The sequence below is a fragment of the Dryobates pubescens genome, chromosome 31 (genome assembly GCF_014839835.1).
Source record: "Dryobates pubescens isolate bDryPub1 chromosome 31, bDryPub1.pri, whole genome shotgun sequence".
Lineage (NCBI taxonomy): Eukaryota > Metazoa > Chordata > Aves > Piciformes > Picidae > Dryobates > Dryobates pubescens.
Window position 1 is genome coordinate 3,987,524 of NC_071642.1, and position 134,507 is coordinate 4,122,030.

Genomic DNA, 134,507 nt, shown 5'->3' on the forward strand with positions numbered 1-134,507 from the left:
ACTACAATCACAACAACAAGTGTGCAGTGATTAAGAGTTGTAGAATTTGAGTTGGTTTGGTCAGGGAAAGACCTTTTTAAGATCATCCCAGTCCACAAAGATCTCCCCAGGAGCCCTGGGGTGGGCATTGATGCCTGGATAAAGCTTACCTCCCCAGCCCTACTTTTCCTTGGGTTTTTTTTTTTTCCTTAACCTTTTCTAAACTATCTAAGGGAACAGCTGACACACTTCTGGGGGCTGTAACCCAGCAATTAGAGGGGCACAAAAAGGCTGAGAAAACCCCACTGATGCCCACAGCAGCTGGGTGATGTATAAAGCAGAGCATTAATTGCAAGACCTTCCTAAAGAGGGTGTCTAGAGCCTTAAATGCAGGGAGAAATGGTGCAAACAATGGGGGGGGGGTTTGAGGTGCTCTTAATTTGGTGTTGCTAATAATGCTCTTAATGACTTTGTTTGCTTGCTACCTGTGGGGACTGGATGCAAAAACTCCCAAGTTGTACTCCCAGGAAGCTGTTCAGATGTCATGGATCTGATGTGATGTATGAGCTATTTCTCTTTTATTCTGCTCTTTTCTTTTCGGTCCAGCCAGCTCCAGGCCCTTTCCTCAGAGGGAAATTTACAAGGGAGAGGGGAATGGAGCTGCACTTCAGCCCCTGGCTTGGACAGCAGCACTCTGAGCTGGATTTGGAACTGGCTGGAGACTGAGCCCAGAGAGTGGTGGTGAATGGTGCCACAGCCAGCTGGCAGCCAGGCACCAGTGGTGTGCCCCAGGGATCAGTGCTGGGCCCCAGCCTGTTCAATATCTTTATTGATGATCTGGACGAGGGCATTGAGTCCATCATCAGTAAATTTGCAGATGACAGCAAGCTGGGGGCAGGAGTTGAGCTGTTAGAGGGTAGGAGAGCTCTGCAGAGGGACCTTGCCAGGCTGGGCAGATGGGCAGAGGCCAACAGGATGGCATTCAGCAAGTCCAAGTGCCAGGTGCTGCACTTTGGCCACAGCAACCCCAGGCAGTGCCACAGGCTGGGGTCAGAGTGGCTGAGAGCAGCCAGGCAGGAAGGGACCTGGGGGTAGTGGTTGATAGTAGGCTGAACAGGAGCCTGCAGTGTGCCCAGGTGACCAAGAAGGCCAAGGGCATCCTGGCCTGCAGCAGGAGCAGTGTGGCCAGCAGGAGCAGGGAGCTCATCCTGCCCTGTGCTCAGCACTGGTAAGGCCACAGCTTGAGTCCTGTGTCCAGTTCTGGGCCCCTCAGTTTAGGAAAGATGTTGAGCTGCTGGAAGGTGTCCAGAGAAGGGCAACAAAGCTGGGGAGGGGTCTGGGGCACAGCTCTGTGAGGAGAGGCTGAGGGAGCTGGGGTTGCTTAGCCTGGAGAAGAGGAGGCTCAGGGGAGACCTTCTTGCTCTCTACAGCTACCTGAAGGGAGGTTGTAACCAGGTGGGGGTTGGTCTCTTCTCCCAGGCAACCAGCACCTGAACAAGAGGACACAGTCTCCATCTGTGCCAGGGGAGGTTTAGGCTGGGGGTGAGGAGAAAGTTCTCAACAGAGAGAATCGTTCACCATTGGGATGTGCTGCCCAGGGGGTGGTGGAGTCCCCATCCCTGGAGGTGTTCAGGAGGGGATTGGATGTGGCACTTGGTGCCATGGGTTAGTGAGTCAGGGGGTGTTGGGTGAGAGGTTGGACTTGGTGTTCTCTGAGGTCTTTTCCAACCTTGTTGATTCTATGACTCGGGGTGGCACAGGGACACCCCCCGGGCTCCTGCGGTGAAAGGAGGAAGCCAGAAATGCTTAAAGTGCTCCTGTTTGAAAGCAGTGTTCACAGCTGGCCGGGAAATCGGCATCGGGGCAAGGGCAGGGCAGCCTGGAAGGGGGAAAGGGCAACACCGAGAGGGCAACCATGACCCTGGGGGGGAAACCGCGGCCCCCGGGCGGGCGGGGAGGCTGCCTGTGAGGGGGGACCCGGGCGGAAAAGGGTGGCCCTGAGGGGACTATAATGGCGCTGAGGGAGTAAATGGTGACCCCGAAGGGGAAGTACGGCTGAGAGCCAGGGGGAGCCTTGCTGCGAGGGGGGAACGATGGCCCTGGGTGGGTCAATGGTGACCCCGAGGGGGAAGTGGCGGCTGAGAGCCAGGGGGAGCCTTGCTGCGAGGGGGGAACGATGGCCCTGGGGGGTCAATGGTGACCCCGAGGGGGAAGTGGCGGCTGAGAGCCAGGGGGAGCCTTGCTGCGAGGGGGGAACGATGGCCCCGAGGGGGCAAAATGGCGGCCGCGGGCGGGAAATGGTGGCCCGGAGGGAGAGCGGACAGCCCTGCGGAGGCCATGGCGGCCCCGTGGTGGCCTCGCGTTGTGGGGGTGGGGGGAAACCAACACCTCTCGGAGAGGCGGAAAGGCGCGGGGTCGAGACTCGGGCCGGCCCGGAACGGCGCTGCCCCGGAACGCGGCGTGCGGCTCCGCAGGGCCCAGCCGGCTCCTGCACCGTGCGGCACCGTCCCGCCGCCGCCTTCCTGCGCCAGCCCGGCCGAGGCTCCGCTCCGCGCCGGCCATGCTGCGGCCGGAGCCCTTCTGCCTCTTCCTTCTCCTCCTCCTGCACGTCGCCCGGGCCGACTCCCCTACTGCTCCGGCCACCCCCAGCGCGCTCAACGGCACAGAGGCACCGCGGGCCACCGCGGGTAACGGGACACGGCAGGACCCGCCGCCGGTGCCGGCATCGCGGCGACCGCCGGGCTCGGGGCTGCTGCCGGGGTCGGGGTTGCCGGTGCTGAAGCGGGCGGTGTACGTGCTGAGCGCCCTCTCCTTGTTGGCTGCTCTCTATTTCCTGCTGCGGGCGTTCCGGTGAGTGCGGCCCCACACGCTTTGTCCCGGATCCCCGCTCCCTATCCAGGACCATGTCTCTGCTTGTCCCGGATCGCTCATCCCGGCCCGGAGCCGTGCTCCTGCTTGTCCCGGTTCCCCTCTCCGGGCCCTGAGCCGTGCCCCTGCTTGTCCCGGTTCCCCTCTGCCCCGGGCCTTGCGGTTGTGCCCTGGATCCCCCTTCCTCCTTTCCCTCCTTCAGGCCACAGCTGAGCCAGCGCATGGGAAACGCCTTTGTAAATCGATGCCGCAGTTAATTACCGAACGTAATTAGCAGCGAAACCTCTCCCCTGTCCGCTTTGTTTTGCCCGTCGGCTGCTGAAGGCCCTTGCAAGTGCTCTGGTGTGACCCTGCGCTCTCCATGTCCCCCAGCCCTAGGTCGGAGGGACCCAGGCATGAGCGCAAAACTCGTTCCAGGTTGAAGAAGCCCCAGAGGAAGAAGTATGGCCTCCTGTCCAGCTACGACGAGCACATGGAGATGGCCTCCTTGGACAGCGACGAGGAGACGGTGTTCGAAACGAGGAACCTCCGGCGGTGAGCAGATGCTTTGTGTGCTCCCCTGCTCCCCCCAGGGGCTGAGGCTCCTTTTGCTGAGCAGTGTGTGCTGCCCTGCTCCCCCCAGGGGCTGAGGCTCCTTTGCTGAGCAGTGTGTGCTGCCCTGCTCCCCCCAGGGGCTGAGGCTCCTTTGCTGAGCAGTGTGTGCTGCCCTGCTCCCCCCAGGGGCTGAGGCTCCTTTGCTGAGCAGTGTGTGCTGCCCTGCTCGCCTCCAGGGGCTGAGGCTCCTTTGCTGAGCAGTGTGTGCTGCCCTCCTCCCCTCCAGGGGCTGAGGCTCCTTTGCTGAGCAGTGTGTGCTCCCCTGCTCCCCCCAGGGGCTGAGGCTCCTTTGCTGAGCACTGTGTGCTCCCCTGCAGAGGCAGCCCTCATCTCCACTCTGAGCCTCCCTGCACTGCACAGGAAACCTAAAACTCTTGAGTGTCTCTCAGCTCAGGAGCTGCTGGCCCATCACATGGCAGCTAAACCTGGAGCAGCTCCTGTTGCTCTCACAGTGCTGTGCTCTCACCCTGGGGCTTTGATCATCAGCTCCTCAGCCCTCCCAGCCCTGCTGAAGTCGGTTGTGGTCTCCACCTTGTCCCTGCTTGCTCTCTGACTGTGGCTCTCTTCTCTTTTCCAGATGATTTGGGACTGGCCACAGCAGCTGCACAAAGTGATCCACGGGGGTGCAAGTCCACTGGAATCACCCTACACAGTGCTCAAGTTTTCTTTGCTTCTGACTCTTAATTAACAGGACAAAGGGGTTCCATAGCTGGGGCAAGGGCAAAGGGACCAAACCTGTTTTCTTTACAAGCATTTTAGTTGGGGGGGGAAGTTGGAGCTGAGAGCTAAATGATGCTGCTCTGGCTGCTAAGTGCACAGGGAGAGGCTGAGGAGAAGGTGGATCCCCGGGATGAAGGCTCAGCAGTTGAAGTCTTAACCACTCTGGACTCAAAAAGCAGTGGTGTCTGCTGGCCCCTGGGTGTCTCAGAGGTGCTCACATCCCTGTGGCTGTTTGGAGTATGGAGCAAGTGGAATTCCTTTTGCTTTCCTTCATGCACCATCAGGGTTGCTGCTTTGGGATCTGTCTCTGTAATCAGTTCTGAGCTGGTGGGGTCGAGGAGAGCTCTTTAGGGGTGGGGATTGTGTTGGGATAGTTTGGATAGGGAAGAGCTTTGGGAATGAGTGAAACTCATCCCATTCCCATGGGTTTACAAAGATGTGTTTACAAATGAAATGTGCCCAGAGTTGGGGGGGGGAACATCTCCAAGAGAGCAATGGGTTGGGAGGTTGCAGGGCTGCCCAGCTCCAGTGGTTGTGTTCACCAAAGGGACAAGCTGACACCTGCCAAGCTTCTGGGTTTGGAGCTGCTGGCTCTGTCTGAGGAAGACCCAGAGAATTTGAACTGCTGATGTGCTGAGTGCCCATCTGATGGCTGGGAAAGGAGACACCCCCCTCCCCCCCCCTCCAAGCCCTTCAAAACCCAGCCAGCCCTGCCTCAGAAATCATCTCAGTTTGAAGATCAGTGGAGTCTTGACTCCAGCTGCTGGTCCCCAGCCACAGCCCAGCAAACTGGGATGTCTCTGTCTTGGTCTTTGGGATCTTCTTGTGTAGGACCAAATCTGAATGTGTTAGGAGGTCCATTGTTAAGTGGATCTGCTGCTAAAATGCTGCAAACAGCTTCCAGAGTTGCCCACAGCACTTTTCAGCCCTTCCTTCAACTCCCCTGAGCCGCTGCAGACCTGAATCTCCTGGTCCCACTTCCACCCCCAAGCTGGCAGTGCCTTTGTTAGGAGGACCAGGGAAGAACCTGCAGGCCAAGGTGTTCCCTGAGTGACCTTATCTTGAGATAAAGATGGAGAATGTCTCTGGAGTTGATGCCTCTTTTCTTTTGCTTCCCAAATCCTCTGCAGGTCAGGGGACAGAGCTGCCCCAGAGCACAGAGTGAGCACCAAGGGGAGTCCTTGATCAGCTTGGGAGGACAAAGGGCTTTGCTGCAGACCACCTGGGAGCTTGGGGTCTGCTCCACATGCTCCAAATCATAGAATCATGGAATGGTCTGGGTTGGAAGGGACCTCTAAAGGTCATCCAGTCCACCCCTGCAGTGAACCAGGAGCACCCTCAACTGCATCAGGTTGCTCAGAGCCCCAGCGAGGCTCACCTCAAATAGCTCCAGGGATGGGGCCTCAAACCACCTCTCTGGGCAACCTGTTCCTGGGTCTGCTCTTCAAAACACAGGATATGCTCTCAAAGTGCCAGGTCTGCTCCCCCAGAATCCAGGGTCTGCTCCCCAAAATCCTGGATCTGCTCCCCAAATCCTGGATCTGCTCCCCAAAATCCAGGGTCTGCTCTCAAAATCCTGACTCTGCTCCCCAGAATCCTGGATCTGCTCCCCAAAATCCTGGATCTGCTCCCCAAAATCCAGGGTCTGCTCTCAAAATCCTGGCTCTGCTCCCCAGAATCCTGGATCTGCTCCCTAAATCCTGGGTCTGTTCCCCAAGATTCAGGGTCTGCTCTCAAAATCCTGACTCTGCTCCCCCCAAATCCTGGCTGTGCTCCCCGGGTCCTGGCTCAGCTGCCGGAATCCCTCCCTGGGGCAGCCGAGGGGGTGGTGTGCTGCTGGGAAGTGCCTTTCCCGGCGCAGCCTGGGGGAGGTTTCCTGGGGGAGGTTTCCTGGAGGATCCTCAGCCCAGGTGCCAGCAGCTCTCTCTTGCACACGTGCAGGAGGGTTTGGGTTTCTAAGAGCTTTCTATTTTTAGTGCCACAGCCCTCGGCTCTGCCCTAATTTCATCCCGGTTCTATCCTTCCACGCCTCTCTCTCAGGTACTCTCTGCTCGCCTCAGCTGACAGTGAAGCTTTTGGCTGTGTTCCTTCTGCGAGGATCCCAGCGATGGCTTCAGTCAGGCTGTGGCCACCCCCCGGGGTGAGCAGAGAGCTGGTTTGTTGGGGGTTGGAGCTTCAATCCTCCCACAGCCTGGCAGGTCTGTGCCTGTGCTGAGAACTCCCCAGCTCTTCAGCTCCCTCTGTGCTGCTGTTTCTTGCCTGCCGTTGGGAGCCTGGGCTGTGGCTCAGCCCACCAAGGTGCCCTGGGCTTGGTCTTGAGACCTTTATGTGGGGAATGGTTCTTTCAGCTCTGCTCTGCCTAAGGACGGGAGGGGGAAGGTTTGATGCCTCTCGAGGTGGTGTTTTAGTGGTACCAGAATGATTTGGATCAAAGAGGGGACCTGGAGCTGCAGGTTCCTTGCCAGCAAAATGATTCTTCAGAGGGTTGTGATGTTGCTGCGACAGGGAAAGGTGTGGAGGGGCACAGCTGAGGTCCCTGCTCTGGCCCTGTGCAGGCAGATGGTGGTGGAGGGGAAGGCTGGAGGGTGCTCAGCCCAATCCCTCTGCACCACCTAAGTGTTTTCAGGCTCCTGCTGGCTGGCTTTAAAAGGGTGAAGAATGAAAAGGTGGTTGTGGGGCTGTGGTGTAGCAGTGCTGTCACTGCTCCTGTTTGGGCTGGAGACAGGTTTGAGCTGTAATCAATGACCCTGCCTGGCTGTTTCCCCTCTTTTTTTTTCCTTCCCCCCCCACCCCCCCCCCACCCCCTGCAGCATCCTGCAGCTGGGAAGGAGGATTTGCTCTTCACAGGCTGAGACATGACATTGCTGCTCTGCTCTAAATCACCCTGAAAGGCACCATTTGAGAGGAGCAGAGCAAGCTGCTGATTGCAGATCTCAGCCTCCTTGGAGGGACAGCATCTATTGCTTGGCACAGCTGTTCCTGACTCCATTTCCCCCTGGAAGAATAAATCTGGAGCTGTGGCAGCAGTGGAGCAGTGCAGCTGAGGGCAAGCAGCAGGAGGCCTTTCTTCCTTTGGTGTTTTAGGTGGGGGGGTGTGTGGATGTGGATCTTGCTAAATAATAGTGGCTTGGAAAGGCTTTTTTTTGTTTCCTTCCCTTTTTGATGGCTTTTAAAGCCTCACATTGCTTCCATACTCAGTGAGCAGTTCAGAGTGGCCTCAGTTAAGAGTTTTGGTTCTTCCTATTCAATGTCTGTGGTGATTCATAGTCATAGAATGGGTTGGACTGGAAGGGAGCTTCAAGATCAGCCAGTTCCAACCCCCCTGCCATGGGCAGGGACACCTCCCACCAGCCCAAGGCCTCGTCCAGCCTGGCCTTGGACACCTCCAAGGAGGGGGCAGCCACAACCTGACCTTCCTGTGGGCTCCTGCTGATCCTTGCCCTAAAGCTGCTGGCTGCTGGGAGCCAGGTGTGGAGCAAGAGGTTCCATCTGATGCTGCACAGCCACTGGTGCCTGCATGTCACAGGTGAGTGTGACAGCACTGGCCTGGAGCTGTCACTGCTGTGTAAGCCAAAGCCTGGTTTCAGAAGTTTACTTAATTGCCTCTCTGATCTTCCTGGAGGGCTGCATTCAGTCCTCCCCTGTTGGTATTGAGTGCTGAGGCTGATGGAGTGCAGCCTCTGCTGAGGTTAACTGCCAGGGAGAGGAGCAGCAGCTCTGCTCCTGGCACCAGCTCCACTGCTCCTGGCATCAGTTCAGCTCCTGGCATCAGCTCAGCTCTTGGCATCAGCTCTGCTCCTAGCATCACCTCCACTGTTCTTAGCATCACCTCCACTGCTCCTGGCATCACCTCCACTGCTCCTGGCATCAGCTCTGCTCCTAGCATCACCTCCACTGCTCCTGGCATCAGCTCTGCTCCTAGCATCCTGCTTTCTGTTTCTGTCTCCCTTTGCACACAGAACTGGAGCAGGATCTGCAGCCCTGGAGTGCTGGGGTGGAGCTGGTCTGAGCAGAATGCCAAGAAGTCAATAAAGCAGCACTGGAGCTCCTCGTGTTGCCTGGAGAGCCTGAGGAGCTGAAGTCTTTCAGCCCCCTGTGCTTCAGTCCCTGGTTTCTTTTTCAGTAGCAAGCAGCCCTGTATTGATTGAGGAGTTTGCTGTCGTTTGCAGCATCCTCTCACCCTTGTCATGTGGAAACAAATCAAATAAAAGCATTCAGTTCCAGCCTGCTCCTCCCTGGCAGCCTGCTGGGGGGGTGGTTGGGTTCTGTGGGGACACCTGGAGCTGCTGAGCCCCTGGGATGGTGGCTTCATGGAGCTTGGCTCTGGTTTGCTGTCCTGAGCAGTGCCTGGCAGCAGAGAGATGCTGGCAGCCTCTGGGGGTTACATCCAACACTTCTCTCTCCCCGCCCCGGAGGTATTCAAATGGTTGGAGAGAGGTTGGGGTTGGTCTTTTCTTCCAAGGAACAAGCAACAGGACAAGGAGAAAAGTCCTTAAGTTGCCCCAGGGGAGCTTTAGGTTGGCCATGAGGAACAATTTCTTCCTCTTGAGGGTTGTCAAGGCCTGGCTCAGGATGTCCCCAGCCCAGGAGGGGTTTCAAAGCTGTGGAGATGTGGTGCTGAGGGCCATGGTTTGGGGGTGCCCTGGCAGTGCTGGGCCAAAGGTTGGTTTAGATGATCCTGAAGCTCTCTTCCAACCAAAGCTGTTCTGTGATTCACTGTCTGCTGCTCACCTTCACCCCAGGGTTTGTTTCCATTCTCTTAATGGCACAGAATGGTTTAGGCTGGAAGAGACCTTTTAGATCATTGAGTCCAGCCCTTCACCCAGCACTGCCAGGGCACCACCAACCCATGGTCCTCAGCACCACATCTCCACAGCTTTGAAAACCCCTCCAGGGATGGGGACTCCACCACTGCCCTGGGCCAGACCTTGGCAGCCCTCTGTGGGGAAGAAATTGTTCCTCAGGTGCAACCTAAACCTCCCCTGGGGCAGCTCGAGGCCATTTCCTCTTGTCCTGTTGCTTGTCCCTGGGAAGAAAAGACTAAGCCCAACCTCACTGCAGCCTCCTTTCAAGGAGCTGCCAGGTTGATCCCAGCCTCACCCCAGCAGAGCCCAGGTTGGGTCATTTGGGAGTCAGGAAGCAGAGGCTGACCCCTGGCTGGGGATGTCCTGGGTCCTCCATGCAGAGAATGAAAGCCTTGACCAGAAGGAAGGCTGTTCCCTGGCACTAACCTCTGCTTCTCATCCCTCTTGCAAGGGAGGGTGGTTGTGCAGATTTTGGATGCTCAGATGATGATGGACTGAGAGAGTTGGGGCTGTTCAGGCTGGAGAGGAGAATGCTCCCAGGAGACCTTGTTGTGGCCTTCCAGTGTCTGAAGGGAGCTACAAGAAGGCTGGGGAGGGATTTGTGAGGGTGTCAGGGAGGGATGGAACTTAGGGGGGATGGATCCAAGCTGGAGGAGGGGAGATTTAGATTAGGCATTAGGAAGAAGTTCTTCCCCATGAGGGTGGTGAGACACTGGCACAGGTTGCCCAGGGAGGTGGTGGAAGCCTCATCCCTGTTGGTGTTTGCAGCCAGGCTGGATGTGGCTGTGAGCAACCTGCTGTGGTGTGAGGTGTCCCTGCCCATGGCAGGGGCTTGGGACTGACTGATGCTTGAGGTCTCTTCCAAGCCTAACAATTCCCTAACTCTGAGTGGCACTGAAGGGACAAGAAGCCAAATTCCCTCTGTCCCACTCTGCCACCTGGCTTCCTGGGTCGTGTCCCTGTGTCTGATGCATGGGAGGCAGCCGGCTGCAGGCTCCCCCTGGAGCGTGGCGCAGCCCAGAGGCTTTCATCTGCTCCACTTTAAACCTCCTCACTGGCAGCTGCTTCTCCTGTGCTGTGCAGAGAGGGCAGCGGAGGTGGGACCAGGCAGGCAGCTGGCAGGAGAGGGGCTGGAACCCTGTAGATGGCACTCACAGACCAAACATGCAGCTGGTGGGGCACTGGCAGCACCTGGGCAAGCTGCAAAGAAATCCTCATGGCAAACAAAACAAACCAAAACAACACAACACAACAAAACCAAATCAAGCCAAAACCAAAACAAAGACAAAACCCAGACTAAAGCAAAGCAAACCAAACCCAAATCAAATCAAATCAAACCAAACCAAAACCCAAACCAAACCCAAACCAAACCAAAGACAAAAGCCAAAGCAAACCAAACCAAACCCAAACCCAAATCAAATCAAACCAAACCCCAAACCAAAACCAAAACCCAAAACAAACCCAAAACAAACCCAAGGCAAAAACCAAACTAAAGCAAACCAAACCAAAACCAAATCAAATCCAACCAAACCCAACCCAACCCAAACCAAAACCCAAACCCAATCCAAACCAAACACCAAACCAAACACCAAACCAAAACAATACCAAACCCAACCCAACCCAAAACCCAAACCCAAACCCAACCAAACCAAACCAAACCAAACCCCAACCAAACCAAACCCCAAAACCAAATCAAACCAAACCCCAAACCTGGCTGGGATCAGCAATGCTGTGTCCAGCAGGAGCAGGGAGGAGCTCTGGGGAGGCCACACCTCAAGTGCTGTGTCCACTTTTGGGCACCAAGAGAGCTGTGGATGTGCTGGAGCCAGGGCAGAGGAAGGAAAGGAAGCTGGGAAGGGCCTGGAGAATAAATCTGATGAAGAGCAACTGAAGGAGGTGGGGATGGTTAGTGTGAAACAGAGGAGGCTGAGGGGAGACCTCCTGGCTGTCTACAGCTCCCTGAGAGGAGGCTGTGGAGAGCTTGGTGCTGGTCTCTTCTCCCAGGTAATTAGTGACAGAATAGGAGGGAATGGCCTCAAGCTGCTGCTGGGGAGGTTTAGACTGGACAGCAGGAAACAATTTTTCCCAGCAGGAGTGGTCAGGGATTGGAATGAGCTGCCCAGGGAGGTGGTGGAGTCACCAACTCTGGAGGTTGCTCAGTTTTGATAGGTGGTGGTGTCTGTGTGAGCCATCCCACGGCCATACATCCATCCCATGGCCATACATCCATCCCATCCTTATTGCCATCCCCTGGGGCAGTTTTCCTGGTGTCTGGAGCAATTCTTCTGGTGCCTGGGGCAGCTTTCCTGGTGCCTGGGGCAGTTTTCCTGGTGCCTGGAGCAGTTTTCCTCACGTCTGGAGCACTTTTCCTGGTGCCTGGGGCAGTCTTCCTGGTGGTTTGGATGTGGTGCTTGGGGCTGTGGTTTAGGGGTTCTGAGTTGGACTTGGTGATCCTGAGGGTCTGTTCCAAGCTGAATGTTTGATTCTGTGATCCTGTGAAAGTAGAACAAGTTAGGGGGTTGGGGGTTGGAACAAGCTGATCCTTAAGGTCCTTCTAACCCAACCCACTGCAGGACTCTGTGAGTCTGTCTGCTCCAGGCTGCTTTCCCCTCTGCTCTCGCTGAAGCCTCCAGCTGGGGAGCAGCTCAGCCTGGGATTCCAGTCACAAACACAAGCTGGCGGCATGGATCTGCTCTGGATTGATTTCAGACTCCACTTGAAGTGCTCTTGATGCTTTGGATGCAAATTCCCTGCCTTGAGCTGGGGGCTTTTTGCCCAGCTCTGGTGTGAAAGCTCTTTTCGATTCCAGCAGCTGTGGAGAGCAGGAACAACTTCTGCAGCAGGGCTCAGGGTGGGGAGGAACAAACCCTTGGCTTTGTGCTGGAGTGGAAAAGGCTCTCCTCATGCTCTCTCTACTCACACCTGCTTTGGATTGAAGCATGGAATCATTTGGGTTGGGGAAAAATAATCCCTTCAAGATGATCAAGTCCAGCCACTAAAGGGTTGGTTGGACTCTGTCTGGAATCACTGAGGGATAAAGCTGGCAGGGGGAGGTTTGGGGGCTGTGGGCAGGAGTTCCTGTGTGAGTGTTCTGGTCACTGTGTGGAGGAAGTGGTGGTCCAAGTGCCTCCAGCTGCCTGGAGAAGGCTCCAGGGAGACCTCAGAGCAGCCTTCCAGGACCTGAAGGGGCTCTGAGAGAACTGGGGAGGGACTTGTGACGAGGGCTGGGAGTACCAGGGTGGGGGACAATGGCTTTGAGCTGGGAGAGGAGAGATTGAGACTGGAGGGGAGGAAGAAATTGTTGCCACTGTGGGTGGGGAGACACTGACACAGGTTGCCCAGGGGGGCTGTGGCTGCCCCCTCCCTGGAGGTGTTCAAGGGCAGGCTGGACGAGGCTTTGAGCAGCCTGGGCTGGTGGGAGGTATCCCTGCCCATGGCAGGGGGGTTGGAACTGGATGATCTTGAAGCTCCCTTCCAGTCCAAACCATTCCATGAGAGAAAAAAAGAGAGAAACAGCTTTGCCCTAGTGGGAAAGAATGTTTCCTTGATGGCTTTCAGGAGGTAGATTCCTCTAGTGGCACAGAGAAGCTCAGTTTTGAGCCATCCCATGGCCATACGTCCATCCCATCTTTATTGCCATCCCCTGGGCCAGTTTTCCTGGTGCCTGGAGCAGTTCTGGTGCCTGGGGCAGCTTTCCTCGTGTCTGGAGCAGTTCTCCTGGTGCCTGGGGCAGTTCTGCAGGTACCTGGAGCAATTCTCATACCTGGAGCAGTTCTCTTGGTGTCTAATGTAGTTCTCCTGGTCCCTGGGGCAGTTCTCCAGGTGCCTGGAGCAGTCCTCCTGGTGTCTAGGGCAGTTCTCCAGGTGCCTGGAGCAGTCCTCCTGGTGTCTAGGGCAGATCTGGTGCCTGGAGCAGTTCTCCTGGTGCCTGGGGCAGTCCTCCTGGTGCCTGGGGCAGTCCTCCTGGAGCCTGGGGCAGTTGTACTGCTGCCTGGGGCAGCTCTCCTGCTGCCTGGGGCAGCTCTCCTTGCCAAGCACTGCCAAGAAGCCGGAGGACTCAACCCTGCCATGCTCCACAGACGTGAAAGCTGCTCCCAAACCATAGCTCCGAGCTTGCTGTGCACGTTGGGAAGGAGCTGGAGACGTCTGAAACCCTCTCTGTAGAGCCTCCTCTGATGTCTTCTCCATTCCAGTCCACAGAGCTCCTCAGGACAACTCTCAGGATTCTTCTGTATTAACAATGAGATTTATTTAGTTGCTTTTTTTTTTTGTCTAAATCCTTCTTCTGATCTTTATTTCCTCCCCCCTCTCCCCATCCAGGCTGGAAAGGTGAATGGAAGTGGCACTTGAGCCACTTCAGAAACAGTTTTGGTTTTGGTTTTTTCCCCACATTTCTAATAGAGGGAGGGGGAGGAGATTTGCAGGGGGGAGGTGGGGAAGGAGGGAAGGACAGAGGGAATCTTTTTCTTTTCAAGTTCCACAAGGGAATAAAAGGAGAAAGGGAAGAAATCATCCTAAAATGTCCTGGCAACAGAGCAATATTTGTTGTGATTCTATTATTTTTTTCCCTTTCTTTCTCCCCCTCCCCACTTTGCTTTTCTTCTTTTATTTTTTCCTGGTTTTCTTTTTTTCCCCTTTTCTCCCCCTTTTTTCCTTTCCCCCCTTTTCCTTTCCCCCTCTTTTTTCTTCCTTCCCCCTTTTTTCTTTCTTTTTTCCCCCTTTTTCCCCTTTTTGCTCCCTTCCCCCCCTTTTTTCCTTTCCCCCCCTTTTTTCTTTTATCTTTTTCCCCCTTTTTTTATTTCTTCTCTTTTTTCCCCTTTCCCCCTTTTTTCTTTTCCCCCTTTTTTCTTTTCCCCCTTGTTACTTTTCTCTTCCCCCCTTTTTTCTTTCTTCTTTTCCCCCTTTTTTCTTTTTTTTTAATTTTTCCCCCTTTTCCCCTTATTTCTTTTTTCCCCCTTTCCCCCTTTTTTCTTTTATCTTTTTCCCCTTTTAAATTTTTCCCTTTTTTTCCTGTTTTCTTTTTTCCCTCTTTCCCCCTTTTTTCTTTTCTCTTTTTTCCCCTTTTTTCTTTTTTCCCTTTATTTTCTTTTTCCCTTTTTTATTTTTTCCTTTTTTCTTTTTTTCCCTCTTTCCCCCTTTTTTCTTTTTGCTTTTCCCCTTTTCCTTTTTTCCCCTTTTCCCCCTTTTTTCCTCTTCTCTTTTTTCATTTTTCTTTTTTCCCTTCCCCCCTTTTTTCTTTTCTCTTTTTCCCCTTTTTAAATTTTTTTCCCTTTTTTCTTTCCCCTTTTTTCTTTTCTTTTTTTTTTTCTTTTTTCTTTTCTCTTCCCCCCTTTTTTCTTTTTATTTTTTCCCTTTTTCTATTTTCCCACCTTTTTCTTTTTCATTTTCCCCTTTTTTTCCCTTTTTTTCCCACCTTTTTATTATTTTTTTTCCCCCCTTCCTTTTTTTCTTCTTTCCTTTGGAGCACCAGAGCTAATTGAAGAAGGAATTCACACAACAAATCCCCTTTTTTTTTCTGCAATCTAAGGATGAGTAAACATTAAAGAGGATGCAGCAACTCCTGCTGCATGCTAATGGGAGGCTGCATGAGTGGCAAAGGGAGAAGGTGGCCCTAAAATGAAACCTGAGCTGAACATCTGAGGTGTTCCACTTCAGAATCTTCTTCTTTTACCTTGCCAGATCAAAGCCAACAGCTGAAGCCCAGGTCCAAGGATACCTGTCAGGAGGATGGAGCTTCAAGGCACCTAGGAGATGAAATTCTAGGCAAATGGAGGGTGGTAGGGATGGGTTGGTGGAAGGGATTCCATGGATGGCTGTGGATCCCTGGGGATCATAGAACTCTTTGAATTGGAAAAGACCTCCAAGATCATCCAGTCCAGCCAGCAACCCAACCCCACCATGGCCACCAAACCAGGGCCCCAAGTGACATGGCCACAGGGTTCTGGAACATCTGCAGGGATGGGGACTCCACCACCTCCCTGGGCAGCCTGTGCCAAGCCCTGACCAGCAAAGAAACTGTTCCTCATCTCCAACCTATCCCTCCCCTGGCACAATTTCAGGCCATTCCCTCTCCTTCTATCACCTGGTGGGGGCCTTAAAGCTATCAAAACCGAGCTTCTCTGTGCCACTAGGGGAATCTACCTCCTGGAAGGTGTCCAGAGAAGGGCAACGAAGCTGGGGAGGGGTCTGGAGCACAGCCCTGTGAGGAGAGGCTGAGGGAGCTGGGGTTGCTTAACCTTCTTGCTCTCTACCTGCAGGGAGGTTGTAGCCAGGTGGGGGTTGGTCTCTTCTCCCAGGCACCCAGCAGCAGAACAAGAGGACACAGTCTCAAGCTGTGCCAGGGGAGGCTTAGGCTGGATGTTAGGAAGAAATTCTTCCCAGGAAGAGAGATTGGCCACTGGAATGTGCTGCCCAGGGAGGTGGTGGAGTCACCATCACTGGGGGTGTTTAAAACCAGACTGGATGAGGCACTCATTGCCATGGTTGAGTTGATTAGATGGTGTTGGGTGATAGGTTGGACTTGTTGATCCTGAAGGTCTTTTCCAACCTGGTTAATTCTGTGTTTTGTATTCACTCCAACCTCCTCTCAGGGAGCTGTAGAGGGCAATGAGGTCTCTCCTCAGCCTCCTTTTCTCCAGGCTGAACCACCCCCAGCTCCCTCAGCTGCTCCTGGTAGGATTCATTCTCTGAACATCTCTGTGCTCACACCCAAGCAGCACCTCCACACTCCCTCACCCACTGGTTCCCTTTCCGCTCTGCAGCCCCCAGCGGGGGTGGCTGCAGGCGCTCGGAGATCCTCTTGCTCCCATCCACGGTCAGAGCAACTCTCTTGCCTGTTGCTTGGGAAGAGCTGGGGGGACCAGAAGTGTTGAGATCTGCCAGGATGTGCAGCTAGAAGAGACCAATCTGTTGGTGATGCTCAGCCCCCTGCAGAGCACCCGGCTGGGTTCGTCCTTCCCCCGCCGTGCGCCTGTGTGTGCCTGCTGGAACTCAAAGGTTTCACTTGGAACGGAGCCTTCAGCTGAAGCAGCTGAGTGAGGGAAGCAGTGAATGTGTCCCTGATATGCTGCTAATGTGTTCTGCTGCTTAATTACTCTCCTTCTTCTAAAGGAGAAGGGGGGGGGAACCCACCCAGGTGTACTTAAAATAATCCTGATGGGTTCATTGTTCAGCCCCAGCTGAGAGCCTGCTCCCCCCTCCACCCCCCGAAGAGCTCTGCCAGAGCTCTAAAATCTCCTTCTGGGAGTGAAAAACCTAAAGCCCTGAACAAGCACTTGAGGGGAGGGGGGGTCTTTGAACCTTTTATTTGGGGGGGCATGGTGCTGCTTCGCCTTGGAATGGCCCTGAAATTGCTGTTCAGCCTGGAGAAAAGGAGGCTCCAGGGAGACTTCCAGCAGCCTTCCAGGACCTGAAGGGGCTCCAAGAGAGCTGGGGAGGGACTTTGGACAAGGGCTGGGAGTGCCAGGATGAGAATCATAGAATCAATAAGGTTGGAAAAGACCTCAGAGATCATCAAGGCCAACCTGCCACCCAACACCTCCTGGCTAACTAAAGCATGGCCTCGAGCTCCATGTCTAATCCCTTTCTGAACACCTCCAGGGACGGTGACTCCACCACCTCCCTGGGCAGCACATCCCAAGGGCCAATCTCTCTTTCTGTGAAGAACTTTCTCCTCACCTCCAGCTTAAACCTCTCCTGGCACAGCTTGAGACTGTGTCCTCTTGTTCTGCTGCTGGTTGCCTGGGAGAAGAGACCAACCCCCACCTGGCTAGAACCTCCCTGCAGGTAGTTGTGGACAGCGATGAGGTCTCCCCTGAGCCTCCACTTCTCCAGGCTAAGCAACCCCAGCTCCATCAGCCTCTCCTCATCAGGCTGTGCTCCAGACCCCTCCCCAGCCTCCTTGCCCTTATTGTCCCCATGAAGGACAATGGCTTTGAGCTGGGAGAGGAGAGATTGAGAGTGGAGATGGGGAAGAAATTGTTGAGAGTGAGGGTGGGGAGAGCCTGGCACAGGCTGCCCAGGGAGCCTGTGGCTGCCTCCTGCCTGGAGGTGGATGGATGAGGCCCTGAGCAACCTGTGCTGGTGGGAGGTGTCCCTGCCCAGGGCAGGGGGGTTGGAACTGGAGGGTCTTGAAGGTCTCTTCCAACCCATTCCAGGATTCTGATTCTGTGCTGCTGAGGGCACAGCAGGGCCCAGGGCTGCGTCGGTGCCAGTCCTCTGCTCCCAGGGTGAATTCTCATCTCCTCCTCTCTTTTTCTGTTGGTGTGGTCAATGTTATTTTAATCTGGGTTTCTCTCACATCCACATCAAACTGCCTCTCTCTGTACAAGAGGCATTAGGTTTGTGGCCTTTGTGAAATCCAGCAAAAAGGGTTTGAGATGCAGCTCCTCTTTCTTTTCCTTTCAGAAGTGGAGGTTTTTAATCCATGTTTTATAGCTTCAGCTTCTCCACAGTCATCGTTTTTGGTTTCTCCACTGGCTTGGTTGAGTGCCCTGAAAAATGATTCCTGTGTTTATCAGGGGCAGGGAGGACTGAGTGGCCTTAATGAATGTTCCCATGCCTTCCTCACAGGCCTGGGCATGGTGCCTCAGGTCGGTTTAGAGAGCAATGTTCACACCAGAATAACCCTGGAGGTGTTCCAGGCCGGGCTGGATGAGGTTGATGCAACCTGGGCTGGTGGGAGGTGTCCCTGCCCACGGCAGGGGGTTGGAGCTGGCTGAGCCTGAAGGTCCCTTCCAGCCCAAACCATTCTATGATTTTTTTGGAATTCTCTCTCCACTTGAAGCTGGCAGCAAGGTCCTTTCTCAGCTTTGCTCCCAGGATCCCAGTGTGGTGGGGGGTGGAAAGGGACCTCTGGAGATCACCCAGCCCAACCTCACTTACCCAGCAGGGCCACCCATGGCAGGCACTGTCCCTGTTACCCAATCAAAACAATTCCAGGACCCTTATCACACCTCAGATCAATTCCAGGATCCTTGTTACACCCCAGATCAATTCCAGGATCCTTATCATAACTCAGATCAATTCCAGGATCCTTCTTATACCCCAGATCAATTCCAGGATCCTTGTTACACCCCAGATCAATTCCAGGATCCTTATCATAACTCAGATCAATTCCAGGATCCTTATCACACCTCAAATCAATTCCAGGATCTTTGTTACCCCTTGGATCAATTCCAGGATCCTTGTTACACCCCAGATCAATTCCAGGATCCTTATCAGACCTCAGATCAATTCCAGGATCCTTATCACACCTCAAATCAATTCCAGGATCTTTGTTACCCCTTGGATCAATTCCAGGATCCTTATCAGACCTCAGATCAATTCCAGGACCCTTATCAGACCTCAGATCAATTCCAGGATCCTTATCACACCTCAAATCAATTCTGGGATCTTTGTTACTCCTTGGATCAATTCCAGGATCCTTGTTACACCCCAGATCAACTCCTGGATCCTTATCACACCTTAGACCAATTCCAGGCTCCTTATCACGCCTCAGCTGGAGGTGTTTGTTATCACCACTCCCCAGGGGTTACCTGGACTCTGCTGGCAGGCAGCCAGGCTTCCCTTCCCTTCCCAAATCTCTCTTTCCCAGGCAGGAATTGTTCAGGGAACCTTTTTGGGGGTTGTTGTTGTTTGAGTGAAGGAAGGATTCGGGTGCAGCCAGAGCTGATCTGCCAGGGGGCAGCCGGGGAAGCGGTGGGAGATCAGAGGAAGCTCAGCCAGCTCACAGCCCCACCGCTGTTTTCCTCCCCTGCTCCTTGGCTGCCCGCAGCATCTTATGGGATAAGCAGGACTTGGATTTCCAGCCTCTGAAAAGAGGCAGTTTAAGGAGATTTCCAAGGGAGCAGAGCAGCCACCGTGCTCCTCCTCGGCCGCCTCCCTTCTCAGTTCTTGCTGCAGGTCCTCTCTCCTTGGCTGGAGAGGGGGTTTTTTTTCTTCCCCCCCCACCCCCTTTCTCCATCCACAGGCTCCTTTCAGAGGCTCTTTGCTCTCCTCACTTTCCCACAGCTTAGAGCCATTCTCCCAGCTTCAAAAGGTTTACTAATTACCCTAATGAGGTCAGGAGAGACCAAACGCTTCTGTGACTTAAAGCAAGGGGTGGGAAGGGGGTTGAAAGGGGGTGGTGGTGGGGGGTGCAAAAACCATCCTGACTGGTTCCTACACCGAGGTGTCTGCAGGAAGGGCTCTCCCCCCACCACCACCTTCCCATCTCCAGCAGAAGGAAGGAGGGGAGGGAGGTGGGGGGGGAAAAAAAAGCACACAACACAGAAAGATGTGGACAGAAGGTCTCAAATGTATCAAACAGCTTTTAAAAAGAAATTCCTTTTGCCTGTCAAAAGAACAAACAGATACACCAAAACCTGTCAGAATTAGTGTTGGAGTAATTGCAGAAGCTCTCCAAGGTTAATGCTCCATTAACGAACAGCTCTGGCGCAGCTAAAAGCCAGGACGAGACAGGTTGTCAAAGGCTTGCTGGAGATTAAAGAGCTGCGTTCCCAGCCTAAACTCTCTTGTGGATGTTGTTTGGAAGGGGAGGGAGGGGTGGGGAGGGGGTGGCGGTGGTGTTTGTGGCTAAAGATAACAGCAGCCCTGCCTGGCTGCTGCCCTGGTGTCGATGGAGAAGTGTGAACCCTCCACCCTGCCCACCCAGAGACGGAGGGAGGGTGATCAGACCTCGGTCAGGTCCCCTGCTCCCTGGATTTTTTTTGGGGGGGGGGGGGGGGGGGCGGGGTTGGAGGGCTTGCTCTCAGTTTAAAACACTCCAGAAATCCTCGAGAGCCAAGAGCTTAGGCCAAGCTGAAAGGTGAACCCTGAGGGAAGCAGCAGCCTGCAGCGGGGTTGCTGGCAGTGCTGGGCTGGGGGAACCTTTCTGGTGTCTCTGGAAGGGAGCAGGGCTTGGGGAAATCATCCTGGGCTGGCCTGAAGTCGCTGGAGAGAGGTGGGGATGGGAAACCATCGTGGTCTGGTCTGAGTTGGAGGCTCTGGAGAGGAACAGGGCTGAGGAAACCATCCTGGGCTGTTCTGAGTTGAAGACTGTGGAGAGGAGCAGGGCTTGGGCAAACCATCCTGGACTGGTCTGAGTTGGAGACTAGAGAGGAATGGGGATGGGGAAACCATTCTGGGCTGGTCTGAGTTGGCGACTAGAGAGGAATGGGGATGGGGAAACCATCCTGGACTGGTCTGAGTTGGAGACTAGAGAGGAATGGGGATGGGGAAACCATCCTGGACTGGTCTGAGTTGGAGGCTAGAGAGGAATGGGGATGGGGAAACCATTCTGGGCTGGTCTGAGTTGGAGACTCTGGAGAGGAATGAAGATGGGGAAACCATTCTGAGCTGGTTTGGTCTGAGCTGGGAGCTTGGGGGAACTATCTTGGTCTGGTCTAAGCTGGAGTCCCTGGAGAGGAGTGGGGCTGGGGGAACCATCCTGGGCTGGTCTGAGCTAGAGCTGCACTGAGTCTGCAGAGAGGAGCAGGTCTGGGGGGGGCAGCTGGGTGCTGGAGACCCCAGCAGCTCAGGAATTCATTCTGCCTGGGTTTTCATGAGCCCAGTGGGATTTGTAGGGAGCAAGGCATCAGTTCTAAATCAAACTGGGACCCAATTTGATCTCCCAGGCCAGTTTAAGGCTCAATTAAATAGAACTGAGCCTGATTCTTGGTTTTGTTGTTGTTTTTGTGGAAGGCAGGAAAACCATTTCTGACTTCCAGTGAGGCAGCACCTTCGGTACCTTGGCTCTGTGTGTGTGGGGGGTAAGTTTAACAGGTCTGGGAAGACACAATAGCAGTGATGGAATCACCTTCTGCTGTGGCCCTGCCTTTTCAGCCTCCTCCAGCCAGGCAGTGACCTTTCTTAATGCTTCTGGGTCTGAGCTTGGGGTTGGTGTTTGGTTTTTTTTCCCCCTTCCTCCGCGCTCCACTTCTTCCAAAGCAGAGCATTGTCTCGCAGCCTTCTGCCTGTGGTGAAGGTGCATTTAAAAGAGAGTGGCAAGAGGCAGTTAAACTCTGCCCAGCCTTGGAAATGCCACGCTGAGGACCGGCCCAAGCCATTTCCATTGCAACTTTCCCTGCATGTAAACAAATCCCCTGCTCAAAAGGAGCCAGCGGGTGCCCCGCAGCCGCTCTTGATCTGAATGCGGCCGAGCCTGGCGTGGCTGTGCTCTTTGTGAGGGCTGTCGCTGCTCTCCAGCTATTATGATGGTGTTATGATAGTGCCTGAGATCCCTGCCAGGAGCAGGGCTTTTGTTATGCTGGATGCTCCGCTCGCAGATGCTGAGAGCTTGGTTCCCTGCGCCGTAGCCGTGGCAGCCTCGCCTGAAAAGGCTGCTGAGAGAATGGGGACGGGGAGGAAACGAAATAGAAAGGGTGATGATGATGGTGATGGTGATGATGATGAGGCAAGGTCTTGTTGAAAAGGGGGTGGGTGGGTGGGTGGAGAGCAGGGGTGGTTTTGTGGCTCTTGGATGTGGCTGCGATGTCCTCTTGTCCCTGCTGGAGCAGCTGCACCCCCAGAACGCAGGGCTGGGATCACAGGATGGGTTGGGTTGGGTTGGAGGGGGCCTTAAAGCTATCAAAACTGAGCTTCTCTGTGCCACTAGGGGAATCTACCTCCTGGAAGGTGTCCAGAGAAGGGAAACGAGGCTGGGGAGGGGTCTGGGGCACAGCCCTGTGAGGAGAGGCTGAGGGAGTTGGGGTTGCTTAGCCTGGAGAGGAGGAGGATCAGGGGAGACCTTCTTGCTCTCTACAGCTCCCTGCAGGGAGGTTGTAGCCAGGTGGGGGTTGGTCTCTTCTCCCAGGCACCCAGCAGCAGAACAAGAGGACACAGTCTCAAGCTGTGCCAGGGGAGGTTTAGGCTGGATGGTAGGAAGAAATTCTTCATAGAGAGAGTGATTGGCCACTGGAATGTGCTGCCCAGGGAGGTGGTGGAGTCACCATCACTGGAGGTGTTTAGGAGGAGACTGGATGGGGTGCTTGGTGCCATGGTTTAGTTGATTAGATGGTGTTGGATGATGGGTTGGACATGATGATCTTGAAGGTCCCTTCCAACCTGGTCCGGTCCATTCCATTCCATTCCATTCCATTCCATTCCATTCCATTCTGTTCTACCCTATCCCTAGGGTGGTGAGACACTGGATCCCGAGCCTGGGATCCTGCTCTGGCACTGCAGCCACGGATTCATTCCTGGCAGCAGAGGGGCTGGGAGCTACCTGGAGGCAGCTGAGCCTGGAGCCGCTTGCGAGGGGCCGGTGCGAGAAGCCTCTTCAAGCAGAACAGCCAAGGGGGGTGGTGGTGGGGGGGGGAGTGGTGGTGGGGAAATGAACAATATCATAATTAGAGGGAATTAAAACCTTTCCTGTTCCTTTCTTTTCCCTACCCCTGGTATCATTTGGAACGATTAGACCTGGGGTGCAGTGCAAACAGACAATGCAGGTCGCCCTGTACAAGAGCAACAAACAAGGCTCCTGCACGGCTCCTGTCTCTCTATTAAGTTGATTTGCATTCATAATCTTCATTTGCCGTTATTATTTCCACCCCCCCACCCCCCCCCCCCCTTGTGCTCAGTGAGTGATATTAGCATAAAGTCCCTTTTTTCTTGTTTTCTATTCACGCTCAAGGTCAGAGACTTAGTGAGACACCGACGAAAACAATCTCTTCCTCACCCTCTTTTAATTCTTTGCAGAAACATGTCCTGGGGATTTTAACATAACAATCGCTGGGAAAGGAGGGAGAGGCGGGGAGGGGAAGACCTGAACAGAGCCCTTTCTGTGCCGGCAATGGGAGCTGCCCGAAAAGAGAGAGATGCAAATGCACGGCAAGGAGGGAGTGAGGGCAGGGAGGGGAGGAAAGGATCTGGGAGCAGCCCCAGGTCTGCCTCGATTCTCTCAAATGGGAGAGCTCCTGGAATCCCAGAATCCTTGACTCCTGGAATCCTGCAATCACAGGACCCTAGCTGGAATCCTAGACTCCTAGAATCCTGGAATTTTAGAATCACCAAATCCTAGGATCCTGGAATCACAGAATCCTAGAATCCTTGAATCCTAGAATCCTGGACTCCTAAAACCCCATAATCCTAGAATCCTTGACTCCTGGAATCCTGGAATCATAGAATCCTGGAACCCTGGACTCCTGGAATCTTAGAATCACCAAACCCTAGGATCCTAAAATGCCATAATCCTAGAATCCTTGACTCCTGGAATCCTAGACTCCTAGAATCCTGGAATCATAGGAAAATAGAACCCTAGAATCCTGGAATGGGAGGGGTTGGAAGTGACCTCTGGAACCCTCTTGCCAAAGTAGCATCCCCCAGGGCAGGGCCCACAGGAACACATCCAGGTAGGGCTTGGAAGGCTCCAGAGGAGACTCCACAACCTCTCTGGGCAGCCTGCTCCAGGCTCCAGCAGCCTCACACCAAAGAATTTTCTCCTCACGTTGAGGTGGAACCTCCTGGCTTTCAGTTTGTGCCCATTGCTCCCTGTCCTGGCACAGGGCACCACCAAACAGAGCCTGGCAGCTTCATCCTGCCACCCACCCCTCAGATAGTGATAGACATTGATCAGATCCCCTCTTAGCCTTCTCATGGAGCAGTGGCACAGCCTCTTCCCTGCAGCTGTGGTTGGAGTGGACCAAACAAGGCTCAGCTCCTTGGTGCATGCCAACAGGTCTGATGCTGTGGCACAAGCCTGTGGGATGGGGGCAGAGGGGCACCTGCTCTGCCCTGTGTGAGTCAGGTGCTGCTGAACCCTTATCCAACCCTCTGGAACTGGGGATGGAGGGAAAAATCTCCTTCTGAGGCCAGAGGTGCTGGCAGGTTACTGTTGGCTTTGGTGGAGAGGGCAGTCAGGAGCTGGTTCTTTGGTGTGTGCCTGAGCTGTGATGGTTTGAACACCTCTGGGGCCATCTGAGGCTCCACTTTTGGGGCTGAACTCATCAGGGAGCTTGAGCAGGGGCTGAATTGTGACTTCTGCTAATGGCCCAAAGTTGTTATGGTCTCAAGTTGCCCTAGGGGAGAGTTAGGTTGGAGATTAGGAACAATTTATTTGCTGCAAGAGTGGTCAGGGCTTGGCACAGGCTGCCCAGGGAGGTGGTGGAGTCCCCATGCCTGGATGTGTTCCAGAACCCTGTGGCCATGGCACTTGGGGCCATGGTGGGGTTGGGTTGAAAGTTGGACTGGATGACCTTAGAGGCCTTTTCCAACCTGTTCTCCCTAGACTAAGGTAATAGAAGGAGAGGAAGTTGTGCCAGGGGAGAGTTAGGTTGGAAATTAGCAGCAGTTTCTACACTGCAAGAGTGGTCAGGGATTGGCACAGGCTGCCCAGGGAGGTGATGGAGTCCCCATGCCTGGAGGTGTGCACTGAATGTGTGGCCATGGTACTTGGGGCCATGGTTTGGTGGCCATGGTGGGGTTGGCTTGAAGGTTGGACTGGATGACCTTAGAGGCATTTTCCAACCTGTTCTCCATGGGCTCAGGTGATAGAAGGGGAGGAAATGGCCTGAAATTGTGCCAGGGGAGGGTTAGGTTGGAGATGAGGAACAGTTTCTTGGCTGCCAGCGTGGTCAGGGCTTGGCACAGGCTGCCCAGGGAGGTGGTGGAGTCCCCATGCCTGGAGGTGTTCAAAGAACATCCAGACATGGCACTTTGGGGCCGTGGTTTGGTGCCCACGGTGGGGCTGAGCTGCTGCTTGGCCTGGATGACCTTAGAGACCTCTTCCAACCTTAATGACTCTCTGAAACGTTCCCCAGTGACCCAAGCTGGGAACAGGCAGGGACCAGCTGCAGGAGCTGTACAACATCCAGTGGCCAGGCTGGAAATGGGGCTGGGAAGGTGGCTGGTGGCTGGGATGTGGCTGTTGCCTGGCACTGAGGCAGGTTTGCTGCGTGCAGAATTTGTCTCATTCCACACAATTGGGAGGTTGCTTTTAGTATATTTTTTTTTCCCCTCTCTCTCTTTCTTTCTCTCTTTTATTTATTTATTTTTTTTTTCCTGAGGATGCTTCAGGGCTTTCAGTGCTCAGATGCAATGTGAGTATTTTCATGCCCCTTTAATGCTTCACTAAACAGTTTGAGATGCTGCCTCTTAATGCCCCAGCAAAGCACAGAATGCTCTAGAGCGGAAAGAGCATGCGAGGGAGATGGGAAAAGAGGAGAAAAGAGACTGTGAGGAGACACAAACCCAAGGAGAAGTCCTTCCCCCACCTTTTTCTCTCTGTACTTACCAAGTCCTTGCTGCTGGGAAGGCAGCTGGCTGCTGAGGGTCCCCCCTTGACTTCTCTCACCAGCTCCCAGCCCTTCCCAAGCTCTGTCCCACAACCTGGGGGGCTATGTTGGAAGGGGAGAGGACCCTCAGCTTCCCTCACCATCTCCCAGCCCTTCCCAAGCTCTGTCCCACAACCTGGGGGGCTGTGTTGGAAGGGGAGAGGACCCTCAGCTTCCCTCACCATCTCCCAGCCCTTCCCAAGCTCTATCCCACAACCTGGGGGGCTGTGTTGGAAGGGGAGAAGAAGGTCCCTGGGCTGCTGGAGTGAGGCACGAGCCATGGATCTGCTTTGGCCCCTGGTGAGGGAGAGGATGCTGAGGGGCATTGAGCAACCTGGGCTAGTGGGAGGTGTCCCTGCCCATGGTGGGGGGGGGCTGGAGCTGGATGATCTTTAAGGTCCCTTCCAACCCAAACCATCTGTGACTGATTCTGTGACATCTGAGTTTCTTCAGCCTCTTCCTGCCCTCCATTGTTGTCTCTGGTGTGCATGATGGGGCCACCACCCACGGGATGAGCACTGGGGTGGGTCCCAGCTTGCTGTCCCTGGGGGGGGTGGGGGTGGGGGTGGTGTTTCCCAAAGTGCTGCTAAACCAAGGGAGAGGACAAGGTGGGCTGCAAGAAAGCTGGGAAGGGACTTTTCACAAGGGCTTGTGACGGGGTGAGAGAGTGAAGCTGCAAGAGGGGAGCCTGAGAGTGGAGATGAGGATGAATAGCATGAAATAAGTTAGAATAGAGTTAACCAGGTTAGAAAAGACCTTCGAGAACATCAAGTCCAACCTACCACCCAATTCTTGATAGTGAGGGGGGTGGGGTGGGGAGAGACTGGAACAAGAGAGTGGCTGCTCCCTGGGAGGCGCTGAAAGCCGGCTTGGATGAAGCCGTAAGCAACCTGGGCTGGTTCACCCTCCCCTCCCATGGCAGGGGGGGGAGCTGAAACCCAACGATCTTTAAGATCCCTTCCAACCCAACCCACTCTGTGAACGCAGGACAAGGGCAGGGATGAGGATGCAAATGGAGAGAGAGAGAGATGCGAAGTTTTAACCCGAGGTGGCAAAGTTTGGGTCTCCTCCCGACCAAGCAGGGAGCGGGGAGCCGCGGCTGTGGTGTTGTTAATTCAAGTCATTAAGTCTCCTGCACTCTGTGTATTGCTCCCCGGCACCGCTTGCCCTGCCCGTTTGATCTCTAAGTACCAAAAGTAGCGCCTCGGGCTGCAACATCGGCATCCTCCGTCGCCATAGGAACGGGAGATGGGGGCTCCCCTGCGCCCCCCTCCCCCGGGGCTCAGCTCCTGGGGCTGAGCTCTAATGAGCCTCTGAAGTTGGGTTTATCAAGGCTGGGCTACACGGCCCCCAAGGCCGGCAGGCTGCTGCTAACCTGAAAGGCAGAGTTTTTTGTCTGAGGCAGGAAGCACAAAGGCAGAGGTTATTGGTGTCAAAGAACTTGCAGATGGGGAGGCTAAACTGCTATTACAGTTCTGTTAGCAGAGGGGAGTTGAAAAGCAGGAGGAGGGATGGGGGGGAGAGCTGTGACGGGGGAAGGAAGGAGCAGGCTTGGAGCCAGTTAGTGCGGATCAGGCTGAGGGAGCTGGGGGTGTTTGGTGTGGAGGAGGCTGAGGGGAGACCTCCTTGCTCTCTGCAGCTCCCTGAGAGGAGGCTGCAGTCAGGTGGGGATTGGGCTCTGCTCCCTAGGCTCAGGTGATAGAAGGAGAGGAACTGGCCTGAAATTGTGCCAGGGGAGGGTTAGGTTGGAGGTGAGGAACAATTTCTTTGCTGCCAGAGTGGTCAGGGCTTGGCACAGGCTGCCCAGGGAGGTGCTGGCCATGGTGGGGTTGGGTTGCTGGCTGGACTCAAGTTTCAAAGGCTTCTCCAGCCTTAACGACCCTGTGGTTCCAGCAGCCCTGGGGACTTTGAGCCTTGGTGACCAGCAGAACCACCCAGCTCTGGCTGCCTTGTGCTGGTGGTGTCCCAACACTCGCCTGGGATGGGCAATGTGGGACAGTGACCTTTTCCCTCCACAAATAAAAGGCATTTTCAGCACAACCTCTGGCTGCTGCTTCCCAACAGGTACCTCCCAGCCACCCACCAGGTACCTCTCAGCCACTGCTCCCTGGTGGCCTCAGTTACAGCTACAGTGGATCCCTCTGGGGATCCAATGGCCTCAAGTTGTCCCTGGGGAGGTTTAGGTTGGATATTAAGGAAATGTTTCTTTACTGAAGGGGTGGTCAGGGATTGGAACAGGGCTGCCCAGGGAGTCACCACCCCTGGAGGTGTCCAAAACACTTGTAGACATGGCACTTGGGGCCGTGGTTTAGTGGCTGTGGTGGTGTGGGGCTGATGGTTGGATCTGATGACCTTAGTTGTCTTTTCCCACCTTAATGACTCTATGATTCCAGCAGCCCTGGGGACTCGGAGCTTTGACGGCAGCTGTGCCCCGGGCAAGCCACGGTCCAGAGGCATCTCTGCCCCTGCAGACATGGCCCCAGGGCTGCTGCTGGTGGCCCCAGCTCCTCATCGCCCCTGTGATTGATGTGCTGGAGCTGCCTGCCTCCTCCTCCCCCCCGAACACCTACACTCCCTAATTGCTGACAGTTATTTACTGTAAAGACAGGAGCACACGCACCACCAGCTCTGACAACCGGTGTCAAAACCCCACCAGAAACTCCAGCTTTACATCTTCATTCCTTTCCCCTTTTCCCTCCTAAACAGATCTATTTGCTCTTTCCCCTCTGGCTGCTGCTTCCCAGCTGCGGGGTTCCCTCCTCCCTAACCCCTCCTCCCCCCAACACCCTCATCCTGGGAAGTGGGGGGTGGGAGAGCTGCCCTCGCTAACCCCCTCCCCCTCTCCTCTCCGATCCATGCCTGGCTGCTCCCTGACGGATGGGTGCAAAGCTACCTCCAGTAGATCCCAGCACACGCCTGCTTGTTTATTTGCCAGCTCTCAGCCCCTCGATGTTCAAACATAATTGGTTCTGCTCCGAGCAGTAAACAATGATGTGAGATGCATCAGCGAGCCCTAAACGGCACCTACAAGGCAATTAAAATAATTGGGTGCATACCTAGCTCTGATTCCAAGCCCCCCTCCCCAACCTCCCCCCTTCCCCCCCCCCCTCTTTCAATTGCTTTCCCTCTCTTCATCTCCTTTTGTTCCACCTCAGCAGCCCATCACACACCTCCCTGCCCTGCTCCTCTTTCCAGCCCCGGAGTCGTTTCTCTGTCCCGAGGCAGTGACCCCTGACCAGGGTTGGGTGCCCGCGGTCGGTGGTCTCGGCCTCAGCACGAGTGCAGGATGAGCTCCTTGAGTGAGGGATGATATTCTCCAACCCAGGCCCATGAAATATAATGAAGGCTCAAGGGACTGGAGCAGCTCCTTGGTTAAAAATGATGCTGTTATATTTAGACAAGGTAACTGGAGGCCCCTCTGGACAGCGAGGAGGACGAGGTTTTGTTTAATGATTCCATAATCTGATATAATATCGGGGCCTGTAAGACATAATGAAGACCTGGGGGAGTTTACATCTTTGCAGCATTAAAGGGCCTCTGCTTGGGGACACAGACAGGTGGAGGTTTGAACTTTGATGCAGTCAAACATGTTTTTCACTGGGTTTGTTTGACATGATTGAGAGGGAACCCGGCAGCCGCGGGGAGAGGGAGAGGGGGAGAATGCAGAAGTGCTTCAGCCAAAGCCAGGCAGCTGGGGATGTGCTGAGGGTTGGGTGCTGAGAGAGCTCCAGGGGTCATCCATCAGGGCTCTGTGGGGCTGCAGTGTGCTGGCATCAGTATGGGCATGGTCGTGGTTATGGTGGTCTTCAAAGCGGTGGCAGTGCCCCTGGGGTGGGGATAGCTGAGCTCTGCTGCAGACCATGGGCAAAGCCTTGGCTGGAGGGTGATGGTTTGGGTTGGAAGGGATCCAGAGAGGTCCAGAGATGTGGTTGAGGCCCCATCCCTGGAGACATTCAAGGTCAAACCTGATAGGGCCTTGAGCAGCCTGAGCTGGCTGGAGATGGCCCCCTCCAGCTGAAGGGACACTCTCTCAGGAGGGTTGGACAAGGTGACCTTTGAGGATGCCTTCCAACTCAGGGCACTCTGTGATGATCTTGTGAGGGTGGTTTGGTGACTACCAGACAGCAGGGTGACATCTGCCAAAGGCACACAGTGACATTCTGTCCAGGCTGAGAAGGGATCTTCTGACTATCTGAGGGGTGGGGGGCAAGATGAAGGTGCCAGGCTCTTTCTGGTGGTGCCCAGTGATAGGACCAGGGGCAATGGGCACAAACTGGAACCCAAGAGCTTCCATCTGAGCAGGAGGAGAAAATTCTTTGCTGTGAGGGTGCTGGAAGCCTGGAGCAGGCTGCCCAGAGAGGTTGTGGAGTCTCTGGAGAGCATCCAACCTCCCCTGACCACCGTGCCCCGCTGGGCAAGCTGCTGTGGGTGCCCTGCCGGAGGAGGAGGGATTGACCTGGATGATCTCCGGAGGTCCCTTCCAACCCCTGCCTCCAGGATCCATTTTGGAGTGAATCCTCACCTGGAGGGCTTGTCCCCCACCCCGCAGACCCAGCGGCTAAGCCTTGGTGGGGGTGCGAGGAGGAAGCGCCGCGGTCAGGACTCCGCCGGCGGTGCGGCGCCGGCTGCGGCGCGCCCGGGGCCGCTCTGCGCCGCTCTCTGCGCATGGCTCGGTTTCAGCACCGGCAGAGATAACCTAATCCCATTTAGGCTTGGAGAGAGCTGGCGGATTCCTCCCCTGGGAGCCCCTGCTCGGCGGGGGGTGGTCTGTAATGAATTCCTATCATCCTGGCACAAAGGTAGCTTTACAGCAGCGCTGGCTGCAGAAAATATGAGGGTCGCTGCCCTATCATCCCTCGGAGACAGCCGTTGTAGATCAGTGATTCCTGCCTGACAGGCAGGAGGCCCTGGGGGGGTATGGGAGGGGTGGGGGGCTAGGACTGGCTTTGCTTTCCCCAAGCTTCCTTCCTTCCTTCCTGGAAGAATGCCTTCTTCTTTTTTTTTTTTTTTTTCTGTCAAAAGAATCAGAAAATCCTAGAATGGGTTGGGGTGGAAGGGGTCTGAATACCTCCAGGCAGGGGACATCCACAGCCTCCCTGGGCAACCTGTGCCAGGCTCTCCCCACCCTCACTCTCAACAATTTCTTCCTCATCTCCACTCTCAATCTCCCCTCTCCCAGCTCAAAGCCATTGTTCCTCATCCTGGCACTCCCAGCCCTTGTCACCAGTCCCTCCCCAGCTCTCCTGGAGCCCTTCAGGTCCTGACAGGCTGCTCTGAGGTCTCCCTGGAGCCTTCTCTCCAGGCTGAGCAGCCCCAACTCTCCCAGCCTGTCCTCACAGCAGAGGTTCTGCAACCTCTGATCATCTTGGTGGCCTCCTCTGGCCCCTCTCCAGCAGCTCCAGGTCCTTCTTGTGCTCTGGGGGCCCCAGAATTGGAGGCAGTGCTGCAAGTGGGGTCTGAGCAAAGCAGAGCAGAGGGGCAGAATCCCCTCCCTGTGCTGCTGCTCTCCCTTCTTCTGATGCAGCCCAGGACATGGTTGGCCTCTGGGCTGCCAGTGACCACTGCTGGCTCATGTTCAGTTTTTCATGAGGCAATGAAAGAAGGAAGGGTTTTGTCACCTTGCTCAGGGCTGTGTCACCCACAGGAGCAGGCATGTGGCCCCACCTGAGGCATTGCTCTCCAGTGCCTGCTCCCCTTGTGCCCTACTTGGTTATTGAGCTGCACGTTGGCATCTCCTTGGGGGTGCTGTGGAGGGTGTAAAGACCCTGCCCTGAGTCCTACTGGGAGCAGGGTGGCCTCACACCACCCTTGGGGACAGCTCAACTTCAGGGGCAAATTTTGATGGGACAAGAGAAAAAGGCCTCAAGTTGTCCCAGGGGAGGTTTAAGTTGGACATGAGGACCAATTTCATCCCCAAAAGGATTGTCAAGGCCTGGCCCAGGCTGCCCAGGGAGTCCCCAGCCCAGGAGGGGTTTCAAAGCTGTGTGAGATGTGGTGCTGAGGGCCATGGTTTGGTGGTGCCCTGGCAGTGCTGGGCTGAGGGTTGGACTCAATGATCTGCAAAATCTTTTCCAACCCAAACCTGATTCTATCTATCAGATTCTATCAATCAGTGTGGGGAAAGGTCCTCCTTGGGGACACTGTGGTCATCTCAGGGGGGGACAGTGCTGTGGCCAGCCCTGAAGACATCCCTGTGCTCATCCCAGGGTCTGTGCTCTGTGTGTGTGTGTGTGTGTGAGCCCTGCCAAAGCCTAGGGCAGGTTTGGAGGGGGAGTCCCCGCAGGGAGGGGAGGGAGTCCCCCTAGGGAAGGAAGGGAGTCCCTAGGAGCCACTACCCCTGCTGGGGTCCGTTCCAGCTCCTTGCTCTTCCTCTCCTCTTCACCTTTATTTATTTAATTCATGTTTTCCCTCTGTGGAAAACAACCTAATGAAACCTGCCCCTCTTCCAGACGGGCTGTAGCACGGCTCCGTGGCTCGGGCCGGGATGTTTCACCTCGGGAGCTGCCAATCCTTCTCTGTCAAGCTGTCAGCCCTGATGTGTTGGCGCCTTGGCTGAAGCCACCCTGCAATTCAAAGTGGATTAACTCTTTGGGCTTGCCCTCCCCCTCCTCCCCTTCCCATTCCACTTGGGTGGGTTCAGGCCAAACAGAAAGATGCTTTTTTCTCCCCCCCCCTTCCCCTCCCTGTGTTTTCCATATTCAAAAGCTCCTGGAGCTCAGCCGGGTGCCCGCGGGGTGGTTCTGCTCGGCGAGATGGCAGCGGCGGCTGCAGGAGGCTCTTGGGGCCTTGGTGCCAAGCAGGGGAGGGGGTTGGGGTCTAGTGTGGGGTCTGTGGTGATGCTGGGAGAGGGAGAAGGGGGGTTTGAGTCAGTGGTGATGCTGGGAGAGGGAGCAGAGGAGGTTGGGGTCAGTGGTGATGCTGGGAGAGGGGGCAGAGGAGGTTGGGATCTGGTGTGGGGTCTGTGGTGATGCTGGGAGAGGGAGAAGGGGGGTTTGAGTCAGTGGTGATGCTGGGAGAGGGAGCAGAGGAGGTTGGGGTCAGTGGTGATGCTGGGAGAGGGGGCAGAGGAGGTTGGGGTCAGTGGTGATGCTGGAAGAGGGAGCAGAAGAGGAGGCTGGGGTCAGTGGTGATGCTGGGAGAGGGGGCAGAGGAGGCTGGGGTCAGTGGTGATGCTGGAAGAGGGGGCAGAGGAGGTTGGGATCTGGTGTGGGGTCTGTGGTGATGCTGGGAGAGGGGGCAGGGGAGGTTGGGAACTGGTGTGGGGTCTGTGGTGATGCTGGGAGAGGGGGCAGGGGAGGTTGGGAACTGGTGTGGGGTCTGTGGTGATGCTGGGAGAGGGGGCAGGGGAGGTTGGGAACTGGTGTGGGGTCTGTGGTGATGCTGGGAGAGGGGGCAGGGGAGGTTGGGAACTGGTGTGGGGTCTGTGGTGATGCTGGGAGGGGGAGCAGGGGGTTTGGGTCAGTGGTGATGCTGGGAGAGGGAGTAGAGGATGTTAGGGTCAGTGGTGATGCTGGGAGAGGGACCACAAGCCTGGGCTGCACATCCAGTGGCACCACACCATGTCCTCATTACTGGGGTGTTCTGTGCAGGGGTGCAGGGCCCCTGCTGTCCAGGAGGGGTGTAGGGCTGCAGACCCCCACCCAAAGCTCCTGGTTCTTTATTTGACCTGCTGCTGCTCATTCCCAGTTGGCTGCAGGGTTGGGGGACTGTGGGGTTATGGGGCTGGGGGCTGTGGGGCCAGGGACTCTGTGGCTGTAGGGCTGTGGGGCTTGGGGCTTGTGGAGCTTTGGGGCTGTGGAGCTGGGGAACGATGGAGCTGTGGGGCTGGGGAGCTGGGGGGCTCTGGAGCTGGGGGGCTCTGGAGCTGGGGGGGTTGAGCCCCGTGGGGCTGGGATTTGGGGGGATCTCTACACGATTTCCCAGGGGATGAAGTTCCCCCCACTCCCTGGGAAGGGCCAGGACTATGCAGAGCCGAGTCCACGGTGATGGCCACAGCGTCCCCTGCCCGGTGGGGGATGTGTGGGGTTGGTGTCCACGGTGCGGGGCGCGGGCAGGATGCCGTCCCCGGCCCGAGCAGCCCGCGGAGGGGCACTGGCACTAGGGGGGGGTATTGCCTAAGCCATGAGGTGCTGCTCGGCTCCGCGCTGCTGCTGCTGCGGCTGCTGCTGCTGCGGCTCAGCCTCCCCCAGCTTTGGGGGAAAACCACCAGCATTTGGGTTTGCAGACCTCGAGGTTTGCTGCAGCCGCCGGCTGCGGTGTGCTGTGGGCTGCATCTTCGTCGCCTGGAGAGAGAGGTCTTGGTGGGGGGGGACCCACATCCACCTCCCCCTTAGAACGGCTGGAAAACCCTATTCAGACCCTGCAGTCCAACCCTTCTCTAGCCCTGCCAAGGCTGGGGCTGAGCCACGGCCCTCAGCACCACATCTCCACTGCTTGGAAGCACCTCCAGGGATGGGGATTCAAACCCTCCCTGGGGAGCCTGTCCTGGGGTTCGAGGCCCCTTCCAGTCAAGGAATTTCTTGTCCTGGGTGGTGCTGGCTGTGGTCACCCTCTTGCCATGGGGGTCCTGTGTGGGCCTGACCCAGACTGGGGCGAGAAAATGTTGGTTACAAAGGGGAAATAAAACTTGGCCCTCGACAAACCTCTGCCAGAGGGAGGCTGGCGGCTTTGGCACTGACCTGGAGCTCCTGTCCCACGATGTGCCCACTGCTGGCAGTGCCACGTTGGTGCCAGGTACATGCCGGTGCCAGGCACATGCTGGAGAGCCCTGGTGCTCTCTCCTCCGTGGCACGGGCAGAGCAGCAGCTCCCGGGGACCGAGCGTATTGCTGGCTAACAGGGCACGGCCGCGGTGCCCGCGGGCATGATGGGCACAAGCTGTTCCTCGCTTGGCCGCCTGCCGTCGCCTCGTCCGTCTGTCCGCACGCTGCTGGCCCGCTGGAGGGCATGGCTGGCCGTCTGTCTGTCCCTTGGCACGCTGTGGGGGGCTGGGCTGATGCTGGTTCAGCCCTGCCTGGGTTTGCTCACCCAGGTGCTGGGGCTGCAGCGAGCGTCTCCGGGTAGAGGCAGGAGGGGGAAGGCTTCGTTGGCTTCCTTGCCAGGGCACAGGGGGAGAGCTGGAAGCTTTGGCACAGAGTTGTTGTTTTTTTCCCTGCTTTTAGCCATTTTTTCTTGGAGGGGGTTGGATAAGCTCGGCTCAGCTTGTCTGGACACTGAAACAAAACCCAGAGTGAGGGTTCAGCCTGGTCATCCTCTGGTCATCACCTGTAGACCTAATTCCCAGCCATCTGCTGGACCCCAGGGGAGGTTTGTCCTGAAGGCAGCTTCCCCAGCCCTGCCCATGGCCTAGATTCGTGGGCAAACTGTGCCAGCCTGGGCTGTGGCACCTGTGGAACCCAGAGAACCACAGAACTGTTTGGGTTGGAAAAGCCCTCAGAGATCATCCAGTCCAGGCAGCAACCCAACCCCACCATGGCCACCAGACCATAGCCCCAAGTGCCATGGCCATACCTTTCTTGAACACATTCAGGGATGGGGACCACCTCCCTGGGCAGCCTGTGCCAATCCCTGACCACTCACTGTGGGCAGGAAGGAGCAGAGACCCCTGCCTGGCTCTGAGGACTTCCAGAGCCCTGGGGGAGAGCCAAACAACCCTCACTGTGACAATAAATCCATACTGCTCTGTTCCCCCAGGGCTGCCACAGAGGTGACCATGGGAGGGAGGAGACAGTGCTTGGAGCAGAGCTCTGGGGTCCACCTCCCACTCTGGGCAGAGCCAGAAGGGTGCTGCTGCCATGCCAAGGGGACATGATTGACCCCATACCATCTCCCTAGGCTCAGGTGATAGCAGAAGAGGAAGTGGCCTGAAATTGTGCCAGGGGAGGATTAGGTTGGAGATGAGGAACAATTTCTGTGCTGCAAGAGTGGTCAGGGACTGGCACAGGCTGCCCAGGGGGGTGGTGGAGTCCTCATCCCTGGAGGGCTTCAAGAAATGTGTGGATGTGGCACTTGGGGCCACGGTTTGGTGCCCATGGAGGGGTTAGTTGCTGCTTGGACTGGGTGATCTTAGAGGACTTTTCCAACCTCCATGATTCTATGACCCTGGGCTGCAAGTTGGGTGAGGGTCATGGGCCCTGTCCCCTCCTCCTGGGTGGGGGGGGGCGGTGTCACCCCCAGCTGTGACCTCGGCAGCCATCCCATCGCCTGCCTCAGTTTCCCACGCTGCTCTGGGCAGGTTCTCCAGGTGGCAGCTGCATCAGCATCCAGGTGACACTCCTGCATCACTTCCCCCCCCCCCCCGTCCTCGGTGCAGGGGCTGTGGTTTAATTACCGCTTGCAAATTGCTTTGAGGCCCTTGGCTGCTGGGGGAGCTGTGTGGCTGCTCGCCCTGCCCGCAGCTCTGCCAGCACCGAGCGCTGGCAGCTCACAGGGTGCCTGTGCCAGCTGCCAATTGCACGGACTCACAGAGTGGGAGGGGTTGGGAAGGGACCTTTGGAGAGCCTCCAGTCCAACCCCCACCTCATGCCAAGGGCAGGGTCACCTTAGAGAGGAACACATCCAGGTGGGCTTCGGAATGCCTCCAGCGATGGAGGCTCCACCACCTCTCTGAGCAATCACCGCCGTGCTGTGGTGTGGGAACGGCTCAGCAGCCAGGTGAAGGCTTCACCTGCAGCTGGTTTTTAGGGCTGGATGTTTTAATAAGCATCAGATGAGGCAGCAGAACGTGCCCAGCGCTGCTCTGGCACAGCCCCGGGCAGAGCGTGTTGGTGCGTGGAGGGCATGGGAGAGGTTTGGGTGTTTCCCTCCTCTGGCTTTCCAACCCTGAGCTGTGGTTTGGGGCTGTGCCACCCTTCCTGCTGGAGAGGAGATGGTGCCTGAGCTCCCAGGGGGGTGCAGGCTGGAGCTCTGGGCTTAGGGGTGCAGCCTGGTTTGGGTTGGAATTGGAGGCTTTTATCCAGGAGGGGGTTCCCTGAATGAAGTGGGGGCACAGGGAGCCCCGGGTGGGGGCTCCAGGGACCTCTCCTGGCTGCCAAAACCTGGCTGATCAAGCTGTGCTTCAGTGTGGCCACATTGATGGACAGCCTGGGGTCATCCCCTGCTGTGGAGACCCCACACCTGCCCCATGGAGCAGCCATGTGCCTGCAGCACTCACCCCAGGCTCCTCCTGGGTCAGCTCAACCCAAAGTGGTAGCTGCCCCTGGCCATGGCCAATGATGGCTGCATGTGGAACAGCTCTGGTTGGGACATTGCTGGGTTAGGAGGCTTGTGTGAGGCTGCCCTGCTGCCTGCAGCCTGCTGGATGGAGAGGAATCACAGAATCATAGAATGGTTTAGGTTGGAAAGGACCTTTCAAGGTCATCTCATCCAAGCCCTTATGGGGTGAAGCAGGCAGCAAGGCTCAGCACCCTTGGAGGAGCTCCCCACAAGCTGGGGGCTGGAGCAGAGCTGAGCACTGTGGCACTTAGAGTCACACTGGGCTGGAAAAGGCCCTTCAAGATCATCCAGTCCAGCCACCACCACCATGGCCACTAAACCATGGCCCCAGGTGCCATGGCCACACATTTCTTGAACACCTCCAGGGATGAGGAAAAATGAGGAAAGGTTTCTGCCCGGGGAAGGGACTGCCCAGGGAGGTGGTGGAGTCCCCAGCCCTGGAGGTGTTCCAAACCCAGGCAGACATGGCACTTAGGGCCAGGGTTTAAAGGCCAGGGTGGTGTTGGGTCAGCAGCTGGACTCGATGGGCTTGGAGGTCTTTTCCACCTCCAAGGGATGCAGTTTGGTGCTTGGTAGCTTAGCAGCAGCGAGCTCCAGGCGAGCAGTCGGACTTGATGGTCTCAAAAGGTCTCTTCCCACCTCCCTGACTCCATGATTCTATGATTCTAGGGATGGTGCTCCCTGGGCAGCACTTTCCAATGCCTCACCACTCTTCCACTTAGCTCCAGCTACCCCAGGAGATGGAGGAACCATGGCCAGCGGCTCACAGCCCTCACCCTCGGTTCAGGCAGGGCTGCCGGCGGTCAGGAGCTTTGCCTTCAGCACCAGCACAGCTCCGGGGAGCAGAGAGCCCCTAGCTGACAGCAGCCACTAATGAGGCAGCAGTAAAGTGCTGGTGGCTCTTCATTACTTCAGGCTTTCTGACACTCAGAGCTCGCTTAATGGCTTTGTCTCTTCCCCTCCCCACGTCCTCCCCCTCCTCTGCTGCTGGCTGCCCAAGACCAGCTGTATATTGGCCCTGAATTTCTTACATGTGTCTTTACTTACAGAGCAAAAGAACTGAACCAGCCAAACCCCCTCCTCCCCCCAGCTCACCCCCTCCCCAGCCCGTGCTGGTGGATGCCAAGAGCTGCTGGGGCATCCCCAGGACGCTGCCAGCTGGGGTCACTCCCCGCCCTGTGCTCTGACCCTGTGGCTGCACCAGGGTTTGTGTTAGACCCCTGAAAGCTCCAAGGGACCCTCCTGGGCACCCTTTTTTTTTGCCTGTTTCAGCTAAATTATAACCAGGCTGGGAAGGGAGGCAGCAGCCCAGGCTGGGAAGGGAGGCAGAAAGGAGGCAAAAGGGAGGCAGAAAGGAGGCAAAAGGGAGGCAGCAGCTCAGGCTGGAAAGGAAGGCAGAAGGGAGGCAGAAGGGAGGCAGAAGGGAGGCAGAAGGGAGGCAGCAGCTTAGCCTGGGAAGGAAGGCAGAAGGGAGGCAGCAACCCAGGCTGGGAAGGGAGGCAGAAGGGCGGCAGCAGCTTAGCCTGGGAAGGAAGGCAGAAGGGAGGCAGAAAGGAGGCAGAAAGGAGACAGAAAGGAAGCAGAAGCCCAGCCTGGGAAGGAAGGCAGAAGGGAAGCAGCAGCTCAGCCTCCCTGACTCTTCTGCTCCCACTTTTCCCCTTTTAAATCAGAAGTCTGGGTGGTTTATTATTCCCCCTCCCCTTTCAGGAGCAACTATTTTCTGTAATTTCTAGGCTGAAACAATTAAAACTTCAGGCAGGGGTGGGGGTGGGTGTAGATTATACCTCCTGCAATCAGCCTCCCCCACCCCTCCCCCCCCCAGAGCAGCTGGGGGCTGGGAAGAGGAGGATTTAGAATAATTAAAGTAAAATAGTTGTTGGGGTTTCTTTTTTTTTGGTTGGGAAGCAAAACAACCTGGTGCTGCTGGGGAAGGAGGCAAGAAAAGGCATGAATCCCAGCATCCCAGCATCCCAGCATGGTGCTGGGGGTTGGGAGGGACCTCTGGAGCTCATCCAGCCCAAGCCCCCCTGCTCCAGCAGGGCGCCCACAGCAGCTTGCCCAGGGGCACAGTGCCCCAGGTGGGGGTTGGAAGCTCTCCACAGCCTCTCTGGGCAGCCTGCTCCAGGCCTCCAGCACCCTGACAGGAAATTAATTTCTCCTTAGGTTCAAGAGAAACCTCCTGGGTTGCAGTTTGTATCCTTTGCCCCCATGTCACTGAGCACCGCTGACAAGAGCCTGGCCCCTTCTCCTTGCCCTCCATCCTTAAGGTACTTGTAAATGTTGCTCAGCTCCCCTCTGGGGCTGCTCTTCTGCAGGCTCTCAGTCCCAGGGCTCTCAGCCTTTGCTCCTCACAGAGCTGCTGCAGGGCCCTCAGCAGCTTCCCAGCCTCCCCTGGACTCTCTCCAGCAGTTCCCTGGCTCTGTGGAACTGGGGAGCCCAGAGCTGGCTCCAGGACTCCAGTTATGACCTCACCAGGGCAGAGCAGAGGGAGGGGAGGGCCTCCCTTGCCCTGCTGGCCACACTCTTCTTCATGCACCCCAGGACACCACTGACCTTCTGGCCAACAGGGCACCTTGCTGGCTCATGGGCAACTTCTTGTCCCCCAGCACTCCCAGGTCCTTCTCCACAGAGCTGCTCCCCAGCAGGTCCCCCCTCAGCTGTCCTGGTGCAGGAGGTTCTTCCTCCCCAGGGGCAGGACCCTGCACTTGTCCTTGTTGAACCTCAGGAGGTTCCTCTCTTCCCAGCTCTGCAGCCTGGGCAGGGCTCACCGAGGGTCTGCACAGCCTGAGGGGTTTCAGCCTCCCCTCCCCCATCAGCACACCGGCTGAGGATCCACTCTGTGCCTTCCTCCAGGTCGTTGATGAAGATGTTGGTCAAGGCTGGGAAATGTTTTCCTTCCAAGAAAAGGGAAGGAAAAGTCATTAGGTGCAGGGCTGGGGCTGGGCCCTGCTCCGGGCAGGGATGTGTGGGAAGGAGACCAGGAGAGGACTGGGAAGGGAACACCCTGTGGGGAGCAGGGTGGTAGGGATTAGCTGGGAAGCTTCCTTCTCTGCTTCTCTTTCTCCAGAGAGAATTTGATCCATGACCTCCCACAGCTCCAGTGGAGCACGAGCTGGTGCCGTGCAGTGTGCTGGGCTGAGCTGGGCAGAGCTGGGCTGAGCCAGGCTTGCTCTGAGATGACTTGCCCTGGGCTGAGCCAGGCTTCCTCTAAGCTGAGCCAGGCTTGCCCTGGGTTGAACTGTGCTGCACTGATCTGGATTGAGCTGTGCTGCACTCGTTTGAGCTGGGCTGCACTGATCTGGATTGAGCTGAGCTGCACTGATCCTGGGTGAGCTGAGCTGCACTGGTCTGGACTGAGCTGGGCTGGACTGATCCTGGGTGAGCTGGGCTGCACTGGTCTGGGGTGAGCTGGGCTGCACTGATCTGGGGTGAGCTGGGCTGCACTGGTCTGGACTGAGCTGGGCTGCACTGATCCGGGGTGAGCTGGGCTGCACTGATCCGGGGTGAGCTGGGCTGCACTGATCCGGGGTGAGCTGGGCTGCACTGATCCTGGGTGAGCTGGGCTGCACTGGTCTGGACTGAGCTGGGCTGGACTGATCCTGGGTGAGCTGGGCTGCACTGGTCCGGGGTGAGCTGGGCTGCACTGATCCTGGGTGAGCTGGGCTGCACTGGTCTGGGGTGAGCTGGGCTGCACTGATCCGGGGTGAGCTGAGCTGAGCCTTGCCTGAGGTGATTCAGGCCTGGAGTGGAAGTGGCTGTTGGGCACCTGGTGCCTGAGCTGCTCCCTGGGCTGCATTTCTGAGTCCAGGAGGCCTTTTTGGGTCATTTCAGCCAAGTTTGTTTAGCTGTTTCCAAGAACCAGGCTTGAGAAGAAGACATTTTCTGATTTTTCTTTTTAACTGTGTTAAAATATTCCAATGACCTTTTCCTTCAAAAAGCTGAGTGCCTGGGAGAAGGGACACGGAGCCTGGCATGGAGCAGTGCCACCTCCCTGCCAGCTGCTGGCCCTGTGGTCCTGCTGGGAGCCCAGACCAAGCCAGGGCTCAGCAGAGGAACTGGGAGGGCACAGAAGTGTCCCTCAGGCTGTGTGGCTGCCGCCAGCAGAGCCAAAACAAGGCTGGAGCCAACATTTGGAATCTCCTGTGCCCAGCCCTGAGCTCCCCTGGCATTCCTGGAGAGGGAAAGGAATCTCCTGTGCCCAGCCCTGAGCTCCCCTGGCATTCCTGGAGAGGGAAAGGAATCTCCTGTTACCAACCCAGACTTTGGAGTTCTGGAACTTGGAGGTGATGGAAACCCACCTCAGTTTCCAGGATGGGAATCCTGCCCCATCCCCTCCTGAGCTCTCCTGGAGTCTCCCAGCCCTGGCCATGACTTTTCCAGTGGATTTTCTCATTTTTCCAAGGCCCATCCGAGGCTGCTTGGGGCTCTCCCAGCCTCCTCCAGCCACACAGGTGGCAGCCATCCTCCCTTTCCCATTCTTATGTTCAAAAGTGAAGGATTTTTTGCTCTTGACTGGCATGTAGGAGTCTGCCACCAGCAGCCACCACCTCAGCTCACGGTGCTTAGTGCTGGGCAGCAGGAACCAGCTCCCCAGCAGCTCCCACGCTGGTTTGGCAACGGAGGAGGTGTGCTGGCTGGGCCTGGTGGCACTTGTGGTGGGCATTGGGCACCACTTAAGCACCCTGAGAACCATCCCTCCACCTGCACCCACTGCTGGACCTCCATGGGTGGCCAGAGAGCTCAGGAGCTGAGGAGCATCTCAAGCAGGGCTCTGAGGGAGCTCATCCAGGGTTAGCCCCTTGGGTTTTGAGGGCAGCTGAAGCTCCTGGAGCGGTTCTGCTCCAGCAGAGCCTAACCTCACAAGGTGCATAAGCCCCAGCACGGATGGGCTGGATCAAGGGCCACCTCTTCCACCTGGAACCACCCCTAAAAAGCTCCTTCCAGCCTCTCTGAGGAGGTTTTTCCATTGGCTGCAGCCATCCAGCTTCAGTGGCTTCAGATCCCAAACCATCTCCTTTGTGGGCAGTGCCAGCTCTGGGTTTTCCCAAGCTGCAGGTCCCCTCTGGAGGTCACCCCCCAAAGGTTTCCCTCTGAGGTTCCCTGCAAAGAGGTCCTCACCGAGGCTGTGCTCTGTGGTCCGGCTCTGCTGGGGCTTCTTTCACCATCCCCCATGCTGGGGAGGGGCCACCAGCAGCAGCCCCTTGGTGTGCCTGGGGGAGGCTTTGAGGGGCTTGGGCTTGGTAAATGAAAGCAGATCAGGATGGTGGACAAGCAGGGAGCTTCAGAGGGGCTTCAGGAGAGCTTCCACCCACGGCAGGCTGGAGAAATGCCTTGCTGGAAGCAGGCTGGAGCGAGGTCTAACCTTGCTGGTGGAGGATGAGGACCTTCCTCCCTGGAGGACACCCAGTCAGCCTCATCCCAAAATAATCCCAGCTGGATTTGTTTGGCTTTTTGGTGGGGGTAGGAGGGTGGGGGGGTGGGGATGGGGGTGGGGGAGGGCTGCAGAGCCCCGAGGCTTGCAAAATAGATCCACTAAATAAATAATGCCCAGGATCCATCTTTAATTCATGTCCTACCTCTCTCCCCTGCCGCACCAGAGGGGCTTCTCCCACCAGCAGCTTCCTCTACTGGAAGCCAACCAAGTCCAGACCGAAAGCCCTTCAGGTGAGGGCAGGTTTGGGTGAGGCTTGGCTTTTTTTGGGGGGGGGGGGGAGGGGGCACATTGAAATGCTGAAGCACAAAGATGTGCAGTGAGGCAGAGGGGGAGGTGTGGGAGCACCTCAGCTGCTTGCTCCCCTCGGATCTTCCACACAGCTGGCACCTGGAGGCACCTGAGGAGCTTCCAAGGGGCTCAGGGGTGGTCTGAACCCTTTCCAAGAGGGACTCACCAAGGTCCCTAGGGTCTGCCCATGTCTGCTCCTTCTGCAGCAAGAGCCACTTGGATGCTTGAGTTTGCTGAACTTGGAGGAGAGCTGGGAGCAGGATTTTGGGGATCTGATGGGGAGATCCTAGGGGTGAGAAGGAAAGATCTGGAGGCCTGAACTGGGCAACTGAGGAGGATGATCAGGGTAACTGGGGAGGGTTATGGGGACCTGAGAAGGGAACCTAGGGGTCTGAAGTAAGGATCTGGGATCACAGCATCACAGCATCGCCGAGGTTGGAAGAGACCTCGAAGATCATCGACTCCAACCTGTCACCACAGACCTCATGACCAGACCACGGCACCGAGTGCCACGTCCAATCCCCTCTTGAACACCTGATCCTGAGGGGTGAACTGGGGACCTGAGTGGGACGATCTGGGGACCTGATGGGGATGATCTGGGGACCTGAGGGGTGATGTGGGGACTTGAGGGACCTGGGTCCTGCCCTGCTGAGCACCACCAGCCTTCCCAGGCAGCCCAAGCAGGGTTGTCTCCTCCTGGGAATGGGGCTCCCTGTGCCATGGCTGGGTGGGTGCCACACCTGCAGTCAAAAATCCCTCTGGATTTTCCCACAGGGCTGAGGTCTGGCCTCGCAGGGGCCAGACACAGCCCTGCAGCTGTGCCAGTGCCCTGGCAGACCGTAGTGCCCACGGGGTGGGGTGAGGGCTGTGGCACATGGTGCCCATGGCTGGCAAGGACACAAGGCTGTGTCTGGCTCTACCCAAAGTGCCACTAGTTCTGGATTGACACTACCACCCCCACCCCCCCGTGTGACCACCCCTGGTGCCTGTTGCTTCCCCCCATTTCCCTCTTTCCCCCCTCGGTGTCCGTTCCGTAGTCCCCAGTCCCCAGTCCCCTGACCTCCTTCCCCTTTCCATGCCCCTAGTGCCCAGCTCCCCACCACCTCGGTGCCTGGTTCCTACCTCCATTCCCTATCCTCGGTGCCCGGTTCCCTCCCTGCTGTTTCCTGCTACCGATCTCCAGTGCCTGGTTTCCCCCTCCCGGTGCCCGTTCTCTCTCCCGGTATCCTTTTGCCCACTGGCGTCTATTACCCCTCCCGCGCCCGTTCCCCCTCCCGATTCCTGTTGCCTCTCCCGGTGCCCTTTTTCCCTCCTGCATTCCCATTCCCCCTCCCGGTTCCTGTTGCCTCTCCCGGTGCCCTTTTTCCCTCCTGCATTCCCATTCCCCCTCCCGGTTCCTGTTGCCTCTGCCGATGCCCTTTTCCCCTCCCGCATTCCCGTTCCCCCTCCCGGTGCCCGTCTCCCCTCCCGATTCTCGATCACTCTCCCGGTGCTCTTTCCCCACCCCGAGCTCCCGATTCCCCTCCCCCCTGCTGATTCCCCTTTTCCCTCCCGGTTCCCGTTCCCTCTGCCGTTCCCCTTCCCCCTCCGCTGGCCGTTTCGCCTCTCCCGGTGCCCCGTTTTCCGCGTCTCGGCTTCCCGGTTCCCGTTCCCCTTCCCGGTGCTCGTTCCCTCCTTCTGATTCCCTTTCTCCCTCCCGGTTCCCGTTCCCTCTCCCGGTGCCCTTTTCCCCCCGTCTCGGTTCCCGGTTCCCCCCTCCCCTCTCTCCGCAGATGTATGACGGAGGCGGCGCGCGCGGGGGCCCCACCCTGGGACCGGCGCCGGGGGCGCGCGCGGCGGCCGGTGGCGGCAACAACGTGTCAGAGGCGGCGGCAGCGGCGGCGGCAGGGGGCGGAGCCCCGCTCGGGGCGTGTCCCGGGGCGTGTCCCGGGGCGGGGGCGCGGGCGGCGGGCGCAGCATGGCGCGGCGGCACTGAGGGAGCAGCGGCCTCCCCGGCCCGGCCTTTGTCTCTCCGGTGTTACCGGAGCGGAGGAGCCGCGGGTAGGGAAGAGGCGAAGGGAGGGGAAAGGAAGAAGCTGAACCCGCACCTGCGGAGATAGCACCGGGAGCTCGGTACCGGGCGGCGGCGGCGGAACGGGGCTCGGAGGAACTTGGCTGAAGTTTCGGTGCGGGGTGGTGGTTGGTTGGGAAAAAGGGGAAGGTTCCCGGTTCCGGGGCCGCCATCCCGGCATTTAGCGGGAACCGATTTGGTCCCCGCCGTCCCCGGGGTAACGGGATGCGGCTGCCCCGGTTCCGCCGCACCGCGGCCGCCCCCAACTTTCCCCGCTGACGGCGCCCGGGGCCGCGGGCGATGGTGAGGGCTGGCCGCCCTCCCGCCGCCGCCCGCCGCCCGCCCGCCGCCCCCGGCCGGCCCCAGGGCTCCGCCGCCCGCCGCCGCCGCCGCCGTCGCCGCCGCCGCCGCCCCGCCGCCCCCTAAAGCGGCCGGAGCCGCGCCCGCCGCTGGCCGGGACGATGTTGCGCTGGGAGGCGGCCGCCTTGCTCGCCGCCCTCGTCGGTGTCTGCGTCTGGACCGACGAGACCGGGAAAGTTATCTCGGATCGGTACGCTGTCTACTGGAACCGGAGCAATCCCAGGTGAGGCCCGGGGTGGGAAGCGGCGTGGATCGGGACCGGGGATCGGGACCGGTGGGGCCCCAAGTTTTAGTCGTTATGGTCGTTATCCCCCCTCCCCGGTGCGCCCGCAGCCCCCGTTCCGCCGGTGACAGGCGGCCGCTGCCCTCCGTTGTGGCTCAGGTCTCGCTTCAGCCCCCGGTTCACTCCGGTAAACGGAGCTGGGCAACCCCCGGCTGCCCTCCCCCTCCCCAAAGTTCTCTAGTGGGAGCCGTCCCCGGGGGCTGCGGCAGCCCCGGGAGCATCACCGGCGGGCGGGTCGCGTTCCTCGGGAGGCAGCGCCGGGGGTGGCGGTGGGGCCCCCGTCTCCCCCAGTCCCTCTACAACCAACTTCGGGCAAGTTCAAGTTCTCACCCCCTACCCCCCAACCCCAACTCCCCGTCCCCGGTCCCTCTCCCGGGGGCGGTCGGTGAAGATCCCGCGAAAAAACCACGAAATACGGTAAAAGGCGCCGGGGGCTGCAGGGGGAGAGGCGGCCACGGGAGGGTTTAAAGTAACGATTTGGGGGGGGGAAGGGGTTGAAATGGGCCCGTTTAGGGGGCGGGATGGGGGGTGCCCAGTAGGGGTACGGGGGAGTGCCCAGTAGGGGTACGGGGGGGATGCCCAGTTGGGGTACGGGGGGGTGCCCGGGAGCTCGGGGCAGCCCAGCCCCGTTTTGCTGCCCGTTTTCTTTCCCTCCTGGTAAAGAACTCTCTGCCTGGTTCCGTTTTCTCTTCTCTCTTCGAATATAGATTTTAATTTTATTTTACTTTATTCCCCCCCCTTTTTTTTCCCTTTCCTTTTATTTTTTTTGGTGTTTTCCCAAGCATCCATTTTTTTTTCTTCCTTTTTGTTTTTCTTTTCCCCCTTTCCCCCTCTTTTCCCAACCAGAGTTTTTTCATTTCTGTCGTCTTTCTTTTGTTCAGAATGTTGAGGAACCCTAAAAACTGTTGGGGAGCTGGAGGTGAGCTTTGGATTCTGTAGCCACCTCAGGTAGCCGTGACCCGAACCCCCCCTCCCCCTCCCCCCCGCGCAGGACCACCTCCCTCCAAGCTCCTTTCTCCCCTCAATACAACCCCAGGGAGGCTGAGCTGGGGCCCATTTTTGGTGCCTCTTGGAAAATTCCCCCCCCCCCCAAACCTCATTTCAAACCCCCATCTTCCCCCCCACTTAACCCGTGTTGCCCTGCAGTGTCCCCCACCGAGCTGAGCCGGGAGGGGGCTCACAGGGCGATGCCCGCTTCCGCGGTGGGCACCACTGTGCCCGCGGCCCTCTCCGTTGGGCTGTTCTCTTTTTGGGGTGAAACGAGCGGTTCTTTGTCCCTTGCTTGGGACAGAGGACCCTTGGTGCCATCACCTCCTCTCCCAACCACCCCCCTCCCGCTGGCACCCTCTCAGTCCATCCAACTTCTCGGCCGCCCTTCCGCGGGGCGGCCGTGGGGCACCCAGCGCCGGCGCCTGGAGGGAGGTGGGGGGGGGGGGCCGAGCGCCTCGGAGCGTGGGGCGTCCGTCTGTCTGCCCATCTGGCCGTGTGTCCCCCCTCACAGCGGGGGGGGGGGGGGCAGGGTTTTGAGCAACTGGGTGCCATCTTCCCAGAGCTCACCCCAAAATCTGGGGGCCTGCCTGTCCCCTTTGTGCGCGGCGGTGCCTCCGCCGCGGGCCGCCCGCGGTGCATATGGATTTTATTATCTCCCCTCACATTTTTGTGGGGGATTGGAAGAGGCAGGGAATTTTATTATGATTTTTTTTTTTTCTTTCCTCCCTCCTCTGCCCATTGCAAAGTTTTTGGTTACAGTTCCTCCTGGTCCTTCCTCTGACTCCCACACTTTGGGGCTCTTTTTTTTTTTTTCCTCTTCTTTTTTTTTTTTTTGTTTTGTTTTTTTCGTTTTTTTTTTTTCTTTTCTTTTTTCGTTTTTTTTTTTTCTTTCATTTTTTTCTTTCTTTTTTTTTCTTCTTTTGTTCCCCCAAATACCAAACATGTGTGAGGTTCCCCCCCCCCCCCCCCCCCCTTTTTCCCTCTCCTCCACTTCCCTGGGTCCATCCCGGTTGGGGGAAGGCCAGGGCGGCATCGCCTGAGCGGTCGGAGCCGTTTGGCACCCAAAGGTTCCTATGGCTTGTGCCCTATCTTCCAACAGTAGCCTTCGGTGGGCCTCGGGTGAGAGGTGTCCCAGGAGCCAGCAATTGGTCCTGGTGTTGGGGGTGGCTCTGGGGGTGGCTTCGTCTCGACCCTGCCAGCCGCCCGCGTTCCCCTCGTAGAGAGAGAGAGAGAGGCTGGGCTGGATGGAATTCACCCTCAAAAATAGGTGGTGGTTTGGCATGGGCATGAAAATCCCAATGGATTTTTCTCCATCTGACATTGGCAAGGGGTGGGGGTGGGGGGAAAGGAATTTGGGGGAGGGGGGTGGTGGGTAGGGGGGAGAAGATAAAACAGGGGAGGGGGAAGAGCGAAAGGGGCAGGAGGGGAAGAGCAGACAATGGCTGGTGGGTTCAGCAGGCACGTCCGCAGCGCCGGGCGCCGGGGCTGTGACCCAAATTTCCCCAACCTGGGAGCGCCCCTGTCGCAGTGGGCTCGGGGCTGGCTTCCAGGCCGTGACTCTTAACGACTGAAACCTCACCAAGAGAGAAATTGCCAACGAGTTCTTCGACTCCCCATTTATTTCCCCTCCCCACCACCTCCCCGTTCCGTGCCCAGCGCTGGGTGTTATTTCGTCTGCCTCTGGAGTTAACTGGAAGACAAATCTCATCCTTAAAGAGGGGAAAAAAACAACCACACACAACAAAACCCCCAAGAACAGCCTAGCTCTGCTTTTTTTTTTTGCTGCTTTATCTTTCCTTTTTTAACCCTCCCTCAAAAAAAACACAAACCCAAAAGGGGGGGAGAATAAAACCCCCAAACCCACACAACCCACCCCTGATTTAAACCGCTCGGTGCTTTGGCAGACCTGCTCTGGTGAGGAATGGTGGGGTGGTTCCCCCCCCCCCCCCCCTTTCAGGTAGGATCTATATTTTTATCAAAGGTGGTAATAAATCTCCTGGTTCTCCAGGTTAGAATAATTCTGGAGTTCAGAATTGGGGCTAAATGATAAAGAAGTGGCTCCTTGGGATGCTGCTTTTTTTTTGCCTGCTCTCGGGAGACCCTTGAGCCGCTCGTGGTGGATTTGAGAGATTATTGTTTGGGGGGTGGGGTGTCTTGGTTTGGTTTGGGCTTGGTGAGGTTTTGGGGGCTTTTTGGGGGGTTGTTTTTTAAGTGTATGAGTGGAGAAGGACGCAGGGGTGGTGTTAGCTCTGACTCCCGGGGACGGCTGAAGGAGGAAGAAGAGATCTTCCTCTCCCAGCGCTGTTCCCTGTAGGGTTTGCTCCGTGGCTGCGGTGACCTGCTGGGATCTCCTGGGTGTGTTGGTCGTGCCCTCAGAAGGGCCAGGGGATGGTGTGGGTTTTCCCTGGCCAGGGTGATGTGCCTGTGGGTGGGAACATGAGGGGCAAGAGCTCAGTGGGGCTCTTGGCGTCTCTGGCAGCATGGGCAGGGGTCTAGATGGGGCAGAGGTCCCACGTCGTGGGCAGGAGTCTGAGATTGTGGGCAGGGCTCTGGCCAGGAGAAGGATTCAGCATCCTGGGCAGGCATCTGGCCAGGTCAAGGATCCAGCATCATGGGCAGTGGTCTGGCCAGGACAAGGATCCAGCATCCCAGGCAGGGGTCCGGTATGGTGGGCAGGGATCTGGCCAGGACGAGGATCTGATGCTGCAGGCAGGGGTCTGACCAGAGCATCATGAGCAGGCATCCAGCATCTTGTGCAGGGGTCTGGCTGGCACAGGGGTCTGGCATTTGTGGGTAAGGGTCTAACCAGGACAAAGCTCTTCCTTTCATAGGGTCTTGGGGGACTGTGGGGGCCACCGTTTTCCAGCCAGCGTGGCCGGGAGCCGCTCTCCCCACAGGGCTCCTGTGTGGATTTACAGCCTTGGGACCCGATGAGAGGCACGTCCTGATACCCACCAGCAGGATGGCATCACCTCGGTGGCTTGGGGGGCTCCAGCTTCAGCCCCCCGCGCTCACACAGCCCCTGTGCAGCAGCAGGGTTCAGAGCAAACACCTCGAGCTCGCTACGGTGCGGCAAAAAAGGGGGGAACCACCGCGGAAAGGCGGGAAAAGCTCCGCGGGAAGGAGCGACCCAGCCTCAGAGGGACCCCAATCCTGGGACCTCCCCCCACCCCCTCGGCTCGTGGGGCTGTGCATGGAAAGCTCTGGAAGGCTGAGGAAGGACGAAGGGTTTGGGATGTGTTCTCAATGCCCTGCTCTACGCAGGGCTCCGGTGCCGGGCAGGTTACGGTGCCGCCGGGGGATGCGTTCCCGCAGCCCAACGCCGTTCCCGGCCGTGCTGCCGAGGGGTTTTTATTGTATCCACAGAGAGGGAACAGGCAAAGTATTTGGGATTTTCCTCTTCCCTGTTTACAGAACAGCTACAAATGCTGTAAATGGTCTAGATTTTACCCGTGGCCTATATTTAACTGTGAGGTCATTTCCCTGCCTCGCAAAGCTTATTTTCCTGATTCCTTTTCTTTTCCTCCTTCTTCTTCTATTCCCCCACACCCCCCTCTTTGGTTTTGTGAGCACAGCTGGGATTTCTGTTCTGCTCCTCTGCACTCCCCAATCCCGGGATGGAGAAGCTGGAGGAATGGTTTCTAGCAGGGGGATTTAACCACGGCTGGCCAGTGATGCTCCGCTGACGGCGGAGCAGGACTTTGGGGGGGGGTGTGGTGTGTCTTTTTGTGCACCCTGTCTTTTGGGAGTGAGTGAAGGGTGGCTGTGCTGCAGGGATGGAATAGTTGGGGTGATGAGGACACATCTTGGGGGGTGTAGGTCTGGATTGTGCTCCCCAGCCCCTTGGCTTTTGTGCCCCTTTTTCCCTGCATTGCCGTCTCCCAGAGCCGCGTTCCCGGTGCTTTGTGCGGGAGCTCAGGGTGCGGAGAGCGGTGGCAAAGCCCCCGGTGCTGGGGCTGTGCCCTGTTAACTGCCCATGTCTGAGCACTGTGCCCACCCCTGGGTCACAAGGGCTTGTGCCAGGATGCTGGCATCCTGCCTGTGCTGGCTTCTTTGAGGGAGTGAAGCCAACGCACATTTGGGCTCTTTCCCAGCAGAATTTGGTGCTGGAGTGGGGTGGTTGAAGCAGAGAGCTTGACCTCGGGGGAGCATGCATGGTGCTGGATGTGCCCATCCACATCCACACCTCTGTACCAGGGCAGGATTGGTGCTGTTGGGGCTGGGTCCCAAAACCTCCGTGTCCCACCTGAAACCTCCATATCCCATCCCAAACCTCCATCTCCCAGCTCCATCCAGAGCCGAGACCTTTGGGGTCAACTCCCAACCCTCCATTCCCCACCTCTGCCTTCCTGTAGGTAACACCCTGGGGTCTGCATCCCCCAACCCCCTTGGGGTGATTTGGACACGAATTTGACCTCAGCCCCTCAGGTGGCTCTGGCATAACCAGCAGGTCCTGTCCCCTCACCAGGCACACCGGGCTGGGGGTGGACCGGCAGCGGTCGTGGGGTGGTTTCGGTGGTTCCAGTGGCCACGTCCTGCATCCTCCTGCACAATTCTTGCGCTTATGTATATGTATTTATTTCTTTTTCCCCTAGTTGTGATCTGCTCCCTTCTCCCTTTGTGCTGAGATCGTTTGCAGCCCTTCCCTCCCCGCTTTTCCAGCCCGTTAAGCCGCGTTAGCTATTCTCCACCAGCCCAGGTCTGCGGCGAGTGCGGTTAATGGAGAGCAGATACAAACAGGTCCAGCGTCTCTGACAAGGGTTTTTTTTCTCCCCCCCTCTCCCTTCTTGTCTCTCTGCCTGTCCCTTTTCCAGGGACAGCAATTACATTCCCTGCTGGTCACACGTTTGGTATCCAAATGCTGGCCACGAGTCGCATCCTAATGCGAGGAAGGGCTAGGGGCAAGCGGTGCTGCCGCCGGGTTGGCATCTCCCCCGGGGGGGGTTCCCTGGCCTGTCCCGCAGTGGGGAGAGGCACAAAGGGGATGGGAGTGAGGATGGGGTAGAAGGGGAGTGGGATGCCTTCAGTTTGCCACTGGAGAGCTTTCAAAGTGCTCTCCTAGATCTCCCTCTGGTTTTCGTGTTCATTTGTAGAGTGGTTTGGGTCCGAAGGGACCTTCAAGATCACCCAGTTCTGACCCCACTGCTGTGGGCAAGGACAACCTCCCACCAGCCCAGGCCTCATCCAGCTTGGGCTTGTTAAAAAAGCCTCCTGTAGGCATAGCAGGTGGGGGACATGGTTTGATGGCTGAGGTGGTGGTGGGCTGATGGTTGGTGTTGGTGATCTTTGAGGCCTTCTCCAGCTGGCGTGGCTCTGTGTGTGTGTGGACGTGCAGCCACCAGTTAACTTCCCCCCCCCATAAATTCAGGGCATGGTTTGATGGCCTGGGTGGTGTTGGGTTGATGGTTGGACTTGATGACCTTTGAGGGGGCTTTTGCAGCCCAAGCAGTCCTCTGATACTGTGAAATGGATTCGCTTTGCACACATCAATAACCACTCCAGATGCCCCCAAACCCAGCAGCGTGCTGAGGACCACCTGCCTGCGACCATCTCCACGTCGCTCGCATTTGCTCCTTTGGTGGAGAAATCACTTGGGGGCTGCAAACACAGATCTCAGCAGCCAGGTTTTTGTCTGTCTGTCTGTCTCTGAGCATCCACCCTGCGTGCTGTGGCCACCCAGCTCCCCGACCTGCATCGGGGCTGACACCGAGGGTTCAGCTGCAAAAATTGCAGCAATTGTTCTTTAAATAGCTGCTTGTTCCTGACGGGGGAAATGTTCACTCCTTTTGTGTTAGATATTAATCAGGATTTTAAGAGGTTTAATTTTCATCCAAGATGGGTTTTTTTTTTTTGGTTCTTTATCCCCCCCTACCCCCTCCCCCTCTTTCCACCACCTTCACTCAGGGCAGAGATCCTGCCCTGCTCCGTTGGATTTAATGGGACCGATCTGGGCGTTGACACCTGAAGAGGAGCTGAAATTCTTTTGTCCCCCTCTCCCGACCACTCTGACCCACTCAGAGCCCGGCTCAAGGCCTGGCTGTTTTCCTGCCCTGGGAACATCCTCTTGAAACCAAGAGCCAGCCCCAGGTTGGCCTCTGAGCTCCCAGGGGTGGCGACACAGCCGGCAGCGCTGACACCGCTCTCCGTGTCAGTCGCACTGGCACTGACCCTTTGGTCTTTGCCAAAGGAATTCAGGAGACCTCTCCAAAGCCAGGGACACCCCAAACCCAGGGCTGCTGTTTTCACTGAGGTCTTTGTGTGGGTGTCAACTCTTTGCCAACAGCCTGATGAGCCTTTCTTCGCCGGCCGCCGGGCATGAGGTGCCTGGTGCCCTGAGGTGCCCGGTGCCCACCGGGCTGAGTGGGAGCCGTGTCAGGGTGGCAGCAACCCGCTGGGTGATGCACTGGGGCTCGTTTTGAACCCCAGCAGGAAAACTGGGAATGGATGAAGCTGGAGAGCAGGACAGGCAGGAGGAAGGCTGTTTGGCCAGCCCTGTGCCGTGGCACCATCCGGGCAGGGTGCTGGCAGCCAGCAGGGTCCCGGTGTGCTCCTGGGCAGTCAGGGTGGTGTCATTTATTTAGTTATTTTATTTATTTAGTTATTTATTTATTTTCTCCTCCCTCCTCTCCCCCTTTTGCTTGTTGCTGCTGCTGTGGCTGGGCTGCTAAATAGCTTCCCCATTGTTCGCCAGCTAATTACCTCTTAATGAGGCTCCTCGCTCAAAAGCCCAGCAGAAAAGGCTGTGGGGTGGGCTGCTTGTTCAGGGGGTGAAGGCAGCCTGCCTAGTAGGGCACTGGAAAGACTTGGGGGGCGGGGGGGGGGGGTGGTGGGCACTGGACCTTCCGGGGCACAGGGGTTGGGTTTGGCTCTGCTGCTCCAACGCTGTGGAATTTGGGTTTCTTTGGTTGGCCGTGGTGAGAGCCGCGGCGATGGAGCTGCCAAGGGGTGGCTGGGAGATGGCTTTGCTGGAAGGTCTCCTGCTGAGCCCCAGAGCCGGGAACTGCTGGGAGAAATGGAGACCTGGGGCGGGTTGGGAGGTGGTTCCAGCAAAGAGCAGGTTCCCAAGGCTTCCTCTGGTGGGACACCTCCTCACCAGCCCTGGCTGCAGGCACCGTTGTGACCTTCAGGGCATGGCTTTCGTTTTGGCAAGAGGAGTTTAAGCCAGGGCTCCTCTGAGCTCAGTCCTCAGGGTGTCCACAGCCTCGGGGGGACAAATTCTGCACCGCTTCACCCATCCTCTCCTGGCCTTATCCTGTTCCTCAGCGAGAGGCTGGCGTGAACCCTCACCGCCGATGCGATGCAGGTGGAGGGTCCCCACCCAGCCCAGGGTGAAGAGCCAGGAGCTTGGCCTCCAGATGTTGGCTGGTGGCCATCCCTTGGTGCATGTCCCTCGAGCTGGTGGGGCTGGACCAGCAGCCCTGGGCACGAGGCTGCGGCAGCTCTGCCGTGTGCCGGATGGCGACGCCGGGGACGTGATGTGGGGGAACAAAAAAGGGATATGGGATCCTTCTCCAGAGGGATTGGGAGAGCCACCCCCCCTCCACCCTACCCCTGATTGAAACTGGGCTTTGTGTATACACCCTCCCCTCCCAAGCCCTCAGTGCCAGGGGTGGGAGGATCCCAAACTTCAGAGGGGGACGAGGCGGTCAAAGCACCAACAGTGGGGGGGAAAAAATGGAACAAAGGAGGAAAATTTGCTCCCTGGAATAATAACGAAGATGAGGAATGACTTCCCCTTCCCTTGTGCCCTTGGCAGTGTCTGGGGCAGGGAGGGGTCTGACCACACTGGTGCTCAGGGACTGAGCCTGTTGGGGCTGATGGTGGTTCGGAAGTGCTGGAGATGCTGGGCACGAACCCCAGCTTGGGCTGGTGGGAGCTTTGGGGGTGTCCCCATTGTCCTTCCCGGCCCTACTGGGCTGCCAGCTGGGGCTCAGGCTGGTGCTGGGTGAAGGGACTGGTTTGGTAGGGAGTCTGATGGCTCTTACCCATGTAGCAACCTTGGTGGGGACCAGACTGGGCTGAACTGGGAGGGTTCTTGGCGCAGAGAGGGTTCAACTGGGACTCCAGACTGGGCTGGACTGGGGAGGATCATGGTGCAGAAGGGGTTCAGCTGGGGCGCCCGGCTGGGCCGATGGGGTCCTGATACAGAGGGGTTTCAACTGGGCCTCCCATGCTGTTTGGAAATGCCCCCCAGCGCCCACTTTGCCCACAGCTTGCCTGCTGAGCCCGGTGCTGGGGGTGGGGGCAGGCAGTGCTCTGCCCTATCGATCCCTGGCAGTGGTTTAAATGCCACAAGGCGCAGCTATCGATGCCAGGCAGCGCCGGGGGCCAGCGGGACCCTGCGCTCCTGCTTCCCAGCCCTGCTCCGATCCGTCAGACCTTCTCCTCTGGGTCATTACCGGAGGGCAGCGATGCACAAGAACAGCTCAGGCCGGGGTGGGTTTGATTTTTTTTTGGGTTTATTTATTTATTTTTTTCCCCTGTTCTTCTTCTCTCTCTCTGAATTTTTCCTCTCATCCCACATTTTGCTTCCCGAACGGTTGGGAAGATGGTGGAGGAGCAGCAGGTGATGCCGCGGCGCCCAACCGCATCCCGAGCGGGGACGGCTGTGCTGGGATGAAGCTCCACACCCTGGGCTCTTCCTCACCTGCCAGTTTTCTGCCTGGTTTTTGTTGGTGTTTCCCATTTTGGGGTGTTTGTTTCCCATTTTGGGGTGTTTGTTTCCCATTTTCCCCGCCGCCGTCGTCTCCCTGCGCGCCCGGCCGGTCGGTGCGGACGCCGCCGGTGCCGAGTCGACCCCCACCGAACATCAACCTGGTGCTGGCCCCTGCTGTGGGTGCCCCTGCCTCAGCTGGGGGGGGTTTGGATTGGATGATCTCCAGGGGTCCCTTTCCACCTCCTACCACGCTGGGACTCGGTGCTGCGGCACCGCCGCTCCCCTGCGACGATGCAGCAGCAGGTCCCACAGGCGTCGCTCCGGCACCGCCGGCGTTCCCCGCGCTCCACCGGCCTCCACCAAGTTCAAACCAGCGCTGCAAACTCTCAGCCCAGGAGAACCTGCTGGGGATGAAGCTCCTGCTCCACGCAGCCCCCACCCCCAGAATTCAACTTTGTATTTCGGCTCTTTAGTACAGCCCCAATCTCCCCCAGCGCCGTTCCCTCCGCCGCCGGCTGGGCCAAAAAGGCAGAGAAATCGCACATGGGGCTTGGGACAACTGGGGGGTGGAGGGGGGAAGAAACTGTTGGATCCCCTCCATCCCATTCCATCCCATTCCATCCTATTCCATCCTATTCCATCCTATCCTATCCCATCCCATCCCATCCCATCTCCCAGTGCATCAGGATCATCTCCCCCGCCTCAGCGCCGCGTTTGCCCTCATTTGGGGGCCGCAGCCGCCCGCTTCTCCTGGTGTGTTTGCAGCTAAGTTTTTGTAGGCTTCATTTTATTTTGCTATTTAATTTAACTTTATTTTATTTAGGGGGATTTTATTTGACTTTATTTTATTCTGTTTTATTTCATTTTGTTTTATTTTGGTTTGGTTTATTTCATTTTGGTTTATTTTGCTTTAGTTGGTTTGGTTTGGTTTTGCTTTCTTTTCGTTTGCTTTCTTTTGGTTTATTGTTTTGCTTTGTTCTGTTTTGTTCTCTCTCTCTCTCTTTTTTTTTTGCTTTACTTTATTTTTCTTCATTTTATTTCATTTTATTTTGGTTTATTTTGCTTCATCTCATTTTATTTTGTTTGTTGCTGGTTGGTTTTTTTTCCCCCCCTGTGGAAAAGGAGAAAATTATTTGTCTCAGTTTTTCCTCTTCCTCTCTCCTGCCCTGCTCCCTCTCTTTCCCCCTCCTGCCCTGCTCCCTCTCTTTCCCCCTCCTGCCCTGCTCCCTCTCTTTCCCCCTCCTGCCCTGCTCCCTCTCTTTCCCCCTCCTGCCCTGCTCCCTCTCTTCCTCTCTCCTGCCCTGCTCCCTCTCTTTCCCCCTCCTGCCCTGCTCCCTCTCTTTCCCCCTCCTGCCCTGCTCCCTCTCTTCCTCTCTCCTGCCCTGCTCCCTCTCTTTCCCCCTCCTGCCCTGCTCCCTCTCTTTCTCCCTCCTGCCTTTCTGTCCCTCATTGCACAGAGAGCAAAACTCTCCCATGTGCTGGCAACCAGCTAAAGCCTTTCACCAGCACACAGGAATATTTCTGAGCACTCATCCTGGCTGCACCTTCCAGCAGGGCTTTTTTTTGTTGTCTTCACCCTGCCTTTCTGGCTGCTTTTCATTTGAAACCGCTTGGATTTGGGAGTTTTCTCCTTTTTCTTTATTATTTTCTTCTTATTTAAAGGGAAAAGAAAAGCAACCCAAACTGTTTATATTTGCAGTCAAAGCCTGACCCCGGGGAGACCTCAGAAAATCCCAATTCTTCCTTTCCCCCCTACCCCCAAATCCTGTTTCCACTGAGTCCCTGCACCTCGTGCCCCGTGCCAAATCCAACCGGGATGGGATTATTCCGGCGGCAGAGCTCTCGGCAGGCACTGGGATGGGGACAACTTCCCCCCACCCCCAGCTGTGCCTGGATGCTGGGATGGATTTAGGTTTGTAGGCAGGGAGTGGCTGCTCCTGTGGGATCTGAGGGGTGAGTGTGGTGCATCCAGAAATGGATTGATTATTTAGCCTCTTTTAATTATCTATGAGCTGATCCTGCTCCCTGGCTGCATCCCGGCTTGGCCGTGCCCAGGATTCATCCCAGTCCCACCGGTGGCTCCCACGAGTGGCATTGTCACTCCTGTGCCAGGTGCTGGAGTGCCTGCTGGGACCACCAGGAGCTAAAAAGTGTCTGCACCTCGTGCCCCCTCCCAAATCCAACCGGGATGGGATTATTCCGGCGGCAGAGCTCTCGGCAGGCACTGGGATAGGGACAAACCTCTCCCCCCAACTGTGCCTGGATGCTGGGATGGATTTAGGCTTGTAGGCAGGGAGTGGCTGCTCCTGTGGGATCTGAGGGGTGAGTGTGGTGCATCCAGAAATGGATTTGTTATTTGGCCTCTTTCAATTATCGAGGAGCTGATCCTGCTCCCTGGCTGCATCCCGGCTTGGCCGTGCCCAGGAGTCGTCCCAGTCCCACCGGTGGCCCCCACGAGTGGCCATTGTCACCCCCGTGCCAGGTGCTGGAGTGGCTGCAGGGGCCATCAGGAGCTGGAGGAGAAGCTCTTTCCCAGCCAGCTCGATAATCCCAATTATTATCTGGTTTCTCCATCAGGGTTGCTTATTAAACTTGGCACTGCTGGCTCTGCCGTTCCGGCTGCCTGCCTCGGCTCTGGGATTTATCTCCTGCAAGCTCGGGAAGCAAATTGAGTGGAAAAACGTGGGGCAGAGCCCCCCGGGGACAGTGGGGCTGGGGGGTACCCCCTGGGTGCTGGTCCAGCCCTGGATGATGCCAGCTGGGGTCAGGTTGGGGGTGCAGGCGGCTGGGCTGTGTCCATCTGTCCAGCCCTCCCTCCTGGGGCATCTCTGGGGCTTCCATGGTGGGGTGATCCCAGTTCTTGGATTTCAGAGTGGTTTGGGAATGGGGGGAAGGGGGGTGGGGGTTGAAAAGAGCCATAAATGGGAGGGCTAAATACTCAGCATTTTCCTTTCACTCTGGAATTTTTTTCCTTTTCCCCTGGAATTTTTTTCCTTTGGCCCTGGGATGCTTTCCTTTTGCCCTGGAATTTTTTCTTTTGCCTTGGAATTTTTCCCCTTTTGCCTTGGAATTTTTCCCTTTGGCCCTGAGATTTTTCCCCTTTTGTCCTGGAATTTTTTTCCTTTCACTCTGGAATTTTTCCCTTTGGCCCTGAGATTTTTCCCCTTTTGTCCTGGAATTTTTTTCCTTTCACTCTGGAATTTTTTTCCCTTTGGCCCTGGAAATTTTTTCCCTTTTGCCCTGGATTTTTTTTTTTTTTCCTTTCACCCTGGATTTTTTTTTCCCTTTTCCCTGGAATTTTTTTCCTTTTGCCTTGGATTTATTTCCCCTTTTACTCTGGAATGTTTTCCTTTTGCCCTGGAATTTCTTCCCCCCCTTTGCCCTGGAATTAAGGGAACCTCCATCAGGCTGCCCTTCCCTTTTTTTTCCCTCCTATATTTAGACCTTCCAGTTTGAATTTCCCTTGTTCCCCAGCACACCAAAGTCCTTTAGTGCTCTGCAGTTGCTTCCTTTTCTGCACATTTTCACTTCATTTTTTTTTTCCAAGACAATTTGCCTGACTCAGCATTGGAGCTGCTGGAACCTGAGCTCATATCCCAGCCCTTGGGGAAGGGACTTTTCCCAACTCTTGGACCAATTCTTGATGCTACTGAGATGGGGCTGGAGGTGGGAGAGTTGCTGATGGGGGAAGACACTCCCCTGAGGGGTTTGGTCCTTGGGTGTTCACCAAAGCCACAGGATCATAGAATGCCAGGTTGGGAGGGACCCTGAGGATCATCTGATCCAACCTTTCTCCCTTTGTTCAGCTGGAAAACTTGGAGCTGGGGTGTGGGGAGGGTGGTCCCAGACCCAGCCAGGGCATCAAATCCCAGCAGAGCCTCTCAGTGGGCTGCAGTTGGCCCCACGCTGCCCTCCTGGCATCACCTAAAATGGGACTTGTCACCATTTGGGTGACATCTGCCATGGGTCTGCCTGGATTTCTTTGTTCTAGGTGTGGGGCTGGTGGGAGGAAAGGGGAGCTCTGTGCTGGGCTTGGGTGGAATTTTCCCTACTGGGTACTTTGCTGGGGCAGAAACATCCCAGGGTCCCTCAAGTGGCTCCGTGGCCTGCACAGCCCTGGCCCCACCCAGGGAGGGGGGAATGGTGATTGTTGGACTCACTGATCTGAAAGGGCTTTGCCAACCAAACTGATTCTGTGATTCTGCTCTCCCCACAGCTTCTTTCTCTGGGTCTGATCCCAGCTCCTCCTCCTCCTTCTTCCCTTCCACTGTTTCCCTTCATTTTAAGCAGCTGCACAAACCCCAAAACTGTGTCTCCTCCTACCCTGGAGGGTCTTTGTCCAGCTGGTGGATGCTCACCTTGAGGTCCCCCTTTTGGAGTGGGCACCATCCTCCATCCTCTCTTTGTGCCAGAGTCTTTGGGAGAGCAGTGAGGACAGGGTAGGCTCCAAAATCCTTTAGTCAGGAAAATTGTTGTTGTCTCAAACTCAGCAAGGTTCTTATCTCTGGGGCAGCCTCATGCTGCAGACTGTGGTGTCCATCTTGCAGGTCCTCCAAACCTCTCCTTGGGTATCCCAAGAGCCTTCCCACTGGGTGGTCAGGACCTGCTGCCCCACAACATCCCAGCTCTGCCAGCACGGTGGAACCAGGGGTGGAGCTGTGGCTGTGCCAGTCTGTGCCATGCCACATCCCCAAGGCTGTGAGGGGAATGTCCTGCTGCCACCAGCACCCTGGCACCGTCGTGCAACCACTGTTGGAGGTGGCACCAGCACGTGGCAGTCCTGGCACCAGCTCCTGGCCAAAACGATTCTCAGTTTGGCTTCCGACAGAATCCAAACCATCAGCCAAGGAGAAACCTTTGGCTATGGCTTTGACAATGACTTTTGGCTCCAGTCCCCAGCCAATGTCATCACTGCTGGGTTCTTCCCAGGTCTGGGTTTGGCTGGAGCTGGGCACGGTGCCGAGTGTGGGACTCCAGGATCCCCCTGCAGCACGGCACCCGCGGAGCTCCGGCTGTGATGGGGGAATTAAGGACTAAAACTAGGGATGAGAATGGGAAAGGAGGATCACTGCGCCACGGGACTGTGCTCTGCAGGTGGCATTGTGCCTAGCATTCACCTCCCTGGATTGATTACCTTCAGCTTGCAGCAGATCTCAGATTTCGCTGTGTGTGGATCCCGCGTTTCCCTGCCCTGCGGATCAGACGTTTCCCTGCCTGTGGATCCCACATTTCCCTGCCCGCAGTCCCTGTCCGTGCCGGTTCCTGGGCTTGGTGGCTCAGGTGCAGCCAGCCCGACCCAACCACCACATCTCCAGCCGGCCTCATCCCCACCGCGATCCGCAGTTGTTCATTTTCCACCTTGGCTCCTTCCCGGAGCTCTCCCCAGCGTTGGGATGTGAAGCAGCTGCGGGAGGATGCCGGGGCCTGGCTCGGGCATACGGCAGCAGGAATTTGAGCTCCAGAAAAGCATTTCAAAGCTGATGAACACCAATAAATCACTGCGGTGTCTCCTCAGGGAGAAGGCTTTTGGCGGAGGTGGAGGGACGGCTCGGCGTTAGGGCAGCGAGCTGGGTGTGAGCTCGGGAGCCGCGTTCCAGCTCGTTACGCGGAGACAAATGGCTCCCCCCCACCTTCCCACCCCTCCCCCCAGCCCCCACTCCACCTCCCAGCCTGGGTTAAGGTGAGGATTCGCTGCCAGGGGCTAAATTAAGCAATTAATATTTGTAGAGTGCAATGGAGAGCTTGAGAAGGACGCGGCTCTCCCGGCGCGGCACAGCCGGGGCTGGGAATTCCAGCCGGGAGCTGGAGCATCGCCGCCTGTGAAGTCCCTTCTCCTCCACATCCCCAAAGCACCAGGAGGGGCTGCAGCTCCCCCCAGCACCTCACCCTAAGGCTCCTTTCGGGCTGGTTTGGGGCTGCGGGGAGGGTCGTGGCGGCTCAAAGCTGCGCCGATCGCCCGGCCCGGTGCGTTCGGCGGCGCCGCAGCCCAGCTTGGCGGTGCCCCTGCCCCGTGGTGGGGGGAGGCTGCAACTGGATGAGCTTTAAGATCCCTTCCAACCCAAACCATTCTATGGCTGGCAGGTCCCACGGTGCTCCATAAACCTGGGTGGCACCCGGAGTGCCCGCGGTGCCCGCCGGCAGCCCCGTTCCTGGTGCGAGGGGAGCCCAGATGGATGGGTTTGGGTTGATTTCTATTTTTTTTCCCCTTTCTTTTATTTCTTCTTCTTCTTCTTTTTTTTTTTTTTTCCTTAAACATTGTAATATTTGTTTCACCTTATAAATCACCACCGCTGAGCTGCCTCCAGAGGAGGATTTATGGCCGCAGGTGTAGCCGCGGCGCCGGGAACGCCGATGCCGGGACCGACCTGCTTTAATGTTTGTATAATGACGGCGCAGGGAGAGGTTCTCCCCACACCCCCCCCGGGCTATAAATCCTCCCCAGGATGGGAGGTGTTGGGTTGGGTCCCCAGGGTGGGATGAACCCAGTTAAGGCTGGTGGGAAATCTGGCACATGGCTGTGGTGCTGCTGAGAGGTTTTTGCTTCTCTGTGCTGGAAGGGGTTGGCACGGCGGCGTCTTGGGTCCCTAAAGGATGGAATTATAGGATGGGTTGGGTTGGAAGGGACTTGAGAGATCGTTTTCTGCTTAAAGGTCATCTGCTGGTGGGTATCAGTGGAGAGAAATTTAGGAAATGAGCCAAAAAGGAGATTTTCTTTTTGGAGGCCTGGGGGGTGGATGTGGGTCCCTCGGCCGCAGTGAGCTGTTGCCGGCAGAGGGATGGAGCCGTGCGGGTGCCGGGAGGTGCCGTGGACTTAGACCTGCTCTGACACCCTGTGCAGGGGCTGGTGGGGCCAGATCTTGCTGTGATGCTTCGGGGGGCATCAGCACCCCTAGGGCAAGCAGCCTCACTAGCCTCCCAGGGGCATTTTGCGTGCGTTTCATCTCGCTTTGCTCTGACACCTCAGCCCGGTCCCCAAGGACGCGGGTGGCAGCGTGGGGACACTCGAGGAGCCCAAGCTGGGACTCACAGCTGGTGCAAAGTTGGGGAGGCTGGCGGGGGGAAGGCTTCCCCATGAACCTCCAAGGCCAGGTTAAATCCCGGGAAGGTTTCACTTTCCCACCGCAGCCGCATCGGTGTCGCAGGGGGGATGTGGGAAAGGCGTTAGCCGGCTGCTAACGACGGCAGCTCAGGGGCTAGGGTGCGGTGGGGACGTTTTGGGGGTGCGCGGTGAGGCTGGGGGACACTTCAGGTCTGGCAGGGCTGAGAGGGGGATCCTCCCCCACCCCCCACCCCCCGCTCCCTGGGGGGCCAGGGCAGCTCCGGAGGGATTTTCCCTGCGCCGGCGCTGCCCGCAGCAGCACAAACGAACCAAGTAATTGGCAACATGGAAATATTTTGTGCTCATTAAGCAGTGGGAAGCGGGCGGGTGAGGAAGCTTCGTTCTCCGGCACGGGCAGGGGCTGCCGCCGGTGTCCCCCGGGGGCTGCCAAGCAAAGCCAAACCCCTGCCGACTTCCAACTGGAAAGTGGAGCTGGTGATTGCCAGCTGGCATGGGAACGGCCTGGGATTTGAGGGGCTGGTAACGGGAAGCCCCCCACAACCCGGCGGGGAGCAGAGGAGCTGGGTCCCAGCCCTGTGTTTGCTGGGGGTGGTGGTGGTAAGAGCAAAGCTGGGCGGGGGGGGGGGGGTCACAGCTGCTATATTGGGTAGGGGGTGGGGCTGTCACTGTGGATTTTTTTTCCTAACTACCCTAAATCCTATGGATTAAAACTTGGAATGGTGAATCTCAGCTGCTGCCTTCGAGCTGCCCTGACCCTGGCCCTGCTGGGTTGTATTTTGGGGAGCACTGAGGGACTTGGCATCCCATCCCAGTCCCCTTTCTGTCCCATCCCAGTTCCCTCCGCTCCCAGCAGAGCAGCAGAAGCAGGGAGGACAATACTGGGGGGGTGATGACCTCATCTCTGAAGAGAGACCTGGCTCTCCACAGCTCCCTGAAAGAAGGTTGGAGCCAGGTGGGGGTTGGTCTCTTCTCCCAGGGGACAATAAGATAAGACACGAGGAGATGGCCTCAGGTTGCCCCAGGGGATGGTTAGGTTGGAGATGAGGAACAATTTCTTTGCTGCCAGTGTGGTCAGGGGCTGGAACAGGCTGCCCAGGGAGGTGGTGGAGTCCCCATGCCTGGAGGTGTTCCAGAACCCTGTGGCCATGGCACTTCGGGGCCATGGTTTGGTGGCCGTGCTGGGGTTGGGTTGAAGGTTGGACTGGATGCTCTCGGAGGTCTTTCCCAACCCAAACAATTCCATGACTCGGAGGTCAGTGCCCCAGGGACAGCTGCTCCCTCGGGCTCGGGTGCGAGCTGGCGATGTCCCCCAGCATCTCCTGCCGCGCCGATGGCAGGGGGCAAGGCTTTGCCGCCTGTGTGTGTGTGTCCCCTCCCCAGCCCCGGTGCGTGGCTGGCAGGGCGGGGGGGACGCCCGGCGGTGCTGCAGGCGGGGGAAGCTTTATGGCTGTGGTTAAAGTGACTTTATGATATCGTAGCTGAACAATTGCCGGCTATTATCCGGATCGATGCCGCCTGATGGAGACACCGGTTGATAACCCAGCCGGGGCCTCTCATCGCCTTCCAACCACTCAGGGTCCTTTGTGCTTTCCAGAAACAACCCCCCTCCCCACCCCACCCCACCCCCACCCCCATCCCTTCACCGTTTCCTAGATCCATTCCCTGCCCCAGGCTCTGGTGGGTTTTCCCCTCGGCGGGGGGGAGGGGGCAGAGCTCTGCCTGCTGTGGTGGCTACTGGGACTGGGCTCATCCCGGCTCATCCCTTGTGCCGCCCCACCCCGTCTTCTGCCCCTTAGACTCATCTAATCAACTAAACCGTGGCACTAAGCGCCTCATCCAGTCTGTCTTTAAACCCTTCCAGGGACGGTGACTCCAACCACCTCCCCGGGCAGCCCATTCCAACGGCCAATCACTCTTCCTGTGAGGAATTTCTTCCTAACATCCAGCCCCAAACCTCCCCCGGTGCAGCCGGAGACTGTGTCCTTGGGTGATAGGTTGGACTCGATGATCTCAGAGGTCCTTTCCAACCTGGATGATTCTGTGACTCTCTGTTTGCCTTGGGTGGGGAGCAGGGTGCTGGGATGTACTGGGGTGGGTGCTGTGTGGTGTTCTGCTCGGGGGGGGGGGGGGGTGTGCGGATTTTGGGGTCCCCCTTCCCACCTGCACCCTGCTGGCAGCGACCTTGGGCGAGCCACAGGGTCACGGCTTGCGTGCTTCATTCTTTTCCAGAGCTGTGAAAGGAGGACAATGATACCTTCCCCACCTCGCAGAGGGGTTGGGAGGCTTAATTAGTTAATGTTCCTAAAGTGCTTTGAGGATTAATTAATATTGTGACTCTAATTTTTTTTCCCTTTTCCCCCGACGGTAAAACGCTGCTTAAATATCTCTGTGCTGCTACCTTCCTCCCTGACCCTCCGAAGGAAACCTACCTGGGGACTGTCATCAAGCTCTGCAGGAGCTGCTGGGTGGCTCCATCCCTGGCAGGCATCATCTCTCCCCACTGCTGAACTGGGAGGTCACTGGTAGCAGGAGAGTGGGGCTGAGCTGGAGGCCCTGTTGCTGTCCTCCGTGGTGGCTCTCCCACCAGAGCTTCAGCTCCCCAGGGCATCTTCCTGGGCCTGATCTTTCTCCTTTTGCCAGGCTTTCCCAGCTGGAAGCAGCTGGCATGTTGGGAAGAGAGGGAATGGATGAAAGCTTGAGGAGGGCAGATTGAGCCTGGTGATTAGGAAGGAATTCTTTCCAGTGAGGGTGGGGGAGAGCCTGCAACAGGTTGCCCAGGGAGGCTGTGGATGTCCCCTCCCTGAAAGTGTTCAAGGCCAGGCTGGATGAGGCCTTGAGCAACCTGTGCTGGTGGGAGGTGACCCTGCCCATGGCAGGGGATTGGAACTGGATGATCTTTAAGGTCCCTTCCACTCCAACCCATTCTATGATTCTATAATTGTGCCTCTGTCACCTCCCTGTGACTCTGTTCACCCTGCCCAGCCTACTGGGGCACCTCTGGCATCACCCATCCTCAGTGTGCTTGACCTGCTTGGATGCTCCTGTCCCCACCTGTGCTGTGGGAAACTGCTTCCAGGGGCTGTGGGGACTGACTGGGAGAGCAGCTGGGGAAAGGCAGGAGTGGGAAAGGCAGGAGTGGGAGTGGCACGAGCCAGCGAGCTGCGCGCAGGTTGTCAGCACCATGCGGGCACGGCCTTGGCCTTCCCAGGGAAAAGAAGTTGTTGGGAACACCCTCCCTGGCTGCCAAGCTGCTGGCAGCTGTGGGAGGGCATCTGCTGGTGTCTCAATTCCCATCTGCTGTGAGTCAGATCCCTGCCTGGCAGCTTTGGGCTTGTCCGAGATGATCTCTCATCAGCAGCTGAGCTGTGCTGTGTTCTCCTGCCTCCCTCCTGCCTCCCTCCTGCCTCCCTCCTGCCTCCCTCTTGCCTCCCTCCAGCTCAACCTGGGGAGAGGGACTTCAGAGAAGTCCCAGGAATGGACATTGGAGAGGTCCTGGTGATGGGCATTGGAGGGGTCCCAGTGATGGATATTGGAGAGATCCCAGTGGTGGACATTGAAGGGATCCCAGTGATGGACGTTGCAGGGGTCCCAGTGATGGACATTGAAGGGGTCCCAGTGATGGACATTGAAGGAGTCCCAGTGACGGACATTTAAGGGGTCCTGGAGGAGGCATTGCAAGATGGTGGGTGTGAAACATCCCTTAGTGGTGGGATTGTGAGCTCCAGGCAAGCGTCTGGATGTGATGATCCTCAAGGTCTCTTCCAACCTCAACAGTTCTGTGACTGCATGAAACTGGGATTAGCTCAGCTCTGGTGCTGGGAGGGCACTGGGCGTCTCCAGATGGTCACTGGTGGGAGGTTTCCTGCAACCATGGTGAGAGTTGGAGTGACCCAGAGGAGACCAGTCACAAACTGGTGGCTTTTTGCTGTGTTGGAAACGTGCAGCTACCAAGAGAGGCTGGTGGGAGGGAGACTGAGGGGTGGGGGGTTGGTGCAGGACAGAGTGACAGCAGTGTCCCCACTGCCCAGACCCTGGTTAATGACATCCTGGCAAGGAAACTGGAACGGATGGAAGGATAAAAATAACACAGCTCTGTGTCCCACCAGCTCAGGGCTGTTACAAACCCACTTAGAGCTGGATCCTGGGGTGGGGAGAGTAGCCTAAAACTACCACAGTGGGGAGCAGAGTGAAGGGCAGAGTAGGGGACACTGGGGTCTGTGTGAGCATGGGGCTGGGATCCTGCCTTCCAGCCCTGCCTATCTCCCTGCCTTCCTCAAGCTGGGAACAGCCCCAGGTCCCCCCAGTCGATGGGAGGGATGCAGAGTGGGGACAGAATGAGGGCAGAGTGGGGGCCAGAGTTGGGGGAAGAGTGGGGTGCAGAGAGGGGGGCAGAATAAGGGGCAGAGTGGATGCAGACTGGGGGCCAGAGTGGGGGGAAGAGTCAGGGGCAGACTGGGGGCAGAGCAAGGGGAAGAGGGGGTGCAGAGTGGGGGCAGAGTGGGGAGCAGTGGGGTGCAGACTGGGGACAGAGTGAGGGGCAGAGTGGATGAGAATGGGGGCCAAAGTGGGGGGAAGAGTGGGGTGCAATGGGGTGCAGAGTGAGGAGCAGAGTCAGGGGCAGAGTGGGGGCAGAGGGAGGGGTAGAGGGGGATGCAGAGCAGGGTACAGAGTGGGGAGCAGTGAGGTGCAGAGTGGATGCAGAATGGAGGCCAGAGTTGGGGGAAGAGTGCGGTGCAGTGGGGTGCAGTGTGGGGAGCAGATTCAGGGGCAGAGTGGGGGGCAGAGGAGGATGCAGACTGGGGGGCACTGAGGTCTGCATGCCCATGGGGCTGGAATCCTTCCTTCCATCCCTGGCTATCTCCCTGCCTTCCTCAAGTTGTGAGCACCCCCAGTTCCCTCCCGTTCAAGGGACTGGTTTGCTACCTGCCAGCTCTGGACTGAGGTCAGTGAGGTGATTTTTAAAAGTCATTTTTCTTCCTTCTGGAGGGGTTTGATCCCCAGGGGTTGTCTCCATCATGTGAAGAGCAGAACCATGCTCCTGTGATAGGAGTTGAGGTTCTTGAACCGTGTCAGGACCTGGAAGCTGTCATGGGCCTGAAGTTAACTTGTGAGTGGGTGAAGCTGGGCTCTGGCTCTTCAGACACCTTCCTGAGGTTTTCCTGTGCTTTTCCTCCCTCTGCTCTGAGGTCAGAGGGGTCAGAAAGCCACATCCCTGTCCCACCTGGGTGGCATGCTGTCCTGAGCACCCTCCCCAAAGCAGAATGTGACCTGGCAGGGAGGAGCAGGGACCCTGTGGGTTTGTGGTGTCCTTCAGGAGACCTCTTGGGAAGGGTTTGGCTGTGACCTGCATCCAGCACTGCCTGGAGCTGCCTGCCAGCCCTTTCCCAAACCACTCACACCTGAATGTTGGAGCTGGATCCTCCCAGACTGAAACTTGGAGGGGGAGGGTTTGGCTTTGCTACCATCTGCCTGGCACAGTGGGCACTCAGCCTGGTGGGCACACAGCCTGGTGGGCACCCAGCCCTACTTCTGCTGCAGCACCACCACATCTGCAGAGGAGGAAGCTCTGGGGCAGGGATGTAGCTATCCTCGAGCAGAGCAGCTCTGCAGCAGCTTCATCCCAGCCCCTGTGCCAGACACCAGCAGTCTCCTGTCCGTTCCATGAGCCCTCAGGAGCCCATTTTCCCTTGGCTGTGGTGGAGAAGGTGATGCCCTCCTTGCCTGCTGCAGCACCTCCCCCCTCCACCATTCAGAAGGCATTGGAAGGTGGGGATGAGCAGTGGGGTGAAGGGCAGCAGCTGGGTGGGCAGCCCTGTGCCAGCCTGGCTGGGTGTGCAGCCAGAGCTGGGATCCCAGCGCTGCGTGTCCCAAATGCTGGGGCGCAGGAGCACCGTGGCAGAGCTGACCTTGCCGTGCCAGTGCCCTGCCAAGCTGGCCTGTCCCTCTGCCTGGCCTCTCCACACCAGGTGAATCCCTTCCCTGGCACCGTCAGGGCTCACCCCTGCTGCCCATCCCCACCAGGGCTGGCACGGGGCGGGGGAAGGAGCTGCTGAACACTTTCCGGGTGGGGGGGAGGCAATTTCCGGCTGCTGGCAGAAACATCTGGAGTCAATTGCTGCTGCTCCATGTGCTGGACCTGCTCCTGCACCACAGGATGGGAGCCAGGACCTGCTGGGTTCCTGTTCTGTGGCTAGGAGCCACCTACCAAGATCCTATCCCACCGGGAGCCCCATTGTGTCCTCATGAGCCTCCTCCTATGTCCCCATCCCACCAGGAGCCTCTCCAGGTCCCCATCCCACCAAGATCCCCACCATGTCCCCATCCAACCAGGAGCCTCACCATGTCCCCATCCAACCAGGAGCCTCACCATGTCCCCAGCCTGCTGGGAGCTCCACCATATCCCCACCCCACCATGAGCCCCCCACGTTCTTGTGAGCCACCACCATATATCCCCAACCCACCAGGAGTCACAGCACCTCCTCATGAGCCCCAGCACCTCCTCACGAGCCTCCCCACATCCCTATCCTTCCTCCCCCCCATCCTGCCCTCGACATCCCTTTAAGCCGTCTAGGGGCAGCGCTCAGGGCTACCCACACCCAGTCCTAACCTGCTGCCTCCCCATTGCCAGCTCCCCGGCAGGGCTGGGGGTGGGTGGTAGGGGAGCCGGGGGCCCTCCCCACGCCTTTTTGTCACAGCCTCAGAAGAAATTGACCTTGAAGCTGGCTGGAAGAGCCCTGCAGCTAATCGTGTTAGGAGGTGTCTGACTGCGGCTCCCAGCGCCTCTACCTGAGCGGCATTAGCAAGGGGCCCGCGGCAGGCTGGCCGCGCCCCGGCTCAATAATTGATGGCGTTTCTCTCAGCTCCCCCTGCCGTGAGAGGAAAACCAAGTGCTTGGGAAGGATGGATGGAAGCATGGCTGGAGGGATGGATGGTGAGGATGGAAGGAGGGATGGTGAGGATGAAGCCAGGAGGGCAGGGCGAGGGCTTGCGCCGCAGCAGGCACCGCGCCGCGGGGAGCAGGGGTGGTGCTGTGGGGATGCTGGGCGGTGCTCGCTGCGGATGTGCCAAGGGGGTTGTGAGGCTTGGGATGGGCTGTGGAGGTCGGAGCAGGCCCCTGGGCAGCGTGTGGCCAGCTGCTCTTTTCTGGGAGTCCCTGCAGAGAGCTTTAAAATCCCCATGGGGGCACCGAGCAGCCTCCCAGCTGGCATCTTGGTGCCAAGCGTCTCCCTTCTGCCTCTGAGCATCTCCTCTGCAGCCTGGCACAACCCTCTTGGTGCCCCCAGCACAGCCTCCTCCTTGGCCATCCCTGCTCTCACCAATGATCCTCATCACCCTCAGCCATGCTGGCCCCCACGGTGGCGGTGGTGTTATAGCCCTGGTTGCCCCCAAGTCAACCACCCCACAGCCAGCAGAGCTACCTTATGTGTTCCCTCCTTGGCTACCCCTGCTCTGCCCAGGCAGCTCCATCACATTCAGCCACCCTGGTTGCCCCCAGCTCAGCCTCCTTGGCCACCAAAGCGTGGGGGAAGTTACAGCCCTGGTTGCCCCCAGCTCAGCCTCCTTGGCCACCCCAGGGCTCCCCTTCCCCTTCAGCTATCCTGGCCCCCATGGTGGTTGTGGTGAGGATATCATAGCCCTGATTGCCCCCAGTTCAGCCTCCTTGGCCAGCCCTGCCCTCACCAGTGACCCCCATCACCCTCAGCCATCCTGACCCCCACGGTGCTGGTGGTGCTGGTGGGGATGCCCTAGCCCTGGCTGCCCCCAACTCACCCACCCCGTGCCCAGCCGAGCTGCTTTACCGTGGCACAGACCCTCCTGCCCTCTGCCTTGTTGGGGGGCTTTCCCCTTTTCCCCCCACTGCTCCCCTCTCAGAAGCACAGGCAAGGGGAAGGGGAGAGATGTGTAACCTTCTGCCTGGAACCAATTAAAAAGGTCTTTCCAGAGAGACCAAAGTGCTGGAGCACCTTTGTGTGCCTCTAACGGGGGGAAGAAAGCCGAGGCAGCCTTTGAAGGGGGAGCTGGAGGTCCCTCCACTGGGACCCCTCCAGGCTTTTCAAAGCCTCCCTTAGTTCTTTAGTTTTAAATAGCCAAATTAAAGTGACTCCTGCGTCCTCTGTGCCCACCCCCCACCCCCCCCCAAGCACACGTGGGCCCCGCCAGCTGCAGGGGCATGTGGGCAGTGGGTAGGTGGGGCTCCAAAAGGGCAGGGTGGGGGGCAAAAAGGGTATGGTAGGGCTTGTGATGGCATGGTGGGGCTTATGATGGGTATGGTGGGTAGGGCATGGTGAGGATTGTGATGGGTATGGTAGGTCTTGTATTGGGCATGGTGGGGCTCATGATGAGCATGACAGGGCTCGTGATGGCATGGTGGGGCTTGTGATGGGCATGGTGGGGCTCATGATGGGTATGGCTGGTATCACAGTGGGCATGATGGATCTCAAGGGTGTAGTGGGTCTCACAGTGGGCATGACTGCTGCCACAGTGGGCATGACTGATCCAGTGATGGGCACAGCTGGTCCGTGATGGGCCCAGCTGGTACCACCATAGGCAAGGCTGATCCACAATAGGCACAGGTGGTCCCTGATGGGCACAAGTGGGCCCATGATGGATGCACCTGTTCTGTGATGGGCACAACTGGGCCCACAATGGGCACAGCTGCTCCATGATGGGCACAAGTAGGCCCATGATGGATACAGCTGGTCCCATGGACATGGCTGATCCTACACCCAGACACACAGGGCATGGGGAGGGTGTGGACACCCCAAACCCCATCCCAACCACGCAGGACCCCTCTGAGATGGTGCAGCAGCTCCTTCCTTTCTCCCTGGGCTTCCAAAGTCCATCAGCAGAGGCAGAGGTGGGGGTGCTGGGGCGGGGGATGTTCATGGCAGATCCAAAGCCAGCACAACCCAGCCCCCTGCTCACCGCAGCAACCCCTTGAACTCAAGCAGCCGATCGGTTGAGTGACTTCCTTCAAAGGGACATCCCCCCCCCCGCCACCCCTCCCGCCCCGTAAAGCCCCCCGAGCCCCCTCCCCGCTGCTCTCCCTGCCGGGCGGGTGAAAAGGCAGCGGAACAAAGCGCAGGAAGGGTTGGAGGTGGCTTCCTCCCAGCCCTGAATGCGAAGCTGCTCAATGGAAGAGGAGACTCTGCCGCTGCGCTGCTTTCATCCCCGCGCCCGGGGCCGGCCGAGGGCTGCGGAGCTGCAACCTCCCCACAGCCTCGGCCTCGTTTTTTTGCCCTTTTCTCTCCTTTTCCCGCTTGTTTATCGTTCTCTCTCTTTATTATTTTTCTTTCTATTTTAATCTTTTTTTCCCCTTTCTCTTCCCCCCTCTTTTTTTTTTAAATATTAAAATTTTATTCTTTCTCTTTCTTTCGTTTTTCCTCATTTTTTTCTTTCTCCTTTCCCCTTCTCTTTTTTCTTTCCTTTTCCCTCTTTTTTTCCCTTCTTTCTCCCTTTTTTCTCTCTTTTTTCTCTTTTCTTCTTTTTTTTCTCTTTTGTCCTTTTCTTCTTTTTTTTCTCTTTTGTCCTTTTCTTCTTTCTCTTTTTTCTTTTTTGTTTTTCCTTTCCCTTTTATTTTTTCTCTTTTTTTTTCCTCATTTCTTCTTTTTTTCTTTCTCTTTTTTCTCTTTTCTTCCTTTTTTTCTTTCTCTTTTTTCGCTTTTCTTCTTTTGTTCTTTCTCTTTTTTCTTTTTTCTTTCTCTTTTCTCTTTTTTCTTTCTCTTTTAAAAATCTTTTTCTTTCTTCTTTCTTTTTTTATCTTTTCTCCTTTTTTCTTTCTCTTTTTTCCCTCATTTTTCCTTTTTTCCTCTTTCTCTTTTTTCCTCTTTCCCCCCTTTCTTTTAATATTCTTTCTTCTTTCTCTTTTTTTCTCCCTTTTTGCTTCCCCCCCCTTTTTCCTCCTGCTTTTAAAATCTTTTATCTTTTTTTCCTTTCTTTTTCCTTTCTTTTTTTCCCACTTTCCCCTCCCTTTTCTTTCCTTTTTATTTCTCTTTTTTCTTTCTTTCTCTTTTAAATTTTTCTTTGTTCTTTCTCTTTTCCCCTCCCTTTCCCCCTATTTTTTCTTCCCCCCTCCTTTTTTATATTTTTAAATTTCTTCCTCTTATTTTTTCTCTTTTTTCCACTTTTTCTTCTTTTCGTTCTTTTTTTTTGTTCTCTTTATTCCTTTCTTTTTTCCCCATTTATCTCTTTTTTTTTTCCTTTTCAAATCTTCTTTCTTTTTTATGCATTTTCCCTATTTTTTTCCTTTCTCTCTTCTTTCTTTTTTCCCTTTTGTCTTTTTTCCCCTCTTCTTTTTTTTTTTCTCTTTTCCTTTTTCTCTTTTAATTTTTTTTTCTTTCTATCTCTTTCCCTTCTTCTTCTTCTCCTTTCTCCTTTTTTTTTTGCCAGATAGTCTCAGATTTATTTTTCCACAGTATAATTCTGAAAGACAGGGCAGGATGAATTATTCATTGACCCCTAACTGCCTTTGCATACAATCCTGGCTGGGGGAGAGCCCCCGTGTCGAATGCATTTGTCTGCAGAGCTGGGCCAAAGGGAAGCCAAAATCAATTTTTCAGCTTTAGGCAGGGGCTGGGGGGGAGGATTTGGGGGATTTGGGGGTTAAGGAGGAGGCTGGAGCACGTTTGGGAAGTGAGTGGGGTAAGACCTGGAAGTTTCTGGTGGAGGATCAGTCCCCCTCCAGCGCTGTTCCAGCTTCCATGAGAGGAAGCTCAAGTCCCCATCCAAGGAGTTGGAGGATTGGGGGGGGGGAGCCTCTGACATGATGTGAGGCTGGGGATGGAGTGGGGGGGCCCTGGAGAATGGTGGGAGGGACTGCTGGTGGAGCAAGGGGTCAGTGGGGGTAGGTGCTGCTGGTGGAGTTAAGGGTCCCAGGGGGACAGGGATGGGTGCTGCTGAGGGCTCCCAGGGGACAGGGGCTGCTGGCTGTCCCCAGTGCCTGGATGTTTGGTCTGGGTCTCCTGTGTGTCCTGGGGGCTCTGAGGCCACCATGGTCCCTGCTTGGTCCATTGCTGCCTATAGGGCAGGAGGGCAGGCAGCTGTTGCCCTCCTCAGGGGTGGATGGAGGGCAGCTGATGGCTCTTGGATGAAAAGAGAGGAAATCAGTAAAGCCATGATCTTTTTTCCTTACATTTCTTTCTGTTCTTGAATGCTCCTTGGGCCTGACTTGAGATGTGTGAAGATGGCTGGGAAAGGGAAGGGATCCCCCAAAGAGCACAATGCTGCCTTCCTCCCCATCCCACTGCCTCCTGTTGCTCCCCTTCCCCACCCCCTAACCCCTCCACCTTCCCCAGGGGCACCTCAGCTGCCGACTACCACCCTGGCATGGTGGTGGTGCCCAGACCTTGAGTGCCAACAGGCACCCGAGGGGCGTGGGGGTGAAGCAGGGCAGGAGGGCAGGAGGGAGGGAGCACCCTGGGCAAGGCTTTAATCTCATTAGTTGTGGAGTGAATGGAGAAAGTGAAAAGGCTTAAACCCCAGTGAAAGGAGCGAGGAGGGGCAGGGGGGGCTGTGCCCCCAGAAGGAGAGACCTGGGCCCACATCCCACCAAATTAGGTCAGCATTGGCTGAGGGAACACAAGGAGCAGGATAAAGGGGGAGGAAGAACCAGGAGAAGGGATAAAGGTGGTGCTGTTGGCTCTGTGACCTCCCCTGGGCTTGTGGATGTGACCCCCACCCTGCCAGGGATGCTCTCTCCCACCCCTGCTAAGGAGGTTGGGGTCCCCCTACTCCCCTCCAGCCTTGCATGGTGTTGGAGGAGGAGCCCCCCAGTCACCCAGCTCCTTGGATGGGGACAAAGGGCTTCCCTGTGCCCCCCACCCAGGGCCTACCAGGGTGCCAAAGTGCTGGTGCCAGCCCCTTGCCCAGTGAGTGCAGCTCAGGCACTGTGGGGCCAGGGAGCTGGTAGAACCTGCCAGGTCTCTGTCACCATGGAGCCATCCCTTCTGCTCCCTGGGGCACTGTGATGCCCAGGCACAGCCCACGGTGCTCACTGTGCCATGGGGGGAGCCCCTGTGGGGTGGAGGTGCCAGGCTGTGGCATGGCACAGATGCTGGTTAGGGCAGAGCTGTGCTGGACCAGGCTCTGCCCTCCCATCTTTCCTGCTCCCAGTTCTGCACCGTGCCAGGATGTGGCACCCTGTGCCTCCTGTGGTGCCAGTGCCAGAAGCACCCCTGGCTGGGTCATGGTTTAGCTCCAGCAGTGCCCAGGGTTCAGTTGTGCCTGGCATTTGGGGGTACAGCCAGGCAGAGTGGGGTGTTGCTGTTACTGTTTGCGTGTGTGCCACAGGCTGGCACAGCTGGCACTGGCCATGCCATCACCAGTGGCACAAGCACATCCTTGTGCAGGCAGATCCTGCTGGGGGGGAAGCTTGGGAGACGCTGTGGGCATGGCCAGGAGGGTCACACCAATCCCTGGCACTGTGCCTGGCATCACCTGTGGTGCTTGGGGGTTGGACTTCGTGGCAGCAAAGGCTGCCTGGGAGTTTCACTCCGCCCAGTGCCCTCCACGTGGACGTCTGCTCTCCCCTCCATCCTCCTCTCCATCTGATCAATGCTTGCCCGGATCGATGGGCACTTCCCTGCGGGCACAGGGCGGTGCTGCCAGGCTGGGCAGCCACGAGGGGAGGAAGGGCTGCTGGCAGAGCCTTGAGCAGGTTCCAGCATCGATCTCCCCGGCGAGGAGCGGTGTGAGGAGCAGATCAATTAGGCCACTCATTAGCTGTGCCCCAGAGCCAAGCCTGAGCCTGGCTGCTGAGCTGGAAGGGGAGCAGGGAAAATGCCAGGCTGGGAGGAGCTGCCCACCCTGCAGCACCGCTGCCCTGAGCTGCTGAGTGGGGCTGCAGACATGAAGGAGGGTCCCTCAGGTCACCACTTTCCTGCAGGAGCAGGGATGTCACAGAATCAGGGAACTGGCTTGGCTTGGGAAAGATTCCCAGGATCATCCAGTCCCAGCAGCAACCCAACCCCACCATGGGCACCAAACCAGGGCCCCAAGTGCCATGGCCACAGGGTTCTGGAATACCTCCAGGGATGAGGACCCCACCACCTTCCTGGGCAGCCTGTTCCCAGCCCTGGCCACTCTTGCAGCAAGGAAATTGTTCCTCATCTCCAACCTAACCTTTCCCTAGCACAGTTTCAGGCCATTTCCTCTCATCCTATTATCTGATTGTAGGGAGGAGAGCCCAACCCTGCCAGAGATGTCCTGGCAGTTTGCTGGTACCTCCATGCTTTGGTGCCAAGCAGACACATCCCAGCCCAAGCATGCACAGACCTCTCTGTGCCTCAGTTTCCCAGACTAGCAGCTGGGCTAGAAGCTTTTTCCAACAGGAGCAAAGGGCTGGCTGTGGACCCAGGGGCCATGACAGCCTTGGGACACCCCATGGCGAGCAGATGTGCAGCTGCAGCCTCCTCCTGATGGGGAATGTTTGTTTGTGGAGCCCTTTGGAGGCTCCTTTGGAGGCCCAGGGAGCGTGGCCAGCCCAGGAGCTGAGGAGTGCCTCGTGGTGTTTGCACAACCCCAGGCATGTGTCCATCCTGGCTCTGGGAAAACAGCCCCTGGGAGGCCAAGTCATTGTCCCTCTGCAGGAGGCATGCCAGGCAGTGAGCATGGCTGAGGCCACCCATGTGGCTGTGACAGAGCAGCCTTGGGCTCAGCATCTCCCTCCACCTATCAGCCCCCAGTAATCATCTCCTAGACTCAGCATCTCCCTGGACTCAGCATGCCCCAGCCCCAGCATCTCCCTGGACCTATCATCCCCAAGTCCCATCATCTGCCTCAACCCATCATCCCCCAGCCCCATCCTCCCCCAGCCCCATCCTCTCCCTAGATCCATCACCCCCCCAGTAATCATCTCCTAGACTCAGCATCTCCCTAGACCAAAGATTTCCCTCTGCCCATCATGCCCCAGCTCCATCATCCCTACCAGATCCATTGTCCCCTGGACCCATCATCCCCCACATCCATCATCCCCCACACCCATCATCTCCCACATCCATCATCTTCCACATCCATCATCTTCCACATCCATCATCTCCTCATCCTCATCATCTCCTCCTCATCATGCCCCTAGATCCATCATTCCCCAGTGATCATCTCCTAGACTCAGCACCCTCCAGCCATGTCCCAGTCCTCTCCCATGCCCATTTCTCCCCTGCTTCCCAGGTTTGTGCTTGCAGGCAGGCAGCAGAAGCTGGAGGGAGCAGCAGACAGAACATTTGACATCCACCCTTGGTGCCACTGATCCATCATCCACTGCCTGAAAGGGACCTACAAGAAAGCCAGGAAGGGACTTTTGAACAAGGGCTGGGAGTGCCAGGATGAGGGACAATGGCTCTGAGCCATTGGGGAGGTTGAGACTGGAGGTGAGAAAGAAATTCTTGGCAGTGAGGGTGGGGAGAGACTGGCACAGGTTGCCCAGGGAGGCTGTGGCTGCTCAGGGAGAGGATTCTGCCCCTCTGCTCTGCTCAGACCCCAACTGCAGCACTGCCTCCAATTCTGAGACCCCCAGCATAAGAGGGACATGGAGCTGCTGGAGAGGGTCCAGAGGAGGCCACCAAGATGATCAGAGGGCTACAGAATCTCTGCTGTGGGGACAGGCTGGGAGAGTTGGGGCTGTTTCCCAGCCTGGAGAAGAGAAGGCTCCAGGGAGACCTCAGAGCAGCCTTCTGGGACCTGAAGGGCTCCAGGAGAGCTGGGGAGGGACTGGTGACAAGGGCTGGGAATGCCAGGACGAGGGACAAGGGCTGTGAGCTGGGAGAGGGGAGATTGAGAGTGGAGCTGAGGAAGAAATTCTTTCCAGTGAGGGTGGAGAGACACTGGCACAGGTTGCCCACGGAGGCTGTGGCTGCCCCCTCCCTGGAGGTGTTCAAGGCCAGGCTGGATGAGGCTTTGGTCAAATTGAGAGGCATCCTTGCCTATGGCAGGATGGGTTGGAACTGACTGACCTTGAAGGTCCCTTCCAACCCAACCCCACTGCACAATTCTGTGCCCTCTCCTCGCTTCCCTCAGCCAAGGCAGAGCCGGAGAGCGAAGCCAAACAAAGCAAACCCTTGGGTTAAAGGAGGAACGACCCGGAGCAGGTATCTCCTGCAGACAGCTGCTTCTGCCCAGGAGCTGCAGCTTCTAAGTAAGAGAAAATGAGAGGAGGGTTTGGAAGGAGGGGGGGGGGAAAAAAGCAAAGGAAGGGAAAGGGGAAAAAAAAAGGCAAAGTTCCCCGATTACATCTGGTGAAGTGACAAATCTGCCAGGCAGGTGATTACGCTGTGTAGGGACGTGCCCAACACAGATGCCGATAGGATTAAAGGGGAAGGGGAGAGAGAGGAAGAGGGGGGGTGTGAAGAGCTCACCCCCTTAAACCAACACCTGATAAAGGGAAAAAAAAATCACCACCTCCCAACCAAGCCCGAGGAGCAAATTCCCTGCGCTGCCAAGGTCGTGCGCCGCCAATCCCTCTGCCGCCACCACCTCCACCTCCGCCACCGCCACCTCCACCACCGCTGCACAGGCACGAGGAGCCCCCATCCCATCTCCTCCCTCCAACCACCCAGCAAACAACCCCCTCCCCATTGCTCCCACCCCCTACCTCCCCCAGCCTCTCATCCCTGCTGCATGGGCACAAGGAGCCCCCATCCCATCTCCTCCCTCCAACCACCCAGCTAACAACCCTCTTCCTGTTGTGTCCCAGCCCCCTCCTCCCCAACCCCTCATCCCTGCCGCAGGGAGCCCCCATCCCATCTCTTCCCTCCAACCATCCAGCAAACAGCCCCCTCCCCATTGCCCCCACCCCTCCCCAAGCCTTAACTCTGCCGCATGGGCACAGGGAGCCCCCATCCCATCTCCTCCTTCCGACCACCTAGCAAACCACCCCCTCCCCTTTGTGTCCCACCCCCAACCCCTCATCCCTGCCGCATCCCCCCGCCCCCCCCCCCCGCCCCGCCCCTCCTCTGCTCCCCTGCCGGTGCCGTGCCCGGTACCCGGCATGCCCTCGGCCGCCTCGGTTGCTTTTCCAGGCACGTCCCCGGGCATTCCCTCGGGACGGGCGCAGAAAATTAACAGCAGTTCAGATCTGAGGAACTTTATGACACGTGTATGATAGGACTGAACCGGGGCTGTAATTGAATGACGGATGAGCTTCCAAGAGCCACATTTCCAGGGAGTAATGAAAAATAGAAGTGCTATTGACTAAAAGGAGCTGGCGGCGGCCGGCGGCGCGGCGCGGGATGAGCAGGGGCTGCCGGCAGGGGGAATGCATCAATACGGCGGAGTAATAGCTCAGTTATTATAACTCTGGAAATGTCATTCAGGCCTAACCAGAGAACACTGGGCTATTAACTAGCCTTAAACAGAAAGCACCAGGCAGGGAGGCCCGAGCTGGCAGCTCCTGATAATTGTTTTAACTCCTTGGCACCGTTCCGGCAGGTTTGGGGGGTCTTGGGGTTTTGCTTCTGACGCAGGCGACCGGCCGCTGGGTGTTGGCAGCCCCAGGGGTGAGCATCTCGTCCTGTGTCCTGCTTACAGCCCTTCCTGGATCTCTCTCACAGCCCTCCCTGTATTGCTCTCACGTCCCTTCCCATATCCCTCACACATCTCTTCCTATATTCCTCTCAGTCCCTTCCTGTATCTCTCACACATATCTTCCCATATCCCTCTCACATCTCTTCCCATATCCCTCTCACATCCCTTCCCATATTCCTCACAGATCTCTTCCCATATCCCTCTCATATTCCATCCCATATCCCTCTCACATCTCTTCCCATATCCCTCTCAGTCCCTTCCCATATCCCTCTCACATCCCTTTCCATATTCCTCTCACATCTCTTCCCATATCCCTCTCATATTCCATCCCATATCCCTCTCACATCTCTTCCCATATCCCTCTCAGTCCCTTCCCATATCCCTCTCACATCCCTTCCCATATTCCTCACAGATCTCTTCCCATATCCCTCTCATATTCCATCCCATATCCCTTTCACATCTCTTCCCATATCCCTCTCAGTCCCTTCCCATATCCCTCACACATCCCTTTCCATATCCCTCTCACATCTCTTCCCATATCCCTCTCAGTCCCTTCCCATATCCCTCTCACATCCCTTTCCATATCCCTCTCACATCTCTTCCCATATCTCTCTCGTATTCCATCCCATATCCCTCTCACATCTCTTCCCATGTCCCTCTCACACACCCCCTACCCTGCATCTCTCCCTGAGTCCTTCCCCCATCCCTCATTCCCTACATCCACAGATTCACCGATCCACAGATCCAGGTTTGGAAGGGATCCTCAACGGGCATCTTGTCCAACCACCCTGCAGGCAGCAGGGAGAGCTCCAACTAGATCAGGCTGCCCAGGGCCACATCAAGTCTGGTCTTGAATGGAGCCTCAACCACCTCCCCGGGCAGCCTGTGCCAGTGTCTCCTCACCTTCACTGTGCAGAACTTCCTCCTGATGTCCAACCTAACTCTGCCCTGCTCCAGTGCCAAACCACTGTCCCTCATCCTATCCCCACAGGCCCTTCTGCACAGTCCCTCCCCAGCCTTCCTCTGGGTCCCCTTCAGATATTGAAATGCAGCTCTAAGGTCTCCCTGGAGCCTTCTCTTCTCCAGGCTGAATAGTTCAAATTCTTTCAACCTGTGTCTGTAGGAGAGGTGCTCCCTCTCTCCCTCCCTCCCTGCATCCCTTGTCTGTGCCTGTCTGTGCCTGCTGTGCCCGCTGTGCCTGCTGCCCTGCCCATGCTGCAGTGCTGAGCTGGGCTCCACGGGAGCTGCTCCAGGGCAGGGTCATTGTTGCACGCCTGGAGTTTGGCCCTGGCTGGCCCTGTCACAGGGCTGGGGGATGCTGATGGTGCTCTTGCTACCTGTGGCTGGGAGCTTGGAGATGAAGCAGTTGTGCAAATAGCCCTTGTGCAGAGTCCTCCCCACATCCCTCCCTAGTGCTCCCATCCTTCCCTGCATCCCTTGTGCTCACATCCCTCTCTGCATCCTTCATGCTTGCATTCCTCCCTGCATCTCTCTTACACACTTCCCTTCCCTCATCCCTCCCTGAATCCTTTCCATATCCCTCATTCCCCACATCCCTCCTTGCATCGTTCCCTGCATCCCTTCCCCATATCCCTCATTCCCCACATCCCTCCCTGCATCCTTCCCTGAATCCCTTCCCCTTATCCCTCATTCTCCACATCCCTCCCTGCATCTCTTCCTGAATACCTTCCCCTTATCCCTCATTCCCCACATCCCTCCCTGCATCCCTCCCTGAATCCCTTCCCCACATCTCTCATTCTCCACATCCCTCCCTGAATCCCTCCTTGAATCCTTCCCCCATCCCTTGTTCCCACACCATTCCCCACATCCCTGTCCGCATCCCGCCGGATCCTCTGCCATGAGGCAGCTGCACAGCTGAGCCGTGCTCGGGGTCCGGGTGCTGTGCAGACCCCTGGTGTGTAATGGGAGTCCGTGGGCGAGGATCGAGTGACCCTAAATGGATTTTCTCCATTAAGGCGGCCCCCAGCAGCCACCAGTTAGCAGCTCCGGGGCTGCGCTCGCAGCCGCCGCCACTTAAAGTGCTCTCCACCGGCGCGGCCGAGAGCTGCTGCCGCAGCGCAGCGCCCACCCGCTGGCACCGCCGAGGTGGGCTCCATCCTGCCGTCCCCGCTCCCTGCAAGCCTCAGGACAGGCACTTTCCTCCTTATGGGGCCAGCGGGTTTCGGGGATGTCCTTCTGGGGGGACATGGGAAGGATGGGAGGATGCAGGGGAGCCTCAGCCCTGGACACCCCAGCTCCCCCCCCAATCCAGAGTTAGCCCTGGGCACCCCAACATCCCCCTGCCACAGCTCGCTGTCGTGGGGATCCCGTGAAGCATGGCAAGGGTCCTCCTGGGCATGGTGGTCTTCCCATGGGCATGGTGGAGGTCCTGAGGGGCATGGTGGGGGTCCTGTGGAGCATGGTGAGGGTCCCATTGGGCATGGCTGGGGTCCCATGGGGCATGGTGAGGGTTCTGTGGAGCATGGTGGAGTTTCTGTGGGAAATGGTGAGGGCCCACAAAGCATGGCACGGGTCCCACGGGCCATGGTGGGGTGCCCATGGGGCAGGGTGGGAGTCCTGTGGGGCACGGTGAGGTTTCCGTGGAGCATGATGAGGGTCCCGTGGAGCATGGCAAGGGTTCCACAGGGCATGGTGGTCTTCCCATGGGGCATGGTGAGGGTACCGCGGGGTACAGTGGGAGTTCCGTGGGGCGTGGTGAGGTTTCCCGGAGGCACGGTGGGTTTCCCATAGGGCATGGGGAGGGTCTTGTGAAGCATGCTGAGGGTCCCATGGGGCGTGTTGGACTTGAGGGAAGGGCGCGGGGCGGGGTGGGGGGGGAGCGAAGGGAAAGGCTCATTCCTGCGCTCAGCCACTACCTGCTTTGCAAGTCGGAGTTCATCATTAGCCGGGAAATAATTAATTGTTGGGCAGACAAAAGGCATCGCTCGGCCCCCCGGGGACCCCGTCAAAGGGAGCTGTCAGGGGCTGGCGTGATAAATTACGGCTCCGCCGGCTCCGCAGCCCCGGCAGCGTCAGGGCTGGCAGGGGAAAAGTCCTGCGTTGTCCTTTGGATTGGGGGTCACCGCGGGGCTGCATCCCCCTTGGCATCCCCTTGGTGACCCGGAGCAGCGGGGCGTTGTTGGCGGGGGTGGCATAGGGATGGGGATGGGGCGAAAAAAACCCCTCCAGATCCCTGCCCTTATGGCACGGCGGTGCCCGCTGTGTCCTTCCTTCCCAACCACGTCCCTCTGGCCACCTTGTCCCCAGCCCCGGCGTCCCGCTGGGCAGCCAGCGCCGCGTCAAGCCGCCGATTTCCACCTCGTCGGCGATTTTTTCGCCGTGATTGCGGGGCCGGCTCTGCCCAGCTCCCGCCGCTCAAATTACCGCGGCCGCGCTCGCCAGCCGAACGCGCTCAGAAATGGCTCCCGCCGCCGGCGTGAAATTTCCTGCAAATTAAAGTGTTGCAAGGTTAAAGAGTCGCCTTGTGCCCCCCGCTGCCCACCCAACTCCCCCTCCCTCCCCCTTTCCCCCACCTCCCCCCCTCAGCCCCGGCCCCGGCAACCGAGACGCTGATGGAAAATCAAGTGGCCGACGACCGAAATCATGCAGAGCTGCGGTTTTATCCCTCCTAATTTGTGTTTCTGGAGCCGAGCAGGCTGGGGAGGGATTGCTGTGGTGCTTGCTTGTGCTGCAGGGACCTGCCGGTGGTCCTGCGGGGACCCTGTGCAGGGAAACTGAGGCACGGGAGCGGTGCTGGCATGGCAGGTCCGAGCCAAGCCTCGATCATGGTGCTGGGGTGGAGCCCATGGAGTCATAGATTCATAGAACGAGTTGGGTTGGAAGGGACCTTAAAGATCGTTCAGTTCCAACAACGCTGCCATGGGCAGGGACATCTTCCACCAGACCAGGTTGCTCAAGGCTGAACAGCCTCAACTCTCCCAGCCTGTCCCCACAGGGGAGGTTCTCCAGCCCTCTGATCATCTTTGGGGCTCTTTGTGGCCTCCTCTGGACCCTCTCCAGCAGCTCCAGCTCCTTCTTGTGCTGGTGGCACCAGAACTGGATGCAGTGCTGCAGGCAAGGTCTCATGAGAGCAGAGCATAGGTAAAGAATCACCACCCTCATCCTCCCAGGGCAGTGATGTTTGTCTCAGAGACCCCAAGGCTATATTGGTCCCCCAGTACCCTTGGCAGCTGGGCAGCTCAGGGTGCTGCTGCTGCCCATTCCACTGCCCAGCCCTCGCTACTCCCAGCTCTGTCCCAGCCACCAGTCCCTGAGCCACGTGGCACAAGTGTCACCACCAGGCTGGGGTGAGCCAGTTTAGGCTTGCAGGCTAGGACAGTGGTGGCCTCTGGGGACAGGTGAGATGGTGGCTGTCACCTGGTGGTGACCGGTGGGTCACTCTGAGCACCTCCCTCCAGCCTGGCAGTGGTGGGGCTGGCAGAGTGGGCACCCCAAAGAAGAGCTTTCCCTCACCTGTGCCATGGCACTGTGAGCTGATGGGGAGGTGACAGTGGATGGGACAATGCCAGAACCATTTATCCAGAGTGAAGAGAATCCCAGGAAGAGCTTTCCCTCACCTGTGCCATGGCAGTGCAAGGTGATGGGGAGGTGACAGCGGATGAGACAGTGCCAGAACCGTTCATCCAGCCTCAAGAGCAACAAGGGCCTGGCACAACCCATGCCACGGTGCTGAGCGCCGACAGCCACGGTGCCGGGGGCCTCTGCAGCCTCAGGCTCTGCCAGGCCCAAGCCTTAACGAGCGCTGGGGCTCGACAGCACTAACGAGGTCAGCCCAGGGAGGGGGGCAGTGTCTGTGGGGGGACTCTTTACCCCATTCCCCTGCGGGAGACCCCCAAACAGAAGCCTTGATCTGGCTGTCGCAGCGGGCAGCGGCGGCGGCGCGGGCGGCGGGGGGCCCGGCTGCGGCCGGGAGATAACCCCCAGCGGCTCCCGTCCCGTGCCCGTTATCAGCGCCCGCCCGCCGCGCCAGACGCGTTAATTAGGGCGCTCAGCGTGAGCAGCCGCAGCCGGGGACGGGCACGCCCGGCCTCGTGCACTGGCTGGCGCGTGGCCTGGCACGCTCCGCCTGGCAGCGACGTGCCCGGGCTCCGCGGAGGGCTGCGTGGCGCTGGGAAGGTGAGGGCAGGATGCGGGCGTGGGGCTGGGATCTCCTGGGTGCTGGTCAGTGGATAAAGGGCGAGGGAGCGAGGGCCAGGCGCTGCTCAGTGGTGCCCAGCGGCGAGGGGGCGATGGGCGCACGCCGGGAGCCAGGAGGTTCCAGCAGAGCAGGAGGGAGAAAGTTGTTTGGTGTGAGGGTGCTGGAGGCCTGGGGCAGGATGCCCAGAGAGGTTGTGGAGTCTCCTTCTCAGGAGGGATTCTAACCCCACCTGGCCATTGTGATCCTGGGCAAGCTGCTGTGGGTGCCCTGCTTGAGCGGGGGGCGGGGGTTGGACTGGATGAGCTCCAGAGGTCCCTTCCAACCCCTGCCATGGTGGGATTCTGGGATGGGTGTGATGGGTACCCACATGCTAGCTCATGGCAGGCTGTAATGATCTGGTGGCCTGTCCTCTGCTTGCCTCCCTGCTGGAGTCCAGTGCCCCTCTCACCTTTGCTGTCAACCAGCACTGTAAACACCTTCTGCCACCGCGGCTCTGCCCTCCCTGGAGCCATCTGGCTGCCTGCTTTTGCACAGCTCCGCTCGCCCTCCCCTGACCCTCTCACTGCTCCCTCCCTCCCTCCCTCCTTCCAGGACTTTCTGTCCTATCTCTGTGCTCCTTGCTGAGACCTGGGGGTCTCTGGCCCCCTGCCATTGCCATGCCCATCCCACCACGTGCATCCCACCTTTCCCATCCCACCATTCCCATTTTGCCATTGCCATCCCACCATTTCCATCCCACCGTGTCCACCCTGCTGTGCCAATCCTGCTGTGCCCATTCTACCATGACCACGACACCATTCCTGTCCCACCATTGCCCATCCTGCCATGCCCATCCTTCCACTGCCATCCCATCACTGCTGTTCCACTCTTTCTGTCCCACTGTGCCTATCCCTCCCTGCCCATCCCACCATTCCCATCTCACCATTCCCATTCCCCCCATTCCCATCCCACCGCTGCTATCCCACCATTCCCATCACTCCGTGGCCAGCTCATCATTCCCAGTACCCCATTCCCACCCCACCATGCCCCTCCCACGGTGCCAACCCCTCCCTCCCTCCCTCCCTCCTTTCCCCCTCCCTCCCCGCCGTGCCCTGCCCGCGGGGGCGCTGCCGGCGCTAACGCAATTCCTGTTCCATTTCCCAGCCGGCGTCTCTCCGGCAATGAATTTTCTGAGCTGATTCAATTTGTGCCGCCCTGGCTGCCTGCCGCCAGCCCCGCAGCCCGCCGGGCGCTGCCTGATCCCTGGAGAGGGTGAGGGGGCAGCTGCGGCTGGAGACACCCCCCCCTCGGCCCCGACCCTCCCCCCCCCCCCCCCCAATCCCAGGTGTCATCCCCCTGGAGAAGAGCTGAGCTGGCAGCACTTCGCCTCCGTGCCACGGGCTGGCGGTGAGGGATGTTGCCACATTCCTGATTGCCGGCTGGTGGTCCTGCGGTGATGCCCAGGGGTGCCTCTGGCCGAGCTGAGCTGTGCCAGGGTGGGAGGGCAGTGGTCAGCCTCTTCTGTGGCCCCTGGGCAGAAGGGATGCAGGGCAGCGTGCCCTGGTCTGGCTGGGATGCCAAGCAGAGAGGATGGAGAGTGGTGAGCTACTGGGACAGGTTGCCCAGGGAGGTGGTGGAGGCTCCATGCCTGGAGACATTCAAGGTCAGACAGGATGTGGCCCTGGGCAGCCTGCTCTGGCTGGAGCTGTCCCTGCTGCCTGCAGGGGCCCTGTTGGACAAGCTGCCCTTTGAGGATCCCTTCCAACCTGATGCAGTCTGAATCTATGGTGCTGGGCTGTGGATCCAGTGGGAATCTGGGGATGCTGTGGCTGAGTGTCTGGCAGGGAGGCCAGGGTGGGGTTCCCAGGGTGGCCCTGGGGCCCTTCACCCACCTTTTACCCCTCAGGATCTCTGTCCTTCCCCAAGCCCTGGCCCATGGTGGCCACAGCAGACATTGGCACAGGCTGCCCAGGGAGGTGGTGGAGTCCCCCATCCCTGGAGGTCTTCCAGAACCCTGTGGCCGTGGCACTTGGGGCCACAGTTTGGTGGCCGTGGTGGGGCTGGGTTGAAGGTTGGACTTGATCACCTCAAAGCTCTTTTTCCAGCTGAAACAATTCTCTGATTCTCTGTCCCCTGCTCCCTCCTGGCCAGCAGAGAGTCCAAGGCAGGGCTGGGTTGCAGGAGGGGAGTGGGGGGGAAGCAGGGGACCTCTGCACCCCCCTCTCTTTATTATTGAGTTTAACCTCCAGTCTTCCTTACATGCCACAGTGCCTGGCACTGGTGCAGAAGCTGCTTTTATGTGCAAATGAGGGTTTTTTTTTTTTAATCTTTGACAGAGAATGTGCTGTGTTTACATAACAGAGGGCCCTGGTACTCTGGAGAGGGCCACTGACAGTGCTGGCAGGAGATGTTAAGAAAGATCTAACATTTCTGATCTCTGGTTAGCCAGAGGCACTGCGAGGCGAGAAGGGAGCAGCAGGGGAGGGTGGCTCTGGGGTGCCAGGGAGGAGGTAGGGGGGAGAGCGACCTGCTTGCTGCTGCTGCTGCTGCTTGGGCTCCAGGAGGGCATAGGGGACGTGGACCTGTGGCAGTGGTGATGATCTAGTTGGGGATGTCCCTGCTTGCTGCAGGGAGGTTGGACAAGATCACCTTTGAGGGTCTCTCTTCCAGCCAGGTGCAGTCGGTGATTCTGGTGTTTCTATGCTGGATTCATCATCCTATTCCCATTTCCATCCCATATCCACCTTATTGCCATTTCCATCCCATTTCCATACCATTCCCATTTCCACCCCATTCCCATTTCCATAGCATTCCCATTTCCACCCCATTCCCATTTCAAGGATGGGAACAGGGTGGTGGCAGAGTCACCGTCCCTAGAGGTCTTTCAGAACTGTGTGGCCATGGCACTTGGTGCCATGGTTTAGTGGCCACGGTGGTGTTGGGTTGAAGGTGGATGGTTGGACTGGATGATATCAAAGGGCTTTTCCAACCCAAAGAATTCCATGAGTGGTTCTCTGGACCAGCCTGGGCAAGCTGCAGGGATGGGCTGGCACTAGAGGGGCCCAGTCTTGGGGCTCATCACAGAATGAAGGGACCTTAAAGATCATCCAGTTCCAACCCCCCTGCCATGGTCAGGGACATCTCCCACTAGCCCAGGTTCCCTGGGGTTCTGGAGCATCCAGCAACCATGGGCTGATCAAAAGGTGGTGGTGAGGCCAAATGTTATTGGCAAAGCCCAAAGCTGGTGGTGAAGCCCAGAACTGGTGGTGAAGCCCAACACTGGCAGCCTGGCAGAAGGGCTCCCAGCATGGTAGGCTCCATCTACTCCAAGGCTCCTGGGGGAGGGGTCCTGCTCCTCTTTGGTAGCATCTTGGGAGGAGTTGGATGTGGTTGGGGGTAAAGTGTCCCCTCCCTAAGCTCACCAGACACCAGCAAAGGGCAGAGCTGCTCCTGGCAGGTTAAGTGGAGAAATGGCAGGGCTGGGAAGGGCTGCCAGGTGAAGAGGCATTAATTCAGGCTGTTAATGGCACTATTGATTAGTCTCAGTGCTGGGCTAACGAGCATCCATGTTAATGAGGGGAGGGTGAGTGGTGGGAATTGTGGCAGCCGGAGCTGTGGTTGGGGGGGGGGGAAGAAGCTCAGGAGGAGCACCCCAAAAAGAGGCTGTGGGGCTGTCCCAAGGGGTTGATCCCCCCAGGGATGGGCTCTGGCAGATGAAAAAATCACAGAGTACACAGAATGGTTTTGGTTGGAAGAGGCCTTTCAGATCATCAAACCCAACCCTTAAACCAGCACTGCCAGGGCACCACCAAACCATGGCCCTCAGCCCCACATCTCCACAGCTCTGAAACCCCTCCAGGGATGGGGACTGCACCACTGCCCTGGGCAGCCTGGGCCAGGCATGGACAGCCCTTTCAGGCAATTAAAATTTCTTTGCTTTAAGAGTGCTCAGGGCTTGGAAGAGGCTGCCCAGGGAGGTGGTGGAGCCCCCATCCCTGGAGGCGTTCAAGGAACCTGTGGCCGCGGCACTCGGGGCCAGGGTTTAGTTGCCATGGAGGTGTTAGGTAGAGGGTTGGACTCGGTGCCCTTAGAGCTCTTTTCCAACCCAGCCAATTCACTGAGCCTCTGATTCTATTTTCCAGACAAGTGAGAAACCTTGTGAGCACAAGGAATAATCCTGTCTGCTCCGTGCTGGCACCACAGGAGCAGCCTGTGGGATCCATCCAGCCGGATCCTGCCTTGTTCATGCTGTGCTGGGTCAGCAGCAGCTCCCAGCTCCTCGGCACTGGTGTTAAAAGCTCTGCTCCTCTGCTCAGGGCTGCTTCCCAGGCACGTTTGCTGCTAACATGCTCCAGCTTCCCTCCTAAGCAGGTGCTGGGCTGGGAAGGGAACCTCCCCAAGGCAGGAGGCGAAATCCATGGCGTGTTCCCGATCCTGTGTGCGGGGAATGGCAGCCCGGAGCCTGGCACAGCGCAGCAGCAGCCCTGGCCCTCTCCTGAAAAGCTTCTCAGGGTTTTGGGGCTTTTTTGAACTTCTTTGCTTTGTTTTCCTTTTCCTTTTCTTGCAAAACACTTGAAAGGCTCCGTGCCTTCCCCCTCCTCTTTCCCAGCAGCTCTCCCTTGCTCTCCTCCCCCAGCACCGTTGCTCCGTGGTGCCAGTGCGGTGCCCACGTCTGGCTTTGTGCAGCCTCCCAGAATTCGGGGGGAGGAAAGGAGGGAGATGAAACCTGGGCTTTCAACTAGCAAAAGCTTTGGGGTGCCCATGGGTATCCTTTTGGGTAGCCCTGCAGTGGGGTACTGGTACCAGGAAGGGGTGCCAGATCTCCAGTGAGACGCCAGCTCTGCAATGGGGGTGCCAACCCCACAGTGGGGTGCCAGCCCTTCAATGGGGTGCCAGCACTGTAGTGAGATGCCAGTTCAGCAATGGGGGTGCCAGCTCTTCAGTGGGGTGCCAGTCCTGGACTGGAGTACTAGTCCCAGCATGAGGTGCCAGCTCTGCAGTGAGGTGCCAGCCCTGAAATGGGGTACTAGTCCCAGAATGAGGTGCCAGCTCTGCAGTGAGGTGCCAGCTCTGCTTTGGAGTGCCAGCCCCACAGTGGGGTGCCAGCACAGTGGGGTGGCAATGAAGCACCAGTCCCATAGTGGGATACCAGCCCCACAGCGGGATACTGGCACTGCTGTGGGGTATCAGCCCCGGCCTGGTGCCAGCTGCCCATAAGGTCCAAGTTGTCCATGAGTGCCTATGGGAAGAGATCTTCCATCCAAGTGGTTTTATCCCTTTCCTGGTGCACCCCAAATGGATTCTGCCCCCACATTCATCAGCTGGGCACGTCTTGTGCCAACCCCTGTGTGGTCTGGAGAGCACTGGTGTGTGTGTGTGTGTCAGTAGCTAGGTTGTCCCTACCAAACAGCAATGGGGCACCCCTGGCACTGTGTGGTCTCTGCCATAGGACTGGCACCGGTGTGGTAGGAAACCCCTCTGACTATGCCAGGGAGCATCTGTGGGCTGTGGCACTGCTGCTCTGCCACCAGGCTGGGCAGGCTGGAGCTTGCACTCAACCAAATCCTGTTTTCTTCTTATAAAGCTTCTCCTGGCTTGGGGGAAGGGGAGATGAAGTGGGAGCTGCTGCTCTTTATCTGGTGGTGAGGCCAAAAGCTGGAGGTGAACCCAAACACTGGCAGCCTGGCAGAAGGTCTCCCAGCATCTTCTCCTCCCTCCCCTCTGCAGCTCCCCATCAGGGGTCCTGCTCCCCTTTGGTAGCATCTCAGGGTGGGTATTGCTCTGGTTGAGGGTGAGGTGCCCCCTCCCTGAGCCATGGCTCAGCAGCCCCCAGCAAAGGTGTTTTGCAGGCTGGAGCTTGCATTTAAGCAAATTTTGTTTTCTTCTCCTTATAAAGCTTTCCCTTGGCCTGGGTGAGGGGTGGGGAGGAGATGAAGTGGGAGCTGCTGCTCTTTATCTGGTGGTGAGGCCAAAAGCTGGAGGTGAACCCAAAACCTGGCAGCCTGGCAGAAGGGCTTCCATCATCTTCTCCTCCATCCCCTCTGCAGCTCCTGGGCAGGGGTCATTTGGTAGCATCTCAGGGTGGGTATTGCTCTGGTTGAGGGTGAGGTGCTCCCTCCCTGAGCCATGGCCACGGTCTGCAGCCCTGGGCAAAGGTTGTTTTTGCAGGCTGGAGCTTGCATTTAAGCAAATTTTGTTTTCTTCTCCTTCTCATAAAGCTTTCCTTTGGCCTGGGGGAAGGGGGTGGTGGTGGTGGGGGGGGGAAAGAGATGAAGTGGGAACTGCTGCTCTTTATCTACGTCTGCAAACAGGCTGAAAGAATAGCTCGGGGTGTACCCATTCATCTCCGCGTCCCCCCTCTGTCGTGCATCCCCTCTCGTCCCACTCCGTCACCCGGGTCCTGTAATATCTTCAACATCTCCCTACAGCAAAAAAAACCCCACCAAACAACCCACCCAGGAGGGGAAAAAAAACCCAACCACCCCCCAAAAACACAAACCCAAACCAAGAGATGCCAATAAAGTGTAAATGGGGGAGTGTTAGCTCTGGAGCATAATGATGGCAATTTAGATGCCAGCCGTAATTTCCCTGCCGTTGCCCCAGGTAACAGGAGCTGTTGTCTCCTGTGGGAGCGGCGGCCGAGCCGGCGCAGGGACGAGGTTAGCGCCGCTCTCCCGCGGCTCCGAGCTGCTGCAGAGGGATTTGCTGTCGTCGCTCTTAAAAGGAGTTGGGGGGGGGGGGGGGGAAGGGAAATGGTCACAAATGGAGGAGCAAGCCCCAGGAGGGCCAAAACTGAGCCGGGTTTAGGGATGGGGGGCGGCTGAGAGGGGGGTTGCTGCTCCCCTTAGTCGTAGGTGGGCTGATGGAGAGTCCTTAGGGCTCAGCCCGCAGTAAAGCAGCTGTGTGTCCCACTCTAGCATGGCAGAGTTGAGCATGGCTTGGGCGATGAGGGCAGGTGGTGTTGCTCGTCCCTGTCCCTGGCCTTGGCCTCATCCCTGTCCCCATCCCTGTCCCAGTCCTTTCTCCTCTCTGTCCCTATCCCTATCCTTATTCCTGTCCTTATCCTTATCCTTATCCTTATCCCTACCCCTATCCCTATCCCTATCCCTATCCCTATCCCCATCCCTATCCCTATCCCCATCCCTATCCCTATCCCCATCCCTATCCCCATCCCCATCCCTATCCCTATCCTCATCCCTATCCCTATCCTCAAGGGTACAGCCCTTGATGCAGCACCTGCAGTGCTCAGGGTGGCACCCACAGCCCTTGAGGTGGCACCCACAGCCCTCAGGGTGACACACACAGTCCTGGAGGTGGCACACACAGCCCTTGAGGTGGCACTCACAGCCCTCAGGGTGACACACACAGTCCTGGAGGTGGCACACACAGCCCTTGAGGTGGCACCCACAGCCCTCAGGGTGACACACACAGTCCTGGAGGTGGCACACACAGCCCTCAGGGTGACACACACAGTCCTGGAGGTGGCACACACAGCCCTTGAGGTGGCACCCACAGCCCTCAGGGTGACACACACAGTCCTGGAGGTGGCACCCACAGCCCTCAGGGTGACACTCACAGTCCTGGAGGTGGCACCCACAGCCCTTGAGGTGGCACCCACAGCCCTCAGGTGACACACACAACACTTGAGGTGGCACCTGCAGCCCTCAGGGTGGCACCCACAGCCTGACTCACCCAACAAATCATCAACTGGTGGGCACAGCACTCCAGCATCTGGGCATTTCCAAAGTGAATTGAATCCTGCCACTGCTATCCCTGCCTTTTGGTTTATTCCTGCTGGATTTTCCTTGATGCCACCTTTCCCACTCTGCCAGGATGCTCCCCGGGCCTGGCTGGGCCAACAGCAGTCCCTGAGCAGTGGCATCACCGGTGCCAGTGCCAGCTGAAGGGGTGCTGGTGCTGGGGGAAGAGCTCAGCAGCTGGTTTTGCATGGGAATTTGCATACATTACCCACAGTGCCCTGCACTGCCCAGTCCTGCCTGTGCCAGCTCTTCCTTCTGCCACGTGCCCCGGCTCACTGTCACCACATGGTGCCAGTGTGGCAGAGCTGGTGGCTTCTGCTGCACCCCCTGAAAGCTCCCTGGGGAAAAAAGCTGCTTTCAGAAGGAGCAAAGCTGGGAGTCATGGCAGAGCTGGCTCTGTGCCATGGGCACGGTGCCCGCTGCAGGACTGCCTGTGCCATAAAGCTGCTGCTCGGTGGTGTGGCTGAGGCAGGGCTCAGGGATGTTGATGCCAAGGTCTAGCTGGGGCAGGCCAGGCTGGCCCTGGTGACAAAGGAAACAAGAAGTGTGTGTCAGAGCTGGTGGCGCTGGGCAGCTCGTTCATCCTGCTCTGTGCCAGCTGCTGCTGGGCACAACTGGTGCCATGGGGGCTTGGTGGGCTGCTGGGGGTCCTTAGGGCTCAGCCCATAGTAAAGCAGTTGTGTGTCCCACTCTGGCATGGCAGCGTTTGGGATAGTTTGGGCAATGAGGGCAGCTGATGCTGCTCATCCCTGTCCCAATTCCTGTCCCCATCCCTGTCACTGTCCCATCCCTGTCCCTATGCCTCTCTATATCCCTGTCCCCATCCCTGTCTGCATGCCTGTCACTATCCAAGTCCCCTATCCCTATCCTTGTCACCATCCCTGTCCCTGTCCCTATCCCCATCCCCATCCCAGTCCCTATCCCTATCCCCAGTGCTTTCTCTATCCTTATGCCTGTCCCCATCCCCATCCTTGTCCCCTGTCCCCATCCCCATCTCCATCCCTGTCCCCTATCCCCTATCCCCATCCCCATCCCTGTCCCCTATCCCTATCCCCATCCCTGTCCCCCATGCTCATCCCTGTCACCCATCCCTGTCCCCCATCCCTGTCCCCTATCCCCATCCCTGTCCCCTATCCCTATCCCCATCCCCATCCCTGTCCCCCATGCCCATCCCTGTCCCCCATCCCTGTCCCCTATCCCTATCCCCATCCCCATCCCTGTCCCCCATGCCCATCCCTGTCCCCCATCCCTGTCCCCTATCCCTATCCCCATCCCCATCCCTGTCCCCCGTGCCCATCCCTGTCCCCCCTCCCTGTCCCCTATCCCCATCCCTGTCCCCTATCCCTATCCCCATCCCCATCCCTGTCCCCCATGCCCATCCCTGTCCCCCATCCCTGTCCCCTATCCCTATCCCCATCCCCATCCCTGTCCCCCGTGCCCATCCCTGTCCCCCATCCCTGTCCCCTATCCCCATCCCTGTCCCCGCCCCCGCCGCGGGCCGCCCCGGGGCTGTCAAGCAGCATTAAGGCCACTGTGACCTGCGGTCGGAGGGAGCTGTCTCCGTCACTCCGATCACTGTAATCGGAGCTGCTGAATATGGAGCTGGGCTCCCAGCTTTGCCGTCGAGATAAATATTGAGATTAAAGCTGTCAGGGCTGCCCAGGTGACAGTGACACCTGCTCTGCTGCTATCTCACCCAGCAGCTCCCAGGGCTGGATGCAGCCCTGCGTGGCACCACATGGCACCAGGGAGTCCACCCTGGCCCCAAAGAGACAGGCACTGGAGCAGGGGAGGTGTGGTGGTGTCCCCATCCCTGGAGGTGTTCAAGAGACATGGACATGGCACTTGGGGCCATGGTGGCACTGGCTGGACTGGATGATCTGAGAGGAGTTTTCCAACCCAAACGTTTCTCTGTGGTTCTGTGTGCTGGGCATGGGGGGAGGAAGGTGATGGAGGTGTGTGCAGTGGGGAGGATGTGGGGGCTGAGGCTCAGGGTGGTGTTCATCGCTCTGCTGCTGCCTGTGCTCTAGGAGTCTGGCTGCTGGGAGGGATGAGCTGCAGCCTTGGGCTTCCCACCTATAAATTGGGATGGTGATCAGGGTGTTTCCCCCCAAAAACCTTCTGTCCTTCTCCTGCCCAGGGAGGTGGAGGAATCATCTTGGCACTGTTGTGGGCAAGGGGATGGAGTTGTGGCTGGCCCCTCCCTGGAAGTGTTCAAGGCCAGGCTGGATGAGTCTTGAGCAACCTGGGCTGGTGGGAGGTGTCCCTGCCCATGGCAGGGGGTTGGAACTGGATGATCTTGAAGGTCCCTTCCAACCCAACCCATTCTGTGTTTCTGTGGGGTGAGAGGGATGCTTGCCCCCTCTGGTCCAACACTGGGGTGGAAGCATTCCAGAAACGTGTGGACATGGCACTCGGGGCCGTGGTTTGCTGCTTGTGGTGATGTTAGGCTGAGTGTTGAACTCGGTGACCTCAGAGGTCTTTCCCAACCCATCCAGTTCCACTTTTTAAGCTGTTTTCCAGCCCAAACCATTCCAGGACCGGTCTGCAAGCGACCCGTGCCCCTGGAGTGCAGGGCTGGGAGCCCCTCTTGCCCGTGGCCCCGTGGTGGTGCCCGTCCCCTCCCTCAGAGGTCTTTCCCAACCCATCCAGTTCTGCCTTTTAAGCTGTTTTCCAGCCCAAACCATTCCAGGACCGGTCTGCAAGCGACCTGTGCCCCTGGAGTGCCCGGCTGGGAGCCCCTCTTGCCCGTGGCCCCGTGGTGGTGCCCGTCCCCTCCCTCGGAGGTCTTTCCCAACCCATCTAGTTCCTCCTTTTAAGCTGTTTTCCAGCCCAAACCATTCCAGGACCGGTCTGCAAGCGACCTGTGCCCCTGGAGTGCCCGGCTGGGAGCCCCTCTTGCCCGTGGCCCCGTGGTGGTGCCCGTCCCCTCCCTCCCGCTCGTTCCTTCTTTATTTTTTTAATTAGCTGATTCGCTATCTGGCACCGGAGAGCCTTCCCAGCCGCCGCGCTCAGGAAACCTCATTAACACAGATCAAAAGGAGCTTTTAATGATTTATAAAGGTGCAGCAGTTTGGAGAAATTAAATAATTTAGGTGGTGTGTGTACGGCTGCTCCCTCAGGACCGCATTACAGCCTCTCCGTGAGCTGCAGCCCGAGCCGTGCCTCTCACCACCTACCCCCTCCCCTCACCAGCTCGGCCCCGGCACCGCTGTCGCCGCGGCCGCCGCCGGCGCCGCTGCCGCCGCCGCCGCCGCCGCCGCGCTGGGGATGCTGCCGGAGCGTGCTCGGTGCCGCGCGGTTCCCCCTGGGGCTGGGGCTCAGCACTACAGGGCCAAGGTGGTTCCTGCCCTAACTGTTGAGCAGCGTCTTGTTCACCGAAGCGCAGAATGGGAGGGGTTTGGAGGGGAGCTCTGGAGAGCATCCAGTCCGACCCCAAGCCAGGGCAGGGGCAGGTGGAGAGGGTCACCCAGGAGCACATCCAGGTAGGGTTTGAAGGATCCAAGGATGGAGACTCCACCACCTCTCTAGGCAGCCTGCTCCAGGGCTCTACCACCCTTCAGTTCCAGAAGTTCCTCCTCATGTTCAGATGGTACCTCTGATGGGCAAGTTTGTGCCCACTGCCCCTTGGCCTGGCACTGGGCACACCCTGGTGCCATGCTCCTGACAGCCACCCTTGCAGTATTGCTCAGCACTGATCAGATCCCCCTCAGGCTGCTCTTCTCCAGCCTAAACCCCCAATTCTCTCAGCCTGCCCCCACCAGAGAGGTTCCACTGCCCTCAGCACCTTTGTAGCCCTTTGCTGTGCCCTCTCCAGCCACTCCCTGTCCTTCAGGCACTGTGGCTTGCCTGGGTTGGGATGCCAGGAGCCACCAGCACAGCCCAGTGAGGTTTGGGATGGGAAGTGACAGGTGCTGGTGGCACTGCCAGGGTGGCCATGCTTGCTTTCCAGCTGTGCTCTCCAGCTATTCTACCAACATAGTTAGAATCAACCTTGGCACTGCTGTGGGCACTGGGATGTGGTTGGCCACTTCCTGGAGGTGTTGAAGGTCAGGCTGGATGAGGTCTTGAGCAACCTGGGCTGGTGGGAGGTGTCCCTGCCCATGGCAGAGGGTTGGAACTGGATGATCTTGAAGGTCCCTTCCAACCCAACCCATTCTGTGGTTCTGTGGAGTGAGAAGGATGCTTGACCCCACTGGACCAACACTGGATGGAGCCAGGTGTCCCAGTGCACCCAGCTCCATCCCCTCCCAAACTCCCACTTTGGCCACTACCTCTCTTGAGCAGGGAAAATTAATCTTCCAGGAGGTTCAGCTTGGAGATTAGGAACAATCTCTTCCCAGCAAGGGTTCTCAGGCACTGACTGCCACAGGCTGCCCAGGGAGGTGGTGGAGTCACCATGCCTGGAGGGGTGACAGAGCTGCAGGGATGTGGTTTGGTGGCAGTGGCTCAGCAGCAGCGGTGGTGGCACTGTGAGCTCTGGGTGAGAGGTTGGTCTGGATGATCTCTTGATGATCTTGTGATGATCTCATCCAACCTCAACACTTCTATGGTTCTATGACCCTGGGACCAGCAGGTGGCCACAGTGCTCTCACCCCTCCTGCCTTTGGCACCCCACGGGCTGGCTGCAGTCTCCTGTGCCAGGGTGGTGCCAAGTTCTCCAAGGAGACTGAGAAGCAGTTGGGAGCAACCAGATTAGGCATTCCTGACGTGCTGTCCATCAGCAGCTACGGACATGCTGGGACCCAACCCTGCGCTGGCATTACTGGAGGAAAGAGCCTTGAGGCTGCAGGGGGGAGCCTGGGGAATGCATCTCCAGTGGGGGCCATTCCCTGCCACCCCCTCCAGCACCAGGGAGCAGCTTTTGTGCCTTTCTTGTGTCTATTTCCCCCCCTGGCAGGGGCGGGCAGGTGGTGTTGGTGGGGCTGGCGCTGACCACTGGGGTGCTGCCTTTTCAGCAGGTTGTGTTCAGAGGGGGAGGTTGGGGGGCTGGGGAGGTGGGGGTGGGTTGTGGTGGTGGTGGTGGGGGGAGGCTGCTGTGTTTTATTTTGCTCTGTAATAGGCTTATTACTGCTGATCACGCTGTGACCATTTGAATGAAGGAGATTTGAGGAGATGAAAGCTTCAGGGAGATTTTAAGTATCTCAGCGCCTGGCCCCTTGCAAGGACCTGGTGCCCTTGGAGCTGGGTGACCCCCCCACATCCTCCTCTCCAGCAGCACCTTGTCCCAGATTTTCACCTCACTTCCCCCCACCTTTCCCAGCCCCCCCCCCCCCCTTTCCTAACCCTTCCAGTGGTTCCACAGCTCCTAATTTCCAGCCTCAATTTATTCATGGCCGGTTTATACCCATTTGTTTATGTGCCAACAGTGTTCTTCAGCTTAAATAGCTCTTTTCCATCCATAATATCTCCTCTCCTCCTCCCCCCTCCCCCCCCCCCCCCCTATTTCAGCAATCATATCTCTTTTCAAGCTGTTCAGCAAAGAAAAAGCTGAATTATTTAACCCTTGGGACACTGCCTGGTCATGCAGGGGGTAGAGAGACACAAACAGGAGTTGCTGCCCTTCTAACAGGGGTTTTGGAGGGGGAAGATACAAAGGGGAAACTGAGGCATGGCCCTGGGAGTAAGGACTAGGGAACAGGTTGCCCAAGGGGGTTGTGGCTGCCCCCTCCCTGGCCAGGTTGGATGAGGCCTTGAGCAACCTGAGGCTGGTGGGAGGTGTCCCTGCCCGTGGCTGGGGGTTGGAGCTGGGTGATATTGAAGGTCCCTTCCAACCCCAAACCATTCTGTGATGAGAGTTGGGGGTCTCCAGACACCCAGGGGCTGGGGGAGCTGCAGGGGTTTCAGGCACAGAAGGGTTGGCTCTGCTGTACAGGGGAGAGAGTGCTCCAGGTGAGGATGGCTCCAGGTGTGCAGGATGGGCTCTTGGGTTGTGGGGTTTTTTTCCCCAAGAGGTGAAAACTTTGGAAGGCAACAGGTCAGGCACTGGAGCAGGCTGCCCAGGGAGGTGGTGGAGTCCCCATCCCTGGAGGTGCTCAGGAAAGGTGTGGCCATGGCACTGGGGACAGGGCTTGATGGCCATGGTGGGGTTGGGCTGCTGGTCAGACTGGATGAGCTTAGGAGGCTTTTCCAGCCCCCAAATTCTATGATTCTAGAGGGTGTCCACCCAAAGAGGGTATCCTGGCAAGGCCTTGGTTTGTCCCTGGGGGGTTTCCATCACCAGAGCCCAAATGTGGAGGGGCTGTAGAATCACAGAATAATTTTGGTTGGAAGAGGCCATTAAGGTCAAGTCCAGCCCTTAACCCAGCACTGCCAGGTCCCCACCAAACCATGGCCCTCAGAACCACATCCCAATGGCTTTGAAACTCCTTTAGGGATGGGGACCCCACCACTGCCCTGGGCAGCCTCAGCCAGGTCTCCCCTCAGCCTCTTCTTCTCCCCACTAAACACCCCCAGCTCCCTCAGCTGCTTCTCCAGACCCTTCCCCAGCTTCATTGCCCTTCTCTGGACCTGCTCCATCTCCTCAATATCCTCCTGGGAGTGAGGGGCCCCAGACTGACCCCAGGATGCGAGGTGCAGCCCAGGGAGACTATCCCTGCCCTGCTCCTTTCCCGCTGGCCACACCACCGCTGGTCCAAGCCTCGGGGCGAGCCAAGGCGGCGAGCAGGCTGCAGGGTCCCCAGCCCGGAGCGGAGCAGCCGGGGCTGTCAGGCAGCGCTAACGGTAACGAATGCCCCTAATGAAGCACCCAATTAGGCAGGATCCCGGCGCTAATGGTAGCTGACAGAGCTGCAAGCTGCGAGTAGTCAGTTGTCAAGTGGAACATCCCGCCGGGGTGAGGCTGGAGCCGGCTCCATCCGTCTCTGTCAGGGAAAAACAATGCTCCCACCTTAACCCCTTTGGTGGTGGCCGAGATCTGGGCCCCTTCAGCGGGGCTCTGGTGGCCGTGGTGGGTGGTGGTGGCATCAGCCCCGGTGATGGTACCAGCCCCATACCGTGGCATCGCTCCTGGTGAAGGCATCATCCCATTCCCACTGCAGGCACTGGAATAAGCTGCACAGGGAGGTGGTGGAGTCCCCATCCCTGGAAGTGTTAAAGAAACCTGTGGCCATGGCATGTGGGGACAGGGTTTGGTGGCCATGGTGGGGTTGGGTGGGCTTTTCCAACCTGTTATTCTGTGGTTCTGTGATCCCATGGTATCAGCTTTGGGAATGTCATCATCCTGTTCCCGTGGCATCAGCCCCATCCCATGGCATCATCTCTGGTGAAGGCATCTTCCCATTCCCATAGCATTGGTCCCAGTGATGGCATCATCCCATTCCCATGGCATCATCCCTGGTGAAGGCATCATCCCATTCCTATGGCATAAGCTCCATTGGTGGCATCATCCCATTCCCATGACACTGGCCTCAGTGATGGCATCATCCCATTCCCATAGCATTGGTCCCAGTGATGGCATCATCCCATTCCCATGGCATCATCCCATTCCCTTGGCATCATTCCTGATGAAGGCATCATCCCATTCCCATGGCATGCTCCCTGGTGCAGGCATCATCCCATTGCCATGGCATCAGCCCTGGTGCTGGCACCGTTGCTGCTGTGCCAGGAGGGATCTCTCCTCTCTCCCTGCAATTCCTGCAGACCAAAGTGCCAGGGGTCTGCCCTGCACTGCTGTCCACGTGGCAGCTGCCACAGCCCTGCTTGGGGGCACACACTCTATGAGCACCCCCTGCTCCCACACTCCCTGCCCCCCAAACCCTTCTCTTGTCCCCCTGAAAACGCTGAGCTGGGCAGGCAGGGGGTGGGGATGGGGACGCTGAGGAGCAAGAGGCAGGCTTGGCTGGTGGGGGGGGGAGAGGAAACAGCTGGATCTGGGGGGGGGTCTCTCCAGTGCTTGATGAGGAGCCCAGACCCACCCCCACCCCCCCCAGCCTGTGGTGCACCATTCCTAGAGCCCCCTTCAGCCTCCCCACCTGAGCTGAACCCTTCCCTGCAGCCCATTTCTCAGCCTGGATTGGGCTCCTGCCATTCTGTTGCTTTCCCTCTTCCCTCCCTCCCTCCCTCCCTCCCTCCCCCCCCCCCGTTATTATTATTATTTTTATTACTATTAAACAAATTTATTCTCATTCCCCTGAGCCCTCCTGGTCCCTTTCACCTTTCCTGGCCCTTTAAAACCCATCATTAAAATAAATAATTCCTTTAACAAATGAAAGGCAGAGAAGAAGAAGAGGAAGGAAGGAAGGGAGGGGGGGGGGGGGGGTTGGTTGTTTTGAGTTTGGGTTTTTTTGGGGGGGGGGGTGGGGAAAGGACTTTAAAATGATTTTCTTTTCTATTTCTCTTGTTTTCTCTACCTTTGAAAATTATTTCCTCTCCCCCCCCCCCCCCCCCCCCCCCAGAATCTCAATCCTTTGTATGAATTTTACATCTTTTTTGGGCTGTTACCTTGCCAGGGGCAGGGTTGGCACAAGGCAAGAGAAGGAGAAAGGAAGAGAGAGAGAGAGAGAGGGAGAGGGAGTGAAACCCTTCTCCTTAATTAGTGCTGGTCCCTGTGTGATCAGAGTTGCTTATGAAGCAGGTAATGAGCTGGAGGGGGGGTGGCTGCCCCCCCTTGGCTGCTCCAGTGAGGCTGGCACGTCAGCCTTGCCCCCCACCTTATCTCCCATCTTCCCTTTTTTGGGGGTGCTTGGGTACCTTTTGGGGCACCTTACAGCTTCAGCACTGAGCTGTCATAGGGATAGACCTTGAAGCATCTCATGTGATGAGTTTGAGGTGGTCTCAGCCTTGCTGTGTCACTTCAGGGCACTCAGGTGGGCACAGGGGGGGTTGGGGAGCCCCTAAAGATGCTGCTTTGGGGTGGTTGAGGGGGTCTTGGATCACTGTCCCCATCCCACACAGACCCCTCCAAGTGCTGCCCACCCCCAACCCCACATCATGCCAAGGCTGGGGGGAGTCATGGTGGGGGGGAGGGTCATGCCCCAGGAGCCTCAAATTAATTAGCAATGTGCTGGGGTGGTGGTGGGCAGGAAGCCCAGCTGCCAGGCTGGCTCCTGGGGCAGCTGGTGGCATTTGCTGGGCAGGAGCAGCAGAGCTGCTGCTCAATGGTGATGGCAGTGCCAACGTGCCCCAGCGGGGTGCACTTTGGGGATGGGGGCTGGGCTGCAGGGGTCTTCCTGAGGAGCTGACGCTGGGGGGGGAGGGAGGGGGACTGCCAGGTGGGATCTGCTGGCATGTGCCAGAGCTCCCCAGCGCCACTCAGCCTTTAATGTCTCAGGTGAGCAGTGCCAGAAAGGGAAGTGACGCTGGGATGGCAGTGCAGGGCTGCGGCGGTGCCAACGCTGCCAACGTCAGCAGTGATCTCTGTGGGCTCACTGCCAAGTGCTGCCATTTGTTGGGTGGAAAGCAAAGAGGCACCTGGGATCATCTTGGTTACTGGGGGTGATGGGGTGGGCAGGGGGCTGGGGGAACTGGGAGAGGGTGATGGGAGGAGGAGAGCAGTGCCAGGCTGGGCTGGGCTGGATCGGGGCACGGGCAAAGCACGGTTTTGGCCTGCCAAGGGCTGTTGGCATTGCCATGGTGGGATGTGGGGAAATGCAGCCTTGCTGTATTGGAAGGGTGGTCAGGGATTGGCACAGGCTGCCCAGGGAGGTGGTGGAGTCCCCATGCCTGGAGGTGTTCCAGAACCCTGTGACCATGGCACCTGGGGCCATGGTTTGATGGCCACGGTGGGGTTGGGTTGCTGCTCGGACTGGATGATCTCAGAGAGCTTTACCAACCTATTCTTCATAGGTTCAGGTGACAGAAGGAGAGGAAATGGCCTGAAATTGCGCCAGGGGAGGGTTAGGTTGGAGCTGAGGAACAATTTCTTTGCTGAAAGAGTGGGCAGGGGGCTGGAGGTGTCCAAAGACCACCTGGGACATGGCACTTGGGGCCACGGTTCGGTGGCCACGGCGGCGCTGGGTGGAGGGTTGGGTGCTCCTCACTCCCACTGGGATTGGCTGGGAGCTGATTCTATTCCCCATCCAGGGGTCACTGGGTGAGGAACGAACGAAGGCACCGACCCCGTTGCCCTGCAGCAAGGAGCTGCCAGGCAGGCAGAGAGCAGAGACCCTCAGAAGGCCTCCCAGCAGTCACCCCAGGACGTCAGGGCTCGGGAAGGGGGGGAGGGGGATACCTGCTGGCCATCCATCCTCTGCTCCTGCCGCAGGTTCCACCGCGGGGACTACACGGTGGAGGTGAGCATCAACGACTACCTGGACATCTACTGCCCGCACTACGAGGAGCCCCTGCCCGAGCGCATGGAGCGCTACATCCTCTACATGGTCAGCTTCGAGGGGCACTCCTCCTGCGACCACCGGCAGCGCGGCTTCAAGCGCTGGGAGTGCAACCGCCCCGACTCCCCCAGCGGCCCCCTCAAGTTCTCCGAGAAGTTCCAGCTCTTCACCCCCTTCTCGCTGGGCTTCGAGTTCAGGCCCGGCCACGAGTACTACTACATCTGTGAGTGCCTGGGAGGCGGCTTCCTTGCCTGTCCGGGGGGTCTCTGGGGGAGGAAGGGGTGGAGGCACCAACCTATAGCAAGGAGATGGCAGACAGGCAGAGGGCAATGAACCTCAGAGGTCAGAGAAACATTCAGGTTGGAACAGACCCTCGGGATCACCAAGTGCAGTGTGGTTGGTGGGTTTATTCCCCTTCCAGGCTGCCATTAGGGGAGGAATGAAGGCACCAAGCCTGTTGCCCTGTAGCAAGGAGATGGCAGACAGGCAGAGGGCAGAGACTCTCAGAGGTCAGAGAATCACAGAAAAGTTCAGGTTGGATGCCCAGTGCCAGGACAAGAGGGGAAAGGGTGGAAGCTGAGGCATAGAAGTTCCAGCTCTTCACCCCCTTCTCGCTGGGCCATGAGTATTACATCTGTGAGTGCCTGGGAGGCTGCTTCCTTGCCTGTCTGGGAGGGTCTCTGGGGGAGGAAGGGGTGGAGGCACCAACCTACAGCAAGGAGATGGCAGACAGGCAGAGGGCAGAGACTCTCAGAGGTCAGAGAAACATTCAGGTTGGAATAGACCCTCAGGATCACCAAGTGCAGTGTGGTGGTTGGGTTTATTCCCTATCTGGGGGTCACTGGGTGAGGAATGAATGGAGGCATCAACCTTGTTGCCCTATAGCAAGGAGATGGCAGACAGGCAGAGGGCAAAGAACCTCAGAGGTCAGAGAATCACAGAGACATTCAGGTTGGATGCCCAATGCCAGGTCAAGAGGGAAAAGGGTGGAAGCTGAGGCATAGAAGTTCCAGCTCTTCACCCCCTTCTCGCTGGGCTTTGAGTTCAGACCTGGCCATGAGAACTACTACATCTGTGGGTACCTGGGAGGTGATTTTGTTGCTTATCCTGGGAGTGGAGGCAGGAATGGAGGCACCAACCCTGTTGCCCTAGAGCAAGGAGATGGCAGACAGGCAGAGGGCAATGAACCTCAGAAGTCAGAGAAACTTTCAGGTTGGAACAGACCCTCGGGATCACCAAGTGCAGTGTGGTTGGTGGGTTTGTTCCCCATCCAGGCTGCCATTAGGGGAGGAATGAAGGCACCAAGCCTGTTGCCCTATAGCAAGGAGGTGGCAGACAGGCAGAGACTGTCAGAAGTCAGAGAATCACAGAAACAGACCCTCAGGATCACCAAGTCCAACCCAGAGCCCTGCTCTGCAAGGTTCAGCCCTAAACCACAGCCCCAAGCACCACATCCAAACCACCTTTAAAGACATCCAGGGTTGGTGACTCCACCACCTCCCTGGGCAGCTCATTCCAATCCCTGACCACTCTTGCTGGGAAAAATATCTTCCCACTGTCCAGTCTCCAGTGTTGGAGCTGAGGAACAATTTCTTTGCTGCCAGAGTGGTCAGGGCTTGGCACAGGCTGCCCAGGGAGGTGGTGGAGTCCCCATGCCTGGAGGTGTTCCAGACCCCTGTGGCCATGGCACTTGGGGCCATGGTTTGGTGCCCACGGTGGGGTGGGGTTGGACTGGGTGCTCTCAAAAGGCTTCTCCAACCCAAGCAATTCTGAGTCTCTGCCACCTCCTCACCCTCTGGAGCCAGCCTTGTGCTTATCTTTCCTTTCTTATTTCTCTCCCTTCTTTTTTTTCCCCTCTCCTCCTCCTCCTCCTCCTCCTCCTCCTCTACAGCAGCTGTTTGCAGCCCACTTCATTTGTTCCTTTTATCTCTATTAAATTACCATCCTGACTCCCCCCTCTCCCTTCTCCCCCTCTCAAATGTCACTGGTGAGTGGCTGCAGAAGCCACTTTGCTCCCCTTCCAACCTCCCCCCTCCCCTCCCTCCCCCCCCCCCCCCCCCCCAGCCAGCTCTGCTCTGCTTTTCTTTCTGTTTTTGCTTCCTTTAATGTGGTTTGGAGGAGCTGGCAGCAGGCTAGAGGGGCACTGGGGGGGCACTGGGGGCTGCCAGCACCGTTAGGATTCCCCTCATGTGGAACAGTGGAAATTAGCCTCTTGGAGGAGCCCTCTTTAGCAGCCAGGAAAGCAAAGCAATCACCTCCTGTGCCAGCCCTGCCGCCCACAGCGGCCTCAGCCCCCCAGGCACGGGCATGGGGTGGTGCCAGCTGCTGGGTCAAGGGCACTGGAGGAGCCTGAGGAGGCAGATGAGAGAGAGAGGGAAATAGGGGTGGGAAATAGGGGTGCTGAGGGGGGTGATTTGGCACAGTGTGGCATGGGATGGCACAGTGTGATGTGGAGTTGCACAGTATGGTATGGTCTGGCACAGTATGGCATGGCATGGCACACTATGGTATGGTAAGGCTCAGTATGGCATGGCATGGCACAGTATGGTATGGTATGGCACAGTATGGTATGGCACAGTATGGTATGGCATGGCACAGTGTGATGTGGGAGGGCACAGTATGATGTGGTATGGCATGGCATGGGATGGCACAGTAGGATGTGGGAGAGCACAGCATGATGTGGCATGGCGTGGCACAAGATGGCATGGCACAGCAAGGCATGGTATGCCACAGCACAACATGGCTTGGCACCCTATGGCATGGCATGGCCCAGTGTGGTATGGCATGGTATGGCATGGCATGGCACAGTATGACATGGCATAGCCTGGTATGGTATAGCATGACACACCATGGCATGGCACATAATGTGGTGTGGCAGGGCATGGCACCACACAGCATGGCATGGCACAATGGTGCCAGTGGCTCCTCTGGGGCTGCCCTGTGGTTTGGTGGAAACCAAACTGAGGCCTGTGGAGCAATGAGGGGCAGCCCCCCCACTGCCTCCCCCTATCCCTCTCTGCCCCCCATGCCACCAGCCAGGCCCAGGACCCTGATGTGTCCCCGCTGGTGGTGCCCAGTGCCACCTGAGGGACTCTGTGTGTGGATTTCTGTCTCCCAGGGTGGGATTTTCATTCTGGGTCATTATCCCCCACTCAGCACCCCCCCTTCTCCCACCTCCCCCCCCCCCCCCCCCCCCAGTGGGGACAAAAGCCACCTGAGCCATTGTCCCCTGTTCCCAGAGCTCTGCTGGGACCATCACAGAACAGTAGAGGTTGGACCCTTCTGGGCCCAGCTGGAGCAGGGCTGTGGTGGCTTTTAAGCTTTGATGCCACCATGAGCTGGGCAAACCCACGGTGGAGCTGCACCCCCCTACACTCCCCCACACCCTCCCCTGCCTCCCCCTTAGCTTGGACACCCCCAAACCAATCTGTGCAGCGGGGGTTGGATGCCAGCAGCCACCCTGTGGGCATCTCGGTGGCACCACAGAGCTCACGCCGTGTCCCCCCCCGCACTGAGGGGGGGTCCTGGAGGCAAATCCCAATCCCACACTGGGCTCTTTGCTCCATCCCCATGGTGGGCACCCAGCCACTGTGTGTGTGTGTCCCCCAAATTGACCTCCTCTCCCCTTTTTGCTTCTCCCCAGCTGCATCCCCCCCGAACCTGGTGGACAAGCACTGCCTGAAGCTGAAGGTTTATGTTCGACCAACAAGTGAGTGCTGGGGGTTGGGAGGGGAAGGGTCCAGACCACAACCCCCCTGGGAGCTTTGGGTTGGGGTATTTTTTGGGTGCTCCCCCAAGTGAGTTGGGAGCAGGGAGATGGCACTGAGGGGGGAACAGGTCCCCATCAGGCACCCACAGCCCTGAGACGTTTGGGGTTGGATTTCAAGTTGGGAGCGGAGGGGGAGGGAGAGGGGAAAAGAAAAGAGAAGAAGAAGAATTTGTGGCAGCTACTTAATCAAATAAATCCAAAACAACCCCCCCCCAAAAAAAAAAAACCCACAACAAAAAATCCTCAAATTAATAATTTTCTTCTCCTGTAATTAGCAACTGGCAGCAGCTCTCCCTGGGGGACCTGCTTGCAAAATGTCACCCTCTGCAAGGATCCCTTCCCTGCCCCTGCCTCTTCCTTTCTCCTTTTCTCTTTGATTTAATTGATTTAGAACCTGCCCAACCCGAATCCCACAACGGTTCTGGGGTTGGAAAGGAGCTTCAAGATCATCCAGTCCCACCCCCGCCCCCTCCCCCTTGCCTGCCGTGGTGCAAGGGATGTAACAGAGGGAAGTCACCGGCCCCAGAATCGCTGAGTCACGAAAGAGCTTTGGCTGGAAGAGACCTTCAAGGTCATCCAAGTCCAGCCTGGGCTTGAGAGGTGGTCACCGAGATGAGCAGAGGGCTGGAGAAACCTCCCCGGTGGGGACAGGTTGGGAGAGTTGGGGCTGCTCAGCCTGGAGAAGGGAAGGCTCCAGGGAGACCTCAGAGAAGCCTTCCAGGACCTGAAGAGGCTCCAGGAGAGCTGGGGAGGGACTGGGAGTGCCAGGATGAGGAACAATGGCTTTGAGCTGGGAGAGGGGAGACTGAAACTAGAGAGGAGGAAGAAATTCTTTCCAGTGAGGGTGGGGAGAGCCTGGCACAGGCTGCCCAGGGAGGCTGTGGCTGCCTCCTCCCTGGAGGTGGGCAAGGGGAGGCTGGATGGGCACTTGAGCAACCTGGGCTGGTGGGAGGTGTCCCTGCCCAGCCCTGCCCCCGGCTCACCCCTCCCTCCTCCTCTTCCCGCAGACGATTCCCTCTACGAGTCCCCGGAGCCCATTTTCACCAGCAACAACTCCTGCTGCAGCCTCAGGGTCCCCCACGCCGCGGTGCTGGTGGTGGTGCCAGTTGTCTGGACGCTCCTGGCATCGTAGCACCCACACGGCCGTGCCAGGAAGCGGCTCTGGCGGCCAAGGAGAGCAACCGGGAGGGGACAAATCCTGGGTTCTGCTCCCCACCACCACCACCAAATCGCCTCCGAGCCGCGGCTCCGGCGGCGGCCGCAGCAGCAGCGGCAGCAGCAGCAGGACGGTGCCCGCCGAGGTCGCCCGCGGGGAGGGTTGGTGCTGCCAGGCAGAAGCTCGCCGGCATCCTGCCACCGCCTGAAGTCCCTGGCACGGCAGGGTCACCTCCCTGGCACCGGTGAAGGGCTGTCCCTTGCTTGTGCCCACTGAGAGCTCCCCAGCAGATGCCACTTTTGACCTTTCCAGACCAAATCCAGGAGCCTCGTTGGGGTTTTGGTTTCTCGGTGGTTTTTGGGTTGTTTTTTGGGGGGGGGTGGGTTTTTTTTTTTTTGCTTTTTTTGTTTTGTTTTTAAATAAAACAAAGATTTTTATTTTTATTTCTTGGATTGTTTCAGTCCAGGCTCCACCCCCTCCACCCCACACCCCCTCCCCGTGCCAGACTGACCCGCACGGGGCTGGGCACTGCCCCTCTCCCTCTAAGCCCCTCCCTGGGATCGTCACCGGCACCCAGCTGCCACCCGGCGCAGGGACCTCGGGAGAGCCAGATGCCAGCCATGGTGCCAACGGCTCCATTGGCACAGACTCTTTCCCAGCCTGGCCTTTGCTCTGGCAGCAGGACGTTAAGGTGCCAGCCCCTGCCAGCCCCCTGCCGTGGGGCCACGGGGAGCCCAGATGGACACAACGCCCCCTGGCCGAGCTCCTGAGGAGGTGACCACATCCCCACCGCCCGTGCCACGGATGGCACCATCGTCCCCATGGCACCCTGGGATGACTCCACGAGCAGCAAACTGGATGCACCCAAGGGGAGCACTGAGCACGGCTGGCACAGGGGGCACCGAAGATGGGCAGTGGGCACAGAGAGCACCAGGGATGAATGGCCTGGCACAGGGGGCACCGAGGATGGCCAGTACGTGTGGCACCAGCGTGGAGAACAGCGAGGATGGGCAGTGCCAGCAGCACCAGGGATGGATAACTGGCACAGAAAGCACCAGGAATGGCCAGTGCCAGCAGCACCAGGGATGGTTAACCGGCACAGAAAGCAGCAGGGATGGATCACTGGCACATGAAGGCACCAGGGATGGATCACTGGCACATGAAGGCACCAGGAATGGCCAGTGCTAGGAGCACCAGGGACAGCTGGCTGGCACAGAGAGCACCAGAGATGGCCAGAGCCAGCCTGGGGAGCACTGCCAGGCGCTGGGAGCTGGCAGGCCAGGCTCACCCAGCAGCAGGGCTTGCTCCGAGGGCATTTGGCCAAAGCCAGGGCTGGAGCCTTGCCCACAGCAAGGCTGACCTCGCCCGGGCAAGAGGAGTGTGCCATGCCATGCCAACCCCACGTTGCCACAGGGCAGCTTTCCTCCTCCTCACCCTTCTGCTCTGCACCATGTCCCCAGCAGCACCCTGAGGGGGGGTGCCAGCCCCCCCACGGCGGGGCCGGTGGGTGCGTGTGGGACCCTCGCTCCCCACGGTCACCCCCACACCCCCCCCAGCTGCTGCCCCTGTCCCAGGGCTGGGCTTGGGAACTGTTTCCTTCTTTGCATTAAATGAGAACAAACTCCCCCCCCACCCCCAAATCCCCCTCTTTGAGGTTGTCCCTGACCCCAGGGCGGGTGGCAGGTCCCCGAGGAGGGCATCCCCCAGCCCTGGGACCTGACCCCCTCCTCGCCTTAAATCTGGGGCTGTCCAACCCAGGCTGGGGGGGCGGTGTGGGGAGGGAGGTTCCCCCCAGCACCTGGTTGGGATTGGTGGCCCTGGGAGGGGGGACGGCAATGGGCTTGGACCTGGCTAAAGCCTCTCCTGTGGGCACCTTTGGCCCCCCGTGGTGGGGTGGGGGGCACCCAGGTGGGGTGGGGGCCGCCCGGGGGGGGGGGGTAGGGGGGTGGGGGGGGGTCTGTCCCTGTACATAGAGCGCTATACTGTGAGCGTTTTTTTTATGTATTGTTGAGAATGAATTTTATGGAAGGGTTTATTCTTATTTTTATTTTCTAGACTAGGAAGCTGGAATCTCGCAATAAACTCATCTCCACCATCCCCCCCCACCCCCTACCCCCCACCCCCTGCTTCCCCTTCCTCAAATAAATAATAATAATGACAATAAAATAATAATAATGATGATGAAAAGGACCTGATTGGAATCGCGAAGAAGAAAGAGCGACAGAAACCAACAGAAGGCAGCAGCAGCAGCAGCAACAACGAAACCAACCATCAACAACAACAACAACAACAACAAAAACCACCAAAAAAATCAACACACAAAGGAAAATCAACAAGGAAAACCACCAGAAAGAAAATACACACACACACACACACACAAATCGACGCAAAAACATTCCACACGATAAAAATCAACACAGAGAGAAAAGTCAACACAGAAAAAAATCAACACACACACACACAAAAAAATCAACACACGAAAAAGTCAGCACCAAAAAAATTGACACACACACCAAAAAAAATCAGCACACACACAAAAAAATCAGCACCGAAAAATTCGGCTCAAAAAATCCAGCACACAAAAAAAAATCAGCCCCAGAAAAATTGACACACACACACACAAAAAATCAGCACACAAAAAAATCAGCCCCCCAAAAATTAACACACACAAAAAAAATCAGCACCAAAAAATTGACACACGCAAAAAAAAAATCAGCACCGGAAAAATTCGGCTCAAAAAATCCAACACACAAAAAAAATCAGCACCAAAAAAAATTGACACGCACCAAAAAATCAGCACACAAAAAAATCAGCACCAAAAGATTTGACTCAAAAAATTCAACACACAAAAAAAAAAATCAGCACCAAAAAATGAGACACAGACAAAAAATTCAACACACAAAAAAAATCAACACAAAAAAACACCACTCAAAAAAAAAATCAACACCCCCAAAAAAATTGACACCAAAAAATCAGCACCAAAAAATTCGACTCAAAAAATCCAACACACAAAAGAGTCACCCCCAAAAAAATCAACACACAAAAAGCAACACACACACACACACAAAATCAGCCCAAAAAAATTCAGCACCAAAAAGTGAACACAAAAAAAAATTCAACGAGAAAATCGACACACAAAAAAAACCAACTCAAAAAAAATTTCAACTCGAGAAATTCAACACCAAAAAAAGGGACACAAAAAAAGGGACACAAAAAAAGGGACACAAAAAATCGACACCAAAAAAAACGACACCAAAAAACCAACACAAAAAATTCGGCACAGCAAAAAAAATCAACACCAAAAAATTCGACAAGAAATCGACGCCAAAAAATCGACGCCAAAAAAAGACGCAAAAAAAATTCGACGCAAAAAAGAAGTCCAACACAAAAAAAATCCGATAAGAAATCGACACCAAAAAAATGGACACAGACAAAAAACCAAAACCCAACCCCAACACAAAAAATTCCACATGATAAAAACACCCCCCAAAAAAAAAATCAACAGGAAAAAAATCGACTGAAAAAAAAAAAATTCGGCTCAAGAAATTCAACGCAAAGAAAATCGACACAAAAAATTCGAGTCAAAAACACACACACACAAAATTTGACACAAAAATTTGACACGCACAAAAATTTGACACACACAAAATCCAACAGCAAAAAGCACACAAAAAAATTTGACGCACACAAAAATTTGGCACACAAAAAAATCTGACGGCAAAAAAATTTGACACGCAAAAAAAATTGACACACAAAAAAATCTGACAGCAAAAAAAATTTGACACACAAAAAAATTTGAGACACAAAAAAATTTGACACAGAAAAAAAATTGACAAAAAAATCTGACAGCAAAAAAAATTTGCCACGCAAAAAAATGTGACACGCAAAAAAATTTGACACACAAAAAAAAATTGACACACAAAAAATCAGCATAAAAAAGACACAAAAAAATTTGTCGCACAATCAGCGCAAAAAATTCCATGCCGAAAACATCCACGCCAAAAATCAACCCCCAAAAATCAACTCACAAAAATCAACTCACAAAAAAATTCAACTCGAGAAATTCAAGGCAAAAAAAAAAAATCGATGCACACACAAAATAATCAACAGCAAAAAAAAAACAGCACCAAAAAATTCGACGCGGAAAAGGAAATCGACGCAAAAAATTCAACACAAAAAATCCAACACAATAAAAACACCAAAAAAAAATCGACAGGAAAAATCGACTGAAAAAAAAAAAACCCAAACATTCAGCTCAAGAAATTCAACTCAAGAGATTCAACGCCAAAAAAATTCAACACAAAAAAAGTCGGCACACGCAGAAGAAAATCAGCACAAAAAAAATCAACACCAAAAAAATCCAACTGAAAAAAAAATAAAATTGGCACACACACAAAAATAATCAGCACAAAAAAATCAACCCCAAAAAAATTCAACTTCAAAAAATTCGACACCAAAAAATCGACCCCCCAAAAAAAATCAACGACGAGGAAAAACCAGCGCCAAAAAAAATCAGCACTGAAGAAATTCAACTGGAAAAAACGAGAGGGGAAAAAAAAGAACGCCCCAAAATCAACACGAAAAATTAACACCAAGAAATTTCAACTCAAAAAATTCGACACAAAAAAAAAACAACAAAAAATCAACACAAAAAAAAGTCAACACAAAAAAATTCAACGCAAAAAAAAATTCAATGCCAAAAAATCAACACATAAAAAACAGGAGCAGAAAAATCAAGGCCAAAAAAAAGTTCAACGCAAAATAATAAACGAGAAAAGCCACGCCAAAAAAAAAAGGCAACAGAGAAAAAAAGAGCAGACAAAATCAAGGGAGGGAGGGGGGGAAATAATCAATACACAAAAAAATCAACACCAAAAAAATCAACAAGAAGAAAAAACCAAGAAGAAAATCAACACCAAAAAGAGGGAAGAAAATCAACACATTGATCAGCAGCGAAAATCACCAACAAAAATCAATCAGCAGCGAAAATCAGCAACGAAACACAATGACAGCAAAAAACCTATAAAAGAATGACAGCAAAACAAACAGCCAAAAGAAAAGCGACCAAAAAATGACAACACAAAAAAAAACACCAAAAAAAAAACCCAAGGTGAAAAGAAGAGCCAGTAACAAAAATCCACCCAAAAAAGCCAATAAAAATCCACACAAAAAAACTCACCAAAAAAAAATCCAATAACAAAAATCCACCAAAAAAATCCAATAAATAAAAACACACAGAAAAAACCACCCACAAAAAATCCAATAACAAAAATCCACCCCCCAAAAATCCAATAAAAATCCACCCACAAAAAATCCACCCTCCAAAAAATCCAATAAAAATCCACACACAAAAAAATCCAATAACAAAAATCCACCCCCCAAAAAAATCCAATAAATAAAACCACCAAAAAAAAACCCAGTAACAAAAATCCATCCATAAAAAGCCAATAAAAATCCACACAAAAAAAACAACATGAAAAAAATCCAATAACAAAAATCCACCCCAAAAAAATCCAATAAAAATCCACACAACAAAAACCACAAAAAAATCCAATAACAAAAATCCACCCCCCAAAAAAATCCAATAAAAATCCACACAACAAAAAGCCCACAAAAAAAAATTCAATAACAAAAATCCACCCAAAAAAATCCAATAAATAAAAACACCAAAAAAACCCCGGTAACAAAAATCCACCCAAAAAAGCCAATAAAAATCCACACACAAAAAAGAATCCAATAACAAAAATCCAGCCCCCCAAAAATCCAATAAAAATCCATCCCAAAAAAACAGCAAAAAAAAAAAAAGGTAACAAAAATCCACCAAAATAAGCCAATAAAAATCCACACACACAAAAAAATCCAATAACAAAAATCCACCCAAAAAAAAAATCCAATAAAAATCCATTAAAAAAAGCAAAAAAAATCCAATAACAAAAATCCACCCAAAAAAAAATCCAATAAAAATCCATAAAAAAAGCAAAAAAAAATTCCAGTAAGAAAAATCCACCAAAAAAAATCCAATAAATAAAAACACCAAAAAAACCCCAGTAACAAAAATCCACCCAAAAAAGCCAATAAAAATCCACACACACAAAAAAAATCCAATAACAAAAATCCACCCACAAAAAAAATCCAATAAAAATCCTTCAAAAAAAAAAGCAAAAAAAAATCCAATAACAAAAATCCACCAAAAAAAATCCAGTAAGTAAAAACACCAAAAAAAACCCAGTAACAAAAATCCACCCAAAAAAGCCAATAAAAATCCACACACACACAAAAAATCCAATAACAAAAATCCACACAAAAAAAAAATCCAATAAAAATAACCACCAAAAAAACCCCCCACAAAAAAAAAATCCAATAACAAAAATCCACCCCCAAAAAATCCAATAAAAATCCATCCCATAAAAAAACAGCAAAAAAAAAATCCTATAACAAAAATCCACCCCAAAAATCCAATAAAAATCCATCCCATAAACAAACAGCAAAAAAAAAAAAATCCAATAACAAAAATCCACCCCCAAAAATCCAACAAAAATCCACACCAAAAAAAGACCACTAAAAAAATCCAATAACAAAAATCCGCCAAAAAGCAACCCCAAAAAAAAATCCGGTAACAAAAATCCACCCCCCAAAAAAAAAAGTATTCTAGGGAGAAAAAAATTAAACCACAGAAATAACCACTGGAAAAACCTCCAGAAAAAAACCCCAACCAACCAACCAAAAAAACCACCTCCCCAAAAAAAATCCACCAAAAAAAATCAATTATGAAGCAAAAAAAACCCCCAAAGGATGACAAATAAGAAGCGACAAAATTCATTACCCAAAAGATGTCAAGAGAACAAAGCAGCGAAATCCACCCCCCCAAAAAAAAAACAAACAACCATAAATTCAGGACTAAAAAAACATCCCCCCCCCCAGACCGACACAACAAAAAGATGTCACAATCCCACCCCCCCAAAAAAAGCTACAACTGCCCCCAAAATCCACCTGACAAAAACAGGCGAAAAGGAAGAGCCACAAAAAGAGCGGCAAAAGCCGAGCAGAAAAATGAAAACACAACAAAAAACAGAAAAAGAAACAAAAACCGAAACCCAACAAGAAAACCTCCCCCGACCTTCCCCTTCCCATCCCCTTTCTCTCCTCTCCATCTCTTTTCCCTCCTCTCCATCTCTTTTCCCTCCTCTCCATCTCCTTTCCCTCCTCTCCATCTCCTTACCCTCCTCTCCATCTCTTTTCCCTCCTCTCCATCTCCCTTCCCTCCTCTCCATCTCTTTTCCCTCCTCTCCATCTCCTTTCCCTCCTCTCCATCTCCTTACCCTCCTCTCCATCTCTTTTCCCTCCTCTCCATCTCCTTTCCCTCCTCTCCATCCCCTTTCCCTCCTCTCCATCCCCTTTCCCTCCTCTCCATCTCCCTTCCCTCCTCTCCATCTCCTTTCCCTCCTCTCCATCTCCCCTCCTCTTCATCTCCTTTCCCTCCTCTCCATCTCCTTTCCCTCCTCTCCATCTCCTTTCCCTCCTCTCCATCTCCCCTCCTCTCCATCTCCTTTCCCTCCTCTCCATCTCCTTTCCCTCCTCTCCATCTCCTTTCCCCCTTCCTCCATCCTCTGTCCCCAGTCTCCATTCCATGTTCCCCCTCTCCATCCCTTGTCCTCAGTCCATCCCCTTTGCCCCCTCTCCATCCTCTTTCCCCCTATTCCATCCACTGTCCCCATTCTCCATCCCCTTTCCCCCCCTCTCTATTCTCTTCCCTCCCCCAACTCCATCCTCTGGCCCCACTCTCCAACCCCTGTCCCCTCTCCATCCCTTGTCCCTCTCTCCATGCTCTTTGCCTCCTCTCCATCCTCTTTCCCTCATCTCCATCCTCTTTCCCTCATCTCCATCCTCTTTTCCTCCTCTCCATCCTCTCACTCCTCTCCATCCCCTTTCCCTCCTCTCCATCCTCTTTCCCTCATCTCCATCCCCTTTCCCTCCTCTCCATCCCCTTTCCCTCCTCTCCATCCCCTTATCCCCCCAGCTCCATCCCCTGTCCCCACTCCATGCCCTGTCCTCCCCCCATCCAGCCCAAGCTGATGATTCCCCAGAGCAAACCAAACAGCCTCCTGGTGTTCGTTTAGGGGCTTGTGGGATGAAGGCACCCAGCCTCCCCCACCCAAAACCCGGGCGCTGAGCACCCCCTTGTCCCCCCCCGAAGTGGTGCTGGGTGACAACGATGCCACCCCCCCCCCCATACCCCCATACCCCCTCCTTACTTTGGGGGCTGTTTTCTCTCTTATCCATAGATTCTATCTCTGAATATTGTGTGGGACAGTGGCCAAGCGACCGCGGCAGCCGGGGGCGGGGGGCTGGGGGTGAGGGGTTGAGGGGTGGCTGGGGTTGGGTTTTTTTTGGTTGTTTTGGGTTTGTTTGGGGGGGGGTCTTTTATTTTCTTTTCTTTTTGGGGGTGGGGAGGGGATGGGGAATTAAAGGGGGGGAGGTGGGGGGGCTAAGGGGGGCTTTGCTGTTGACTGGGCTGTCCCCGGTGGGGAGCAGCTCAGGGTTGGGTCTGCGTGTTGGTCTCCGTTCCGCCTTAGCTTCGTCCGTAGACAGCGCCGCTTCCGTCCCTCGACGTCGTGCTGATGGTTCCCGGATCCTCCCCCTGCCCCCCTCTCTTCCCCAGCCCCACCCCCCCACCCCCCGCCCCCTCACCTTTGGATTCTGTATTTTTTTATAAGAAAATCCAAATAAATGTCGTGCCAGGCCCCTTCGCCTCCAGGAGTCGCTTGCCTCGGGTGTGCCACCGTGCCAGCCTGTGGATGGGTGGCTATGGGGAATGGGAGCCTCCAGGCAGGGTGGGGATGGCACTGAGGGAGTCAGTGCTGGTGCTGGGTGAGCCAGAGGGTCCAACACTGGCACTGAGTGAGCCAGGAGAACCAATTCCCTGGCACTGGGTGAGCCAGAGGTCCAACACTGGCACTGAGTGAGTCAGGGGATCCAATTCCCTGGCACTGGGTTAGCCAGAGGTCCAACACTGGCACTGAGTGAGTCAGGGGATCCAATTCCCTGGCACTGGGTGAGCCAGAGGTCCAACACTGGCACTGAGTGAGTCAGGGGATCCAATTCCCTGGCACTGGGTGAGCCAGAGGGTCCAACACTGGCACCGAGTGAGTCAGGGGATCCAATTCCCTGTCACCAGGTGAGGGAGGACCAAGGGAGGTCCAACACCAGCACTGGGTGACACAACAAGGGCCCAGTGCTGGCCCTGTGTAAGCCAGAGGGTCCCACACTGGTGCTGGGCGAGCCTGAGGGTCCAGCACCAGCACTGGGTGAGACAGAGGGGTCCAGTGGCAGCACTGGGTGAAGCAGAGCTCAGTGCCAGGGTATCCAGTGCCCTGGCACCAGGAGAGGCAGGGGGATGCAGTATACTGTCACTGGATGAGCCGGGGGGGTCCACCACCAGCACACATTGAGCCAGAGGGTCCAGCACTGGCACTGGGGGAGCTGGGTGGGTCCAGTGCCAATACTGCATGAGCCAGGGTGGTCCAGCACCCTGGCAGCAAGTTGGCCATGCTCAGCTTGGTCCCTGCTCCCCGTGCAGCCCTTTCCCTTGGTGCAGCCAGACTGCTCTGCTGGGTGGTGTGTTAATTACGGGAAGGATTTAATTACCACCTTAATGAATAATAATGGATATTATATTAATTAATAGGCAATTGTTGATAGTACTTAATTAGCAGAGGCAACACAGCCTGGCAGGTGGGTGCTCAAGGCTGGCATCTTCTGGGGTGTCCTGGGGTGTTGCTGCTGCTCACCCTCCTCTGCCTCAGTTTTGCCAGTGCTGGGATGGCATCAGGCCACCAGTGGGTGACATCCTGGGGTGCCACCACCAAAGCCAGTGACACACAGTCCTTTGCTAATCCTGTTGCAACTCCCACCCCTCACAGAGCAGACCCAGGCTCTCCCCAACCTGGACCTGCTTTTTCTTTTCCCTCACAGCATCACACATTATGGCAGGGCTTGGAAGGGACCTCTGGAGAGCACCCAGTCTGACCCCAAGCCAGGGCAGGAGCAGCTAGAGAAGGTCACCCAGGAACACATCCAGGTGGGGTTTGAATGTCTCTGGAGATGGAGACTCCACCACCTCTCTGGGCAGCCTGCTCCAGGGCTCCACCACCCTTCAGTTCCAGGAGTTCCTCCTCGTGTTCAGATGCAGCTTCTGATGGGCAAGTTTGTGCCCACTGCCCCTTGGCCTGGCACTGGGCACCACTGAACAGAGCCTGGTGCCACCCTGCTGACAGCCACCCTTGAAGTGTTGCTCAGCACTGATCAGATCCCCCTCAGGCTGCTCTTCTCCAGCCTAAAGCCCCAATGCTCTCAGCCTGTCCCCACCAGAGAGGTTCCACTGCCCTCAGCACCTTGGCAGCCCTTTGCTGTGCCCTCTCCAGCCACTCCCTGACCTCCTTGAGCTGGGGAGCCCAGACCTGGCCCCAGGCCTGCAGCTGTGGCCTCACCAGGGCAGAGCAGAGGAGCAGGAGGATCTGCTGGCCACACTCTTCCTGATACTCAAGTGCACCTTCTGCATGTGGCCCGTGCCCATTCCTGGCGTTTGATGCCCATTTCTCCCTAATTAGCAGAATAAACCAACATGCTGTTAATTGATTCAGGCTTGCTCAGCCCAGCCCAGGCTCTGAAGTTTGCCACATGAGGGTGAAAGCCTCATTTTGCTTTTTAATCAGAGCCAGGAGCATGGGGGAGATCCCAGCACCCACAGCTGGGGAGGGAGGTCCTGGGTTGAGCTCTGCAGTCCCTGCCAGCTCTGGGCAGGAGAAAGTGCTGGGGAAAGAGCCTGGTGGGGGCTTGCCAGAGGGGAAAAAAAAAAGGAAGGACATTTTTTAGACCCTCATAGGGTTTTTTGAGGCCTGACTCATGATTTTTTTAACACTGGGGGTTGGAAATATGGAGTTAAAAATAGCAAACTGGCAGGCGTGAGGCTGAGACAAATCATCCTCAGTGATTAATGAATGGAGTCCTGGAGCTTTAAGGCCTGAAAGGGATCATTTAGAGCTGAGGCATCGAGGTTTGATGTGACTGCTGGTGATGGAGAGCTGGCCCAGCCCTGGATGCTCCTGGCACTGTGTCTTGCTGCAGCCAGTTCCGCTGCAGGCACCACATGGATCACCCATTGGGGATCACCTGTTGGGTATCACCCTTTGGATATTGCCCACTGGGTATCACCCATCAGGTATCTCCCATTGGGTATCACCCATCAGGTATTGCCCATTGGGCATTGCCCATTTAGTATCACCCATCAGGTATCTCCCCTTGGATATTGCCCATTGAGTATCACCCATCAGGGATCTCCCACTGAGTATCACCCATCAGGTATCTCCCATTGGCTATTGCCCACTGGGTATCACCCATCAGGTATTGCCTATTGGGTACCACCCATAAGATGTCACCCACTGGGTATCACCCTTTGTATGTTGCCCATTGGGTATCTCACAGCATCAACCAGGTTGGAAGAGACCTCCAAGACAAGGAACAATTTCTTTGCTGTGGTCAGGGCTTGGCACAGACTGCCCAGGGAGGTGGTAGAATCCCCATCCCTGGAGGTGTTCCAGAACCCTGTGGGCATGGACCCTGGGGCCATGGTTTGCTACCCCTGGTGGGGTTGGGTTGCTGCTTGGACTGGATGCTCTCAGAGGGCTTTGCCAACCTATTCTTCATAGTCTCAGGTGACAGAAGGAGAGGAAGGAGACTGAAATTGTGCCAGGGGAGGATTGGGTTGGAGATTAGGAACAATTTCCATGCTGCCAGAGTGGTCAGGGCTTGGCACAGGCTGCCCAGGGAGGTGGTGGAGTCCCCATGCCTGGAGGTGTTCCAGAACTGTGTGGCCATGGCACTTGGGGCCATGGTTTGGTGGCCATGGTGGGGTTGGGTTGCTGCTTGCACTGGATGCTCTCAGAGGGCTTCTCCAAACCAAACAATTCTCTCATTCTATGACTCCCATCACCATCTCCCCCAGTACCTGATCTGGATGCAGGGCTGTGCCTGGTGCTGGCAGGTGGCTGGGCTGGGCAGGTGTGGGGGTGCTGCTGGGGCTCCCTGTGCTGTCCCTTTGAGGCCATCGATTTCCCCGCGCCGAGGCAGTCGGCTGTGTAATTGTGCACAGCGCTGGCAGCCTCCTGCCCGTGGGGGCCCTGCGCCAGCAGATGAAACTTCTCAGCCCACTGGACCCTGAGTTTGCCTGGGATGCTCATTTCCCACCCCCCAGCCCTGGGGAGAGGAGAAGGCTGGGGGTGGCCTCAGGAGGAAGGTGATGGAGGAGGGGAGTTTTGTGTAGCCCCCCACGCTCGGGAGCATCTGGAAGCATTGTAGAATGGATTGGGTTGGAAAAGAGCTCTAAGGACAGGGACTGGCTGGAGAGGGCACAGCAAAGGGCTACAAAGGTGTTGAGGGGATTGGAACATCTCTGGTGGGGACAGGCTGAGAGAATTGGGGGTTTAGGCTGGAGAAGAGCAGCCTGAGGGGGATCTGATCAGTGCTGAGCAATACTGCAAGGGTGGCTGTCAGGAGCATGGCACCAGGCTGTGCCCAGTGCCAGGCCAAGGGGCAGTGGGCACAAACTTGCCCATCAGAGGTTCCATCTGAACATGAGGAGGAACTTCTGTGACTGAAGGGTGGTGGAGCCCTGGAGCAGGCTGCCCAGAGAGGTGGTGGAGTCTCCATCTCCAGAGACATTCAAACCCCACCTGGATGTGTTCCTGGGTGACCTTCTCTAGCTGCTCCTGCCCTGGCAGGGGGCTGGACTGGATGCTCTCCAGAGCTCCCTTCCAAACCCTTCCCAAACTGTGTGATACTCTGATCACTGAGACAAACAAACCATCAACCCAGCACCACCATGGCCACCAATCCCAATGTGTCCACTGGGAAAAAGCCAAATAGCCACCACTTCCTAGCTCCTTTATCCCTATCCCAATCCCAATGGATCCACTGGGGAAATCCCACACAGCCACCACTTCCTAATCCCTTTTGCCCCATCCCAAGCTCAATGAATCCACCAGGAATGACCCAAATAGGACAAACCCAAACAGCCACAGCTTCCCAGCCCCTTTTCCCCCATCACAATCCCTAAGTATCCATCAGGAAAAACCCAAACAGCCACCACTTCCCAGCTCCTTTATCCCTATCCCAATCCCACAGAGCCACCACTTCCTAATCCCTTTATCCCCATCCCAAGATCAATGTATCCACCAGGACAAACCCAAAAGGCCACCACTTCCCAGCCCCTTTTCCCCTATCCAAATCCCTATGTATCCATCAGGAAAAAGCCAAACAGCCACCACTTCCCAGCTCCTTTATCCCTATCCCAATCCCAATGGATCCCTATCCCAATCCCATAGAGCCACCACTTCCTAATCCCTTTATCCCCATCCCAAGCTCAACCTACCCACCAGGAAAGACCCAAACAGGACAAACCCAAACGGCCACCACTTCCCAGCCCCTTTTTCCCCATCCCAAGCTCAACCTATCCACCAGGAAAACCCCAAAAGGGACAAACCCAAACGGCCACCACTTCCCAGCCCCCTCCCCCCCCTCCCCCCTCCCCAATCCCTACCTATCCATCACAATAAAAGCCACACAGGCCCCCGAGCATCCACATCCCATCTCTGTGCGCTTTTCCAGGGCGCGATTTCTCCCCCTAGGCAGGGAGTGAGCATCCATTCCCCTCGGCCAGCTCCTCTCTCCCAAGGTAAAGGGGAATTATATTCGGCCCAATTGCTCCAGCATGATCCTGCTGAATGTTGCACAGCATGAACACGGCGTCTTATGTAAAATACATGCCCCTGGGTGAGCCTTTTAATAGCAATGGCTCCTACCCCGGGGGGAGGTGGGGGGTTGGGAAGGGGGAGGAGGATGGAGCGGGGGAGGGGGAGGAAGGGGGAGTGTGGGCCACGACGGTGCCAAGAAATGATTGAAAAGTTGGGGCTCGCCGTAGGAAACACCCCGCTGGGGGGAACAACGTGTTTTCATTCCCCTGCCAGGTAAGAGATGAAAAGAGTTGCAATGAATGCTAATGGGATGGGGAGAGGGAGGCTGAGGAGGCTGCCGGGGCTGGAGAAAGGGGCTGGGTGAGATCTGGGCGGGGGGAGTGGGGATTGGGAGAGAGGGGAATGCAGCCCTGGGAACGCAGCCCTGGGAATGGAGCCCTGAGAATGCAGCCCTGGGAATGGAGCCCTGAGAATGGAGCCCTGAGAATGCAGCCCTGGGAATGTAGCCCTGAGAATGGAGCCCTGGGAATGCAGCCCTGGGAATGTAGCCCTGGGAATGCAGCCCTGGGAATGCAGCCCTGGGAATGGAGCCCTGAAAATGGAGCCCTGGGAATGCAGCCCTGAGAATGGAGCCCTGAAAATGGAGCCCTGGGAATGCAGCCCTGGGAATGGAGCCCTGAAAATGGAGCCCTGGGAATGCAGCCCTGAGAATGGAGCCCTGAAAATGGAGCCCCTTGAGGTGCTGGAGGGAGTGAAGTAAAGGGCAAAGAAGGTAGTGAAGGGTCTGGAGAATTAATCTTATGGAAAGAGCTGGGGCTGGTTAGTCTGTAGAAGAGGAGGCTGAGGGGAAACTTCATTGCTCTCCACAACTACCTGGGAGGAGGCCGTAGAGAGGTTGGTGCTGGTCTCTTCTCACAGGTAATTAGTGATAGAACAAGAGGGAATGGCCTCAAACTGCATCAGGAGAGCTTTAGACTGGACAGTAGGATGGACATCGACACAGGCTGCCCAGGGAGGTGGTGGAGTCCCCAGCCATGGATGTGTTTAAAGGTCATTTAGATGATATGGTTTAAGGGTGGACTTTGTAGAGTAGGTTGGACTTGATAATCCCAAAGGCCTTGTTCAACCTGAATGATTCTGTGAATGAAGGATCTGTTTGAGAAGCTCAGTTTGGCAGCCTGGAGCTGGCCACCCAAAGGATGGTAGCAGGGCACAGGGATGATGCTTTGGGATGCTGCAGCAGCTTCTCCCAAATCACCATCCCTGGGAGGTGTTCAGTAAGAGATGTGGCCCCTGGGGACGTGGCCTAGTGGTCACTGAGGGGTTGGGTAGCAGGTTGGATTTGATGATCTTAGAGGTTTTTTTTCCCAACCCCAATGACAGGACAAGGGGCAACAGACACAAACTTGAACAGAGTAAGTTCCATCTGATCATGAGGAGGATCTTCTTTAATTTAAAGGGTGACAGAGCCTGCCCAGAGAGGTGATGGAGACTCCTCTGGAGACACTCAAACTCCATCTGGATGTGTTTCTGTGTGACCTTCCCTAGGCGACTCTGCCTTGGCAGGGGGGGTTGGGCTGGGTGATCTGCAGAGGTCCCTTTCCAACCCCTATTATTCCACAATTCTATGATCCCATGATTTTATGAGCCCATTATTCCATGACTCTATTATTCCATGCCTCTATTGTTCCACAGTTCTATGGTTCTAGGATTCCATTATTTTATGATTCTATGGTTCCATTACTCTGTGATTCTATTATTCCCTGATTCTATGATTCAGTGATTTTATTAGTCCAGAATTCCCTGATTTTATGATCCAATGACTTTATTAGTCCAGAATTCCCTGATTCTATGATTCAATTAGTTTATTAGTCCAGAATTCCATGATTTTATGATTCAATGACTTTATTATTCCAGACTTCCATGACTCAATGATCTTATTAGTCCAGAATTCCATTATTCCATTATTTTGTTAGTCCAGAATTCCATAATTCCACGATTCAATGACTTCATTAGTCCACAATTCCATGATTCTATTATTTTATTAGTCCAGAATTCCCTGATTCCATGATTAATGACTTTATTAGTCCAGAATCCCCTGATTCCATGATTCAATTACTTTATTATTCCAGAATTCCATGATTCTATTATTTTAATAGTCCAGAATTCCCAGATTCTATGATTCAATTACTTCATTATTCCAGAATTCCCTGATTCCATGACTTTATTAGTCCAGAATTCCCTGATTCCATGACTCAATGACTTTATTAGTCCAGAACCCCACGATTCCACGACGCTATCATCCCACCATCCCTCACTTCCACTGTGCCCTGTGCCTCTCCATGCTTCTGTGCCTGCACGACTCCACGACTCGACGTCTCCATGACTTTATAATCCCATTATTGTACCACTCTGGTGCCATAATTCCCCAGCTCTGCAAATCCATAACTCCACAATCCCCTAATCCCACGATTCCCAAAAAGCCTTTCTTTCTTCCCCCCACCCCCACCCCCCATCCCCCAAACCCACCGAGGGGAAGAAATCCACCACCTTCCCCTAACCACCTTTTTTTTGTGTGTGTGTGTGGCGGGGAGAGAGCTTCGATCCCTTCGGGATCCCCCTCCCAGCTGCCCTCATCTCTTCTGCCACCGCAACCTCACCGCCGCCGCCCGCAAAGGGTTGCGGCGGGGCTGAGCTGTTTGTAAATGCAGCTGAGCAAAGCGGGGGGTGGGGGGTGGCGAGGCGGGGGGGGGGGGAAAGCAAGGAGGATAAACACGGCTGAGCAGCCTTCATCCACCCCGGTAAATATTTTATATTACACCCCAAGAAAAGACACTCCTATTTAAATGATTTATAAAGGAAGATCATGGAGAGGTTCCTATAAAATATGTAGGGCTCCTAATCCCGACATCATCAAGCAAAAGAGGGACTGGAATCATTTATTACCCTTGCAACAGCCTCGCCGGCTTGCAGGGAAGACGACTGACAAATAAAAGTGTGTTTACAGCTTTTGGGCTCCTCCAGGGAGAGGTAAATCACAGCGGGGGTGGGAGGGGGGGTGGGGGGTGGAAAGGAAGCCGGAAATTAAGTGGCAATTTCTGGCCGTCGCCATGGAGCAGGGGCAAGGGGGGGGGTGGGAGGGTGGCGGCTGGAGAGGTCCCGGTGGTTGTGGGTTGTGGGTGAAGGGATGCTCGGTCCTCCTCCCACACACCCCCCCCACGAGGGGTGGGAATAGAGTGTGAGCCCCTCTGGGATCAGAGGATCGTGGAATTACAGAAGCAGGGAATCATGGAGTGGTTTGAGTTGGAAGGGACCTTCAAGATCATCCAGTTCCAACCCCTCTGTCATCACCAGGGGCACCTCCCACCAGCCCAGGCTGCTCAAAGCCTCAGCCAGTCTGCTCTTAAACACTGCCAGCAACGAGGCATCCACAAGGTCCCTGGGCAACCTCTTCCAGTGTCTCCCCACTCTCACTGCCAAGAATTCCTTCCTAATCCCCACTCTCAATCTCCCCTGTTCCAGCTCAAAGCCATTCCTCCTTTTGGATCCATCCATTGAGTGTCCTACTACTCAGATCCATAAACAAACTGCACCTCAAATCCTGGGGTCAGTTTCAGGCCACTCACTCCAAGAAGGACACTGAGGGACTGGAGCAGGTCCAGAGAAGGGCAACAAAGCTGGGGAGGGGTCTGGAGAACAGGGGTGGGGAGGAGCAGCTGAGGGACCGGGGGGTGTTTGGTGTGGAGAAGAGGAGGTTGAGTGAAACCTCCTTGCTCTCTAGAACTCCCTGAAAGGAGATTGGAGCCAGGTAGGAGTTGGTTTCTTCTCGCTAAGAACAGGCAACAGGACAAGAGAAAATGGCCTCAAGTGGGACCAGGGGAGGTTTGGGTTGGAGATTGGGAGAGATTTCTTTGCTGCAAGAGTGGTCAGGGGCTGGCACAGGCTGCCCAGGGAGGTGGTGGAGTCCCCATCCCTGGAGGTGTTCCAGAACCCTGTGGCCATGGCCCTTGGAGTTATGACTTAATGCCCAAGGTGGTGCTGGGTTGAATGTTGGACTGGATGGTCTTAAAGGCCTTTTCCAACCCAAACCACTCTCTGAACCTCATCCTTTGGCTCCATTTCTTTCTGCCAAACCCACCTACCCACCACCTAACCCACGAGGTGGTGCAGTCACCATCCCTGGCCTGAGGTTGTGCCCAGGGAGGGTTAGGTTGGAGCTGAGGAACAATTTCTGTGCTGCCAGAGTGGTCAGGGATTGGCACAGGGCTGCCCAGGGAAGTGATGGAATCCCCATGCCTGGAGGTGTCCCAGAACCCTGTGGCCATGGCACTTGGGTCGGTGTTTTGGTGCCCATGGTGGCGCTGGGTTGCTGGCTGAACCCGACAACCTCGAAGCTCTTTCCCAACCCAAACCACTCTCTGAACCTCATCCTTTGGCTCCGTTTCTTTCACCCACGAGCACCTAACCCACGCGGACCCACAAGCGGCAGGGTGGCAGCTTGGCAGGGAGGGGGGCACGGCCGGGCGGGTTGGCAGCGGCGGCGGCGGCGGCGGCGATTTGGCATGCGGCGGGCAGGAGCCGGCAGCCGATGGGGCCCTGGCCGCGGCGTTATTAAGGGATTAGCAAGTTGTCTTGGCGCTCAATTGTAGATAAGTGCCGTCGTTGGTATTATCTTTTCACGCTGCACCGCCAAAGGATGACAAAGAGACAACATGGGTGTCATGGCCTTCAGCATATCATTAAGGGTAATTTGTCTTCTGGGGGACTTGGGGGGGGGGGGGGGGAGGAAGGGCGGGAGGGAGAAAAGGGAGAGAAGGATGGAGAGGAGGAGAGGGGAGGGAAGAGCAGCCCGGGGAGGAGAGAGGGGATTAAAAACTAAGGAGAGGAGATTAGGAGTGAAATGCGAGCTGTATTCAGAGGCAGCCAGGCAGGGAGAAGCAAATAGCCAGGGAGGGGATGGTTTGTGCCGCTGGGGAATTGGCACGGAGGTCGTGGGCCAAGCTGGCAGGAGAAAGCTTCAGGCTTGGGATGGAGGAGGTAGGGTGGTGGGGAGGGCTTTGGAGGCAGCCGCCCCCCCACCCCCACCCCCCACCCCCCTTTCTTTTCATGGAGTCAGAGAATGGTTTGGGTTGGAAAAGCCCTCTGAGAGCATCCAGCTCAACACCAACCCAACCCCACCACGGCCACCAAACCATGACCCCAAGTGTTATGGCCACAGGGTTCTGGAACACCTCCGGGCATGGGGACTTCACCACCTCCCTGGGCAGCCTGTGCCAGCCCCTGACCACTCTGGCAGTAAAGAAATCTTTCCCAGACTCCAACCTAACCCTCCCCGGGCACAATTTCAGGCCTTTTCCTCTCCTTCTGTCACCTGATGCCGGGGAGAAGAGACCAACCCCCGAATCCAACCCTAGCCCCAGTCTATAGCAAGGAGCCCTGCCGGTGGCACCAGCAGTGAGAACCCCCCCAGAGTGAATCCTTTCACCCCTCCCTCTTGGACCAGCTACTGCCATGGGCCTGGGGGCCTCCTGGGGGCCCCCGAAGGGCTTCTGGAGGGCATAGCAAGGGGGGCCACGGCACAGTGACAATTCCCTGGTGAAATCCAGTGCTGGTGCAACCTGCCCCTTGGTATAACCTACTCCTCAGTGCAGCCTTCTCTTTGGTACAGCCAGCACCCTGGTGCAACCTGTTCCTTGGTGGAATCCACTCTCTGCAACCTGCTCCTTGGTGCCACTCATTCCTGGCACAAACTCATCCTTGGTGCAACCTCCTCCTTGGTGCAACCCTCTCCTGATATAATTTGCCCCTTGGTGCCACTCACTCCTGGTACAACTTGCTCCTTGGTGCAACTCACTCCTGGTGCAACTCACTCCCATTGCAATCTCCTCCTTAGTGCAACCTGGTCCTTGGTGCAACCCACTCCTTGGTGCAACCCACTCCTTGGTGCAACTCACTCCTGGTACAGCCTGCTCCTTGGTGTAACCTCCTTCTTGGTACAACCCACACACAGTGCAACCCACTCCCATTGCAGCCTGCTCCTTGGTGCAACCCACTCCATGCAACCTGCTCCTTGGTGTAACCTGCTCCTTGGTGCAACTCACTCCTGGTACAGCCTGCTCCTTGGTGTAACCTCCTTCTTGGTACAACCCACACACGGTGCAACCCACTCCCATTGCAGCCTGCTCCTTGGTGCAACCCACTCCATGCAACCTGCTCCTTGGTGTAACCTGCTCCTTGGTGCAACTCACTCCTGGTACAGCCTGCTCTTTGGTGTAACCAGTTCCCAGTCGTAACCAGCTCCTAGGTGTAACCAGCTCCTCGGTGCCCCCTCACTTCTCCCAGGGGCTTTGCACCCCCTTAGGAGCTGCCATGGCACAGCAGGGTCTGCTGCCCACCTCGCTGGGCAGCGAAGGGTCAAAGAAAGAGCAAGAAGAAAAATGTAGCAGAAACCCAGCAAAGCGCCCCCCACAGCCTCCCCCCCTTCCCCTCCCCCCGGAAGGGAGGCTGAGCCGGTGGCGCTTTGCTCTATCGGTCAATCAATCAATCAGGAATAAAGGCGTGGGTATTGATCGGGAAGATGGCTTTGCAGAGGCCAGGTAATGGAAATAAGCATCTGGAGACAGTCAAATGGAACAGCTAATGCCACGGTCACTGCTGCCAGGAGACACCGACCTGAGCCACGGCAGAAGAAACCCTCCTGATGACAGCCCACCCCCACCCCCTACCCCAAACACCACTTCCAACCCCTTCCCACACAGCCCAGGGGCGGCCAACCCCCCCGCGGAGCTGCCGCTGGCCCCCGGCAGGGTGCAACCCCTCCGAGTGAGGAGCATCCATCTCCCATCGCGGTTCCCCTCCGCCCCAAACTCTTCCTCCACCAAAGGGATTGGGCCGGCTGGGGCTGGGGACATCCTCCCTCACCCCCTCTGCCCCTTCCCCCCCACACCCCCTCCCCTCCTTCCCCTCCCCTTCTGATAATCCTATTTTTGAACCAGGGGATTAGGATCAATACTTCACTCCTAATGCTGTGGTAATACAGTGTTACACCGCCAGCGCCAGTTCCCTGCTGAAACACTTAAGGTAGTTTAAACCCATTTGTGCCGGGGAGTGCCATGAATCCACAACGAGCTCGGCGCGGCCCAAGGCACAGCCGCGGCAGGGGTGGCACAGGAGGTGCCAACCTGGCAGCTGCCTGGAAGGGCTGGCTGGCTAAATCCGCCCCTGGGTGGTCACAACCAGCGTGGCAGTGGTAGAGCTTCGAACCCACAGGGTTTCTAGACACCCCCCCCCCACCCACCCACACACGTCCCCCCTCCATCCCCCACCCCCCAAAAGAAATTCAGGGTTGGAAGGGACCTCTGGAGATCGTTCAGTCCAAGCCCCCTGCTCAAGCAGGGCACCCACAGCAGCTTGCCCAGGAGCACAATGGCCAGGGGGGGCTTGGAAGCTCTGCAGAGCAGGAGACTCCACAACCTCCCTCTGGGCAGCCTGCTCCAGGCCTCCAGCACCCTCACACCAAAGAAGTTTCTCCTCCTGCTCAGATGGAACCTGCTGGCTTCCAGCTCATAGCTGTTGTTCCTTGTCCTATCACTGGGCACCACCACAAAGAGCCTGGCACCTTCTTCTTGCCCCCCACCCCTCAGATGTTTCCAGACAGTCAGAAGATCCCCTCTCAGCCTTCTCCTCTCCAGACTAACCAGCCCCAGGTCTCTCAGTCTCTCCTCACAGCAGAGATGCTCCAGTCCCTTCCTCATCCTCCTCACCTCCATTGGACTCTCCATCCGATTCCTGCTTCTCTGGAACCGAGGAGCTCAAAGCTGGACACAGTATTCCAGGTGTGGCCTCAGCAGGGCAGAGAGGATGGGGAGAAGAACCTCCCCCAGACCTGCTGGCCACACTCTTCTTGCCACTCAGGTACCAAACCACTTCTGCACGTGGCCCATGCCTGCTCCTGGCATTGGATGCCCACCCTGGGCAGGGTTTTTTGTGCACCACTGCTGTGCCCCTCAGGTTTCACAGAATCAGAGAATTGTTTGGGTTGGAGAAGGTCTCCAAGGCCATTGAGTCCAACCATCAACCCAACCCCACCATGGCCACCAAAACCATGGCCCCAGGTGCCATGACCACACCTTTCTTCAACACCTCCAGGGATGGGGACTCCACCACCTGCTTGGGCAACCTTTTGCCAGTGCCCCTTTGGATGCCCACATCTCTTCCCCCATATTTTGTGTTCTCCTGCTTCTCTCCCAGGTTTTAGGTATCTTCATCTCTGCCCTGGGTTTTGGGTGGCCCCAACTCTGCCTCAGGTTTTGGATGCCCTTGGCTTTGCCCTGTGTTTTGGGCGCCCTCATCTCTTTCCCTGCTTCTGAGTGCCCCTAGCTCTGCCCTGGGTTTTGAGTTCCCTCAGCTCTGCCCCAGGTTTTGAGTGCCCTCAACTCTGTCACAGGTCTTGAGTGGCCCCATTTCTGCCCTGGGTTGTGATTGTCCCCAGCTCTGTCCCAGGTTTTGGGTGCCCCAGTTCCTGCCCCAGGGTTTTTGAGTTCCCTCAGCTCTGTCCCAGGTTTTGGGTGGCCACATTTCTGCCCTGGGTTTTGAGTTCCCCCAGCTCTATCCCAGGTCTTGAGTTCCCTCAGCTCTGCCCTAGGTTTTGAGTTCCCCCAGCTCTGCCCCAGGTTCTGAGTGCCCTCTGCTCTGCCCTAGGTTTTGGGTGGCCCCATTTCTGCCCTGGGTTTTGAGTGCCTCCCAGCTCTGCCCCAGGTTTTGGGTGGCCCCATTTCTGCCCTGGGTTCTGAGTGCCCCCCAGCTCTGCCCTGGCTTTTGGGCAGCACCCAGCACCCCCTCACCGGTCAGCAGGCCTGCTGCAGCGCTTGGCCAGAGGGAACCCAACCATCTTTCACTCCAAATTGGCTGAGGGGTTTGGAGACAAACTCCCAGGGAATAGAAACACAAATATTTCCATCCAGTGCTATAATTATGAATTAGAGCAAAGCTCTGTCTTTATTAGGTGCTAATAGAGATAAAGGGGGTTTGAAATGCAAGGCACAGCTATATAAATGCTAATTCACCCAGAGACCTTCCTCTCTCCCCAGCCCAAAGAGAATCTACGTTTCAGGGCAACTTCCCTCCAAAGCCAAAAGCCCCAGACCTCCCCCCCCACCCCCCCCCCACCCTCCCCACCGACCACTTTGGCCAAGCAAACTCCAAGAAACCATCTCAGCAGCTTCATTGGGTTTGTTTAGTGATGCAGCAGCTCCCTGCCACCAGTCATGCCCCAGCAAACCCCAGCCACAGAGAATCAGGGAATCATTAAGGCTGGAAAAGACCTTCGAGCTCATCAGGTTCAGCTGTAACCCAACCACCATGACCACTGACTGTGCAGTGGTGAAGCTGGGCAGGGTCCTGGGGGCAGTGACCTGATGTAGCATGAGGTTTCCCTGCCCATGGTGGGGGGGTGGGGGTTTGGAGCTGGATGGTGCTTGAGGTCCCTAACAATTCTATGATTCTATGATCACAGACCCTTTGGGGAGGCTTTTGGAGCTGTAATGCTGCAGGAAAGAGCTTTGGGACTCCTCACCTCCCCCTGTTCTCCTCCTGGGGACACCAGCCTAAGTTGACTGGAGGTGACTGAGCAGCCTGGGCTGGTGGAGGTGTCCCTGCCCATGGCAGGGAAGTTGGAACTGGATGATCTCAGAGGTCCCTTCCAACCCAACCCATTCCATGATTCCCTGACTGGGAACAGAGCAGAGCCCCCAGCCCAGCTCCAGCCTTCAGCAGGGCTTTGAGTGCTGAAAGGCTTCCAGGGTAGGTTTTTAGGGACCAGTGTGGATCTACAACCAATTCCAGCCCCCCTCTGCTCCTGTCTCCTTTTTGCCAGGGAACTCCTCCTGCCACCCATGATTTGTCCCCTGCCCAGGTGTGCCAAGCCCGTGACAGCAGCCCCAGCTTGACCTGCTGCCCCCCAGCCCTCTCCCTGTCCCCCCAAATCTGTATTTGTTCCCATTTTCTCCTGTATTGATTTTCAATCTGGTGCAGAGAAACAAGAGGATCCCAGCTGAGCCAACCAAAACCCAGCCCTGGATTCATGGCTGGCCTCAGTGGGTGGCTGTGGGGTGTGGGAGGTGTTGAGGGGGGAACCTTCCAGGGGGTTGCTTCCCTCCCTATGCAGGGAGCCTTGGTCTCTCCCTCCCCACCCCATGGGCACAGGGCTGGGTGGTGCAAGGAGCACACTGGCTGTGAGGCTGCAAATTCCACCCCCTTCAGGGTGTTTTACCAGGGTGGAGAGGCACTGGGAGTTCCTCTCCAGGTTGGTCCTGCTGTGGTCCCTCAGTCCCCAGCAGTGTTCAATGCATTCCCTGGGAAGCTGAGCTGAAGGATGCTGGTGAGGATCCCAGGTAGGATCTGGCAGGAGGGAGCACATCCTGCACTGCCCTAGAGTGGTCCCATCCTTCCAAGCAGTGCTGGGTTATACTGCTGAGTGTCCTGGGTTGGGTCTGGTAGGATGGAGCACATCCTGCACTGCTATAAACAGATCCCATCCCTCTAGGCAGTGCTGGGTAATACTGCTGAGGGTCCTGAGTAGGATCTGGCAGGATGGAGCACATCCTGCACTGCTATAAACAGATCCCATCCCTCTAGGCAGTGCTGGGTTACACTGCTGAGGGTCCTGAGTAGGATCTGGCAGGATGAACCCCATCCTGCACTGCCCTAAGGTGGTCCCATCCTTCTAGGCAGTGCTGTGGGTTCTCCCGGCCAGGATCCAGCCCTCTGTGCTCAGAGTGGTTTTCAATTAAAAGGCAAATATCCCATAATAACCCAGGGAGGGGGTTGCATTTCCTTCCCTTTTTGGTTGTTGTTGTTTTGGGGTTGTTTTTTTCCTCCTCTCTGTTTTAAATAAATCCATTCTGAGGAGCTTAGAGAGCTGCTGCAAACCCAGCGAGGGAGGGGGGCAGGATTAGGGATCGCTGCTGCCCTGGTGTGATGGCCACGGACAGCAACAGCCCTGCTGGGACTGGGGGACAGGGACAGCCAGACCCAGCTGCGATGGCAGAGCCGGAGGGGTCACCACGGTGGGGCTGGCTCCAGGAGCAGCACGGAGCTCCCCCCGCCGCTCCCCTCTCCCCCCAGCGCTGGAGATGTGTGCGGGGAGGGGGGAGGAGGTGGTGGTGGTCCTGGAAGCAGATCCCTGTGGCTTCCCAATGTCCCTGGCGGTGCTCCCTGCCTGCCCGCATCCAGTTTAGCATAAAAGTCATTTTGGTTTGAGCACCCCCCCAGGGGCTGCTGCTGCTCCCTCATTGCCAGGCAGCTGATAAATGTCCTGAGCCGGGAGGGAAAAGCCACCGGCTGGGGACCGGGAGCTGAGCAGGGTGAGGAGCAGTTAAAAGCCCTCCCTCCCCCCCCACCCCCACTCCCCCTCAAACTTCCCCCCACCCCCCTGCCAAGGATAATTGGCTTGTTTACCATTTTCCTGACCCCAAAAAGACAATGAAATTGTGCATGAAACCAATAGATTTTAGCCACATGCCTGCGGAGAGAGGCGAGGGAAATAAACCAGCTTCAGCAGGGCTGGGAAATGGCCTTGGAGAGGGAGCAGAGACAGCAACGTGGCTGTTTGGGGGTCAGGATGGGGGTGACCCTCCCCCCGCTCCCCCCAGCCCTGTCTGCACCTTGTGGCAGCGCTCAGAGAGGCTTTTAGGGGAGGACATTTTGGCTTTGCTGCGAAGTGCCCCGGGGAGCGTTGCCAACCCACGCTGCTGAGCCACTTTTGGGGTGAAAAACCTCGGAATCTGAGCCAGAACAGCTGCAGGAGGGAAGTGGCCACAGCTCTGGGACAGGCTCAGGGGGCAGGTTCATGGATTCGTGGAGTGGGTTGGGTTGGAAGGGACCTTGAAGGTCATCCAGTTCCAGCCCCGCTGCCACGGGCAGGGACACCTCCCACCAGCCCAGGTTGCTCAGGGCCTCATCCAGCCTGGCCTTGAGCACCTCCAGGCAGGAGGCAGCCACAGCCTCCCTGGGCAGCCTGTGCCAGGCTCTCCCCACCCTCACTCTAAAGAATTTCTTCCTCATCTCCACTCTCAATCTCTCCTCTCCCAGCTCAAAGCCATTGTTCCTCATCCTGGCACTCCGAGCCCTTGTCCAAAGTCCCTCCCCAGCTCTCCTGGAGCCCCTTCAGGTCCTGGCAGGCTGCTCTGGGGTCTCCCTGGAGCCTTCTCTTCTCCAGGCTGCACAGCCCCAACTCTCCCAGCCTGTCCCCACAGGAAAGGCTCTCCATCCCTATGCTCATCTTGGTGGCCTCCTCTGGACCCTCTCCAGGAGCTCCATGTCCCTCTTACTCTGGGGGTCCCAGAGCTGGAGGCAGTGCTGCAGTTGGGGTCTGAGCAGAGCAGAGGGGCAGAATCCCCTCCCCGTGTTGCCGCTCTCCCTGCTTCGTCTGCAGCTCGGCACACAGCTGCCTGCTGGACTATTGCTGGCTCAGGGTGAAGATTTGGGGGTCCCCAGAGATATGAGGAGGGGGTGTAGGGGTGGGGGGGTACCCAGAGCATCTCGGGGCTGGCTCCTCCTTATATCCCTGCCTCCGGCTCGGAGCTGGCACCTTCGGAACCCTTGCTCGTCCTCTCGCTTTAACGCACCACCTCTATTTATTCTGCTCCTGTAACTGTAAAATTGATTTCCTTGCAACAAGACTCTTGTCTTTCACCACTGAACGCACCCAAATGCTCCAACATAAGACACTGGCAATTTTTAATTAGGTTTTCCTTTATACCTCTTTCCCTCCCCGGGGCAGGCAAGTGGAACCGGGAACAGGGCAGCCCGAAAAGGAGCAGCATCCAGAGGTGACAAAAAAACAAGAACCCATAAGAGAAAGAAAGCTCTTCATTGAATGCATTTATTTATTTATTTGTTCGTTCTTGAGATGATTATTAATAACCCACTTCATTTACCTAACGAGGCAGGAGAGCAAGAGAGAGAGAGAGAGAGAGAGAGCGAGCCAGGGGTAAGGCGGCAGCAGGAGCAGGGGAGGCGCTTGGAGCAGCTGCCGGCTGCGGCTTTGACACCGCCGCCTTTAAGTGATCTTTAAATCGTCTTTAAATCATCTGTGGGGAGGGTTTAGGTTGGCCATCAGGAGCAATTTCTTTGCTGCAAGGCTGGGCAGGGATTGGCACAGGGCTGCCCAAGGAGGTGGGGGGGAGTCGCCGTCTCCCTGGAGGGGTTCCGCAGCCCTGCGGCCACGGCGCTTGGGGCCGTGGTTTGGTGGCCGTGGTGGGGTTGGGTTGGTGTTGGACTGGCTGATCTCAGAGGGCTTTTTCAACCCAAACAGTTCTAGGATTCCAGGATTCTACAAAATATTCCCTCCTGCCCCCATCCCACCAACATCCACCACCCCCAAACCAGCCTCACTCCTCTGACTGGGGGAATACACTGAGGGGTAATAGCTTTGAGCTGGAGGAGAGGAGACTGAGACTGGAGATTGGGAAGAAATTCTTGCCAGTGGGGATGGGGAGAGCCTGGCACAGGTTGCCCAGGGAGGTTGTGGCTGCCCTCTCCCTGGAGATGTTGAAGGCCAGGCTGGATGAGGCCTTGAGCAAGCTGTGCTGGTGGGAGGTGTCCCTGCCCACGGCAGGGGCTTGGAACTGGATGGTCTTGAAGGTCCCTTCCAACCCAAACCATTCCATGACTCTGTGATTGCTGCCCCAGCATGGTGTGGTGCTGAGGCACTGCTTGCTTGGCCATATCCTGGTCCCTCATGGCCATGAGCCTTCAGTGAGGTGACATCACCCCGAGCTGGGTGGGAGGAAGATGTTGGGACCTCCTTGATGGCAGATAAGGGTGATATCAGCAAAGGACTAATGGAAAGGGTCATGCTGCACATCACAGCCTGCTGATAATGAGCTCAGGGTTATTAAAGCCTTAATGGCTGCTTCGCAGAGTCTGTTGCTGTGCTGTGCTCCCACCTTGACCCTACCAGGCCCTGCCAGACCCCTGCCAGTCTCCTGCCCACACCAGCCCCCTGCCTCTGCCAGCCCCACAGCCTCATAGAGGATGCTGAGAGCTCCCAGTTCTTGGAGGGGTCCTGCAGCCACCCTATGCCGCCCCTGAGGTCCTGAGGTAAAGCCACAGAAACCCTTGGCCACCTCCCCAGGACCTTCATCAAAGCCTTGGATGGAGGTCACAGCCAGTGCTTGTGGTTGGAAGATCACCCTGGCATCCCCTGGCACTGCTGGCACCCCCCAGCCCCTCTATTGCAGTCACTGCTCTTCCCCCTGCACTTTGCCCACAATGTGTGGTCAGCTCAGGATTGAAGGCAGCAACGTGGTGGGAAAGCTCCTGGGATCCCCAGGCATGCTGGTGCTGGTACTGGTGTACTGGTACTGGTGCTGGGCAAGGCCAGGAGGTCCCTTGGAAAACTTGATGAGAATCTAGGGAGGATATGGGGAGAAAATGAAAAGGATCTGAGGAGAATTTGGGGAAAAAATAGGGACAAGCTGGGGAGAAGTTGTGGAGAACATGGGAGGAACCTGGGGAGAATCTGGGGAGAATCTGGGGAGACTGGGGGGAGAACTTGAGGAGAACCAGAGGGAGAATATGGAGAGAAACCCAGAGAGA

At 56.6% G+C, this 134,507-nt stretch overlaps 2 protein-coding genes across 2 annotated transcripts; both read left to right on the forward strand.

Annotated features, from left to right (window-relative positions):
* The first annotated feature begins 2,485 nt into the window (after positions 1–2,485).
* On the forward strand, positions 2,486–3,385 carry FAM174C (family with sequence similarity 174 member C). The gene is made up of 2 exons (XM_054175388.1): positions 2,486–2,829; positions 3,220–3,385. Exons 1-2 carry the CDS (start codon positions 2,540–2,542, stop codon positions 3,383–3,385), a joined length of 456 nt encoding a protein of 151 aa, XP_054031363.1. The 5' UTR covers positions 2,486–2,539.
* Positions 3,386–44,620: 41,235 nt separating this feature from the next.
* EFNA2 (ephrin A2) lies at positions 44,621–106,249 on the forward strand. Its single transcript, XM_054175381.1, has 4 exons — positions 44,621–44,784; positions 101,167–101,456; positions 104,877–104,942; positions 106,010–106,249. Exons 1-4 carry the CDS (start codon positions 44,663–44,665, stop codon positions 106,132–106,134), a joined length of 603 nt encoding a protein of 200 aa, XP_054031356.1. The 5' UTR covers positions 44,621–44,662; the 3' UTR covers positions 106,135–106,249.
* The last annotated feature ends 28,258 nt before the right edge of the window (positions 106,250–134,507 follow it).

What these genes read in the sequence shown, in the direction of transcription:
- EFNA2 (XM_054175381.1), top strand. Translation starts at nt 44,663, where the DNA reads ATGTTGCGCTGGGAGGCGGCCGCCTTGCTCGCCGCCCTCGTCGGTGTC. An exon ending in TGGAACCGGAGCAATCCCAG is followed by an intron (nt 44,785 to 101,166) that starts GTGAGGCCCGGG and finishes CTCCTGCCGCAG; the next exon opens with GTTCCACCGCGGGGACTACA. An exon ending in GGTTTATGTTCGACCAACAA is followed by an intron (nt 104,943 to 106,009) that starts GTGAGTGCTGGG and finishes CTCTTCCCGCAG; the next exon opens with ACGATTCCCTCTACGAGTCC.
- FAM174C (XM_054175388.1), top strand. Translation starts at nt 2,540, where the DNA reads ATGCTGCGGCCGGAGCCCTTCTGCCTCTTCCTTCTCCTCCTCCTGCAC. An exon ending in TTCCTGCTGCGGGCGTTCCG is followed by an intron (nt 2,830 to 3,219) that starts GTGAGTGCGGCC and finishes CATGTCCCCCAG; the next exon opens with CCCTAGGTCGGAGGGACCCA.